This window comes from Phascolarctos cinereus, unplaced genomic scaffold (genome assembly GCF_003287225.1).
Source record: "Phascolarctos cinereus isolate Bilbo 61053 unplaced genomic scaffold, phaCin_HiC Scaffold_9;HRSCAF=440, whole genome shotgun sequence".
Classification (NCBI taxonomy): domain Eukaryota; kingdom Metazoa; phylum Chordata; class Mammalia; order Diprotodontia; family Phascolarctidae; genus Phascolarctos; species Phascolarctos cinereus.
The window spans coordinates 12,806,999-12,951,177 of NW_027556402.1; positions in this window are offsets into that span (position 1 = coordinate 12,806,999).

Consider the following 144,179-nt stretch of genomic DNA (forward strand, 5'->3'; position numbering starts at 1 on the left):
ATGCAGTAAATTAGAAAAAGAGATACACATACATATATATATGTATGTATGTATGTGCATGTGTATGTACATTTAAATATATACATGCATTTACCCCAGCTACAATACAAGCTTTCTAAAAGTAGGAATTGTTTAGCTAACAGTCATTAAGGTTGCTGCTTTTATTGTCCCCATTTTATAGATGAAAAAACTGAGCCTGAGAGGATATGTAATGTGCCTTGGGTTGCTAAGTAAGTACCTCTAAGGCACAATCTGAACTCAGAAATTTCTGACTCCTAAGCTAATACTCTATCTACCTGGACAGCTAGCTTCTTCAATCATCACCATATAACAAATGTTTTTAAATTGATTGAGCCTCCATCCACTTGGATTTTCTCATGTGGATGGTTAGGGTAAACTTTATAATTGGCAGTATCTTACAAATATTCTGCAGTGATGTGAGTCTTGGACAACAGCAAGATATTATGCAGAAAGGATCATCTGTACAACCTAATTATAAGAAATTTATTTTGCAAATATTTTATATTTTCTATATGTATATATTTTGTTTCCCCAAATTTAATGTGAGGACCTTTAGGGAAGGCACTGGCTATCTCTTTTTTGCTTTTGTATTTCTAGCTCATAGCAGCACATGGTTCATGGTTTATAATAGATTCTTGCTGGAATAATTCCGTGACATATGTAATACAAGTATTATTATTCCCTTCTCTTCCCTTTTCTCCTGTTTTTTTTTTTTTTGGTTGGGATTTGAGTTTTCATTAGCAGGAAGAATCCTTCCACCAATGCAGTTTGCATCTCATCCACAATTTATGGTCTTAACCTGGCTCACTCAGAAATGAAGTGACTTGTCCAAGATCATCAAGTGTTACTTGAACCTGTCTTTCTGACTCCAAGATCATTCTGCTACATGAACTTTTATATTACCGTTTTACACATAAGGAAATTGAAGTTCACAGAGGATAAGAGGAAAGGAGGTGTGTTGTAGTGACAAGAAGAGTGATTGCAGACTAAGTACACCTTGTTTTGAATCCCAGCTTAGCTGCTGATCACTTGTGAGCAGTCTCTACAGTTAATCACTCCTTCCACTATGCTCCTGTCTCCTTGGGTCGACAAGCATTATTAAGTCCAGTATCCTTCTTAATCACATGGCAGTTGAATAGAAAGTTGGGGAAAGACTGTGAAGAATCTAGGAGGTGATCAGTCCCTTGTAACTACATATATTTTTCCACAAATAAACTCAGGATCCTGGTCACTGGTAACCCTTTTCAGGTTTTTAACTGATTACTTTCTCTAATTTTGGTATCTGAACCTGAGATACTCTACAGGAAAAGACCATGAAGAGTTCCCTTTAACCCCAACTTTCTCCTTCTAGTGAATACAGAATCTATAAATTAGATTTATTAATTTTGATCTATTACAAACAGTGACCAAGACCATGTGGGTAAGGGGAAGATTAGCTACAGATGAAACTATTTTTCCTTGTGTCCTAGACTTTCTTACAACAATCTCAGCTGGACTAGGATTTCAAATTCCCTGAAAGAAGCATAATATGTTGATCATAGACTTTTGTGTCAAACACAATTTACTTTGCTTTGTCTGCTTCTGACTTTAATTAAGTCCTTTGGGTCCTCCCTGGTAACTATTTTCTCATACAGTTCAGTCTTGGAAGGAACATAATCTAATTTTTAAAGCTACTTCTTTATTAAAACCAGTCTGTAATAAAAAAAAAAAAACTTAAGTCATCTTAAATACTAATACCACTATATACCACTTACCTTTCATTAACACTGACCTTTCCAGTTGGCAAAAGAAAGAAATGAATATTACCTATCTATGATATGTATTCTGAAATGTCTCCTTTAAAAAATGCAGTTGTAAAAATATTTATTTTCCCAACTTATAAATTTCATGTAAATGAAAAATAACACATCAAACATATCACAATAGATATGATAACATTTGATAGTCAACCACTTTCTAGCTCCTAAAGGATTTCAAATGGATTTTCTCATTAAATGTCTACTGATAACCATTTCCTAAATCTCTCCAAAGATATAAGTCCATTGAGCACAAAATAAGGAGAGAATTATTACTTTAAAGGAAACAATAGGCTCCCAACACCCTTTGATCCCACGTTTTTCATTCATTGGCAAGACCTACTGTCTAGTCACTGGTGCCCCCTTCAGGTTTCCAAATGCTGCTACTTTTGTTGTTGTTGAAGACGATGATGATGATGAAGACTATGATGATGATGATGATGATGATGATTCCTTCAATGCCCAGTTCCATCCACTTGGAGGACTATAGGGGCTTCCTTTATCTGTCACCAATTTGCAATATACTAACACCCACTTCTTAGGTCCTTTAAAAAGTATTAGTCTGACATCTCTACTTTATCTCTCATGATCTTAATTCATGAAGATACTAAATCTGTCCTTGCTAACTATTATTTTATAACTTGTCTGCCCTTTATGGCTAAACTCCATGAAAATGCTGTCTATGATAGGTACCTGCACTTTGCCTCCTCTTAGTCTCTTCCTGGCTCCTTACAATATGACTCCTGATCTCATCATTTCATGGAAATTGAATTCAGGTTTGATGTTGAGACAGAATGAGGCACTCACAAGTCACTTGAGCAAAAGAGGTTTATTTTGCTGTAACCCATAAGAATATGCAATAAGGATAAAGCAGAATTTAGCAGGCTAAATCTCCATCTGGAAATGCATATGGTCAAGAGGGCATTGTCACTCGTGGTCTCAAGAACCTATCAAGTCTGAGGGTTGCTGACTGCATGCTACTGGGGTTTTTTATGTCTCTTGACAAGGAAACTTTATTAGAAAAGATGGAGTCAAAGCTGGGGCTGAAGGAAGTTTAATTAGGAAAATATTTGTCCTCTCACAGATATTGTGCCTTTCCCCCCATTAAAATGTGAACTCCTCAAGGTCAGGTAACAGGGGCTTTTTTTGTTGTTGTTTGTTTGTTTTTGGCTACGCAATGGGGTTAAGTGACTTGCCCAGAGTCACACAGCTAGTAAGTGTTATGTGTCTGAGGCCAGATTTGAACTCAGGTCCTCCTGAATCCAGGACTGGTGCTCTATCCACTACACTGCCTAGCTGCCCCAGCTTTGTTTATTTGTTTCATTTTGTTTTTTCTCTCTTTGTATTTCTAGTACTTAGCACAGTGCCTGGCACACAGTAAGAACATAATGAATGCTTGTTCACTAACTGCCTGAATGACTGACTGATGGACCCTGTTCTTTCTTTCCATATTGTTGCCAAACCTCAGTCTTCTGATAACTTGGCACAATTTTATCACAGAACACTGGAATATTCTTGTGGAAAGAGTCATCTGGTCTATAAAAAAAACGAAGCCTCTTTTTGTCATGGGAATATGATGCTAACACTGTTAGGGGAAACAGAGCAACAGTGGAAATTGCAAAACAAAAGAGAGCAAGCAACACAGTTCTCATAAAATGAAAAAGGAAACACAAGAACATAATCTACCAGAACAAGAAGGTCAGAGATTTGGAGCCGGTCAGATTTACCTGCTTCATCTTACAGATGATGAAACTATGGTTCACAGATGTTAGGTCTGTGAGTGTCAAAGCATGCCTTTTTAAATTTTATTTTTAATTTATGGCAAAAAAACCCAAGCATTTCCATTACATTGTATAATAAATGAGATGATTGAACATGAAAGTGCAAATATATTCTGTACAACTTGCTATTCCATTTAAATATATAATAAAGTTATCATGTAAATTTCTTTTTTTTTCCTTTCTTCCCTTCCCCCCTTACACTAGAGATGACTACCATTAGATACAAATAGGTATATAAATAAAATTATTCTATATATGCCTCTATTTATCAGTTCTTTCTTTGGATGCAGATGGTTGTATCTCAAATATACAAAGAACTTTGTCAAAGCTATAAGAATATAAGCCATCCCCCAACTGAATATGAACAGTATGTTTTCCAATGAAGAAATCAAAACAATTTATAGTCATATGAAAAATTGGTCTAAATAATTGTTGATCAGAAGTATGATTTTAGTAGAGTCAGTGCTCTAGACTATTTACAACGCCCCCATTTTACAGAGGCAGAAAGTCAGGCCTCACATTGGTATAATGGAAAGAATATTGTCTTCGTAGTCAAAGTGTCTGAGTCAAAAACCTGACTCATTTCCTGTATAACACTGAGTAAATCTCTTTACTGGGCCTCAGTTTGTTAATCGTTTTAGTGTGGGCAAGAGATAAACTAAATAATCTCTTTAATAAAAAGAAAAGTGCTCTTATAAGAGACTTTTAAGGGCCTTCCCAAGGTTCTGCCTACTCATGGCCAAGAGGAATCATGATATAGTGGAGAGAGTGCTGGTTCTGAGGGCAGAAAAAAGCAGATTCAGATCACGCATCTGGATGAAAAGAAGTTATACTCAGCACACATATTGCCATTCCCTTTTGAGTCATTCACAATTTTGACTCTTTAGTACTACTTGTGTTCTATGATTTTCATTCAGATAGCATTAAAAGGGTAAAAGGGGGGGAGAGGGAGAGAAAGAGAAAGAGAGAGAGAGAGAGAGAGAGAGAGAGAGAGAGAGAGAGAGAGAGAGAGAGAGAGAGAGAGAGAGAGAGATGCAATAGGACTTTACTTGAACAAATACAGAACCAAAAAGAGGAGCTGTCATATTTTTTTTTCCTTAAACAAAGAGGTAGGAATGAAATCAAGAAGCTACAGCATGCATAGTGGCCACATCCTATTTAACCATTTTGGTACATGGGTCATACCAGGTTGAAGGTAACCAACAGGCTTTAAACCAGTTGGTGAGGAAAGGGGAAGATGTATATCCTAAGCATGTGAAGACTTTGTTCCAATATCCATGAAGGCTGATGAAGCAGGCACTATGGAGTGCATAGGGCTTGGTCAGGCATTAAAGATGCCAAGTTCATCCACTGCATCCCGTGACATTAATAGTCATCTTGACTTTTGTCCTGCCACTGGATTTCAATGACTCTGGAAGAGAGAGTGAGGTTGATGACTTTGCATAACTCTGCCTCACTTAAATCCAATTCATACACAAGTCAAGATGTCACGTGTGATTTTAAAGTCCTCTTCTTCAAAAATGAAGGCTGAACAACAGAAGTGAAATCATATTGTAGAATTCATTTGTTTACTTTTTCTTCTAGTAGTTGAATAGCACTGCTGAATAAGTCATTGACTTCTTGAAGGGATCTGCAGGTCTAAGGCAGTTATGAAGCATGCAGAGGGATGAAGGAAATATAGAGGAGAATCATCCACGTAGAAACAAATTTTTACCTCCAATCCAAAATCCCCTCAGGAAGAGGAAATGCGTTAGAGAACAGTTTGGCTTTGATGTAAACTTCAGACAAAAACAAGAGTCAGATTTCATGAACACTATATACAATGTAGTTTATAATTGGATAATCTGGGATCACCCAGTCTGGAAATGGTGTGTGTGTGTTTGTGTGTGTGTGTGTGTGTGTGTGTGTGTGTATACTTACAAGTGCTTTTTGTCTCACATATCACTCTGCTGACTCAATGTTGGCTTAGAGGTATGCTAAAACCTCCAGATCATTTTTCAAATAACCTACTATGTCAACAGTATCCACTATTCATTTATGTCTGTGATGTTTATTGGATTATTTTTTACCTCTCAGCACTGATAGAGATATGCTTAGGTTACATTTCCATAGAGTTTTGATGTTTACAAAGCACTTTCCTCAAAACTCTGAGACAGGTAGTATTATTATCTTCAGAAAAACCGAGGCTCTAAAAAATTAAGTGAATTGTCCAAGATCACACAACCATTAAGTCAGGATTCAAACTCAGGTCTTCTAATTCCAAATTCAATATCCTAGTGACTTTGTCACACCTTCTCATCACTATTCCTTGGAAGGCAAGCATTTATTTCTTCTTCTGAGGTCCAGATACCTCTTCTTTGAAAAGAGTCTTCAATTACTTAGATCCAAATATTCAATGATAGCTCTCTCCTTCCTTGTCTATGTTACATTCTTCCTCCTTCCAAATTCCTGATGCCATTCTAGCTCTTCAGAAGTTTTGCTTTCACATTCAAGTCCTTCTTCCATCTAAATCAAGTCAAGCAGTATATATTAATCACTTTCTATGTTGCTGGGCACTGTTCTAAGTACTGGCAATATAAATACAAGCAGAAAGAAAGTACCTGCCTTCAAGAAAAAGCAGGGAGGGAGGGGAGTAAGAGAGAAGATACCCATGAGGGATCATGGTGCAGAAATTTCAGAGAATTGGGAGTTGAGCCTGGAAAGAGATGAAGACAATACTGGCTAGTTACTTTCCTTAAAATGGAAGTTCTGGTGATGAATCAGAATAAGGGACTATAAGAACAGAGTGAACTTCCAGGATAAGAAGGTTTCTATGATACAGGGGAAGAAGTCCAGATGGGTAAAAGTAGATCCTGGAAAGAATGAAAATTCAAAAAATGAAGCTATCTTTCTCCCTGATAACATAGAGTGTGAGATGACACTCCTTGATGCCATTTACTTCCTTTTCTAGAAAAGGGACCAGCCTGTCCATTGGGCATAGAATACTCTATTGAAGTCATTCCAAATTTTCTCCTTTTCCCCATTTTATAGGAAATGAAGCTTAACTTTTTTTTGCAGGAAGAAGCCATCTCTTCCATTTAGAACTATGCCCAAAGGGCAATCTAACCGTGCATACCCTTTGATCCAGCAATACCACTAGTAAACCTGTATCCCAAAGGTATAGTGAAAAAGGGGAAAGGACCCATGTGTACAAAAATGTTTATAGCTGCTCTTTTTCTGGTGACAAAGAATTAGAAAATTAGGAAATGCACATCAATTGAGGAATGGCAATATATGAATGTAATGGAATACTATTGTGCTATAAGAAATGATGAGCAGGCAGATTTCAGAAAAACCTGGAAAGACTTACATGAACTGATGCTGATGAAGCAATCAAAACCAATAGAACATTGTACACAGTAACAGCAACATGGTGAGATGATCAATTATGATCGACTTAGCTCTTCTTGGTAATACAATGATCCAAGACAATTCCAAAAGTTTCATGATGAAAAATGCTATCCAGGGCAGCTAGGTGGTGCAGTGGATAGAGCACCAGCCCTGAAGTCAGGAAGACCTGAGTTCAAATCCAGCTTCAGACCAAACACTTAGCACTTACTAGCTTCATGACGCTGGGCAAGTCACTTAACCCCCATTGCGAAAGAAAGAAAGAAAGAAAGAAAGAAAGAAAGAAAGAAAGAAAGAAAGAAAGAAAGAAAGAAAGAAAGAAAGAAAGAAAGAAAGAAAGAAAGAAAGAAAGAAAGAAAAAAGGAAGGAAGGAAGGAAGGAAGGAAGGAAGGAAGGAAGGAAGGAAGGAAGGAAGGAAAAGAAAAATGCTATCCACCTCTAGAGAAAGAACTATGACATCTGAATGCAGATCGAAGCATACCATTTTCACTTTTTTTCCTGGCTTTTTCTTTTTGTTCTGCTTCTTCTTTCACAACATGACTAATATGGAAATATTTTTACATGATTGCACATGTATAACCTATATCAGATTGCTTGCCATCTTGGGGAGAGGGGGTGAGAGGAAGAGAAAAAAATTGTAACTCAAAATCTTGTAAAAATGAATGTTGAAAACTATTTGTACATGTAATTAGAAAAAATAAAATACTATTTACAGAAGAAGAACAAGATGAACAAGAAAAAGAATAAGAAGAGCAACAAGAAGATGATGAAGAAGATGAAGAAGAAGAACCCAGCTCTAGAGAGGGAATCAAATTTTCAATTCTTATTTTTGCCAAGTGTGGAATCCAGTGATTGAGATAGTACATGGAACTTCTCCTCATATCCCATTAAGGCTTTTATCTTATACTGCAGCTATTTATCCCATAAAATATTGAAAAGATTTCACAGGAAGACAAATGATACTGAGATCCTATAGCATCAAACTTCATGGAACAAATCACCTTAATAAAAGGATTTGTTCTGTGAAGGTTGGATTCAGTCAAAAGGCTGCACTTGAGGACCTACAGGGCCACATGTGGACTCAAGGATGCAGATTCTGCACCCGTACCTTACACCTCTCAGAGTGGCTAATACAACAGAAAAGGAAACTGATAAATGTTGGGGGTGGATGAGGGAAAAATGGGACACTAATGCATGGTTAGAGTTGTGAAATGATTCAACTATTCTGGAGAGCAGTTTGGAACTTTCACCAAAGGGTTATAACACTTTACATACCTTTTAACCCAGCAATACCACTACCAGCTCTATGTCCCAAAGAGATCGGAAAATGACCCACATGTACAAAAATATTCTTGCCAGCTCTTTTTGTGGTAGCAAAGAATTAGAAATGGAAAGGATGCTCATAAGTTGGGGAATGGCTTGTGGCATATGATTCTGATGGAATACTATAGTGCTATAAGAAATGACAAGCAGAATGGTTTCAGAAAAATCTGGGAAGACTTATATGAACTGACGCAAAATGACGTGAGCAGAGCCAGGTGAAGATTGTACACAATTATGACAATATCATATGATGATCAGCTGTGAATGACTTAGTTCTTCTCAATAATATAATGATCCAAAACAATTCCGAAGGACTTGTGATGAAAAATGCTATCCACCTCCACAGAAGGAACTGATGGAGTTAGATTGAAGCATAGTTTTAAAAAAAAAAATCTATTTTTCTTATTGTTTTTCTCTGTTTTCTTTTGCAACATATTCAATATGGAAATAGTGTTTTCCATGACTTCACATGTATAATCTACATCAAATTGTTTGCCTTCTCAAGGATGGGTGAGGGAATGAAGAGAAGGAGAGAATTTGGCACTCAAAACATAAAAAATAACCCTAAAAATAAAATGGCAGAAAAAATAATCAGGATGTTTGCTGTCCTGTGATGTTGTATTGCTTCTTCCATTTTTCAGGATCTTTCCAATATACATCTGCAAGTACTTTTAGGACTTGAGGATGTAGTATATTTGGGTGACATGAATTAAGCGAGGGTTATTAGGTGCTTTTTTCATATATACTCACTTATCTTGAGTAAATATTCCTTGTTAGTCATCTTTTTTTTTTCTGTCATTCCTCACAGAAAAGACAGAACCACAAAAAATAGTATATGTCATGACTACAGTCATGTGAAGAGAAAGAATTATGAGTCAAAACTGAATAAAATTGTATCATGATGATCCATCTTTGTTCCAAAGAAAAAATATCCAAATATACCTTCCTATTTCCTTTACAAAACTATATCACTTATAGACATGGAACATTTTAAGTAATGTTAGACTTTTTTATTTGTTTGTTCACTTTATTTTACTACATTTTCTAACTCCTTTTTTTTTGTTCCTTGTTATAAGGGATGACTTTGTGGGATGGAGAGAAAATTAGATATATTGGAAATATTGATGATATAAAAATAAAGTATGCTAATGAAATTTATTTGCAAACTATATAGGCAAAAGAATAAAATGGTTCACATTATTTAATAATATATTTAATTTATACTTTGGAAAAGAGGAAAATAAGTTCTAAAATTATTTTTTGGCTTAATTGGGCCAAGCCAATCATTTATTATACCAATGGTTCTATTTTTTTTTAAATATGCAGGATCTTACAAATGACTAGCTTATCTGAGAAGGAAGGACAGAATTTAGAGAAACAGATTATCTGTTTCTCTTTTTCCTCACTCAACTTCTGCATTGCTTCACATATCTTCTGGAAGCAATGGAAGAGCAAAAACCTTCCTTCATTCCTCTTTGAAGTTGGATTCTAGAATTTTCTCCTCTTCATCTATGTAGGAGAGTGGTGAATAAGATAATTTCTAAGAGGGGAGGAAGGAAGGAATTTTTCCCCTTTCTTCCAAATACATAAACCAATAGATGCTTCCATCTGCACATTTTAGAACTTACATTTTAAACTTATTTTTTTGTTTTATTATTAAAATTATAATTAATAATGACAATTATAATAACTAGCTGATATTTATATAGCTGTTTACATTTTGTCAAGCACTTTTACATGTATTATTTCATTAGATTCCCATAACCAAAAGAAATTAAAGTAATTAGGAATCTTTACAAAATATGAAAATTAAAGGGATAAACTAAATAGCATAATACATTTAATAAATAATATAGTACTGTGCTTTGCACATGGCAAGGATGTAATATTTTCCAAATTAATCCATAAATACAATACAGTTAACACACATTCTAAGAAGATATGGTATGACTGAGTTTGATGTTTAATGTCCCAGTTTAGTATCCTCCAACAATCAGCAAAGGCCTGGCTATATTATACAATATTTAGATAATCCGATTTAACACTGAGATTTTTTCTCATTCATTTTTTTTGTCTTTAAACAATAATTATGTGAATTTAGGCCCAGAGAATAAAGTCCTCTGAGAGAAGAGAGGTATATGGAGGCAAGGGAAAGAACAGGAGAGAGCTTTCATAATTAAAACCTAAAACCAACATACTCAAACCGGGCTCTGTTCTCACTCTCCACAGAAGGTCCCAGGTTAGACAGGATGGGATAGAATTAAATTACCATTTATTAAGCATACACAGAGTGCCAGGCACTGAACTAAGCCATGTAAATGGAAACACAAAGAGTAAAGAATTGTAAAGCATTACCCAAGAGAGCTCTGGGTATGGGTGTAGTCCAAGTGAGATGGTTAAACAAACAGTCAGGAGAAATCCATTTATTGATGGCTCGTTATTCAAATAATTGCACATGGAGAAGAGAGTTGCAGCAAATATGGATAGGATCATAGGATCAAAGCTCTAGAACTGGAAGGAAACTCAGAGACCATGTAGTCTAACTCCATCATTTTACAGATGAGGAAACTGAAGTCCAAAGAAACTAAATAACTTGGTCAGGGTCATGTGTAATAAGTGTCAAGGGCAGGATTCAAACCCAAGTCTTCTGATTATAGAAGTAGTACTCTTCACATTTTACCAGCCTCAGTCTACTTTCAGGGTATTTCATCCAAGTCATTTCCACTAAAACGTGGATATCTCCCATGGTTCTATCCTGGACCCTCTTCTCTTCTTTGTACAATTATTTCACTTGGTGATATCATCAGCTCCCAAATAATCAATTATTGTCTCAATTCTGATGGCTATCATACCTACTTATCCAGCTCTGAACTTTCTCCTAACTTCAAGTCCTACATTTCAACTACATCTTGGACATATCCAACTGGACATCCCTTATGTATCATGAATTCAACGTGTCCAAACTGAAGTCGTTATTCCCTCTTCCTACCTTTGCTCTTATTGTAAAGGATACCACCATCTTCCCAATTACCCAGGCTCACAACATCCTTTCCTTCTCACTCTCTAACCTTACCCCTTAGCCAATGAGTTGCCAGATAATGTCAATTTTACTTTCATAATGTCTCTCACATGTGTCTCTTCTAATACTATAATCCCATTGGTGTAGACCCTCATCACCTCATTCCTGGACTATTAAAATAGCCCACTGGTTGATCTCCCTGCTATTATTATCTTAAATTTATACTTAAGGTAGGGTGAGAGACTGAAGTCATATGACTTGCCCAGGCTCATGCATATAATCAGTGTTTGAGGTTGGATTTGAATTCAGATCTTCCTGACTACAGGCTCAGTGCTCTATCCACTGCACCACCCAGCTGTCTGAATTGGTAAAATGGGAATAATAGCAACTACCTTGTGTATTGTTGTGAGGCTGAAATGATACGGGTTTTTTTAGTATTTTATTTTTCTTCAATTATATATAAAAATAATTTTTAACAATCATTTTTTTAATTGAGTTCCAAATTTTCTCCCTCCCTGCCCACCCCACTCCCACTAAGAAAGCACATAGTTTTGCATAGGTTATACATGTGTAATCATGTAAATCATATTTCCATATGAGTGATGTTGTGAAAGAAAACACAGACCAAAATAAAACCCCAAGAAAAATAAAGAGAGTAAATAAAGTATGCTTCTACCAGTATTCAGACTCCATCAGTTCTTTCTCTGGGGATGGATGGCATTTTTCATCATAAGTCCTTCACAGTTGTCTTGAATAATTGTATTGCTGAAAATAGCTAACTCATTCACAGTTGATCATCTTACAATATTGCTGTTACTATATACAATGTTCTCCTGGCTCCATCATTTCACTCTGCATAAGTTCCTGTAAGTACAGGTTTTTCTGAGGGTACCTAGCTCATCATTTCTTATAGCATAATAGTATTCCATTTCAATCATATACCACAACTTGCTCATCCATTCCCCAATTGATGGACATCCCCTAAATTTCCAATTCTTTGCCACTGGAAAAGAGCGGTGATAAATATTTGGGCACAGTTCCAAATTGCTCTACATAATGGATGAATCAGTTCACAACTCCACCAATATTGCAATAGTGTCTCAATTTTCCCACATCCCCTACAACACTTATCATTTCCATTTTCTGTCCTATTAGCCAATCTAATAGATGTGAGATGGTAGCTCAGAATCGTTTTAATTTGTGCATCTCCAATCAATAGTGATTTAGAATATTTTTTCATATGGCTATAGATAGCCTTGATTACTTGATCTGAAAACTAACTTCATATTTTTTGATCATTTCTAAACTGGGAAATGGGTCTTTTTAAAAAATTTGATTAATTTCTCTATTCATTTGAGAGATGAGGGAGAAACTTGATTCAAATTTTTTTTCACATTTATGATTGCTAACTGTATTTCCCTCCATCCTATTTTCCTTCCTTTATATTCTATTCTCTCTCTTCTTTACCCTTGTCCCTCCTTAAAAGTGTTTTGCTTCTGACTATTGACTTCCCCAATCAACTCTTCCTTCTATGAGCACTCCTCCTTTCTCTTATCTTTTTCTCCTACTACTTTCCTGTAGGGTAGGATAGATTTCTATACCCAATTGAGTGTGTATGTTTCTCCCTCTTTGAAACAATTCCAGTAAGAATAGGGTTCAAGCATTCCTTGCCACCTTCCCCATCCTGCCTTCCACTGAAAAAGCTCTTTCTTGCCTCTTCTATGTGAGATAATTACCCATATTCTACTCCTCCCTTTCTCTTTCTCCCACTGCATTGCTTTTTCTCATCCTTTAATTTTATTTTATTTAGATATGATCCCATCATATTCAACTCACCTGTGCCCTTTGTCTATATGTACTCCTTCTAATTCTCCTAATAATGCTAAAGTTCTTACAATTTACAAGTACCACCTTCCCTTGTAGGAATATAAACAGTTCAACCTTATTAAGTCCCTTAAGAATTTCTTTTCCTATTTCCTTTCTAATGCTTCTCTTGAGTCTTATGTTTGGAAGTCAGATTTCATATTCAGCTCTGGTCTTTTCATCAGGAATGCTTGAAAGCCTTCTATTTCATTGAATATCCACTTTTCCCTCTGAAGGATTATACTGAGATTTCCTGGGTAGGTGACTCTTGGTTGTAATCTTAGCTTCTTTGCCCTCTAGAATATCATATCCCAAGCCCTCTGATTCAAGACAGAAGCTGCTAAATCGTGTTATTCTAACTGTGGCTTTGTTTCTTTCTGGGTACTTGCAATATTTTCTCCATGAGCTAGGAGATCAGGAATTTGGCTATAATATTCCTGGGAGTTTTCATTTTGGGACCTCTATCAAGGGTGATTGGTGGATTCTTTCAATTTCTATTTTATCCTCTGGTCCTACAATATCAAGGCAGTTTCCCTGGGTAATTTCTTGAAAGAAAATGTCTAGGTTTTTTTTTGATTATGGCTTTCAGGAAGTCCAATAATTTTAAATTTACCTGTCCTGGATCACCTTTCCAGGTCAGTTATTTTTCCAATAAGATATTTCACATGGTCTTATTTTTTTTTCATTTTGTTTGGTTTTGTTTGTTTCTTGTTGTCTCATAGAGTCATTAGCTTCCACTTGCACAATTTCAATTTTTAAGCAATTATTTTCTTCAGAGAGATTTTGTATTTCCTTTTCCATTTGACCACTTCTATTTTTAAGAAGTTTTTTCTTCAGTGAATTTTTATGCTTCCTTTTACATTTGGCCAGTTCTGCTTTTCAAGGCATTCTTCTCCTCATTGGATTTTTGCATCTCTTTTATGAATTTGTTAACTCTTCTTTCATGATTTTCTTGCATCACTTTCATTTCTCTTCCCAATTTTTCCTCTATACCTCTTACTTGATTTTTTAAATCCTTTTTGAATTCTTCCATGGCCTGATATCAATTCATATTTTTCTTTGAAGTTTTGGATGTAGGAGTTTTGACTTTGCTGTCTTCTTCAGAGTGTGTGTTTTGATCTTGTCACCATAGTAACTTTCTAGGAAAAGTCATATTTTTTTCTGTTGTTTTGATTATTTTTTCCATCCTATTTCTTTTAACTCTTTGCTTAAGTGGAGCTCTGCTTCCAGGGTGGAGGGTACAGTCACAAGCTTCAGGGTTTTGTGCAGCTATTTTCAGATATACTTCCAGGGACTTGTAAGTTTTCAATTATTCCAAGGTGGTATTATCTAAGGAGAAGTGTGTTTACTCCTCTCCTGGCCTGTGCTCTGGTCTGTGAGTGACCACAAACACTCCTTTCTACCCTGGACCTGTGGATAGGGTCCCAGCTTCACAATGGCCTCAAGCTCTGGCATGTTAGTGCTCCTTCTTGCAGTTCTGTACACAAACACATAAACGTACATATCTGCTTGCTATTACCTATTGAATTAGGTATTGGCTATTAAAAAGGATGCTATATTTAAATTCAAGAGAATGATAACAATAAATGACATTTAAATAGCACTTTAAGGTATGCAAATCACTTTGCATGTGCTATTGCATTTGATTCTCATAAGAACCCCTGGAAATAGGTGCTGTTTTCATCCTGACTTTACAGATAAGGAAACTGAGGGTAGGTGAGGTTTTAAACTTACTTGCTCAGGGTTATAGAGTCAGTAATTATCTGAGACTAGATTTGAACCCAGATGTTCCTGACTCAACTCCAGAGCTCTTTTCTATGGTTCCACCTAACTGCATGGGATAGAAAGAACTCATATAAATAAAAGACCTTTTAAAAATTCAAAGTGAGCTGATGTTATGACTCTGGGCTGTGGTGCTAACAGTCATTGAATGTTAAAGCTGGCAGGAAACTTATAGATAATGAACTCCAATCCTTTTTCATATTACATGCAACCCCTGCCTCAAACAGAGGAAGAATTTGAGGCCTAGGGAGCCATTTATTCCAGGATGCATAGCTAGTCAGTTGCCCAGCAGGGACTGGAATCCATGTGTCCTGATGGCCAGTTCTCCTCCCCCCACAACCCTCACCCTATCTCTGTTGCCTGTCATTCACTTTGTTATTTTTCCTGCCCACCAACTGCTACTACCTCCTGTTTAATGCTATTGTCTTTCATTTTGTTTTATTCTTCAAATAACAAACCCCACAAATATGAGGGAGAGGGTAGCTTTCCATATTTATAAAAGATGGGAAAAATGATTTTACATGAATCTTCAAAATATTGATTCTCTTGAATATTCAGCAATATTGTTCCTTCCCTTTTCCTCCTCCCCCATGATAAACAACTGTCTTCCTGTTTCCAGTTCTATATCTTAGAGATATCAATATGTTAAGGAGTTCTTGCTGCACATCTCTGAAAAGTCTTTTTTTCTGCTTAGGGTTAAATATGAAATATTTGCCTGTGTCTTTGTGGTACCTTGCCCTTTGCAAATATAATCCAAGGATGGAAACTGCACTCTGCTGTCCCCATTTTCAAGCATTCCAAAATGACTTTATTGCCTTCCCCTGAAGAAGTTAAAAAAGTCAAGTAATCCCTATCCAAATAAACAGTAGCCACTGACTCAAGGGAGTGAGGTGTGTGGCTGCAGAGGAGGTGTGGGGGCAGGGTGAGGACAGAGGTGCTGTTCCATTTTCAGAGGTCAGAATTTTGTTTAAAGAAGTTTTGTTTTCTTAACCTCAAGCGATGGTGTGTTTTTTAATTTGTAGATTTTCCCACTTTATTAAACACTGCTAGAATTACTACTAAGGTATGCGGCTAACAGAGAAAGACCTTTGACCTTTGGCCACCAAGGAACACATCAGCTGCTCTAGAGAGAAGCCATGTAATAGTGATGATTGAATCAGACAAAGAAAAAAAAGGTAATATGTAAAAGTGCCACCACAGTTCTGTACATCCTTTCAAAGGGGAAAGGAAATAATAGCATAGATTACACGAACTGATGCAAAGTGAAGTGAGCAGAACCAGGAGAACATTGTAACAGCAATATTGCATGATGATCAGCAGTGAATGACTTAACTATTTTCAACAATAGAATGATCCAAGACAACTACAAAGAATTTATCATGAAAAATGCTATCCACCTCCAGAGAAATAACTGGAGTCTGAATGCAGATCAAAGCATATTTTTTTTACTGTATTATTCCTGTTTGCTTCTTCTGTGTTTTCTTTTGAAGCAAGGCTAATATGGAAATGTTTTGCATGACTGCACATGTATAATCAACATCAAATTGTTTGCCTTCTTGAAGTGGGGGGACAGGAGGCTAGAAGAGAATTTAGAGCTCAACATTTTTAAAAACAACTTTATTATTTCTGTTCACATGTTGTTGAAAAAATAAAGATTTAGATGTAAAAAATAATAGTAATAAAATCTATTTATAGCATAAGTCCTGCCTTTAGTTTTTTTAATCTATCTCTGACCACTTTTTTTCTTTTCTGAAAGACAAGATAGCTGCTATCTAATAAACTGTGTAAAGCATTCTGTGAATCTCAACATATTATATAAATTTTAGTTAGTTATCATTATTATTATAAGTAATATTCTATATTCTGTCTCCATTTTTAATGAAAGGTCTGGAATAATGCCTGTTAGGTAGCACTCCTAAGAAGAATAGGATATACATCTATTCCCTACCCCCACTAACCTGAGGCTCACTCTTTAAGTAATAGTTTCAGCATCCCAGGTAGAAAAAAAAATCATACACTTATAAAGGTTACTGTAGTGAGGCACAAGAGAAGGAAAAGGAGGAGGAGGAGGAGGAGGAAGAATCTTGATGTGCCATATAGGACCTTGACTTGGAGTCAAAAGCCTGGGGTTCAAATTCTGGCTGTGACATCTACAAATTGTGTGCTGTGTGACCCTGGGTAGCTCATTCCCCAGCCCCATTACTCTCACACAGCTCCAAGACATTGGGAGTTAAATAGAACAGATGAGGAAACTGGGAGATATAAAGTGATTTGTCTAACATTAGACAGGTAATAACTAGGAAATTAGGCTTTGAATCTGAATCTTTTAACTCATACCCATAGCCTGACTGGACAAGGTGATCAATACTCACAATCTCTACTCACATTTGAATTACAAGAACCTAGAAATGATACGTTATCCTTGGGGTTATCTGAGATACATGCATATACATACACATATACATATATAATACACATCCATACATGCACATATACACCTATACATATATAGACATGCATTTATACATATGCACATATATGTATTCTACACACATATATACACATCTGTATATGAGTGTGTTTGTGTGTGTGTGTGTGTGTATTATATATGTTTGTGTATTATAAGAGGGCATGGATAAAGTAATTCACTGAAGTAAAAAGTACCATGAATGAGCTGGTTTCTGAGTAGCAGAAGTAGCATGAGGCCACTGCTAAGAAGGAGGGAGAATTTGAGGACGAGGCTGAAGATGAAGTGGCATAAAGTCATACAACAGTTACTATGTAAATTATATTGAAAGCTGGATGAACTCTTTTTATTCACTCACAAATTTGATTTTCTTATGTTCACGCTCACCATGTCCTGCTCCTGCTGTTTTCCTGATCTTTAACATAAAATGCCATGCAGACAACATGGTTAAAGCATTTTTATAGAGAAAAAAATGAGTACCTGTCATTATTGTTGTTCAGCTGTCCAACTTTTCATGACTCCATTTTGGATTTTCTTGGCAGAAGCGACTATTGCCTTCCTCAGGAGGTAGGGGGTAAAAATATAGATATGTGTGTGTATGTATATGCATAAAGCATGCATGTTGTGTATGTTAGATGCACACATATACATTATTGTATCTTTGTATACACACAATATATACATGTGTACGTATGCGCATGTGTCTAGGTATATTGTGTTGTGTATGTGTACATGAAGATGTATATGTGTATATAGACACATTTATATATCTTCATGAGGGCATGTGTGTGTACACACACATACGTTAGACTATTATTCTGTCAGTATTTGTGTATGTATATTTCTATACGTGTGTGGGCATTGACAGTATGATAAGCTACTTGTTTCACTGCTTTTCACAGTCAGAGAAATGTGTTTTTTATGTGTTTTGTTTATTTTTTCTCCCCTTACACACACACACACACACACACACACACACACACGTATGTGTGTATACATACACACATGCCCTCCCCTTGAACAGCCCCCACCCAAGCCCAGTATCTGTGCTCTGATTGGTCTTCCTGCTTCCAGTGTCTTTTCTCCGACCCATTCAGCGCACAGCTAAAACACAGTTCCTAAAATACAGTCCTGACTGAGTCATGGCTCTGTTCAATAAACTAATGACTATTTCCTTTAGGACCAATGACAGACTCCTCTATTTAGCACTTAAAGCCTTTCACACCTTGGCTCAAACCCACCTCTCCAGTCTTATTATATATTAAACCTCTTTTGCACTCTGTAGATCAGCAAAATTAAACTTCTTGCTATTTTTCATATGGGGAATCCTGTTTCTCATCTCCCTGCCTTTGCACAACGGACCCGATACCTATAGTATTCTCTCTTCTCACCTGTACTACTTGTAGTTCCCAGATTCTTTCAAAACTCAGAGCAATCTCTATTTCCTGCAGGAGACTTTTCCTGTCCCCAATGGCTATCATCCCCAAAATATTATTTTTATTTATTCTGCAATTAACATACTCCAAAAAGTCAGGGGGGGGGCAGTACCTTTACATATATATAGCAAAACAGAAGAACAATGATTTCATATGAACCTTTAAATCCCTATTATATATAGCTTAGAATTTTTTAAAGATTGCATAATAAATTCACTATTGAACTTTCAAAAATGTTCTACTTTTGTTTCCTTCTGAAAATCCTTTTTCCCTTGCATGTATTTTTAATCCTTCAATTATTGTCCTTTCTTTTCATTGTTTTTTTGGCAACATTATTACAATCCCATCCCTTAGATCCTTATACCATCCCACAACCAATTTTTAAAAAAGAGTTACATAACCCTTGAGACAAATACGCCTACTCACTCAAAACCAATCTCCATATTGGTCATGCCTGAAAATATGTCTTATTCAGCATTTGAATTATTGTCACTCTGTTATGAGGTTGTGGGTAGCTTGTTTCATCATAGATACTTGAGTTGTGGGTGGTCATTGCATTGAACAGAGCTGTTGAAGTTTGCACAATTGTTTTTCTTTACAATGTTGTTGACCTATAATAAAGGGTTCTCCTGCTTCTTCTCATTTTATTCTGTTCCAATTCATGCAAGTCTTCTTAGGTTTCTTGGAAATTGCCCAGTTCATCATTTCTTGTGGTCTGATGTCTTCTAATATTTCATTAACTCTCCGTAACACAATTTGTTCAGCAACTCCCCAATTGATGCTGACCCCCTTTTAGTAATAAATCTTTGCTACAACATCAGCAAAAATTACTACAATATATATCTTTTTTGTATATTGAATGATTTTGTTTTATCTGTAACCACTTAGGAGTATAAGACTAGTAGTAATATCACTACATCAGCACAAATGTAGAGTTTATTGTCTGGGGGTGTATTTCCAAATAGCTTTCCACAATGGCTGGAACAATTCACAACTCTACCAATGGTGCATTAGGCCACCTACCTTCCTTCAGCTCCTCCAACAACTGTCACCTTGCTTCTCTGTCATTTTTTGCTAATCTGATATAAAACTTAAGGTTAGCTGTAATTTGAATTCCTCTGATTGTTAACGATTGGAGTATTTTTATGTGGTTGTCCATAGTTTTGTTTCTGTACTTAAACAATGTCTCTTCATATCCTTTGATGACTCACTTTTTGGGGAAAATCATTCTTGTTATATATTTGAGCCAATTTTTAAAGCAATTTTGAGTAATACAACTTTGTCAGAGAAATATGCTGCAAGGATTATTTTTTTCCCTCAGTTAATAATTTCTCTTCTAAATTTAACTCTATTAAGTTTGTGTAAAAAAATCAATTTATTTTTTAAAGTCCGTTTTATCTTCTGTGATTCTCACTATTACCTTTTTGGTTATGAGATCTTCCCCCTATTCCTAGCTGTGAAGGGGATTTCCTTCCTTGCTTTTCTAATTTGTTTATCGGGTGACCTTTTATCTCTCCTTCATGTATCAATTTGGAGCTTATCTTAGTAGTTGGGATAGTGTCAATCTAAGCCTACTTTCTACAAGATATCTTTCAAGTTTTCCCAGCAGTTCTTTTTGACAAGTGAATCCTTGCCCCAGCCATTGCTGCCTTTAGTTTATCTAACGCTACCCCACTATATATATTTGCTTTTTTACACCGTATATAAAATAATTTCCACTGATTGAAATTTATACTTTTCAAGTAGTACCAAATAATTTTGGTTACAGTTTATAAAACAGTTTAAGGTCTGATACTGTTGGACCACTTCTTTTTCTATTTTTTTAAATTTTTTCTTTTGATATTCTCCATTTTTTTCCCTCCAGATAAATTTAACCATTATTTTTTTTCTAGGCCTTTTCAATAATGGTGCATAGTTTGATTGGTATAATACTGAAGATGTATGTTAATTTAGACAGTATTGTGTCATTTAGCACAATTTAGCACAGCAAAATCATGAGCAGTAATTATTCATGAGCTACAGCATGATGCAGTTGATAAAGCGCTGACCATAAGCTTTGAAATCTATGTGCAAGTTTTGCCTGTGGTACATACTGGCTATGTGACTCTCCCAAGCCACTAAATTCTCGTATTGTTCTAGGTAAATCTCTAAGAGTATAAGTTGCAGAGAATATGCCAATCCTGCATTGGAAAATGGTACTACTGATCGGGAAATTCCTTATACCAATGAAATCATTGAAATCCAACTCTATCCTTTCCTAAAGAATGTTATAGTATTCATATAGATTCTGTGTGCAGTTTGCTAGATTAAGTCCCAAGTATTTTATACATTTTATTGTTAATTAGAAGTTACCTATCTATTACTGCCCTATTTTGTTGATAATGTGGAGAAAAGTTGATAAATTTTGTGGTTTTATTCAAAATCCAACTTTGCTGAAATTATTGTTTCAATTAGTTGTTATTTTTTTTTAGTTGAGTCTCTACAGTTTCTGAAGCAGATCATTGTATTATCTTGGTCGGTGAGCTAGGCAATCAGTACTTATTAAGCCCTACTTTTTGCGAGACACTATGCTAAGCTCTGGTAATCTAAAGAATAGCAAAAAAAAAAAAGAAAGAAAAAAACAGTCTCTGCTCTCAAGGAGCTAATGATCTAATGGGAGAGACAACATGCAAACAACTACGTACAAACAAGATATATGCAGGATCAAAGAGTGTAGTATCAGACGAAAAGCACTAAGATTGGGGAATCTTGGGAAAGAGCTCTTGCAAGAAGGTTGAACTTTAGCTAAGACTTGAACGAAGCCAAGAAATCTAAAAATGATTCATTATTTCTTCTTTCCCAAGGCTTGTTCCCACAATGTATTTTTTTTCTTGTCTTACTTCTATGAACATCATTTCTGGAACTATATAAAGTAGTACTACTATGGCTACTATGGAAATATGTATTGTATGATTTTGAATATATAATTGATAACACATCTACTTTCTCAATGGGTGGAGGAGGGGTGAAGGAGGGGAGAGAATTAGGAACTCAAAATATTTAAAATGATGTCAAAATAAATAGATAATGATATGAATGTTAAAAATAAATATATAATAATTTAAAATAGTAATGTGAATACTAGAAATTTATGCTTTGGATATGATATTACCAGGATAACTTCTAGTACTACTGCATTACATATAATGCTGGTTTATTCACTTCTTATGTAAAGTATATTTTATGATTGTTCTGAGATCATGATAGATACCTGTGCAACTCTTAGGGCAACTGTCCATCTACTGCTGTTCAGTTTTGTTGGTAATCTACAGAAAAGATGATGATTTCTGTTGTTTTATTTAATATTCTACTAGGTTCAAATTATTGAGTTAAATCAATTTGTTTAATTAAGTCTCTAGAATTTCTTCAGTGCAGCATTAGAATAGCTGGAAAAAGTTGTTTCTTCTTTGCCTGTGACTATTCCCATAATTCCTTTTTTTTCTTATCTTACTGTTATGGAAAATATTTACAGAATGATGTCAGATAGCACTGACAATAATAGACATTCATATTTTACCCTAATCTTATCAGAAAAATTTCTAGTGTTGCTTTATTAAATATATAATGTTGGTTTATCTCTTCACTTTTTATTAAAAAAATCAACTCTATTTTTATCGTTGTTTTATCTGACATCAGGATTGTGACAACTATTTGTTTTTAAGTCAAAAGAAACATAATTGATTTTGCTCTCACACCGTAGTTTTAATTCAGTATGAATCTGTGTTCTAAGTGCATTTCTTATAAACATCATAATGATGGATTCTACTTTCTAGCATATTCTGTTACCTTCTCTATTTTATGGGTATGTTAACTCCATTCATACTCAAAGTTATGATTTTTGTTAACCATTTATTTTCTTCCACCCTATCCTCTTATTTTTATTTCTCTATTTGTACCTACCTCTTTACAAAGAAAAAAGTTGGTGAAGGAGCAATGTGCTCAGTATGACTGATATTTAATTAATACATGCTATTTCCATTCCACTGCCCTTTTCCTCTTCTTGCCCCAGTCCTTGTACTGAGTCCTCTTTTTTCTGTGACCCTAGGCTAGGTTTTTCTATTTGAACCAATTCCCTCATTCTCAAAGGACATAGTTTTCATCTCTAAGTTTCTTTGACCTACCAGTTAAAATTTTATTTTGTCTCTATTTGGAGCCAGAGATGAAACATTCCCCCCTTACCTCAAGGAAAACTTGCCCTATACTCTGCATACATCTCAACCTATATTCCATATTTTCCAATCAATAATTACATAGCTAAGAAAGAACCAAGCTTGCACTTGAATCCCCAAACATGATCTTCATTGCACTACATGATGAAACTCAAAACCCTCATTTCCCTATGGTTTTATCATAATATTAACAGTCAATCTATAGCAAAGGTTTGGTAGAAAGGCAAAACTGTTCTTCTTTCTCCTTCCCAAGACTTCTTCAGGGACTTGTCTGTCTATGGCATAAGGTTGAAGTTAGGTACTTTTGTTTTAATACCCATTCTAGGTAAAATTGTAGAATGTTGCACATCTTATCTAATTTAAGAATATTTGCTTCTTACAACTACCTTGTAAGGTAAACACTATTATTATTCAATTCTGGAGAAGAGGAAACTGAATCAACAAAGGTTAAGAGGCTTGACCACTAAGGGGCTTGACTAGGTTACACAGAGTGTAAGTTTCTAAGGCAGAATTTGAACTCTGTTCATCCTGAGTCAAAATCCAGCCTTCTGACCTATTGTTCCACTTTGCTGCCTTATAATAATGAAAAGTTGAGAATTCTCTTTTAGAGTTTTGTTTTTGGAGAGCTGTTGGTAACAGAAATACTGGATTAACAGCTCATAATAGATACAGCATTCCCACAGTTAGAGAAATATTCATTAACATCGGAATAGGAATTATGCTTCACAGCCCATAACTGGGAAGAAAGTATCCTAGTCAATTTCCTTCTGTGTATCTAGAAATATGGGAGCTGTCTCATCAGACCCTCAAACAGACACAAGGAAATGCTCATGTCTGAATCAGCCACAGATGTTTATGAGAAGTAAAACTAGGTCAGGAAAAAAAAACCCTCAACTTATAGCAGGGTAAGGGAAGAAATACAGAAAGGGGTGCCAGCCAGAGCCAGCCAGAGAGGGGGAGAAGAGACAAAGATAAGGAAAATTTCAGTTCCTCCACATTCTCCACAAGGTATTTGCTTTTACTGGAGCTCTAATAGAAGATGGGTTGTAATCACAAAGAACCACCTCTATAAATTTCCATTCACTCCCACTAGTTTCCTATCTTCTCCCCTTGGATCTGGAAAGGGAAACTCAGTCCTTACCCTTGGCATGGCTGCTGTTAAAAACTCATTCCAGCTGCTTTTTTGTCCCTCTCTGCTGCCCCTGAAACCCTGGAGTAGGGAAGAAGAGGCTATCCCTCCCCCTCCTGTTTATCATTCCAACTCTTTTCCATGAGCATCCCCTAGTCTCAGTCTCTGGTCCCCAAAACATATACCATTTACTTGGTCAAGGAATAAACAATTCATATGTGAGAGTTCTGGCCGCTCTTCCTACCTGTGAAAGCACAGAAAGTGCCCTTCAGCCCTTCCCACTCCTACCTCCACTTTCTCCACTCCACCCCCACCAAATATTCACTTTGAGAGGGCTAATGCAATACATTCATGGCCTCAAAATAGAATGTACAGTTTACAATGTGTGATAATAAAAGGGAAAAAAAAGCTGAAAGGAACTGGAAACTATGAGAGTAGTCATTATTTGGGGAATGGTAAATAAGTCATGATATTTAAATGTGATGGAATCTAAATATAATAAATGATGGAAATAATACTTCTAGAGAAACATGGAAAGATACACATCAACTGATGCAGTTGAGTTGAGCAGAACCAGCAGAGTAATTTTATAAACTGTAATACTATGAAGTTTAAAAAAAAGATTCAAGATTTGTGGTAAAGGTAATGAGCAACTACAGTTCCACAGATCTTTAATTCCTCAGCACTATACTTGACTCCTCAGAGTTTTGTCCCTCTAGTTCACTGAAAGAGGTCATAATTTTCCCTATATAACTACTGTCCCCCCAGTGAAAATAGAATATAGTCCATCCTTTTAAGAATAGTGAAAGAGTAGAGGTTCTGGGAGTGGCTGACCAATCAAAAGAAGAGCTTGAAGTGGTGGAGTGATGTTCCAGGATAAGAAGACTGTTGGATTGTGGTGAAGAAAAGTCCAGAGAGTAAGCAATAGAGTCCAGAGAGTAATGAAGGAGAGAATATGGCTGGTCCTTAAAATGAAGAAGTAGAGGAAAGAGAAAACAAAAAAAAGATCTCTCTATCATACACAATGTGTGTGTGTGTATGTATATGTATATATATATATATATATATATATATATATATATATATATATATGTGCGTGTGTGTGTATGTGTGTGTATGTATGTATGTATATATATAAATACATATATATATTCAAGTAACAAACATGTGCATAGATATAGATACAGATGTTATAGAAAGTTGACTGGGATTGAATTGAGTAAAAGCAACATTAAGAGTGCCAACTAAATGAGAAAATAGAGATATAAAAGCTTTGATGAAAAATTTACTGAAGGCCCCAGGAAAGATCTGTTTTCATGTCTATTGAAAGCTATTTCTCTACACCCAAGTCTTTGTTATCCTCAAAGATAACTGTGGCATATTTTAAATTCCAACATGTTTTCCCCTTCAAACTACCATACTTTACCCTATTTCAATTTTGTCTTGAGGGGTGGTGTAATACTAACATAAGGAAAGTAACTGAGACACCCTGCCAAGGTATACAAAGTGTTGGGCTTAGGGTCAAGAAGATGGATTCAAATATGACTCTAACATATTAATAATATGGGTACATTCATTAAAAGGTATCAGCCTTAGGTGACTCTAGGACTTATCTACAATCACAGGTTGATCACCTGTCATGAAAGAGTTTACACACCAGAAGTTCCATTTCTTTATAAAATCAAAGATCCTTTGTGTATTCACTAAAGAATTTTATTTTAGAAAAATAATGACTGATTGACATCCTTAGTGTGTATTTAATTTTTAAACCAATGGTAGTGTGCAATATGGTTAATCCCTATCATATAGAAATTGGGGGAGGGAAGTCAATTGAATGAAAAGTATTTATTAAGCACATGCTATATGTCAAGTATCATGCTAAGAATTGGGGATTCAAGTAAAGCAGCAAGGCATTCCAGACCTTGGCAGAATAATGTTTATCAATGGGGGAAGATAACAGGCATTGGGGGATAATAGCCAAGGAAGGGTGTTTGGGTTTAAGAGGTCACAAAAATGATGTGTGGAAAAATAGGACAATTCACTTACATACCCTTTCTTTTACCTTTTCCAAAGGCAAAAGTAATTTTGGTTTGATTTTAATTTTCAGAACAAAATACGAAAAGTAGCTGAGGGGTACAATCTAAGATGGTTTCAGGGTGGAAAGTAGCCACAGTCAAGATGAAAATTCAAAGTCCTATGAGTACAACTATGAATAGCCTCATTCCTCCTAGACATGATATCTAGTGACTTCATTTGTAATAACTTTTTAAATTTTCTCTCCCATATTTATGTCTCCTAGAAATTTGAAATTCATATCATTTATGGTTTTATGCTAGGCAATGATTTCTTTAAGTTGTAAAATGGAATATTCCAAAAGGATCATATCAGTCACTGTTGGGATCTGATCATTCAACCAGATGCAACTTCATCGAACTCTGCTGGTAGTATCTTCCCTGTAGCTCTCCAAATTTTCCTAAAATTATTGTGAGAGACTAAGAAATTTATACATATATATGCCTTGTATAACTACATCCTACCTGAGTCTAGGTGCCATCTGTTTGCCTTCCGAAGGATACTGGAATTGCTTTAACACCTGTTTACCCAGGATAAATGTCCTCTTTAGAGGAATCACAATCTGTGTAAGGTCAGTTCATGAAGTCAATGACGAAAGAGCTTTGAGCTAAACTTATTAGTTCAAAGCCAAATATGCCAGCTCTCCAAAGGGAATAAAAGTTTGAGGTTATTCCAGCTCTGTTTCACAGTAAACCTTAAGGACCCCATGCTACCTCAGGAATGTGTGGCAGGGGACAGGGAGGAGCAGTTAATGCTGGGTGGACACTCATCCCAACCAAGGTGTCTGTGCCAATATGTAATAGAGGTTTATGTAACATTCACATGAAACTTAGGATATCTCTGACCCCTCTGTCTGACCAGTCATCCTCATTCCAGTTTCTAAGGTAATCAAGATATACACATAGACACACACATAGACACACACAACCTGTGTGTGTGTGTATATATGTGTATGTATGTATGTATACATACATACATACACATATATACACACATCTATACATATTCATACATGTGCATATATACATATGTATATGCATGTATTCACATATGTATTTATATTTGTTATATTTCCAAATTAATCATTAAGATGGCAAGAGCTCTCATTAATTAATCAATTAGCTCTGAGCTACCATTCCAAGTTCTAAGGTAATAAAAGAGAATATTATGTTATTTCCACATTAGTATAATTGTGACAGCTTTCTCATTAATTTGTCATGAGCTTCTATTCTAAGTTTTGAAGTATTATTTATTAAAGTATTATTTATTTAGTATCCTGGGAAACCACTTTTCTCATAAGATTTTGCTCATCTCTCACCATATGTCACATCCCCTAATCTCTTAGGCTTAAATAAACATCAGGGTTATTGGGCATATTATTTATTAACTGCATTATTTGTAATAAAACAAAAACATAAATAATCATTTATAGCATATCAGCTACAAGAAAGATCATGGCTAGTCAACTTTAATCATCACTACAGTAACAGATTTCTCCTCATTTCTGGAAATAATCTTAACACTTAGTTGCTTCAGCATACTAATGATAATCTCTTGACAAGAATTCTCTTTGTGTTCTTCACAAGATAAAGGTTAGATTCATTTCTCTCTGAAAAAAAAAATTCTTTCTTGGTCTTTTCCCTTTGTCCTCTCCTTGGCCATATCAGTTAGCAACATCTTTTCTCTATAATGACAGCCAAGCTCTCAGTCTTCTCAGAGACTCCTCATAGAAGGACAGTTAAACTACAGCTATCCAAAATTCTATTGTTTCTTAAAGATACAGTAACAGTATCTTCCATCCCTGTGGGAGAGTCAATAGAAGCTGATGTCAACATTTATAACATCAAAATAAGTATTCAATCGGTATTTTCCCTGTGATGACCCATTGGTTTTATTTTTTTTTAAGGGAGGATGTGTCGCCAACATTGTAACATAGCCATACTTTCTAGTATCATTTTAATAGAAAGTTCTTTCACTACGTTGTTTCTTACTGAACTCTACTAGAGAAATGCCTCCATAGATAATGGCATTTCTCTAGTAGAGTTCACTAAGAAACAACATAGGCATTTTTCTACTAGATAGAATAGTAGAATTACAGATAATGAATGAAATAAAGAAATATACCATGTAGTAATTAACCAAAAAATCAATCTTTCAACCCACTATGTGCATTATTTAAGAAGTTATTATGGTGACCAGTGGCTATGAAGGATAAGAAACAGAGGAGGAAAGAACAGGTAGTTTATAAACACCTCTCCTAAGGTGTCCCTCTCCTTCCTGTTCTTCATATTTCCTCATGCTGCTGTACAGGACACTAACAAACCACCACATTCTGCCACCATTCCTTTGAAACAATCATTAACAATATGGTCTTGTCTATTATCACCAAGAAAATCAGTTCCAAGCAGTGTTTTTAGCCTATTTCTAATGCTAAATGGAAGTCCTTTTTTTCCTATATTTGGCTACAGGAAACCAGAACTCAGTGGCACCTGTAGCCAGGAGCTGGGTAGTTAAATCATTTCTATTTGAGTAATCTATAAAATGAGATGCAGTTCTGTTACCAAACCCACTTGACTGTAGGACAACTCCCAGCTGCTATTGGATGGACTTTGTATAAACCTCTCACCTTTCTATACTCCTAGATCTTTCAGGACTCTGGGAATATTTTGGCCTTGGTCTTAGTGTATCTATTAATCTGATTCCACAAAATAACTGTATGGTCTCTGCAAAGAGATGCATTTAATAAGAATCATTTGAATAAAGGTGAGAGAGGAATTTATTGCTTAGTAAGAAGTATAGTGCAATGGAATAAGCATTGGGTTTTGAGTTAAAGAACATGAGTTCATATCCTGGCTCCACTACTTGCTACTTAGGTGACCCTGAGAAGCTTATTTCACCTCTCTAGGCTTCAGTTTCTTTAAAATGAGAAGGCTAGTCCAGATGGCCCCTGAGTGTCTTCTGTCTCCAAATGTAAGATACTATGCCAATTGAGTATAACATGAACTGCCAAGTACATGGTTTTTCAACCATCAGAGAACTCAGTAACAGACAAATGCATTAATAATGATATTGATGTGATATAAACATATCCTTTAAAAATAAACATACTATATAAAATATAATTTTTCCATAAAGGATGTGGTATTGGATGAGATTTCCTAGGTCCAATGGGGCCAACCCAGTATTGAAGGAAGATTTAAAAAAACAACTGATAGTATAGGTCAGGGGAAGAGGCAAGTCAAGTCAAGTCAACAATTATTTATTAAGCATTTACTATGCTGGGAATACAAATGCAAGAAAAAAGGCAATTCTCACTATCAAAAAGCTTAAATTCTAATGAGGAAAGACAACATGAAGAGGAAGCTGAAAAGTGGGGATGGAAGAAGGTAACTGAGTGGGAGCACAGTGTAGAAAGAAGTCAGGAGAGTCAGGAGCTCTGCCCATTCCTAATTAAGGAATGAATATGGCTACTGTGGGCACTTTACTTAAAATGGAGGATGTGGGAGTGGCTGACCAATCAGAGAAGGGGATTGAATTGGTGGAGTGATCTTTCAGTATGAGAAGACTGTTGGGTCATGTTGGAGAAATAAGTCCAGAGAAGAAGGAATAGAACCCAGGGAGTAATGGAGAAGAGAATACAGCTGACCTGGGAACTTTCCTTAAAATGAAAAAAAAAAGAGAGAGGAAAAGGAGAACAAAGCCAGGGTTCTGCTATTTCATTCAGCTTTAGTTTAAATAGACCTGAGTCAGAAAACAAGGTCAGAAGGAAAGAGAGAGAAGAAAAGTAGAAGAACGAGGTTCTTCTACCCTCTAGAGCCAGCAGGATAGCAAAGGTTGGAGAATAGTCTCAATTTTTCTTCATCCTTCTATAGCTGGTTCTTGAAAAGACCATGTCTCATGGTCCCTCTACATCACCCAAGCAAATAATAAGACATTGGATCAGAGTCACCTCCTTCTGAACTAAAAGGGAGATCAAGGGGTCTAAACTTCAGAAGTCCTGCCTAATTCCAGGTCTCATTCTCAGTATGTGTTTCCTCTCTGTTTCACCTAATTAGAAATAATGAACCATCTATTCATATTTGAAACTTAGAAATGATTCAATTCCTCTTTACTCTTGTGCAATTGAAATAACTTGGACTCATGAGAACTTAATTCATTTCCCAATTCTGCCACTTAATTGCTCCATGACCTTGGAGAAATCTCTAATGATTCTTGGCCTTTGTTTCTTTATCTGTAAAGTAAAAGTTTAGCACTGTCTATCTTCTAACATCACTTCTAGCTCTGAATAACATTAGGTACATTCACAGTGTACACTAGGTATGGAGATTAGCTTTTCTTCTTTTTTTGTTAATTTATTTTTTTAAGCTCCTTTTCTTTTTAAATTTCAATTCCAAATTTCAATTCCATCTTTTCCCCACCCACTGAGAAGACAAACAATATGGCATTAATTATAGATATGAAATCACAAAAGAAAGCCAAAAACAGTGAGAAAATTATATTTCAATTTGCACTTAGAGTTCATCAATTCTCTTTCTGGAGTTGGATTGTACTCTTTTGTCATGTCGTTCAGCTACTTTTCAGTTGTGTCCAACTCTTCATAACCTGATTTGTGGTTTTCTTGGCAAAGACACTGGAGTGGTTTACCATTCTTTTCTCCAACTCATTTTCCAAATAAAGAAACTGAGGCAAACAGGGTTAAGTGACATGGCCAGCTTCACACAACTACTAAGTGTATGAGACCAGGTTTGAATTAGTGAAGACGAGTCTTCCTGACCCCAGGGCAAGTGCTCTATCCACTGCTCCAGCTGGCCTGCTCCCTTTTCATCATGAGTCCTTTGGAATTGTCTTGGATCATGGTATCAATGAGAGTCACCAAGTCTTCCATAGCTGGTCATCATTATGATGTTACTGTTACTATGCACATTGATCTACTGGTTCTTCTCATTCACCCTTAGCTTTAAAAAAAAAATTAGTTGTACCAGCTCGTGTGTATGCTTCATCACCATAATCTAATAAATTGATATCTGAAAGAAACTCTAGAAATCATGTAGTCCAAATGACCATTTTATACATGAGGAAAATGAAGCAAAGAGAGAGGACATGATTAATCCTAGGTCACGCAGGTGGTACAGTGCCAAAGTTGCAATTTGAACCCGGGTCCTCTGGTTCTAAACCCAATCTCTTTCCATGGTAGCACTGTAGCTTCCTTCTACCCCAATGGTATGTTCAGGCTATAGAGCCCCTGGGAAGGAGAGCTTGTTTTGCACCTTCCTCCCCAAATACAATATATCACACACCTCTGATACTTTGTGAAATAAGATACTCCATTTCTAAAGACTTCAGATATTCTGGGGTTGGAGGGAAACCATTTCATGGGAAATTACTTGGATCACCATTTTAAAAAAAAGGGGCATGTTTTTCTAAGGCCAGAGAAACTTAGGAGTATATTAAAAAGGGGGGGGGGAACAAACCTGAAGGCCAACTTTGTTCACAGATATGTGCCTGTTATTCTTTGGTCTTGCAAGTTAATAAACTTAGAATGAGTTGCTTTAAAAACAGGCCTGTTACTAGCACACAGTAGAAATTAATATGCTACAGGGAATCTCTAGCATTAAGAAAAAATGCTGCAAAGCAGGCAGAGTCCTCCGAGGCACCCAGAATAAGTGTTTCCTGCCACCCAAGGTGTTATCCTTGCCAGGCCATTGCCACATGATGTTATTTTTCCGGAGCAAATGTAGTTTCCCAAATGTCATTAAAAGATGTGCCTCGTTGCTTCGCTGAGAAGTCGGTTTCAGTTTCAGGCCAAGAATGGAAAAAGAATAGTAACTAACACACAGGGTTCCTGCAAAGATGTTCCCAGTATAGTGAAATGAAATTAAAGTTCCTTTAGGATTTTGTTTGTGAAAAACTAGGGCTCAAATCTAACTCCTGTACTTATCATACTGCTTCTGTGAGCTTGACTGAATCCAATCATTTCTCTTGTGACTAAGTTTCCTGGGACTGGAAGATCGCCAAGGATTTTAGAGGCCTTCTAGTTTGGCTTATCAGTTTACCAGCGAGAAAACTGTGGCTCAGACAAGGTAAGTGATTTTTCCAAGGTCACACAGAGGCAATGGTCAAATTAGGATTATAATTAGGCTCCTATAAAACTATGAAGAATTGATACCCCATTCCCATATGCCACCCATCATCATATCAAATATGGCATCCCTGTGATTATGAGGGGGCAAAGGCAGTGAACATATAGGCAGGCCAATGTTCTCCTATCAGTCCTCCAGAGTAGATTTATTCTAAAGATTCTCCTATAAATATTGCAACCTCTTGTGGGTAACTGGGCAAAAATTTGCTTATCCACTTAACATTTTGCCTCCTGCTACATGAATGTCCTACCTCCTTTTCGAATCCTGCATTTCAAGATATCATTTATCCCATTTCTTACACATAAGCTATCATTGGCAAAAGACTGTAACCTCCTCAGGCCACACAGCACCTACGCATTGCCTTTCAGACAAAGGGCAGCTTTGTTCTTTCAGAGATTGTAAGGTTTCATGAATTGTAGACTTACATTATTAGCAGAAGAATGTGCAAACATGAACGTGGAAGATTTGTGACTTTGTCAGCATTGGGAAGTTCTAGTGCATAATTTTCTTTCTCAATGAAGGTTGCACCCTAAGTGTGTGTATGTATGTATGTATGTATGTGTGTATGTGTATATATATATATATATATATATATATATATATATATACACACACGTATGTATGTATATATAAATACATACACATATTTGTATATATGTGTATACAAACAAATGTGTATATGTGTTATATAATACATATACATATATACACAACATTAACATTTCCAAAGTCTGTCAAAATTATGAATGTGGATAGATGTATTTATTTATGCAGGTATGTTTGTGACAGGGAGAAAGAAACTTAGGCTCATTGAAAATGCTTTACATTTTCCCCAATAAAACTCAGCCTCTTCTTTTCCTCATACTTAATCCTGATTTCAGTTCATTGTCCAAAAGCAAGAAGCTTGTGGAATTCTTTGTAATAGGGGTGCCAGATTTCATCAGCTTGCTCAGATGGCATCTCTCCCTGTGGACAGCAGTAAGGGAATGGCTTCTGAAAGAATCATGGTTGCATATCACGTACATACCTTGGTGAGATTGTGGCACATGCATGCATACTTTGTAACTGGATCCAATTGGTTCTCCACATCGTTGGGAGAAACCTTTTTTTTTTAATTGGCTCCATACCCAGAATTATCAGAGTCTTCAAAAACATTTGAATCAGCTTCAGTCGCCTCTTTCTTTCATTTGCATATGACGTTCATGGTGTCTGGATCAAGACATCATGCACTGTGGTTGATGGTTGAGAAACTTCTTCTCTGAAGTGGTATGACCACCAAGAAATGGATTTCCATACATTGTAATTTTCTTCCGTCTTGGTTCTCCTAGCTGCAGGAAGCAGAATTTTCAGATTGGTCGGGAATACCAGCTAAAGGAAGCCGGGAGAAGGAATACAGACTATATGTTATCACCAGCCCAACATTAATAGCTCAAGTAGCGAAGAGTGATCTTTGGGAGTGACCTTCAAAAATTCATACATGCAGAAAGAATCTTCCTACCATTTTTAAGCACCTACTATGAGCCAGGCACTGTGTTACACATTAAAGATGCAAAGAAAGACAAAAAGAAAAGACAATCTACTTTTAAGGCACTCACAGTTTAGGATGGGGGGTGGGGAGCCTACAGCCTCAAAACCACATGTGGCCCTCTAGGTCCTCAAGTGATACCCTTTGACTGAATCCAGACTTCACAGAACAAATGGGGGTTACCAATTGGGAATTCCCAAAGTGCCACACTTAAAGACCTAGAGGGCCACTTGTGGCCTTGAGGCTGCATTTTGTTCTGTGAAGTCTGGATTCAGTCAAAGGGGCACATGTGAGGACCTAGAGGGCCATATGTGGTTTCCCATCCCTGGTTTAGGAGGAAACATGAAAAGAAGTATGTACAAATGAGATTTTAACAGCATAAATTAGAGTTAATCAGAGTTAAGAAATTTTAGGTGAGACTTGAAGGGAGCCAGGAGATAGAAGTAAAGAAAGAGAGTATTTCAGGCATAGGTACAGCCAGTAAAAATGAAAGGAGTCAAAAGGTGGAGCCTCTTGCCTGGAGAATAGGAAAAAAAAGGCCAATGTCATTGATCATAGATTATGTGTAAAAAAAGTAAAATGTAAGAAGACTGGAAACATTGGATAATGGTAGGTTAATAAGGGATGTAAATGCCAAAGAGAGGACTTTGTATTGGTCCTGGAGAATATAGTCACTGGACTGGATTGAATTGGGAGATAACATAATTATAATTGTATGTTAGAAAGATAATTTTGACAGTTGAATGGAGGATGGAGTGGAGTGAGAAGAGAGGTTTGAGGGAGGGAGATTAACCCTGAGGCTACTGCAATAGTTCAAGTCTCAAGTGATGAGACCTTACACCAGCATGGTGGCAGCATCATAGAAGAAGATGGTGCACATATGAGAAATGTTGAGAAGACACAATAGATACGTCTTGCTGTGCGTGCTGCATGTGAGCATAAGGGAAGGACTGCTTGGTCAGTTCTTTAATACAGTAACATACAGTTTGTCTCTGAAGCCTTTCCAACTCTTTAGAACTTACTAGACCTCACATTTTTCTATCATATTTTCTGAGAACTCAGCCATCTCCAAGCCACAAAGAGGAATTAGAACAAGTCTTCTAGACAGGTTCAGCCACTGCATTTCTAACCTCATTTTCTCCATAATCTGTATTTCTTTTAAACAGATGAATCCAGTCAAGATGAAGGTTCACTAAATATTATAAGCTAGATTTAAGATGTTTAGGGTCAATACAATTCAAATGTTCTTTACCTAACACTAACAACCTCCTTTGATTTATAAAATAATGAAGTAAGAAAAATTCAATGGACATTTCTGAATAAGTTACTTTCAAATCATTGAAATGTTGCTTTTTGAAATGTCTATTAATAGTCAAAGGATCTCAATAAGCTTTTATTTTTTTAGCTGCCCTTCTCTTTCATTTCACCAATGAGAATTAAATACAAAGAACAGTTTGGGGTTTGAGTAAAAACTATTTAACATGGAAATTTTTCCTTCTTTCCTCCCCTCTCCAATATTATTATTACTATTCTTGTAGGTATTATGTAGGTATTACATGGGGCAGCTAGGTGGCGTAGTGGATATAGTGCCAAGCCTGGAGTCAAATCCAGCCTCCGACACTTATTAGCTGTGTGACCATGCGCAGGTCACTTAACTCTGTTTGCCTCAGTTTCCTTATCTGTCAAATGAGCTAGAGAGGGAAATGGCCACTCACTGCAATATCTTTCCAAAGAAAACCCCAAATGGGAGAGTCTAACACAAATGAATAACAACAACATAATTGATTCACACTCATACCATCTGTCTATGTAGAGGGAGGAAAATTATCTCTGACGTGTATTTGGGAGATTTAGCCTTCTTTACCTTTCATGTTGCCATTTTAACTGAAAATCATATTCATGGTTTCTTTTTTTCCCAAGGATTTCATTTTTATCATATGCATTGTTTATTAAGGTGGTATTGCACTTTGAGCGGATATGTGTATTCTTTATATCATTTCATAATCTGGGACAGTTAAGCTTGATGTAGCTTTCATTTACACACACATATATACACATAAATATATGAATATACGTGTACAACTCTCTTTACCAAACTAGGTAGCTACTTATTTCTCTATGTTTGGAGGACAATTACTGCAGAATTCCTCAGATCCTGTACCTGCTTAAAATCTAATTTGGTGATACTCTTCTCATATTGGTTCTCTGCAATTCAGTTCAATTAATACTTATTATGTAAAAGGTACTGTATTAAACACAGGGATCGAATTAAGAAAAAGAAAAACTAGCTGCTCTCAAGGATTTTATAATATAATAGGTGAATATCATACACAGAAAGCTGAAAAGGAGGAAGGGTGTCACCAGGGAGTACCTGGCATAGGAGCACAATATGATGCTCCACAGAATCACAACTAAACGGCTGCTGATGAAAAGTGGAGAGGTCCTTTCTGAATTTCTGTGAAATTGTTCTCTTGTTTTTCTTACTTATAGATCTGTTTCTTCTTAGTATGCACATGCATTCATTTGTAAACATATACATATATATATGTAAATATATATGTGATATGTGTCTACTCATTCATCTGCTCATTTAATTAGTCACATTTGTTTTCTTAGGATGTGATGCTCTTTAATTGAAGGAATTCCTAGGCAGCTTCAATTAGCAATGAAGACGGGCAACTTCACAGCTTTCCATGTGAGAGTGTTACCTGGTAGACTGAGAAGTAAAATGACTTCTCTAAGGTCACCAAGTCCATATGTGTCAGAAGCAGAACTTAAACACCTGGAGCTCTGTTTTTTCTGATTCTGAGGTAAGTGGGATCCAATGATGTGAAATTCTGTAAGTGGCAGCACAGTGTGATGCATAAGACTCTGGATTTGACATCAAGAAGACCTGGGTTCAAATTTCACTTTAGATACTAATGTATGATCCTGGTCTGACTACTTCTCAGGGCCTCAGTTTCTGAAACAAAAAAAAAAGCCGACTGAAGCATATTATTTTCTTCCTTCCTTCCTTCCTCCTTCCTTCCTTCCTTCCTTCCTTCCTTCCTTCCTTCCTTCCTTCCTTCCTTCCTTCCTTCCTTCCCTCCCTCCCTCCCTCCCTCCTTCCTTCCTGCCTTCCTTCCTTCCTTCCTTCCTTCCTTCCTTCCTTCCTTCCTTCCTTCCTTCCATTTCTTTTTGTTCAAGTCTTCTTGTTCCAATATGAAACTGTTTTACTTGATTGCATATGTATAACCTGTATCAGATTACTTACTATCTCAAGGAGGGGGGAGGGAAAGGAGGAAGGAATAGAATTTAGAGCTCAAAACTGTAAAAACATGTTAAAATTGTTTTAACATGTAATTGGGGGAAATATTTTTTTTAAATGGGGTAATCAGACTGACTGGCCTCTAAGGTACTGATTAGCTCTAAATCAGTGATCCTATCATTCTAATTTGTTTCAAGAAAGATAGCAAACTCTCAAACTAAGATTTTAAAGAGCTAACAGAAGTGACTGATGAGAAGGGAAATCTCAGAACTGTCTAGACACACTAACATGCCTACTTAGAAAATCCATTAACAACCATTTTTTAAATAATAAAGAGTGAAATGAGCAGAACCATGAAAACATTGTATATAGTAAAAACAAAATTGTTCAAAGAACTGTGAACAACCAAGTTATTCTAAGTACTATAAATACTCAAACCAACTGCAAAGGACCTATGAAGGAAGATGCTATCTACCTTCAGGAAAAGAAGTGATAAATGGAATATGCGTAATATAGTTTTATACCCCCGTATATATATGATATAATATAATATTTTATTATATAAATTATTTATATTTTATTATATAAAATGTATATAAAAGTATTATATAATTATATTAAATTATAAAACATGTAAATGTATATAGATTGTATCATATATTTACATTTATGTTATAAATGTATATTTATATTATGTTATGTCATATCATGTCACGTCAGTCAAATAGTCTAGTGGGGAGGAAGGGAAGGAGATAGTTCAGAACTTAAAATGTAACAAAAAAACCAAAAAAATTAAAAATATAAATTTAAAACAGTGGTATGTAAGTGAGGATGTATTTGCTACACAAGGGTATTACAGTCCTGTAAAACTAATGTGTGAACCTAAATTTGAACTTGGCCTAAGACAGGACAAAAGGACTTGGCAATACCAAGTACTGCCACTGGTGGTTCTCTTAAGCCACAGTCACTAACGATGCATTGTGAGGGTCCCTGTCCCTCAACAGAGTTAGCTCTGAATTCTGATATTCACCTGCTTAAGTGACCTAGGGCTCATTTCAGTCAGACATGAAGCAGACATCAGATAGTATTTCCTGCCAACTGATAATGCAGAACAGAACACTCGGGCCTGGCTTAGACCACTTTAAGGACAAACATTAGGACGCAAACTACAATTTAATTCAATTCAATTTAACAAACATTACTAAATGCCTCTGGGGAAAATTTAAAACAAAATCAATAAGATAGAGTTTCTGCTCCCATCAAGTTCATAGGATCATAATATAGTTCTGGATAACCTAAAAATCTCATTTTACAGATAAGAAAAACTGTCTCAGGTTAAATGTCTCGTTCTGAGAACATTTGTGTCTAATACTCTATTACAATATGGTCTAGAATGCAGACATGACATATACACAAACAACATGAAAACATGAAAACACCCCCCCCAAACAGTGTGCAACCAGGGCTTCTCTGGGCATGCCCAATTCTAACATGGGATCTCACTGAAGGACCTTTTTGAGCATGCCCAGTTTGCCTCACATAAAGCCCATTTTGTCTTTTTCCACTTAAGTGGGAGTAAACTCTTTTTACTGGCAGTCTACAATTCACTCTATTTTTCTGATATCTTTATTTTTTGTTTTTTGGAGGTTTTTTTCCCCAGGTTTATACTTTCTTGTAGAACTGTGCTCTTGATCTTCGCTCTTTTTGGTGATACCTATCTGCTGTGCTCATTTGACTATTCCAATTCCTAATCCAGATTGGTCACAGGATAGAGTCCATTGAGTGGAAGAGTCTCAGCAACAAAGTGAGAGGTTAGACATGTGATGTCACTGGTATAGGGAACTTTATCAGAAAATTCACTCTAATAATATGGATCAGAGATGTATCATCTCAGAGGGTTTCCTGGGGTACTATAGAGTTAAATGACTTGTTCTGGATCACGTATTATTTTCAGAGGTGGGACCTGGACTCAGGTTTCCTGGCTCTGAGGTCATCTTTTATTGCATTACATCACACTGCTTTTCAAAGTCTGAGCCATGCCATTATCCATGTGAATACTCTCTCTATCTCTTCACACCTCGCATCCAATGCCCTTCTTCTTCATGGTCTTCCTAGAACTTCCAAGGTGGATCTGCCTCCAGATCAACCTCCAGATCATTTAACATTCTGTGCATACCAGCACCCATCTGGATTGTCTATCTTTTATGCCTCCCTCTACCTGCGTAAAGCTGCAACTTTAAAGCTACAAGATACCAAGACAGTGACCCTGATCCAATCCCCTCAATTGACAGATGACGAAATTGATGCCCAAGATAGAGAAAGTGATTCATTCCAGGTTACCTAGGTACTAAGTCACAGAGTCAGGATTTAAACCAAGCTCCTCTGATTCTAAATCCAAGGCTTCTCCTATTACATTAGCTGGCTACTATAATAGGCCCACTTCCTTTTCTGGTTGTATATTCTTGACAATGACTCTTCTTCCTACAAGATCACATCAGCCTGAGAACTCATACCTCATCAGTAGCCTCTACCCTAGGGATCAATCAGATTGGAGACTGAAGTAGCAAGCTCTTCCTAGGGCTTCCATTTAAAGGAGGCACCCAAGCCATGCATCTCTTCATTTTCCATCTAGCTGCACTCCTTTGGACTTTATCATAGCTCCACATTCGATACACTCCCACCCCCAACACATATATACACATACATATACACATACACATACACACACACACACACACACACACACACACACACACACACACACTCTGTTTTTCAGCTTCCTTTTGTGTGTTATCTTCCCTGATTAGATTGTAGCCTCCTCAAAGTCAGGGGCTGTCTTTTGTTTACATTTGTATCCCCAGCACTTAGCACATTGCCTGGCACATAGCATATAGTAATTAATTAATAAATGTTCATTGACTTGTTGACATGTCATTATTGGAACTGTGCTAGCAGAACCTTCCCCTATAAGGTTACCTTCTATCAACTCATTATCTTGGGCATACTTACTTTTATACAGTGCAGCTAGGTGGTGCTACAGTGGACAGGGTGTTGTAGCTGGAGTCAGAAAGACTTTTCTTCCTGAGTTCAAATCTGGCCTCAGACATTTAATAGTCATTTGACCCTTGGCAAGTCACTTCACCTTATTTTCCTTAGTTTTCTCATCTTTAAAATGAGCTGGAGAAGAAAATGGCAAATCACTCCAACATCTTTACCAAGAAAACTCCAAATGGGATCCCAAAGAGTTGGACATAACTGAAACAACTAAACAACATTTATATGCGTGTTTTCTTTTTGATTACAATGGAAGTTTCTTGAGGGCAGGGACTGTTTTTGCCTTTATTTGTGCCTTCAACTCTTAGCACAGTTCTTGGCACATAATAAGTGCCTTTAGTGAGGTACTGAAATGAGACCAATTCTGCCCACACTCCTCCCTCAAAAAATTTAGCAAAGAGTTCCATATCAGAGATATCTTGGGTCAAGGGTTATATCAATTTCACTATTTCTTTGGCAATATGATCTTCTCTATCAACAAAACCTTTTAAGGAGCCCTACTTTTTCCTCACAAGGAGTTACTTGAAGTCATAGAACAGGATATCAAATTATTCCTATGTTGTTTATTACCTGTGACCATGGACATGTTTAAGGTCATAAGACATGGGAATGAAATAACTGATGCCATCCCTACCTCACTTCATTTACTTCATTTGATTACAGAGCTGAGTCAAAGGCTTTTCAACAATCAATAAAAGCTACTGAGATTTTTAAAAACACATTGCTCAATGATTGTTTCATAGAAAATAAGTTTCTCTCTAACCTCAAGGATTTGGGGTATAACATATTATGCTCCCCAGATAAGACATTTTTCCCTGCGGTGCAGGGGAAAGAGTACTTGTCCTGGAATCAGGAATACCCAAGTTCAAATCCTGTCTCAGACACTTGACTAGCTGTGTGACTTGGGAAAGGCACTTGACTTCTGTCTGCCTCAGTTTCCTCATATTTAAAATGAAGATAATAACACCTATTTCCCAAGTTTGTTACGAAGATAAAATAATAAAATATTTGTGAAGTCCCTTGCAACTCTTAAAGTGCTTTATAAATGCTGGCTATTGTATACTGTTATTATTATTTAGTGATAAACTGTACTTCTTTAATATAAAATACAGAAACATATATTTGTCTTGCCTTTGGAAACATCACTGGTATTGTCATCTTTGGGCAATAGATATGTAATGATTTCTTTTTAAAAAGATGGTATCAGGTTTTTTTCTGAGAGTAAGCTAGTTATAATGACAATATCCATCTCTTACTAGTAATTCATGTACCACTGTGAAGCATTTCAGCCAATAATTGTGGATCTTATCTGATCCCTCTGCCACCTGAGATTGTGTATTTTTCTTAATGTTGGACTTCTTGCAACTAAATAAAAAAAGGATCAGAAATTTTCTACATCCTCCCTTTTCATAGGGTGTTTCTTGCCTCTTATTTCTCTACTTCTCGCATCTCTGTAGTATAGTTTTAGATTGATGTTAAATTTTTTATTTCATTTTTTATGCTGCTTCAACTCCCTGCACCACCCTAACATTTTTACATTTATTCTTAATTGGTGTAGAATTATTTTCTGAATCCCTTTACACATGTTTCTTTTTTTTCTTGCCAATATTGTAAGCAATATGGTGGTGTAATTTTATTCTGCAGGTATCAGCTTGATATTGATTTATTCTACCAATGCATTTCAAAAGATCTTCAATGGTTCTCTCAGGGTGCTTCTGCCATGATGGTGTTATATTCTCTTTCTTAGGAATATTCCAAAATACTTCCACCTTTTCCCCTATTTTTTTGGTGAGGTAATTGGGGTTAAGTGACTTGCCCAGACTCATACAGCTAATAAGTGTTATTTGTTTGAGATCAGATTTGAACTCAGATCCTCCTGACTTCAGTGCCAGTGCTCTATCCACTGCATCACCTAGCTGCCCCTGACATATAGTTCTTACTGTGACAACCACCACCACATATACGGTTGTAAATAGGTCCTGAAAAATATGTTACATTTTCTGTCAAATACTGTGGGGAAAATAATGTCTATAGCACTTAGCAACTTCTTTGAAATGCTCTGCTTTGGTATGATTGATTTGTTTGCTGAATTCATATAATCAAACCCATGTAGGCTTTTTAGAATTCCAGTCTAAGTATGCCCATCTCCATTTCAAAATGATTTGATATTTCAATGTATGTGTGCTTCTGTTTATATGTTTATGTGTGGATTTTTGTCATTAGGTATAATTTCTGGAGTTTCAATTAAGTGAAGATTATTAATGATTTAAGGATCTTCAATTTTCCCATTTAAGACTTTAGTAGCTATCCAACTTATTATAATTTAATCATAGGGATAATATTATTTGTTGTTGTCATTATTATTATATTGTTATCATTATTATTTTTCTATTTTTCTATTATTCTATTATTATTTTATTTTCTATTATTTCCATTATTATATTATTTCTATTATTATTACCCTGCCCCAGTCAGTAATAGATTATTACATGATCCAAAGGTAATGGTACCCTTGACAAATAAGAAATCCTTGGCTAAAATTGGTGAGATATTTCTAATTTTGCTATAACATGTCACTATCTTACAATGAATGGAAATATTCTTGCCTTCAGTCCATTTCATGAATACCTATGGTTTTCCTCACTTGGTGGTCAATGCCATACATATGCAAATATTTCTAAGAATTGGCATGTGCTGTGTGCCAACATATCTTGACTTCTTGGGGCTCTAGAACACAAAGGAGCACCACTGGCTATGCTGCCTTTGTGTAAAGTTGATCATCATTACATCAATTTAAGTACCTCTTAAATTTGGCTCTTTGATTCTTAGGAGCACTTCCTTCATATTAGCTCTTATGCTACCCCAATCAGTACTATCATTAAAGACTAATTGGTCCATATTTCATCATCCCTACCAGGTCTTCACATCTGGCATAGTGATCGCAGGATACTCAAAAGTTTCAATATACATTAGCCTGGATCTTATTCTTTGCCATTGTCCACTATCTCTCACGGTATGGATAATGAGTTGAATATAGAAAGGGTTATTATTATTTTTCTCATATTATTATTACATTGTCTTTTTTTTCAAAAGTGTATTGTAAAAATATTAGAAGAGATTGTGGGGGTCAACCCATCAAGGCCCTTGTTCATTGGATGCCCTCCACAGTGTCCTAACAAGGATTCATCTATACCTTGCTAAAATACCTCCAGTGAGAGTCACTATTTCACAAGGAAGTCTATTTCTAATGTCACCTCATTTATTATTGCCTGTGTATGTATTTATGTGTGTACCCATATACACACATATACATGTATGTAGATATACATATATCAAGTTTTATTTCTTCCTTTAAGACAAAAAAAAAATAGACATTGAATTAAATATGTGGAAGAGACCTTTGAGATCATTTAGTGCATCTTTACATTTAATAAGACTGAGGCTTAGCAAGGTTGTAACTTATACAGTGTAATACATCTAACTAGTGGCAGAAAAAGAACCAAGTATTTTTTTTTCCTAGTGCTGTGTGTAAGAGATTAGGTAACAATGGGTTGGCTAATCATTTTGGAAAACTAATAAAAAAAAGTGTGTGACATGCTATTAAACAATTTCCCTTCCTGGCTTGTCAAGAATTAGGCCTGTTATATGTAATGACCCAAAAAGCCATTCTATATTTGACTGTATTGCCTGCAGACACAGAGGCCTGCTGGGGCACCAATTCTTGTTTATGGTAAAGGGGGTGTTTGGGAAGTGCAGCCAAGCCCTGCAGCCAAGTGCTTCGCTGCAGCACTTGGAGCACACTCCCACCTCTCAACTGTTTCAAAGTTTTGCTGAGGATCATAAATATCACATACGTACAATGAAGACTGAGTAGTGCAAGACAAGTCAATCATGTTAGGTTTGAACAATAAAGATGCTGTTACCTTCTGCTTTACCCAGATTTCCTGTGTGACAAGCATCAGAATTAAACTATTGCAACATTCAGCGCTTTTTTTTATCCATATGAATATTGAAAACATATTAAAGGCAATATTGAAAGGATTAGAACATTCCGAAGAGGGAAAGTCTAGCTAAGGCTACAGCTGCACAGCGTTCCTGGGAATCCGAGCCCTTGCCAGCACTGATTAGCCCGTCAAACTCTGGACAATAAACAACCTACTCATCAGAATCACATACTCCAACACTTGCAGTGTTGCTGGGTCTTGTTTATGGAACCACATTAACACTGTTTTGCATTATGTATGAGGTGTATTGTTAGCTATTAAATTTTCCAGAAAGCTTTTCATCAGTCCTTAACCTACTTTTTTGTTTCACTCTGAGAAATGTTCATTGTTGTCCACAGAAAGGCCCTCCAGCTCATTAGGTGGTACATGGGAGTGGGGGGATGTGGACTACAATAATACAGAATAAGAACACATGGATGGGTTTCACTATATATCATTATTGGGCATACTTACACTCATGAGATCACAGAGTCATTAAAGGATGAAAGTCAGAGTAAGAATTTTTCTTCTGACAATTTAAAATAGCAGCAGAAAACCTTTGCTGAATGCATGGAATGAACATTTACTCTCCATTCTTATAATATCCTTACTTAAAACTCTGGACATAATTTGAAATAATTACTCTGTCATACATCCGTGAGAAGTCTCGATCTTTAGAAGTCTATGGGTTCTATATTTAATTGATCAGCCTGGAGTATTGTCAATTCTTCTATAGCACATGTTCTGAAAATGTGAATTTTTTGCAAGAGAATTGGTATATTAGGGAATATTTTGAGCATAACATGACTTTCTAGTTTGTTTCTGCTCAATTTCTTTCGCAACAGTGAGTATACAGAAGATTGCACCACATCACAAGAATTCATAAGACGCAACCTGACATTCACTTCTACAAGCAAACTTCATGTCTTTGACAAGGTAACATGCCATATTTATTGTATATGTTCTTGTACAGTACAAAAGATCTGGCCCTCCCTACCTCAATTGCCACCCCACTCGTTTCTGCCATAAGCTCCATCTTGAGGCCAGAATTGGGGGCACGGATAATTTGCTTGAGCACCCCAGCCCAGGTGGAACAGTGACCAGAGGCCATAAATTATTGTAGTATTTATTTTTTTTAAGTTTAATTGATGATTTTTTTCAACATCATGATAATTTCAGATATGGTTATATTAACAACCTCTTCCTGCCCCATGTAAGCTCTCTCTCTTTAAAAAAAATACTATTTACTCATTTTTACATTCTTTTCTTTTCAGATTTTGAGTTCCAAATCCTCTCCTTCCCTCCAACCTCCTATTACCCTCCCATGTATATCAAATACACAAGTGAAATCATGCAAAACATATTTCTATATTAGTCATATTAAAAAAAAGAAAAATAATGAAAATGAGAAAAATATACTTCATTTAGCACTCAGACTTCATCAGTTTTCTCTCTGGAGGTGGATAGCATTTTTTTTCATAATGAGTTCTTTGGAATTGTCTTAGATCATTGTATTGATCAGATAGCCAGATCTTTTAGAGTTGATCATCATTACAACATTGCTGTTATTCTGTACAATGATCTCCTGAGCTTATTTCCCAATCATTATCCAGAATGGTTGGACCAGTTCACAACTCCACCAACAGGAATGTTTTTTGGGGGGGCTGAAACCAATTCATGTTTTTCCCTTGAGGCTTTGTGTGTAGCTGTTTTGACATTGTTGTCTTCTGAAATTGTGGTTTGATCTTCCCTGTCACCATAGTAACTTTATGGTCAAGTTCTTTTTACTGTTATTGTTGTTTGCTAATTTTTCTAGGATATTTCTTGACTTCAAAGGGTGGGGGCATCTTTTCAGCACAAGATCACCAATTTTACCCATGAACAAGGGATCACAAAATAAATTATGGAATAGTGGTAGCTTAAAATCATGGGTGCAGACCCCAAATTCATAGGAAGCCTCATCAAAGGTGTGACACAATCTGACATGAAAGCGTAGCAGAATCTCCACCCTGGGTTCTGCACAGGGCCTCAGTTTTGTCACTTTGATCTAGAAAGGGGAACACAAACCTAGCCTTTGAGTGGAGAACACGGACACAGAGCTATTCCTGTCATCCAAGCAAAATTGGATTCTCAGAACATGAATAAGCCAGTGGTGCTTGGCTTTTTTGACCTTCAAGCAATATCCCAGACTCAGCCTCGGTAGCCCCCTCCCAAACTAAGAACAGGGGTAAGAAGGCATTGATTTAACCCTGAACTTGCAGAACCTTATAGACAGGTGAGAGGCTAAGGCCAGCAACTGTCTACTAGACCTCAAATCTGGAGAAAATTTGCTGCTGTGTTTCATAGACACAGACCAGGGTCTGCATTCTAGAAAAGTCCAGGAAAAAACAAATTCACAGATCAAATTATGCTCTTAATCAGCCTATATAGGGTATATTAAAATGTGTGGCTCCATATATTGAATTAAAAAATGGCTTTTGAATAATATAGTTTGCCATACCAAAGAACAAAGTGGCTGGACAAAAGATATGATAGAACAAGACCACACAAGGGCTAAATTTTCCAATTAGAACTACAAAAAGCCTGACCTTAATAAAAATTACTAATCCAAGAAGCTTCCAAGCCTGGAGGAAAAGGTTAAAAAAAAAAAAGTATAGCATAGATGAAATCCAGAACCTTCAGATCAAATGAAAAACAAGACATGAAAAGCAGTCAGGAAAAAAAAAATAATTCCAGTACTGACTGTGGTCTGTCCTTTGTTCTCCAAGAGGACCGTGACATCAGGGAGATGATGACATGACTTGCAATTGACTTTGATTGGAGTGAGGGAGGGCTGTGCAAAGCCTTACTTTTCCTCCATAGACATCTAGGTCTAGTGGCCAGATATTGATCAGGATGACTGGAGATGTCCCAGAATGCAGTGGGAAACCTTGGCTCTTTTAAGCTAAGGTTTTTTCAGGTTCTTTATTTGAGTGCAGCAATGCCCATTAAGTGAATAGTCCTCTTTAAGAAATGAGTCAAGGGATGCCCCTCCACAAAAAAAAAAAAAAAGAGAGGGAAAGACCCTCAGGGTTGTTGGCAAAAAAAGAGAGACAGTTAGTATTTACATTCACTCTGACCCTGGAGGGCCCAAAATATTAACATTAAGTGGCCTTGGGCAGGAATCTATTGTTATCCAAACCTTGAGATCAGGAGTAAATTGGGTTCAAGATTTGGTTTTTGAGAAAGAAATCTAGCCAGTAAACATCAAGTTAACTAGATTGCTTTTGGCCATCAAAATTTACCTTCCTTTGGGCAGAACACCCTCAGGTAAGTGGAGGGGAGGGGAAGGGATGGGGAGAGGAGAGGACCAGCTGAGTTGCCGAATTGGAACTAACCAGCTTGTGCTACTCACAGATTGTAGTTTGTGCTTCTCAGCTCATCCCCTCCTCTCCTCTCCTGGTGACTTTGCACAGCCCTCCCTCATTCAAATCAAAGTCAATTTCAAGTCATCTCCCTGAAGTCATGATCCTCCAGTACTGAAGAACTAGAGTCAAGATCATACAAGATTTAGCAAGTACCACCACAAGAAAGGAGAAAGCATGGAATACAAAAGGGAAAAGATGGAGGCAGAGTCAAGATGGTAGAGCAGCAGGAAAAAAAAAAGTTTTGCAAGCTTCCTCCACAAACTCTTCCATGTGATCTCAAAAAATGCACTAGACTGGATCCTAATGGGGAAATTTAAGAAAAAGTCAAAGTGAATAATTTTTCTAACCCAGGTTGACATAGGGAGACAGAGAGTTCTATGGACACTGGAGACATGGTCTATCCTAGAACCTCTTGCCTGGAACACTCAGACACATAGAGAATCTGTGCACCAGGACAAGAGAAAGTCCAAGACTCATACAGGGTCACGGTTTGCAGTGTAGAGGAGCGAGTGTCAACTGGAAGCTTTGTTGTTCACTACTCAGTTCCAGGTCACAAATCAAAAGCTGACTGATGAAGGTAACTGCACCTGGGCTTAGTATTGTGAGTCAAGAAACAGCCATGAGGTCTTTGATGTATAGGAAAGTTAGCAGATGTTGTGTGGCTGACCCTAGAAGCAGATTGGCCTCTCAAGCTTACAGAAGAACACCATTCCAGACCTAAGGGAAGTAAGCAAGTCTGTCACTCTGAATCAGGAGAGTTTCCCAAATGGCTGATAGCAGCTGGATCCAGAAACATTCTACTCTTACTCAGACCCAAAGCCAGGTCAAAAAATTGCAGAGTTCATACAACAGGGTGGGAGGGCACAATAAGGCTTTGCTTTGTTCTGCATCAGCCCATTTGGGGAGCACTAAAATTGTATAAATCTCTACCCTGGGCTGTTCCTGAGATCAGTACCAATAAGACCAACCCAGATTTTCATTGCAGAAGTTCACAGGGCCTAACATGAAGTATGACATCAAAGAATAGACTAGAAGAATGAGAAAACAGACAAACATGGGAAAATGGAAAACAATTTGACAGAAATGAGATTTAGACAAACACCTCAAGCCATATGTCAAAATTAGCTCCAAAAGGATACATGACATATGACCTAGATATGAAGGGAAACACAATTTTAAAAATGAGAATTAAGGAAGAATTTACCTTTTAGTTTGATGGAGGGGGGAATAGTTCATGATCTGTCAAGGAATAGAGAGGATCTCAGAATACAAAATGAATGAAAGATTATGTAAATTATTATTATTTTTAAATATGAAGCCAATGCAGTCAAGATTAGAAGGAAAATATTTAATTGGGAAATAATTGTTTGCAGCAAATTCCTCTAATAAACCTCTTTTTTTTCAAGCTGCATAAGGAACTGATTCAAAGTTATAAACAATAGTAAATTCTTCAATTGAAAAATGGTCAAAGGATATAAAAACAGAATTCATAAGGGAATCAATCCAAGACATCCATATCCTCATATTTAAAAAAAGTTACAAAAAACTGATTAGAGAAATTAAAATTAAAACAACCCTAAATTTCCTCCTTATATCCAACATAAGGAGAAAATCAGCAAAGTTGACCCCCAAAAGAAGGAAAATGGAAAATGTTGGAAAATACTCGTTGATATACCATTGGTGGATCTGTGAATTGGCTTTGCTATTCTAAAAAACAATTTAGAATCATGCCCCCCAAATTACTAAATTCTGAATGTCCCTTCACCCAACAATATCCACTTTGGCCTATAACTCAAAGAGATCCTTCAGTACAGTAATATAGATGAGAAGTAATGAGGGCCTGAACTAGGGCTATAGATATGTGGGAGAGGACAGGGTAAATGAAATATAACAAGAAATGTTGTGATTGTAGAAAGATGAGATGATGGGTTGGATATGTAGAGTGAGTAAGATTGAGGAATCAGGAGTGATGCTAAAGTTGTGAGCCTGGGCTATGCTGAGGAGTATAGGGCCCTCAACAGTGACAGGGAAATATGTAAGGGGATAGTGTTTTTATTTGTATCCTTAGCATTTTGCATGGTACCTGGAACATAGTAGGTGCTTAATAAATGCTTGTTGACTTGACTAGGCCCTCATCATGAGCTTTGGGTCACTAGGAGGATGATGGCACTTTGGAAAATAATAGGAAAATTAGGCATAATTTTCCATAAGCCCTCATGACTGACAGTATCAAAGGCCTTGGTCAGATCTACAAACATTGTGTACAGACCTCTGCTCTGTTCCTGGAATTTCTCCTGGAGTTTTCAGACAGCAAATACCATATCAACCTTTCCTTGGCCCTTTCTGAAGCCACACTGGCTCTCAGGTAGATGACCATCTTCCACGTGAAGGATCAGCCTATTAAAGAGAACTCTGGCAAGAATCTTGCCAGCAATGACTAAGAGAGAGACTCCCCCCCTCACCGTGATTGTCACAGAACAATCTATTTACCTTTATAGAGATGGACAATGGAGGCATCTTGAACTCCTAGGGAACAACCTCCTCTTGTCATGTAATCTGGAAAATTTCAGTCAGCTTATTTTTGTTTTTTGGCAATTGGGGTTAAGTGACTTGCCCAGGGTCATACAGCTAGTAAGTGTCAAGTATTTGGTCTGAGGCCAGCTTTGGACTAAGCTCCTCCTGACTTCAGGGCCGGTGCTCTATCTACTGCACCACCTATGTACCCTTATAGTCAGCTTTTATATGAGCAATGGACCCCTTACCTTGTAAATCTCACCTGGAATAGAATCAGCACCAGGTGCTTTGCCACACAAAAGGAGCCTAATGGAATCCACAACCTCTTCTTCAGTTGGAATTTTAGCTAGGGAAGGACTGAATTCCACCTGAGGTAAATGATCAATAACCTAAGCATCGAGTGATGATGGTCTATTGAGAACACTATTGAAGTGTTCAGCCCATCTTTCTAGGATCATATCCTTATCACTAATCAATGTGGCTCCATCAACACTGAGTAGTTGAAATGCATTGTAGGTCTTTGGCCCATAAATAGCCTTCAGAGCATCATAAAAGTGATTTAGATTGTCACTATCAGCATAAAACTAAAATTCATTTGCCTTTTTACTGAGCCAAGAATCCTGCATCTCCCTAAGCTTTGCTTGTACTTTACTTTTGATGGAATTCAATCCTGCCTTCTTAGAGATGTATGAACTATCCTGCTGGTAAAACCTGTGGAGTTCTTATTTTTCATTTAGCAGCTTCTGAATTTCCCCATCATTTTCATGAAGTCAGTTTGGGTGTTTGTGAGTGTTCTGACCCAGATGAGCAAATGTAGTGCTCTCCACTAAATCTCTGAAAGCTGTCCACTCCTTTTCTGCTCCACTATTCCTAAATGTGTATTGGCTCAACTTTCCCTCCAAGTTAGCAATAAATTGTTCCCACTCAGAGAAAAGCACCGATCTGTTGACATTCATTCTTCTGGTAGTCATTTTGCTTTGGGGATGCTGCTTGCGTTGAATGGGAATATTTAGCTTGGAGAGGATAAGTCTAAGATTTTATCAGCACTCTGCATCACACACTTCCTTCATCACTCTCACATCCTGTCTCTTCTCCTTGTGCTGACTTCATTGTTGTATGCCTGTGATACCTGGACAGAATATCAGTGCCATGCCAGGAAACTGAATCATTTCCATTTGAATTGTCTTAGGAAAATTCTGAAGATCACCTGGCAGGATAAGATGCCAGACACTGAGGTCCTTTCTCAAACTAAACTGTCAAGCATTCAAACTCTGCTTCAGAGAACACAACACTTTTGGGTCAAATGTTCTTGCCCCAAAGATTATTTTATGGAAAACTCAGGGCAAGTGTTTGCATGGTGGTTAGAAGAAGTGATACAAGGGCACTCTCAAGGTCTCTCTTAAGAACTTTGGAATTGATTGTGTGACATGGAGACTCTAGTACAGCACCAGATGGCATCAGAGAAGGTGTTGTGCCCTATGAGCACAATTGCATAATTGTGTTTTTAGAGCATAATTTTGTACTCCATCATAATTGAAACAGCTCAAAGGAAACATAGGATGCCCAAATTTAGAGAATCCACCCCAGATGTCCACATGGATTATTTGTGCCTGGCCTGTGGTAGAGCCTTCTGTACTCGTATTGGTCTAATCAGCCAGTCAGACACACTGAAACTTGACTCTAGCATAGGGATGTCACTTTGATCCTCTTCAAGAACAAAGGACAACAACCAATGGAAATAGGAAGAAGGGAGGATTGGGTGGGTTAGACATAATGAATTCAAGTTGGGGAATGTTGAGTTTAATATATCTATGGGACATAGATATGTTCAAGATGTATAACAGACAAGTTAGATAGGAAGTTAGGAAAGAAATTTGGGCTAGACAAGGAAATCTGAATCATCTGCATAGAGATTATAATTGAACGTGTGTGTGTGTGTGTGTGTGTGTGTGTGTGTGTGTGTGTGTGTGTGTACAGAGAAAGAGAGAAGGAGAGAGAGAGAGAGAGATGACAAGAGCCCAGCACAGAGCCTTGTGGTAATCATCTCATGATTTGCGGATCTGATGTGAAAGAAGATCCAGGAAAAATGAGACAGAGATAAACTGGTCCAACAAGAGGAGAAGAAGCAGGAGACAGCATGTTTATAGGCAGTAGGGAAGTGTCTACTAGACAGGAAGAAATTGAGGGTGAGAGATAGAGTACGGATGATCGGGGACAAAGATGGTATGGAATGGGATCACATATGCAGAGGGGTTTGCTTGACAAGGAGTAGGTCTATCTCTTCATGTGAGACAGAAATGAGGGAGGAGATAGTGGCAGAAGACATCTGAGTGATATGAAGTGAGAAAGAGGAGACAAAATGGAATTCATTGTAAATAGGCTCAGTCCTTGAATCAGAACACAGTGATAATTTCTGTCCTGTCCTGATCCTGGATGCATTTCAATTTTTGTATGAGATGGTGTTGTTTATCACATTACTTCATGTCACATTACTTCATATACTTCATTCTAGTCAAACCCCAGTATCTTTGCACATGTCTATTTCTATGTCTGGCATGAACCACCTCTTCACCTCCTCTCTTGGACCTCTAGTTTCTTTCAAGAAGGAGCTCAGGTAGCCCTACTCCCTCAAGCCTTTCCTACCTCCTGTCTCCAGTTCTTTCCCTCGTGAAGTTCCATTATATTAATGTGTACACTTTCTATATTTACTTGTCTGCATATATGTTGCATCTCCCCAATAAAATATGAGTTCTTAGAGGCAGATAGGTGGTGCAGTGGATAGAGCACCACCCCTGGATTCAAGAGGACCTGAGTTCAAATCTGGCCTCAGACACATAATATTTATTGTGTGACCCTGGGCAAGTCACTTAACCCCATTGCCTGGCCAAAAAAAAAAAAAGAGTTCTTTAAACTACAAGGAATGTTTCATTTTTTTTTCCTTTCATCTCCAGAACCTAGCACCTACACGCCATAGCTATTGCTTTTAAGGTTATATTGCAGTGAATTGAATTTCTCCTACTGTCATATGCCTCATGACCTTAGAAAAATATCCATTACATTTAAGTTTACATTAGTAAAATAGAGTTCACAATAATAAAAATGGTTGCATTACTATTCACATTACCTTAATTTTCTCTTCCTACTTGTCATGGGAAGTTGAAGCATCAGGGATGTCTGGGTTTTATTTCCTGAGTTCTAAATTTCCACTGTGGTGCTTCCCTGTTCAGAAGACATTCATTACAAATTACCTTTTAAGTGGGAAAAGTTTACTTTTGGAATCCCTGAACAGCTTTAAAAACAGCTGAACAAATTATTCTTAACATTTTTAGAGGGGGAAATTCTTTTAAGTTAAGGCCAGGAATGGAAAGCAGCAGTAAGAAAAATTATTTTTAAAAAATGATGAACATCTGAAAACGAGATTATAATGGAAATCTAGGTGTGCTTTTAATGATTAGGAATTAATTCTGCCACACTTTGGAAACTCTTTAAGGAAATGAGGCCCTCATGGCACACCTACTCAGACATTGTTTAAGTCACTTCCTCAATTTAATATTCCTCCAGGAATAATAGCCAATTGATAAAGAGGGAGGGATACTTAGGGCAGAACACCCTCCAGTGTCTCAGTCCTAAATCAAGCTTTTCACCAAATAGACAGATTTTAGGTAGCTCCTGGCATAGAAAATTTCCCTTTAGTGGACAGCTTTTTGTCCCTCCTTCAGGTTGAAACCAGTTACCACACTTAAAAGCTATAATAATTGCTTACTCACAAAGATACTGGCAGGGAGACATTTCCTAAATACATAGTTGTTTCGTTTTATTTTGTTTTTCACAACTGAAAGGGACTTCACAGATAACCAGATACAATGGTCTACAATGTAGACTTTACATACTATTCAATTAATGAATAGTTTGCTTCATAAATGTGAGATGTTATTACACAATAAATAAGCAACTTAGGCCCTGTGCTAGGTGGTGGGGAGACAAAGAATAAAATTATCCCTGTCCTGGAGGAGTTTACATCCTACTGAGGAAACATAGGATATAACAATAGCCAATAACAACTGGAGTTTAAGGTTTACAATGTGGCAGCTAAGTGGTGCAGTAGATGAGTTCAGACCTGGCCTCAGACACTTCTAAGGGTAACCCTGGACAAATCATTAATTATATTTGGGGGATGGCTAGGTGGCATAGTGTATAGAGTGCTGGACCTAGAGTCAGGAAGACTCTCCATCCTGAATTCAATTTCTCAGACACTTGCCCCTGGGCAAGTCACTTAACTACTGTTTGCTTTAGTGTCTTCATCTGTAAAATGGGAATAATAATAACACTTACTGCTCAGGGTTGTTCTAAGGATCAAATGAGATAATAACTGTAAAGCATAGGGCCTGCCTTGCTGCATAAATGGTTGTTGTTGTTGTTGTTGTTATTGATATCCTATATACACATACAGAAATGTGGAGGGAAGATGAATTGGGAAAGAAAATTATTGGTTTAACTTGGGGCATGTGGAGTTTGAGAGGCCTAACAAAACATAGGTACAGTTGTTCCTGCAGGCAGTTCATAATATGGTATTAGAGTTCAGAAAATAAAGTGGGGCTGGATATACAGATTTGGGAATTTTCTATAAAAAAGAAATGTGGTTTAGTAAAAAAAAAAAAGGGGTGGCCCGAAAGCCAGGAAAACTTGGGTTCAAGTCTCATCTCTGATACATAATAGCTGTATGATCTTGGACAAGTCATTTAACCTGAGTGCAACAGGCAATTCTTGAAGTCTGCAAGTTGCAGAGAAAATACTGACCTGAAGTAATAGAATTTCATTATCTTAGATTTTCTTGTAACATGGAAAATACAGACATAGTCCTTATCTCTACCCTGCATTGATATCATAATTGAAACTGATGAGATCATCGACAAAGGGAATATTGAGAACAAAAAAATAAAAAGAAGATCTAGGGTAGAGAATTGGTAAATAATCTCATTTAATGGGTTACAGATGGAAAATGTGCCAGCAAAAGAGACTGAGGTCAGAAAGAAAGGATGCGAACAAGAAAGAGCAGCACTTGTGTCAAGGGAGGTGGCTAAAGTAGATGGCCTCTAAAGTCCCTTTCATATATTTCTATAAAGACCTTACCATATATTCCTAGTATGGAATTAGATGAATGAATAGATGGTGGTGTCCAAAGATACATGGAGGTTTAAAAAAAAAGAGTGACAATTGAGAAAAGATCATTAGATTTCACTAAATGACCATTGGTAACCTTGAAGAAAGCAGATGCATACAAGTGAAGTTTGGAAACCAGCTTGCCAGGGAGATGAGCATGAGGGGAAATAAGTATAGGTGACCCTCTCTGATGTAGTGGCATCTTTGCACGAGCAGTGCCAGTTTTGAATAAGCCAACATTTTAAGGGAAATGGAGATTCTCATCTAACCCTTATGTTCTACCTTCCTTTACCCCAGTTCTTGGCCAAGGATAATAAAAATTCAGTCTTAAACTCCCAAGTCCCTTGGTCTATTCTAATTTTCAGGAATACTTTTTTTTTCCTTTTCCTGCATATATTTTGCATCTCTTATGCCAACTTGCTAATTCTCTTTCTGATTCTTTCTTTGATAGTTATTTTTCTCTTACTTTTTTTCTCCTATTTGATTTCTTCATTTGATTTTTTTTAAAAATCATTTCGGCTCTATAAAAATTTTAAAAAGAAAAGCCTTTCACTTCATCTCTTTCATGAATCCTAGTTAGACCTGTGCTCAGAATGTGCTCTTACTTAAGTATTTATTTGTAGATGCTTTGGAATCATTCTCTTCTTCTGTGCTTGTGTTTTGAATTTCTTGTCTCCATAATAGCTCTTTATGGTAGTATTCCTTTGTTTGCTTTTTAATCCTTCAAGGCTACTTCCTATCTTTGGACTACTTCATGTTAGGGTTATTTTCTGCGTGCTTCTGCAAGGAACATCTGAGCTGAACTTGTTTCCTCTTGGTTCTTTCTGCTGCTTCCTTGAAGTATGGCATATTATTTTATTACAGTATCTCAGGGACAGCTCAGGTTGGAGACTCGAAAACTGCCAATATTACCCAAATAATCTAATTCAGGGCAAAGTCTGATCACTTCCCTCCTACTCTGAGCACTACAAGTTACTGGGCTGGGTTTGGATCTGAGTAATACGACTGCGGGTTTGTTCCTGGTCAGAGTTCCAGTAGACTCTTGTTTTATTCAGTTACAGTCAACTAGTTGGAAATCTTCCAAGGTATAGTGAGACTGAAATGCAGACACCACTTTGGTCTGAAATTCCTGCTCTGGTTATTCTGCTGCAAATTTCAGAGTAGGCTGGAGGCTGGTATGCAGAAGGCTCACTCCTCTCCTGCAGTCAGAATCAAATGGCTACTTTTTGCTTCCAAATTTGTACCTGACTCACTAGTGAGCCTAGAGCCTGAGATTTTTCCTCTTCCTGTAATATCATGCCTACATACAGGTCTTCTTCTCAATCTGGCCTGGATCTGTGACCTAGAACTAGGTAGTAAGTGTCACAGTTGATAATTATTACCTGATTTTTCATTCTGTGCAGGGTCCAACTTTATGCATCTGGGTTTTTCTTATGCTGATATATAATCTGGATCATCTTTCAGTTCCCATCCACAGAAATGATCTGTACTGTGAAGTGTTGACTGGATCCTGTCCTGAGGGCTGAGCTAGGTTGGATATATGACTCAACATATTTTTTTCTTATGTTTCCTGGTCAGAACTTAGTCTGATTAATTTTATAAGTCTTTATATTTGTTCCTGTCACTCTACCATCTCGGTTTCTATCTTTTATTTATTTTGCATTTACACATTAATTCATATGCTATCACCCCTGATAAAACTTCCTTTTTTTAGGAAAGGGACTAATTAATTTCTATAACATAACATAATAAAAAAAAGGTGGTTGTGCATGAAACTACAAATCTATTATGTACAACTGTCTATTGCTTTAAAATTTATAATTATCATGTAAATTTCTTTTTCAACTTTTTTCTTTTTTTCTTCTGCCCTAGATATGGTCATCATTGGACACAAATAAGCATATATATGTTAAATTATTTCACACATACTTCTGCTCAATAGTTCTTTCTCTAGATGCAGATAGCATCTTTCTTCATATGCCCTCTATAGTTAATTGGGCATTTATAGTAGTCAAAATAACTTATTTGCTGAAAGTTGTTCTTAAAACAATATTGCTATTGCTGTATAAAATTTTCTCTTGGTTCTCCTCATTTCACTCTTCATTATTTCAGGCAAGTCTTTCCATGTTTTTCAAAGATCATGGAGCTCATCATTTCTTATAGCACAATCCTATTCCATCACAATTTATTCAGCCATTCCCCAATTGGCAGGCATTCCTGAAATTTCCAGTTCTTTGCTTCCACAAAGAGAATTGCTACAAATATTTTAGAACATGTAGGTTCTTTTCATTTTTCCTTAATAATTTTTATAAATAGACCTAGTACTGGTATTGCTGGGTTAAAGGGCATAGGCAGTTTAGTAATCATTTCAGAGAATTCAAGGTTCCTCTCTAAAATGTTTGTATTTGTTCACAGTTCCACCAACAGTGAATTAGTGCTTCAATTTTTTCACATCACCTCCAACATTTGTCACTTTCTCCTTCAATCACTTAAGTCAATCTGTTAGCTGTAAAATGATATCTCAAAGTTGTTTTAATTTGTATTTCTCTAATCAAGAATGACTTACAGTATTATTTCACATAGACTATAAAATGTTTTGATTTCTTCCTTGGAAAACTGCCTGTTCATATCTATTGACCACTTATCAATTAGTCAAAGAGTCATATTCTTAAAGATTTGACAACATTATTCATATATTTGAGATATGAGACCTCTATCTGAGAAACTGCCTATAGTTTTCCCCAAATTTCCTACTTTCCTTCTGATTTTGGCTACATTTGTTTTATTTGTACAAATAACTCTTTAATTTCATGTGATTGAAATTATCCATTTCACACCCAACTTTGCTCTCTATGTCTTATTTATTCATGAATTGTTCCTCAATCCATAATTCTGATAAGCAGTATGTTTCATTTTCTTCTAATTTTGTTGTAATGTCTCTCTTTCTATCTAGGTCATATATTCATTTTTATCTTCTCTTGGCAAATTGTATAAGATTTCAGTCTATGCCCAGTGTCTGCCATAACGCTTTCCAGGTTTCCCAACAATTTTTATGAAATAATGATTTTTATTCCTAAATATTCTTCCCAAGTCTTGTCTTTACACTTGTCAAACACAAGTTTATTACATTTATTTGCTGCTGTAAATTTTATGTCTGCTCCATTCCACTGATTGGCCTTTTCACTTCTTGGCCAGTATGAAATAGTTTTGATAATTACTACCTTATAATATAGTTTAAGATCTGATACTGCTAAACCTAGTTCCTTTACATTTTCCCCCATTGGTTCCTTTGATATTTTTGACTTTTTCTTCTTCCAAATGCATTTTGTTATTTTTTTATAATTCAGTATTTTTTTTTGTAATTTAATTGGATGGCATTGAATGTATAAATTAATTTAGGCAAAATTGTCATTTTTATTATATTGGTCCTGCCTATGTGTGAACAATTAATGGTTTTCTAATCATTTCAACTTAATTTTATTTGTATAACAAGCATAGATAGATAGAGACATATAGATGTACATGTATATGCATATATGTGTGTATGTATATGTATACATGTGTGCATATGTCTACACACACACACAGAGTGAGTGAGTGAGTGAGTTAGTTAATTAGTTACTGGGTTTGTTTTGGCAGATGTACTCCCACGTGTTTTATACTGTCTAGAGTTATTTTAAATGGGGTGTTTCTTGCTATTTCTTCTTGCAAGGTTTTGTTTGTAATATATAGGGATGCTGATGATTTATGTGGATTTAGTTTATATCTTGCTACTTTGCTAAAAATCATGAACTGTTGCAACTAAAATTTTAGTTCTTTTTGTGATTTTCCAAGTTTATCATCATATTGTCTACAAAAAGAGATAGTTTTATTGCCTTATTCCCTATTCTGATTCCCTCATTTTTTCTTCTCATTGCTATTGCTATGACTTCTAATACAATATTAAAAATATTGGTGACAATGGGCACGTCTAGAATACATTCACTTGAAGATTTCAAACAACCAATTGCCAATAAAGGCCTAGAGTTCAGAAGAGTTATATATATATATATATATATATATATATATATATATATATATATATATATATACCTGAAAGTATTGATCTTGGAGTCTTAAAGTAGAGAATGTAGAGAGATAAAAATGATGATATTGCAAAGGAGATAGGAAGAGGATCTAGATAGATATGAGAGGAACCAGGAGAAAGTAATGTCCTGTAAACCCAGGAAGGGGAGGGTATCTGGGAGAAGAAAATGGCCAACACATGCCACATAATGCAGACAGATTAGCAAGAATGAGGAACAAAAGTAAAGGGAGGGGGCATGTCATTAGATTTGGTAGTAAGATATCATTTACAACTTTGGTGAGATGTTTCTGGTGCTGCATATCTTCCGCTGAAGCCCTTCTGTAATGTTTCATCACGGAAGGAAGATAATTCAAGGAACATAGAAAACATTGGTGTAACACAATCTGTGACAGGTCCTTCCTCTTGACCATATTAGCCTCAAGAAGATGACATCATCAGCCTTGAAGACTTCTTAGAAACATCTACCATGTTGTAGAGATATTGAGATCAGCATTAGTTGGAGAAAGCACCTTCTTTGAAGAAGTCACAGCTGCTACAAGTGGTATAAGATTGAATAAGTATTTAACACCCAGCAGCTTACTAGCATCGCTACATGTATACTAACCTCTATCACATTTGTCCTAAGCAATAGTGGGGACAAAAATGATAGAATGAGTAAGAAAAAATATAAATCTTGACTCTGGGCTTCACCTCAAAGACTCTTCTATTTCTGTGGTGAGCAGATGGGAGGAAATACTTTTTTTTAGAATGGTTGAGAGTCCTCAGAGGATCCCTATACCTGACTCCACTTTCTGACAGCAATAGTAACCAAGGAGATATTTCAAATTCTTGTGTATTCTGTGTCATCAAAATAAAACCATCTCAAGCATTTCTATTTTTTCCTGAGGCTATTAACAACCCCCACCCCAATGCTTTCTCTGTTCTCTCTAGAAAGGATATTTCTCCCCCCTTCAGTTCCTATGAACTGACAGAAAAAAGTTTACAATTCAATGTGATCTAACTTTATATAAAATATATCTCGCCCTGAAAGATCACAAAAAGCCATAGAAGCATTAAGGGACAATAAAATCTGAGGATAATAAACACTGCAGCATTCACACCAGACATAAAACCACTTTAAACCACATCAGGCTTTGAAAAAAAATCATCAGAGGGTGGACACTATATACTTCCTGAGTTCTCAGACAGTCATGGCTCCAGTGTTCAAGAGTGAAAGGAGAAAGGATCAAGCAACAAAAGAGAAGAGGAAGAACGATGTGAGGTGGGGATTTAGGGAAGTAGATCCGTAAAACTTAGGGAATTACAGAAGCATCAACACACTTCAGTTGGGGGAAGTCAGACCATTTCTATAGAATTCATAAGCAATCAGTTTATTTTTTTCACATGTGGGAAATTGTAAGGGAAGTTTTGAAAAAAGAGAATAATTATGTTTCTAATTGTTCTGCCTAATGAACCATTCTAGTTTGTAAAAAATGAATTACTCCTCAAAAATTGTAATATTGTGGCCTCAAATAATTTTATAGTGATAAATATATCCATTCCACAGAATTCTAAATTAGGCAACTGGCTTGTTTTCTTTTTTTTTTTTGGTTTATTTGTTAGTTTTATTTTGTTTTTGCTAGATAACACAAATGACAGAAAAGCATTTTTTTTTAAATTCTTCACAAATTCACTTGTAAAAACCTGGCTCTTGACCTCCTCATATGCTGCAGCTCCAAGTTAGAGAATTTTTTTTCTGTTGCATTGTGATGAATCTGCTGTGTAATTTCACTGTGATCAAGATGAGTGTTAATGCTGAGACTGAAATTCAAAGCAAAACTAATTTGCTCCCCTAAAGACCTAGGATTGTACCCCAACACTAAATTTCAGGCAAGTCGAGTGGAAAGGAATGCATTTTACATCTTTAAATATTTAACACAAACATAAGGGGCCAATCCTCACTGTTCAGCAGATATTTGGTGGATCTATGCTCTCATTTCTGTGAGTACTCCCACCACCCACTGCCGATAACAACCCATTCAATCTTCCTCACGTCACTTTTGTCTGTGTCATCCACAGGTATTCTATTCAGAGTTCTGCTATCCTTCCTTGGAATCTTTTCAGATTTTATAAATAAAATGAAATATTGAACATTATCCTGTTCTCATTATAAGGTCAGCACATACATGGCCTTTGCCTTAGTGATGATAATATGCTTGGGAAGGTTCAGATTCTTTGGAACATTGGATTACAGGATCACTGAGCTAGACTGAGGAGGAACCATAAAGGGCATCTAGTCCAACCACCTCATTTGCTATGTTTGACCAAGCTCCAAGAGCTACAACAATCTGCTTCCACTGCCTTCACGGCCATTAGAACAAATTGTTCTCATCTGCCCATTCCACTGGGAGAAGTCTTCATATTCTTGGCATAGACACCCAACTAACTCACTGACAGGTTTCAGGCCTGTCAGTTACCCTGAACTTTGTTTAGCTCATCTGCTAAGATGGTTTACCAGGGTGTGGCCACTGCATGCTATAGCTTCTTGGAACCAGAATAGAGAGTTGAGTGAATCAGGTGGATAACAAGGGTGGATGGACCATTCTAAAATGGGAGAACCAACATTCAGATCAATTCATATTTACACTTTCAAATCATAGACCTTTTCTAATCATGAAGAGCTGGAGTGGGGGAGTAAGTTAAACAGAATGGAGAGAATGGAACTTTATTCTTAAGTGTTCTGGTCTCTTCAATGATAAAAATTTCAATGAGGTTTTCATACTCTAAACATAATTTCTTCAGAAAAAGCATAATTCCACTAACCCTGGGTGTTTCCCGAGATTCTATCCTGGCTTTCCCTCCATTTTCCCTCTATACTCTCTCCCTTAGTGATCCATATCATCAGCTCTTACAAGTTTAATTATCATCTCCATGCAGATGATTCACATATATCATGCAGATGATATATGAATGATACATATGTACATGAACAAATAGTATACAGTGATTTAAATATGTATATATAATATATAAATATATGCATCTACATCTACTTTTACACGTACATCTATATTATCTATATTTATATGTCTATAGTCTCTCTGATGAGCTCCAATCACACTTTTTCAATTGTTTTCTGAAGACCCAGAATGGGACATATCATAGACATCGTGACCTCAACATATTCAAAACAAAACTCATTATTTCCCCATCTCATCCCCTGCACTTCCAAAAGTTTCTATTGCTATTAAGGGTGCTGCATCTTCAGAATCATATAAAATGATAACAACATTTGCATCTTCTCAATTCCTCAGTCTAACTCACCCCACACATTTAATCTACTGACAAATTTTATAATTCCTACATTCACAACTCTTATATTCATTCTTTTCTCTTTATTTATACAGCCACAACTCTATTTCAAACTAATCACCTCTCACCTAGAATAATGAAAAAAGGCAGCCTTCAAACTAATCTCCCAGGGGCAGCTAGATGGCATAGTGGATAGAGCACCAGCCCTGAAGTCAGGAGAACCTGAGTTCAAATCCGGCCTCAGACCAAACACTTGACACTTATTAGCTGTGACCCTGGGCAAGTCACTTAACCCCAATTGCCTAAAAAGAGCAACAACGACAACAACAAAAATTAGTCTCCTAGCCCCAACTATCTCCTCACTTCTATCCATCTTCCACTTACCTGCCAAGCTTAGTTTTGTTTTGTTTTCTTTTAATGTGTAGGTATAATTAAATCACCTTTTGCTCAAAGACAACCAGGGGCTTCCTATTTCCTTTAGGATCAATATAAATTCCTACTTTTTTTTTATTTAAAGCACTTTGTAACCTAGCTACTTTTCTAGTTTCCTTCCATTTTATGCCCCTCCGTACAAATTTTGATTCAATGACACCAGCTTACTTTCAGCTCATTGATCACAACATTCCATCTCTTATTTCTGTGTCTGTGTACCTACTGGCTTTCTCATATGCCTGGAATCCCTATTCCTCTAACTATGCCTCTTAGGTCCCTTAGTTTTCTGCAACACTCAGTGCAAATTCCACTTTCTCTAGGAAGCCTGTCACAATCCCTGCAGCTGCTCATGCTTTTGCCTTTCAAATCACTCCATCTACTCTGAATATATCTTGCATGTATCTATTTTTCACATGTTCTCTCCTATTAGGCTGTGCTTTGAGGGCAGGGAGTGCCATATATATCTAGATATATGTATATTGAGATTTGTACATATCCATCCATCTCTCCATCTCTCTCTCTCTCTCTCTCTCTCTCTCTGTCTCTCTCTCTCTCTCTCTCTCTCTGGTTTAACATAATGCCTGACACATAATATACACTTAAAACCTAATCCTAGAAGGGGCAGCTAGGTGGTGCAGTAGATAGAGCACCAGCCCTGAAGTCAGGAGGACCTGAGTTCAAATCCAGCCTCAGACCAAACACTTGACACTTACTAGCTGTGTGACCCTGGGCAAGTCACTTAACCCCAATTGCCTCAAAACGAAACAAAAACTAATCTTAGAGTTTCTAACAGTTTTTTTTACGAGAACCTAGACAGAGGAAATAAACCAAATATAGGAACTTAGGCTAGAGGAAATAGGTCAAATCTCAATAAAGACCTGTGTAACCATCTCATGTCATTGTCTGGAAGAATTTGGTTTCATAAAATAAACAAAATGTAAATAGAATTCCCATATTGCTCCCTCACACCATGGGAATGTGACAGTATTTTTTTTTCTGGACATCATTCTTTTCATCCCACTGGGTGATCCAGAGATATATCCTTCCCTGATGCCTGCCTCTACCTTACCTTCTTATTCTGAAGTGGTTCAGAGGCATTTGTGGCTAGCTCAACAATGAGTCCAATGGCCTCAAACAGGTACCATGATTGCAATTGTGTGGTTCTGTTACTGATATTTAGGAGATAATAAAAGTTATTAATAAAATAAAACTCACAAAATTCTTTCACCTCTAACATTCTGGACAGAAGTTTAAGCTTTTGGTCCATTTAAGCCTGCGTATAAATAGTTACTCATTGGCCTCTTCAATTGCAGTTTTACTACATACAATTAATTAACAGATATGAATTACAAAGATGTAATGATTAATCATGCTTTTATGTCAAAGGTAAGGTGTTTCCAAAAATACAGATTTGGTCAGGAGTAATTTAAAAAATAGAAGAACTTTAAAGTACATATTAACCATTTTTAGGATAAGTTAGAGGTTGAGGGGAAGGGGGAAATGGAATTTAATTACTTCCCCATTTTCTCGGCCTCCTAGTAAGAAACATCACAGCTATATGTCCCCATAGGCCAGAAGTAGAGGTAGCTTATCTCTACATGCTACATTGTTATAGTAGTTATAAATACATATAGTAGTTATAGTAGTCTAAATTCAAAATAAGCATGCTCAGTCCATGTGGGCTGCTTATTTGCTCTTCTCCAAATGGAAATCACTTCTGAATTTCACACTGAGACACCTTGCATCTGATACAACAATAACTCAGCCCTCGGCTACCATCAGGTATATTCTCCCCTCTGCCATATCTTAGATCAAAAACTCCTATTCTCATGGAAGTCTGCCATAAGTCAAAGCTTGGAATAGTATTGGTCCCTTCCAGGGTAGGAAAAAAATAAAACCAAATAAAGACCAACAAGAAAAAAAAATGTTATGTGGCTGAGACTATAATTCTGAGAATTCACAATGGTTAGGCCTTTTCACTGACTCACTGACTCATGTAGAAAGTGCTAATAATATTTAATTAGACAAGTTTCATTTATAAAATTAATCAATATTTTCAAATAATAGGTACAATTTTGTTTCATTCATTTGCCTATGATGAAAGAAGCAAAGAAGGAAGGAAGGAAGGAAGGAAGGAAGGAAGGAAGGAAGGAAGGAAGGAAGGAAGGAAGGAAAGAAGAAGTCAGTAATCAATTATTAAGTCCCTACTAAGTGTCAGGAACTATGCTAAATGATGAAGACATGAAGGAAGGAAAAAGATAGTACCTGTTGTTCTCAAGGAGCTGTATGGACAGGGGAGATATTTGAGAAGGGAGACCAGACAGAAACTATTGCAGTAGTCCAGGAATGAGGTGATAAAGTTTTGCATGAGGATGGTATGAGTTTTCAGAGAATAGAGAGAGATGTATAGGAGAGATATTATGAAGATAAACTCAACAGGACTTGGCAACAGAGGGGATATGAGAGCAAGGAGTTAAGGATGACACGTAGGTTGAAACATGAGTAACCAGGGTGATGATGATGTCCTTCACAATAATAATGGGTGGGACTTGGAGGGAAAAAATGAATTCAGTTTTAAGCATGTTGAGTTTAAGAAGTCTGTGGGACATCCATTTAGAAATATCCAAGAGGAAACTTTTATTTCAGCTCCATGTTTACAATCCTATGTTCCAGTGCAAATCTTAGGTAGTTGTGGGGAGAATGGGTTGGAAAGGTTGGGAGACTGCCAACAGGGGTACCAATTAGGAAGCTATTAAAGTGGTAAGTCTATCAATATCACTTCAGCACCTACTATGTGTCAAGTGAGAAATGTGTGTCTGCGTGTGTTTGTGCTTCCATATGTGTGTGTGTGTGTGTGTGTATGTGAGTGTGTACACCTAAACTAGAACAACCCATTTGAGTACAGAAAAGGGGATGGAGGCTAGAGACATTGAAAATAAGTTAATTACTTAGTAACCAATTAGACAAAGAGTAATAGAGAGGGAGGAGTCAAACATCACTCCAAAATTGTGAATGTAGGAGACTTAGAAGGATGACAGTGAACTTAACAAAAATAAAGGAAATATAAAGATATTGATTTAAGGTAAAAATGAATTTTATTTTGGATGTCTTTCATTGGAGATATTAATTTGAATATCCAGGAGAAGATGCCACAGAGTTAGCAAGAAATTCACGTGAAAATTACAAGTTCATTTTTCCAGTCTAGATCAGTACTAAGGAAATCTATATCTGCTTGGGAAGGGGTGGAGTTGAGGGGGCCCAGATAGAAAAACATTGCCTGGGAGCACAGAAGATTGATGCTTTCCAGCTCATGGACTAAATGTGATCCAGGGATACTTCTTTCTGTGTTGATTTGAGACCAGAACTGGATTTTGAGCCTTCAAGACTCCTACCAGGATTATTCTAACATACCCTAGATCAAACCAATCCTTAGGATTCTGAAAGATTGTAACTGGCTGGCCTAAACTGCCCCTAAGCTGCAATCTGGCTTCTTATCTCATTTTTTAACTGAAACAGCTCTCTTTCAAAAACTCCTGAGGCCACTGAAAAATATCATGTTCCAGTAACTAGAAGATTCAGTGGCAGAATAAAGGGAAATCACAATTAAAAAATAAAAGCTGTGGATATGAATGGTATGAATTACACAAAATCAATAAAATACTAGCAGCAGAATGGATTAGAAAGAAGATGCCAACTATATGTATATCTAGCTATTTATCTATTATAAGGAACACACTTCAAGCAAAGATTCATACAGAGTTAAAAGAAAGCATTGAAGCAAAATTTATGTTTCTACTGAACTCACAAAGCAGACAAGGCAATAGGACAAACAGACTTGATGAAAAGAAATGAACAAAGAAACTACATTACCCTTAAAAATTATTCTGGATTTCTCAACTTCTCTCAAGCTACATATCTAATCAGTTGCCAAAATTTACTCTTTCTGCCTTCACAATATGTCTTACTTTTATAGCTTTTCTTCCCCTATGCAGCTGACTCATTAGTTCAGGCTCTCAATATTTCTCAATTAAATTATTTCAACAGCCTTTTAATTGTTCTACCTGCCTTAAATCTCTCACTACTCCAGTCCATGCTACCACTGCTGCCAAAGTAACTTTTACTTATGCACGGATATGATCATGTAGCTTCCATACTCCAACAACTCTAATGACTTTATATTGCCTCCAGAATAAAATATAAACTTCTCCATTTTCATCTGAAAGCCCAATCCAACCTAACCCTAACTTATCTTCAGTCTCAATGCCATTATTCCCTCTCAAATACTGTGGATATAAATCCAGGCAAATTAACTGTCTCTTTGCTTTGTACATACAAAATATAATTTTATGTCTCCGTACTTTTGGCTATCTTACACACCTGGAATATACTTGATCCTTATCTCTGCTTTTTAAAAAAGTCTCTTTGTTTCTTTAAAAAATTACCTCAGCCAGTTGGAGGCAGAGCCAAGATGGCAGATTAAAGGCAACCCAAACATACTCTCAACATTCCCCTCCAAACAACTCTAAAATAACAGATAAAATCAAATTTTGGAGCAGCAGAGCCAACAAAAACTCAAGGTGAGAAATTTTCCAGCCTTTGGTGACTAAAGAAGTCAGCAGGAAAAGTTTGTGACACTGGAATGAAAGCTTGCCTAGAGCCCATATATGCAGCACCAGCAAAGCAGTGGCAGGTATTAACAGTAACAGTAGTTACGGCAGCAGCAATTTTGGAAGCTCTGAGACCAGAGGTGGTAAAGGGGTTGGAAAACTGATCAGAAAGAGATTAGAGGAGACCCTTTGCTGGCACTGGGTACATATGACACTGATTAATAACTCTACTGCAGTTCTGGATCACAGTTTAAGGGCAGAGAGGAGCACCATGGTTCAGGCACAAAGGGGTAGGATCTCTGATCACAGTTCCAAAGCAAAGAGAGAACATTACTGCCTGTGGCTGCAGTGGGGTAGGGGCCCTTCCTGGGTAAAGACCAGAGCACAGACCTGGAGAGCAATGACCACATCTCTCCCTGGATCACACCACATTTAAACAACTAGAAAATTGCAGAACCCCCTTTCCCAAGAACTAGCTCTGAAAACAACAAGACAAAAAAAAAAAAAGCTGAGCCTTGGGACAGTGCCTCCTCCCCTCCAAGTGAGCAAAGTTCAACTTCAACATAAAGTTCAAAGCCAAAAATTAGGCTGAAAAAATGAGCAAACAAATGAAGAAAACTTGACCAAAAAACTACTATGGTGGAAGGGAAAACCAAGACATAAACTTAGAAGACAACAACATGAAAACATCTACAAACAAAACCTCAAAGAAAAATATTAATTTGACCCAGGCCCAACAACAAATTCTGGAAGAGTTAAAGAAAGAGATGAGTGGTAGAGAACAACTGGGAAAAGAAACGAGAGCGAGGCAATAAAACTATGAAAAGAGAATTAACAGGTTGGCAAAAGAGGCACAAAAAATACTGAAGAAAATAATACCTTAAAAAAACCAGACAGAATTTGTCTACTCATAAAAGAGGCACAATAATTCACTGAAGAGAAGAACTCCTTAAAAAAAATTGACCAAATAGAAAAAGAAGTACAAAATATCACTGAAGAAAATAAACCCTTAAAAGTTAGAAATAGGGAAGTGGAAGCTAATGACTCAATAAAACATGAAGAAACAATAAAACAAAGTCTGAAGATTTGTTTTTAATAGAAGAAAATGTGAAATATTTAATCAGAAAACAACTAACCTAGAAAATAGATCAAGGAGATAATTTAGAGATTATTGGACCATCTAAAAGCCATGGTCAAAGAAAGAACCAAGTTGTCATATTTCAAGAAATTATTAAGGAAAATTACCCTGATATCTTAGATCTAGAAGATAAAATAGAAAGCAAAAAAAAACTGATGACCTCCTAAAAGAGATCCCCAAATGACAACTATCAGGAATAATATAGCCAAATTCCAATCCTCCCAAGTCAAAGAGAAAATATTTCAAGCAGCCAGAAAGAAATGATTTTAAAAAATCATGGAGCCAAACAGATAGGAACACACAAGATTTCGTGCTAAAGGAGTGAGTGGCTTAGAATATAACATTCCAGAAGGCAAAAGAGCTAAGATTACAATCAAGAATTTCCTACCCAGAAAAACTGATTATAATACTTCAGGGGAAAATGAAAATTTAAAATAGAGGACTTTCAAACATTCCTGATGAAAAGACCAGAGCTGAATTATTTTTTAAAACTGACATTCAAACACAAGATTCAAAAGAAGCAAAAAAAAAAAAGTAAACATGAAAGAGAGATCATAAGAGGCTCAATAAAGTTAAACTCTTTACATTTCTATGTGGAAAGATGACACATTTAACTTCAAAGAACTTTATCATTATTAGAGCAGTTTTAAATGTTTACATAGAAAGAGGACATAGATGTGAGTTGATTATGTTGGAATGATTTGCAAAAAAAAATGAAATGATGTGAAAGAGGCAAGTACTGGGAGAAGGGGGAAGGGAGAGGTACAATGGGGAAAATTTTCTCACATAAAAGTGGCATGCAAAAAAGCTTTTAAAATGGAAGGGAAAATGGGGGTGGGGGTGGGGGTGGGTAATGCAGACCATTTGACCCAGCAATATCACCAGTGGGTTTGTAGCCAAAAGAGATCAAAGAAAAAGGAAAAGTAACTATATGTACAAAACTATTTACAGCACCTCTTTTTGTGGTGGCAAAGAATTGAAAATTGAGGGCATTCCCATTAATTGGGGAATGGCTCAAAAAATGTGGCATATCATTGTGATGAAATACGCTTGCTATAAGAAATGATGAAGATGGTTTCAGAAAAACCTGGAAAGACATATGAAATAATGCAGAGTGAAATAAGCAGAACCAGGCAAAACATCATGTATAGTAACAACAGTATTTTAAGGAAAAGCAACTGTGAAAGATTTAGCTACTCTGAATAAGACAATGATCCAAGTCAATTCCAAAGGACTCATGTTAAAAAAATACTATTCAGCTCCAAAGAGAGAACTGCTAAATTCTTCGTGCTGATTGAAGCATATTTTTCTCACTTTTATTTTTGCTGTTTTTCAACATAACTAATATGGAAATAAATTTTGCACGATTTCATATGTACAATTGATATCAGGTTGTTTGCCTTCTCAATGGGAGGGAGGGAGAAAATTTGAAGCTCATTTTTTATGTGCGTTTAAAATAAATGTTTTTAAGAGTACATTGCCTTTTTCAGGTGTCATAGCTCACTGTAGATTCATTTTGAACTTGTGATCCATGAAAAACTTCTTTCCATGCACAGTACTGTGTAATCTTACCTTAAGTACCTTATACTTTTAAAGGTGATTTTAAAAAATACAAGACTATAATTATTTCTGCTGAAGTTTGTATCATTATTTTGAACAATGAAGATAGACTATGAAGATGTTTTTGTTTTTCTTCATTCCATCATTCAGTGATTTAGGTATGCTTGCTATCTTTGAGTCATCTGCTAGTTTGATAAGAATGACATCTAAACCTTTATTCATCTCTAGATGAAAATGATAAACAGCACAGAATCAGACAGAAATCCCCATGATACTCCATTGGAAACTACTTTCCAATCCAACATAAATTTATTAATAAATATGAAAGAATGTTCCAGACCACTAGTAATAAGAGAAAGGTAACTGAAAAGAACTCTAGGATTTCTTGAGGCCTAGTCTGCTTCTCTCAGGGCCCATTGTTTGTTAAAATGCTTGTTTTATTCCATAAATTAAAAACAATCTAGGATTTCATCTCTCACCCTCAAAATTCACAAAAATAGCAAAAAGGAATACCAGTCAATGTTGGTTGTGTTGTTGAATGACAGGCAGACTAATACATTGTGGTTGGATCTGTGAAATGGCTAAAACTATTTTGGAAAGCAACTTGGAATTATGCAAATTAAATTACTAAAGTAGCTATACTCTCTGAAATAGAGAATCCATTACTGGGCATAAACCCAAAAAAAAGCCATCAATAAGAAGAAAATCTCCATCCTTATACACCAAGATATTTATACCATGGAATGGCAAAGAATTTGAAGCAAAGTACACACCCATCAATTGGGGAATGGCTTGCCAAATTGTGGCACATGATTATAATGGGATATCACCGTGCTATAAGAAATGGTGTGTCATAAATAGAGAGAAGCATGGACGATTTTATATAAACTGATTTAGAGTGAAACAAGGCAGTTAGATGGCATAGTTGATAGAGTGCCAGGCATAGAGTCTGGAAGAACTCAACTCAAATCTGTCCTAAGATAATTACTAGCTATGTGACCCTAGGCAAGTCATTTAACTTTGTTTGCTTCAGTGTTGTCATCTGTAATGGCAAACCACTCTAGTATCTTTGCCAAGAAAGCCTCAGAAAGAGGTATGGAAGTGGGCAGAACCAAGACAATGGAGAAAGGACAAGGATTTGCCTGAGCTCTCCCAAATTCCCCTTAAAATGCCTCTAAAATATTACCTGAAAACAAATTCTAAAGCAGCAAAACTCACAAAAGGGTGGGATGAAACCATTTTACAGACAAGACAACTTAGATGAAAGTCATCAAGAAATGTCTATCAAACCAGGGTGGAAGTGGAGCACAGTCCAGAACAGGTTGTGCCAGCTCAGACTGGGCCCAGCAAACAAAGAGCAGGCCTTCGGCGCAACTAAATCAAGCAGCCACAGTGGCTGCTTTTGGAGCTCTTAGCCCATAGATAGTAAGAGGGTCAGACAACAGATTATACGGTCTCTTTGCTGGCATAGGGGGCAGGACTCTGTCGCTTTGCACATACTCAGATCCAGGTCACAGTTCTGGATCACAATCACAGAGCAAGGAGCAGCACTAGCACACCAGAGCTTGTGGCTCCAGGAGAGCAGGACCCTGGTCAAAATTCCAGGTCAGAAAAGAGTGCTAGTGGTCACTCACAGACTAGAACACAGGCCAAGAGAGGAGTAAACACACCTTTTCCAAGATCATACCATCTTGGAAGAGCTAAAAACTTACAGATCCCCAGAATTAGCTATGAAAATATCTGCACAAAAGTTCTGAAGATTGAGAAAGTGTACCCTCTATCCTGAAAGCAGAGCCCCAATTTAGCAAAGAGTCAAAAGTCAAGAAATAGACTGGAAAAAATGAGCAAATTACAGGAAAAAATTCTGGCTACAGAAAGTTATTGTGGTGACAAGGAAGATAAAAACACACATTCAGAAGAAGACAACAAAGTCAATGCTGCTATATCCAAAGCCTTAAAGAAAAATATGAATTGGCCTAAGGCCATGGAAGAACTCAAAAAGGATTTTAAAAACCGAATAAGAGAAGTATAGGAAAAATGGGAAGAATAATGTGAATAATGCAAGAAAATCATGAAAAAAGAGTCAACAGCCTGGTAAAGGGGACAAAAATAATAAATTACACCTTAAAAACCAGAATTGGCCAAATGGTAAAAGAGGTACAAAAATATGAAGAGGAGAAGAATACCTTGAAAAGCAGAATTGACCAAAATAAAAAATATATACAAAAATTCACTGAAGAGAAGAACTCTTTAAAAAACAGAATTGGTAAAATGGAAAAGGAAGTACAAAAGCTCACTGGAAAAAATAATTCCCTAAAAATTAGAATTGGGCAAATGAAAGCTAATGACTTTATGAGACAGCAAAAAAGTATTTTAAAAAATCAAAAGAATGAAAAGAAGAAAAAAAATGTAAAATACCTCATTGGAAAAAAAAATAACTGACTTGCAAAATAGATACAGAAGAAATAATTTAAAATTATTGAAGAAGACAATTATTGGAAAGCCAAGATTAAAAAAAAAAGCCAAGACATCATCTTTCAAGAAATTATCAAGAAAAATTTCCCTCATATTCTAGAACCAGAAAGTAGAATAGAAATCGAAAGAACTCACCAATCAGCTTCTGAAAGAGATCTCAAAATGAAAACGCCCAGCAATATTGCGGCCAAAATCCAGAGCTCCCAGGTTAAGGAGAAAACATTACAAGCAGCCATTAAAAAGAAAATCAAGTATCACGGAGCCACAGTTAAGGTAATAAAAGATTCGGCAGCTTCTGTATTAAAGGATTGGAAGGCTTATGATATCGTATTCTGAATGACAAAGGAGTTGGGATTACAACCAAGAATCACATACCCAACAAAACTAAGCATAATCCTTCAGGGGAAAACATGGATCTTCAATGAAATAGAAGACTTTTAAGCATTCCTGATGAAAAGATGAGAGCTGATTCGAAATTTTTACTTTCAAATACAAAACTCAAGAAAACCATAAAAAGGTAAACAGGAAAGAGAAACATAAGGATTTCAATAAGGTCAAACTGTTTACATTCCTACATGGGAAAATGATACTTGTAACTCCTAAAAAGCTTCTCATTACTGGGTCAGTTGGAAGGAGTATAAATAGACAGAGGGCACTAGTGTGAATTGAACATGATGGGATGATTATCTAAAGAAACAAAATAAAATTAAGGAGGGAGAAAGAGAAATGCACTGGGAGAAGGCTAAGGGAACAGTAGAATGGGAAAAGTTATTGCATATAAAAGAGACATAAAAGAACTTTTATAGTGGACAGGAAGATGGAGGAGGTGGCAGAGGGGAATGAGTGAACCTTACTCTCATCAGTATTGACTCAAAGAGAGAATAACACACATACCCAGTTGGCTACAGAAATCTATCTTATCCTTCAGGAAAGTAGGAGGGGAAGGGGAAAAGAGGGTTGGTAGAAGGGAAGGCAGATTGGGGTAGGTTAAAGAAAAGAAGAAGCAAAGCACCTGAGAATGGAAAGAATGAAAGGAGAAAGAGTAGGATAAATAGGGGGCAATAGAATTCAAGAAAATACACAGTAATAATAACTATGAAAAAAAATTACAGCAAATTTCTCTGATAAAGACCTCATTTCTCAAATATATAGAGCTGAGTCAAATTTACAAAAATAAGAGCCATTTCTCAATTGATAAATGGGCAAAGATATGAACAAGCCATTTTCAAAGTAATCAAAGTTATCCATAATCATATGAAAAATGCTCTAAATCACTATTGATTAAAAATGCAAAATATAAAAAATACAAATTAACCTTGTCTGAGCTACCCATGCACACCTAATGGCCAACATGACAGAAAAGGACAATGAAAAATTTTGGAGTGAGTCTTTCTAACTACAGGCTTAGCACTCAATCCATTTTCCACTACTTAGCTGTCCACAAGGAGTATTAATTGTCCCACCCGCTTTCCCATTTCAATAATATGTGAGGTTTTCTCTTTTTTTAATACTAAGAATCTCTGAAGGGTGTCTTCTAATCTGGAAATAATAAGGTTTGTGTTTTGAAATATGTACAATTCATACCACATGTTAATTTAAAATTCATTTGTTGCCTTAAGCAACAAGCAGAGAGGACTGAAAACAACTCTCAGATGGAATCAGGAAGAGAGGTACTAAACATTTCAAAATAAATAAACTCTACCACTTTTCTTCTTATTTCTTCTGATCATTCAGCAAATCTGCAAATATTTATTGAGCATGGACTATGCTCCCAGTGGAAACACAACTTTGGGGCTATTTTTTCCACTTTTTTTTCTAATTATATATTATGATAGTTTTCAACATTCACTTGTATAAGATTTTCTCTCCCCTTCCTCTTCCCACTTCTCCTCCCTCCCCAAGTTGGGGATATTGACTGTACGTGTTCAATCATATTAAACACATTTCCACATTAGTCATGTTGTAAAAGAAGAATCAGAGCAAAAGGAAAAAACCAAAAGGAAGAAAAAATAAAACAAAAAAAAAAGTGAAAATGTATGCTTCAATCTTCATTCAAACTCCATAGTTCTTTCTTTGGATGTGGATAGCATTTTCCATCCAGAGTCTTTTGGAATTGTCTTAGATCATTGTATTGCTGAGAAAACTTAAGTCTATCAAAATCAGTCATCCCACAATGTTGCTGTAATTCTCTACAATGTTCTCCCGATTCTGCTCACTTCACTCAGTATCAGTTCATGTAAGTGTTTGCAAGTTTTTCTGAAGTCCCCCTGGTCATCATTTCTTATAGCACAATGGTATTCATTATGTTTGTATACCACAACTTGTTCAGCCTTTCCCCAATTGATAGGCATCTCCTCAATTTCCAATTCTTTTCCACTGCATAAAGAGTTGCTATAAAATGTTTTTGTACATTTGGGTCATTTTCCATTTTTTTATCTCTTTGTGATACAGATCTAATAACAGTATTGCTGGACCAAATGTTAGGCACAGTTAAATTTTTCTCTAGAATAGTTGGGGCTGTGTCTTTTTTTTTAATATAAATTTATTTGTTTTCAGTTTTCAATATTCACTTCCACAAATTTTGAGTTCCAAATTTCTCACCCCACCCCCCAGCCAAGATGGCATGCATTCTGAACACCCTTTCTCCTGGTCTGCTTTCATATCTCTCCCCACTCCCTTCTCTTATCCCCTTTCCCTTCTATTTTCCTGTAGAGCAGGATAGACTTCTATACCTCATTTCCTGTATTTCTTATTTCCCAGTTGCATGTGAAAACATTTTTTTAAAACATGTGTTTTTAAAACTTTGAGTTCCAAATTTTCTCCCTTCCTCCCTCCCCACCCACCCTCATTGAAAAGGCAAGCAACTCAATATAGGTTGTACATGTGCAGTTATGAAAAACACTTCCTTAGTAGACATGTTGTAAAAAACTAACTCTATTTCCCTTAATCCTATCCTGCCCTCCCATTTATTCTATTCTTTCTTTTGACCCTGTCCCTCCTCAGAATTATTTGCTTCTGATTACCCTCTTTCCCAATCTGCCCTCCTCTCTATCACCCCCTGCTCTCTTGTCCCCTTCTCCCCTATTTTCCTGTAGGGTAAGACAGATTTCCATACCCAATTGAATGTGTATGTTATTCTCTCCTTAAGCCAAATCCTATGAGAATAAGATTCCTCATTCCCTCTCACCTTCCCCTGTTTCCCCTCCACTGTGAGAGACTTTTCTTTTCTGTTGTTTTTTGTGAGATAATTTACCCCATTCTACCTCTCCCTTTCTTCTCTGAGTATCATCCTCTCTCATCCCTTAATTTTATTCTCCAGATATGACCCCTTAATCTTCAACTCACCCTGTGCTCTCTATCTATCTATATATACATACATTCAATTATTTTCCTTCAACTACCCTAATACTGACAAAGGTTTCATGAGTTACAAATATCATCTTTCCATGCAAGAATGTAAACAGTTCAATCTTAATAAGTCTCTTATGATTTCTCTTTCCTGTTTACCTCTTCATGTTCCACTGGAGTTCTGTATTTGAAAGTCAAATTTTCTGTTTAGCTCTGGTCTTTTCATCAGGAATGCTTGAAAGTCCTCTATTTCACTGAATGACCATTTTTCCTCCTGAAGGATTATACTCAGTTTTGCTGGGTAGGTGATTCTTGGTTGTAATCCTATCTCCTTTGCCCTCCAGAATATTATATTCTATGCCGTGCAGTCCTTTAATGTAGAAGCTGCTAAATCTTGTGTTATCCTGATTGTGTTTCCACAGTACTTGAATTGTTTCCTTCTGGCAGCTTGTAATATTTTCTCCTTGACCTGGGAACTCTGGAATTTGGCTACAATATTCCTAGGAGTTTTCCTTTGGGGATCTCTTTCAGGAGGAGATCTACGATTCTTTCAATTTCTATTTTGCCCTCTGGTTCTAAAATAATTAGGGCAGTTTTCCTTGATAATTTCTTGAAAGATGATGTCTAGGCTCTTTTTTTGATCATGGCTTTCAGATAGTCCAATAATTTTTAAATTCTCTCTCCTGGATCTATTTTCCAGGTCAGTTGTTTTTCCAATGAGATATTTCACATTGTTTTCTAATTTTTCATTCTTTTGGATTTGTTTTACAGTGTCTTGATTTCTCATAAAGTCACAGCTTCCAATTGCTCTATTCTAATTTTTAAGGAAGTATTTTCTTCAGTAATCTTTTGGACTTCCTTTTCCATTTGGCCAATTTTTCTTTTTAGGGCATTCTTCTCCTCATTGGCTTTTTGGACCTCTTTTGCCATTTGGGTTAGGCTGTTTTTAAGGTGTTATTTTCTTCAGTATTTTTTTGGTCTCCTTTAGCAAGCTGTTGACTTGTTTTTCATGATTTTCTTGCATCACTCTCATTTCTCTTCCCAGTTTTTCCTCTACTTCCCTTACTTGCTTCTCAAAATCCCTTTTGAGCTCTTCCAAGGCCTGGGACTGATTCATATTTTTCTTGGAGGCTTTGGATGTAGGAGCTTTGATTTTGTTGTCTTCTTCTGGTTGTATATTTTGAACTTCTTTTTCACCAAAGTAAGATAATGTAGTCTGACTCTTTTTGCACTGCTTGCCCATGATCCCAGCCAATTACTCGAGTTTTAAACTCTTTGTTAAGGTAAGAGTCTGCTTCCAATGTGGAGAGTGTACTGTCCCAAGCTTCAGGGGTTTGTGTAGCTGTTTTCAGAGATACTTGTAGGGACCTGTAAATTTCCAGTTCTTCCAAGGTGGTATGATAAGGGGCGAGGTGTTTACTCCTTTCTTGGCCTGTGACCACAAGTATTCCTTTCTGTCCAGTAACTGTGCGGAGGGGTTCCTCTCCACAGTCACTACAAGCTCCACCATGCCAGCGCTCCTCCTCACCCCAGCACAGCCGCCCAGAACTGTGACCCACATCCACACACGGGCAAAGCAAGAGATTCCTGCCTCAGCACTGGCAAAGAGATCCCTGCAATCCCTCTCTGATCAACCACTGGATTCCCCCTCAGTCTGTAGGCTGAAAGGTCAGGAAGCAGCTGCCCCCCCATGGCCAGGCTCTTGGGGAATGGAGCTGAGACCCCACCTTCATCTCTGACTACCAACACAAACAGACTTTTCCCACTGACCTTCTAAGTTGTCTTTGGCATTGGTGGATTGAGGAGTCTGGAAAATGACACAGCCGCCCATGATACAGTCCTCTGAGGCCTGCTCCAGGTTTGCTGTGGCCTGCGCGCCCACGCTGTGCTCCCAGCCCGGCGTGATACACCTTTCTGATCAATCATCCAGGTTGTCTTGGGCTGGAAATTTGTTTCACTCTGTCTTTTTGTGGGTTCTGCTGCTTCAGAATTTGTTTAGAGCCATTTTTTATGAGTATTTGAAGGGGTTTGGGGGAGAGCTCAAGCAAGTCACTGCTTTCACTCCGCCATCTTGGTTCTGCCCCCCAGGCTGTGTCTTTTTTGACATGCTACATGAGGCTACTGGAAAGGAACTGAAGATGAATACTTGACCAGGTACACAGAAATCTATGTTTCCCTCCCCCCTCCTTTCCTCCTTTATTCCTTTCCCCCCTCTCTCTTCTCCTTCACTATCACTCCCACTGCCTCTTGGGAACAGACATATTTTCTTATTGAGTTAATCATGACTGCTTTATTACTATTGTTGATACATTTTATTTTGACACCAAAAAATATGATTTCCAATAAACTTCCAAGTTTTTCTCAGGGGAAAAGAATGAAAACAGATAAAGAAAGTCACCTAAAAGCATGTCATTTTCACCTATGTCCTACACTGAATGATGACAGAGTACAGATATATATGTTTTACCTGAAATAGTTCGGCATTGACATTGTGACACAATGCCATAGTCCCTTAGGTAACTATGTTCAAGGTATCACAAGTTAACAAGACACAAAGTTGAGGTGGAAGCACATGCCAGGAAAGAAGGACATCAGTTGCAAAGCACAGACAGAAACAGCAAGAAAATCAGATTTACTAGACCATCAGATTCATTAGCAGGAACTTGGAAACATGATTCATTATAAGTCTTTGGGAGTTGGGGTGAGTCTTTGCATTGATCAAAGCTCAAAATTCAGAGTTCAGTCTTTTAAAGTTGTTTTCATTTACAATTACCAAGTCAAAGTATAAAGTATTTTTCCTGGTTCTCATTTTACTCTGCAACAGTTCAGAAAAGTCTTCCCAGATTTCTCTAAATCTGTCACTTTCATCATTTTTAGTGATATGATAATATTCCATTACACTCTCATACCACAATATGCTCAGCCATTTACCAATTGATCTTTAATGATTTTAATGTGGTTGTTGATAACTTGCATTTTTTATATAAAAACTGTCTTTTGGGGGCAGCTAGGTGGCACAGTGAATACATTACCATTCCTGGATTCAGGAAGACCAGAGTTCAAATTTGACCTCAGACATTCAACACTTACTAGTGTGACCCTGGGCAAATCACTTAACCTCATTTCCTAGACAAAAAAAAAAAGGAAAGAAAAAAGAAAAGAAACAAACAAAACCCCCGTCTTTTCATATCCTTTGGGAATTTAATTATTGAACAATGACTCATATATCACTTCTTTTTAAAAACTAAATCTGTAGGATTCTCTAACTAGGTTATCTGAAAAAGACATACTTGTTTCTTCTTTATGTGTATTTTCATAATATTTCATCAAACAATTTTCAAAAACCCTTGTCTTAGTAGAAAGTCCTTTAGCATTTCTCCAATAGATAGATGCTATTTATATTACACAAAATTTGTCTATTTTTTTAATGTTAGAAATAAATGAGCATTGTATTTTGTCAAGTTATTCTTCATTAGTCAATTTATTGTAATTTAATTGTTTTGTTGTTAATGTCATTTATTTTGCTTTCTTAATGTTTAATGAATTTTGCATTCCTAGTGTAACATCAGACTGTATGTAGTATATAAACATTGATGTGTTGTTGTAGACTTTTTGCTAATATTTTCTTCAGTATTTTAGATGCATCATCTGTTTCTTATATTCCCTTACATTTTCTTTTCTCTGGTTTGAGTATCAGAAATATATTTGTCCCATGGTCGGTGTTTGCTTGCGAGATTTTAAAATCAGTTTTGGCAAACTATGTAAAATCTGGGAGCATTGTTCTTTGAATGTTTAATTGAAGTTACTTGAAAATATATCTGGTCCTATTCCCCACCCCTCAATATTGACTTTGAGGAGTTCCCTTATGTGTTGTTTAATTTATTTTTCCAAAAATTGGGCAATTTATCAGTATCTTATTATTACAATCTGAAACATAATGCATGTATTTTGAAACATTTAGCTATTTGAGTGTTGTTGACATATAACTGGGTAAACTGTTTTCCAATAAATTTCTCTATATTTTTTTAATTTGTTCTGAATTTTCATTTTTCATTTTGGTAATTTGATTTTCCTGTTTTGAGGGATGTTCTTATTAAATTTGGGCAGCTAGGTGGCACACTGGATAGAGTTCCAGGCTTGGAGTCAAGAAAACTCATCTTTGTGAATTCAAATCTGGCTTCAGACACTTGCTAGCTGTTTGACCCTGGGCTAATCACTTAACAACTTTGCCTCAGTTTCATCATCTGTAAAATGAGCTGGAGGAAAAAAATATCAATCCACTTTAGTATCTTTGCCAAGAAACCCCAAATAAAGCTATCGAGTCATACATGACTGAAAAATGACAGAATGACAACTTATCAAATTAGCTAATTGTTTTATGACTTTTTATTACAAAAGATCCCTCTTATATTAATCAATTATTTTGATATTACTTCTCTTTTAAATTTTATTCATATTTTTAAAATATATATTTTATCAATCCCTTTCATTTTTATATGTTCTAAATATCTCTTTGTATCCCCTTCACCTGATCTCCCCAAAATCATACTATATTAAAAAAAATACTCACATACATGTGTATAAGGAAAAGAGCAGTGAAAAAATATCAGTAAAACCAATCAATACCTAAAGAAATGTGAAAATATATGCAACGTTTAATGGCCATGGACCATTCACCTATGCAAAGGAGAAGTAGGGAGTATTCACTGAAAGCTCTTATCATCGTGTTTGTAATTTATGATGTTGCAGCATTCATTTTCAATTGCTTGTGGTTATTATATGGGCCGTTTACATTGCTATAGTAAATAATTACAATGAACTTTTGGCTCTGCTTATTTCAGTCTGAATCAGTTCTTGTAAATCCTCCCATGAACCTGTTCTCTCTCTCTGTCTCTGTCTCCCCGACCCCCCCCATATATATATGTATGTGTGTATGTATGTGTGTGTGTATATATATATATATATATATATATATATATATATATATATATATGTATATGTATATATATATACATATATATATATACACACATATATATGTATGTGTGTGTATGTGTGAGTGCATGTGTGTTTCTGTATGTATACATATATATACACATATACCCCATACATATACATATATGCATATATAATATTTGTCATTTTGTAAATATTCAGTCACATTTATATAACAAAATGTGCTCAGCTATTTTTCAATCAATGACCATAGATTTTATTTCTAATTCTTTATCATCATAAAAAAGAACTATTATAAATATTTTAGTATATTTCAGGCCTTAGGAGAGGGGCAGTTATTGTTACTGTTGTTTTTCTCTTTGCTCTTAATCAATGACCTCCTTTGAGGATATGTGTAGTAGTAATAACTCCAGGATTAAAATGGATGGGAGTTCTAGTAACTTTATTTGAATGATTCCAATTTGCTATCCAAAATGGCATTTATAAATCATAGCTTCACAAATAATGCAAAAGTGCCCTTATTTTTGTACAGCTCTTCTAACATTGAATATATGCTATATTGCATCATCTTTGCCAGTTCACTGGTTAGGAAGTAAAACTACTTAAAAGGCTATTTCAATTAGCTTTTTTAAATAATTCTTAGTGATTTGAAGCAATCTTTCACATGGTTGTTGATAGTTTGCTATTCTTCTTCTGACAACTGTTTGTTCATTCCTTTAATAAATTATCTGTTAAAAATCCATTTAGTATTATATATTTCTATTAGTTGTCTACATCATACATGCCAAAGCTTATTTGAGAAATTCGGTATAAGGAATTTTCCTTCATTCAACTACTTCACTCCATATTCTAGGTCCATTGATTTTGTTTATACAGAAGCTTTTCAGTTTTGCATCATCACAACAGCTTATTTAATTTTTTAATTAATAGACATTTATTAAGTTCTTGCTATGTGGCAGACACTGTGCTAAGTAATGAAGATTGCAAAAAGAGGCACAAGACAGTTTCTGCCCTCAAGGAGCTCAAAGTATAATGGGGCAGATAATATGCAAACAAATATACACAGAGCAATATATATGTAGGATACATAGGAAATGATTAACAAAAAGGAAAACTCCACAATTAAGAAGAATTAGAAAGGCTTTTTATAGATGAGATTTTATTTGGAATTTAAAGAAAGCAAAGAAAGCCAGTAGGTGAAGATGAGGAGGAAATGCATTCTAGGCCTGAGGGACAGCCAGAGAAAATATCTTTAGCTAAGAGAGGGAGTGTTTTATTCATAGAATAGCGGGAAGCCACTGTCACTATATGAAAGAGTATGTGGCAAAGCACAAGATGAAAGCAGACTGGAAAGTTAAGAGAGGGGTAGGTTATGAAAGGCTTTCAATGCCAAACAGAACTGATTGTATTTGATCCTGGAGATGATAGGGCATCACTGGAGTTAATTAAGTAAAGAAATGACATGGTCAGACCTGCACATAGCAAAATTGTCGTTATTGTCCATCCTTTATTCTCAAACAGGACCAATAGCAAGATGAGGGTGATGTCTTGACTTACTCATGAACTGGACTTAAGTGAGTCAGTGCTAGGCAAAGTTGTCAGCCTCACTCACTCCTCCAGACTCATCAAAGTCCAACGGCAAGCAAAAGTCAAGATCAATAGCGATGGCCCAGGATGCAGTGGATGACCTTGGCCTTTCTAAATTTAGGTATTTGCCAGGCCTTAGTTTGTCTGAGTCATTACCTACTCAATGATTAAAAGCTAAGTAAGAATTGAGACAGAATAGGAAAATTACTTTGATGGCTGAATGGATGATGGATTGGAGTGGGGAGAGACTTAAGGCAAGCGGACCCACCAGCAGCCTATTGTAATAGACCAGGAGGTATAGAAGTGATGTTAAGAACCTACCCTAGAGTGATGGGAATGGCAGAAGGCAGACAAAGTCTTACATGAGAAATGTTGCAGATTTGAAATTAACAGGCTTGGCAACATTGTGTATATGAGGGTGGGGTGAGAGATAATGAGGAGTTGACAATAATCCCCAGTTGTGAGACTAATGGACTGGGAGCATGACATTGCCGTGTGCAACAAAGGGGAAGATAAGACAGGAGCAGAGTTTTGGGGAAAAAATAATATGTTCTGTTTGGGTCATGTATTGTTTACTATGTCTACTTGATATTCAGTTGGAGATGTCTGAAAATCATTTGTTGGAGGTCAAAAGAGAGAGCAGGCGAGAATAAAAAGATTTGATGATCATCGGCATAGAGAGTTATTAACTGGGAGCTGGTGAGAACATCACATGGTGTAGAGGGAAAAGAGAACAGAGCACTATATAGAACCTGAGGGACACCTGTTTAGCTAGCATGATTTGGATGAGGATGCAACAAAAGAGTGGGAGGAGTAGTCAGATAGGGAAAGAGAAAACCATGAGAAGAGCTATGCCTCAAAAACCTCGAGAGAAGACAGGATCAAGGAGGAGAGGGTGAGGAACTGTGTCAATGGCTGGAAAAAGGTCAAGGAGAATGAGGATTGGGAAAAGGCATTAGATCTGGCAACTAAGAGAGCGATTTGTCTCTATCGCTTATTTGGTTAGGAATTCTTTACTTAACTAGGATTGGTAGCTAAGAAGTATATATGATCTGTTTCTCTGCTAATTATATACACAAATATACATATGCATGTGTTTGTATGTGTATGTAAGTATGTAACAAGTGAATAAACAGTTCTATATCTATATGATCATTCACATGTGCACACCTATACATATATACATATTCACACATGCATATTCATATACATATATATACATATACCCATATGCCTATACATATATACATATACATATATATGTGTATGTGTGTATGCTTTGGTAGATTAATATCTATATACTTTATGGAGGGATTTGGAGTTGTTTAGAAGGGAATTTCCTTTCTATTATTATCTCCTATGTTTGCTTCTTATTTTATAGAAATGCTGTTGACTTTTGCGGCCTGAAGCTTTGATGAAGCTACTATCTCAGTATTTTCACTGTTTCCTAACATTTCTTAACTAAATCATCATATGATCAGCAAATGAGGATAGTTCTGTTGCTTTTTTTACCTTTTATTTTTGTTTTATTTCTTAATCCTAACATTTTTTAAATTTCTAGAGCTATCTCAAACAATACCATGGAGAACTGAAATCTATGTTTTACTCTCCATTACAAATGATGCTTGCATTTGGTTATAGAAATATACATTTTATGATATTAAAAATGATTCCTCTACTATGCCTGGAATTTGTAGGCATTTTAACATAAATGTCTGTTCTTCTTCAGCCAAAGCTTTTTCTGCATCTATTGAGATAATGATGTGGTTTCGGATGTTTTTGTTTTTACTAAAAATGATTAATTATGTTGAATGGTTTCCTAATGTTGAACCACCCTTGAATCCCTGGCATAAGTACAGCTTGTCAAGATGAATCATTTCTTCATTAAATTGTTGTTTTCTTTTCTTAACTTGATTTTATTTAAAATTTTTGAATTGGTATCCATTGATGATATTGGTCTATAGTTCATCTTTGCTTTATCCTCCCCTGGTTTAGATATTAAAAATACATTTGCCTCACAAAAGTCCTCATAAAATATAGCAATTTCTTTCTTTCTGAGTTTTTAAGAAAAATTATAGAGCACTGATATTCATAATTCTTTAAGTTTGACAGAATTCTCTTCTGAATCTAGCATGATCAAGAGTGTCCCTACAAACCTTTACTGTTTTTCTCAGATTGAATCATGCTATCAAAATGCTTGTTTTATTCTGAAAATTATATACATATACATATATGTATGCATACATATATGTGTATATATATATATATATAAATTTTTGAAAACATATTTCATGTTCTCAATTTTGGTAGCAAATAATTGTGTATAGTAGGTTCTACATTCTTTCTATTTCTTCTGCTTTTGTTGCTACTTCACTTGTTCATTTACTATTTTATTAATTCATTTTCTTTTCTTTATCATCATGTTGGCTAAAAAGCTTATCAAATTTGCTAGTCTTTTCAAAGATCCAATTTTTAGTTTAATTTATCATTATAGTCTTTAGTTTCTGGTTTATCTATATCTCCTCTAATTTTCTGACTTTCAATTTCCTTCTCTTTTATGCTTACTTTGATTTGTTTATTTGTTGGCTTTTTCATTATTTAATGAATTTTCAAGTCATTAATCTTCACTTTTTATGTTTTATTAATGTATGGCTTTAGTGAGAAATATACACACATACATATATATATATATATATACATGCATATAAACGTCGATACACATACATATACCCACACATACATATTTCTGTCAGGATTTCTTTAGCTGCATTCCAGAAGTTTTAGTATGTTCTCTTGTCATTGTCATTTTCTTTTGAATTACTATGGTTTCTATGATTTATTTCTTTGTTAAGTTTCAATTTCTATCTATCTCTTTTATGTGTGTTCCCAAACTGATTATTATTTTTGCCATATCATGGTCTGTAAAGTATATGTTTACTACTCCTGCCTTTTGTAATTTGCTAAACACTTCTGTTGTTATGTATGGTGAATTTTTGTTAAGTTCCATGCGGTGTTGAAGAATGCATGTATTCTCCAATGGTGAAATGTTATAGATGTTATAATGTTTTAGTTCTAGCTTCTCCAGAAATCTGTTCAACTTTATAATTTGCTTTCATTTATTTTCCATTACATTTGTCCAAAACTTAGAAAATGACATTAAGATTTTATTACTGTTACTTTACTATGCCTTGTATTTCATTTAGTTTTTAATTATAAATGTATATCCTGTAGAATTTGAAAATATTTTATTGATATTAGTTCATGGTCTATGGATCTTTTTATCATCATATATTTTTCTTGTTTATTTATAGCATGAATTTTTGTTTTGATTTTGATCAATGGCAAGACTGTAAAGGCTGCTTTTTGAATTTGCCTGACGCATAACAACTTTTATTCCAACCCCTGTGTTTTCCCTTGTGATTTGTCCCACCTGGATTTTGATATTTGGATACCTGTGGAGTCTCCTAAAGTGCCTGTTCTTCACTTGTCTCTTTGGGTAATGACTTACTAGAAGTTGGCTTTTTCTTCGTATTAATAGACCTGACAGCCCCTGATAGGGCCAAGATCCAATTGGCTTCAGGTCTAGTTTATGTGATCAGGGCAACTTTCAAAGTCCTTGTGATTTGTCTCCAACCAAAACGCCCATAGATTTCTGATCATCTACTTTTGTAAACCAAGATTACTTGGGGAACCCTACTGATGTTTTTATTTGGTTTAAGAGATCATTCTCAACTTGGTGCACTTTTTCAACTTTGTTGGAGAGTTTCTTAAAGACTGGGAGCAGCTAGGTTGTTTATTTCTACGTTTTTAATGTAAGTATCCCAAAATTTCATTTTACCAATGAGGAAAAGGAGACTTAGAAAGGTGAGCTAACTTTCTCAGGGTCAAACATCTTACAAGTACTAGAATCAGGAAATGAACCAGGTTCTTTGACCCCAAATCCATCCCTTAACCTATTAAACCAGGGACATGAAATGAATTGGCATAGAGAAGCATTTAAGATTCTGTCTAAATCTTGTCATTCAGAATGAGAAGTCAGGGAGGGGGGTAGAATTCAGGCACCAAAATAAATAAGCACATATTTATTAAACATGTCCTTTTTAAGGCCTATACCAGGCACTATGAAGGATGCAACAAAGGATTAAACATGATCCCTGACATAAAGAACTTTAAAAGTATCTGGATAGATATGGGATACACAGATATAAAAAGATAGTTATCAATAAAAATAATATAATTTAATCAGGTCAATAGTTTTCACTTTCATATTTTGTGAAAGAAATTGTACTGCATGCTGGGAATACAAAAATGAAATGGGCCCTAGGCCTTATCTTCAAGGAAGCTACAGTCTACTATGATACATAAGATACATAGATATAACACACACAGAGATATATAAAACACATTTATCTATGTTACATATAATGTTTGTATGTGTGCATATAACACATAGAATGTGTTGATGGGAAAGAATGATGATGTGTTTGCTATACAAACTACTCCAAGAAAGTTTAAGGAAGAAGAGAACACTTTCAGGTGGGGAATTAGGGAAGTATTATTTAAGTGATGAATTTAAAAAGAGCTATACGAATTTAAAGGAGAAATGATGAGGACATACCCAAAGAGATACATTTTTAAAAGATAGATAAATTTGTTATACAAAAACAATTTTAGGAAGGTAATATTATTTTGAATAGTCATATTCTAGTATGAGATAATATGGAATAGTGGCGTCAATGCTGCTCAGAAAGACTTTGATCCCATTAACAGTTGCTAGCATCTTGACCCTGGTCATGTTACTTAATTCCTCTGTTCAAGTAAATCCTTGGACAAACCTCCTAAGTCATGTTGAATCATGGTATGGAGGGCTCCTGTGCTAGAAATCTCTCTCTCTCTCTCTCTCTCTCTCTCTCTCTCTCTCTCTCTCTCTCTCTCTCTCACAGACTCATGCACACACACACACACACACACACACACACACACACACACACACAACCTTGACTATATTCTAGGATGTTCTGCTGTGGTAAAAGTGATCAGACAAATTTACTTATTCATTATAAATGGATCTAATTTGAAGCCCACATAATTAAATGACTAATAATAAAATACAATTACAAATATCTATGTTTTCAGAGTACATTTTTTCATTTGATCCACACTTTAAGTCTGGGAGTTAAGTGTGATAGATGTTCTCATTCTCATTTTACAAGTAGAAACCTTGGCATTAAGGTTTGAGCAGTACTACACAGCTAGAAAGTATCAGAGGTTGGATTTGATCTCAGATTTTCCTGATTTTCTTATCCATTTGTTCACATTGCCTTCAATGATGCATGGCATAAATGAATAACCAGCTTTAATTATTTGCAAATATTAGATTTTTCAGTATAGCATTTGGACTTCCGGGTACAGATCTGTATATAGAACCTATATAACGGGTCAAGTACAATTTCTGGGTAAAGATATACTGTTTTCAAGCATCTAATTAACACTTCACTAGGAGAAAATTTGTGAAATGTAAAATAAGGAGCAAATCCCCCTGTTTGGAGGCTTTTTAAAGCCAATCTTTTGATCTTATCCAATGAGACATGCCAGAGCTACATCTGGGGAACACGTAGAATCACAGACATAGTGGAGTGCGAACCACATAAAGCTTTGTGGTCTGTGCTTTTAATTCAGATTTTCTTGGTATAAAAGCCTCCATGTTCCACCTAACAATGAGGCCTTTGGCCTGGCTCAGAGAGGCATATTTCACACCGTGGAAACTCTCATATTTCACAACACAGAATAGATAATTACTGATAATCTCATTCGCCAAATTAGTTCATTAAAGTGGATTAAGAAATTTTAAAATTTCAAGTTGTTTCTCTTTGATAAAGAGTAAAAGCATACATGTTCAGCATTTTTGGTAAATTGTGTAGCTTTTAGACTCTCAATGGATCTGAGTGGTCCATATCCCAACTCCTACTCACTCTTTGGAGTTGAGTCTCCAGATAGCTGGCTAGAAGTCCATGTGAACAATTTCATCAGACACAGCAAGCTGTGTATGCTCGTATGGAGAGAGAGCGTTCATTGGCCAGTCTCACCTCACACTAAAATGAAAATGCAGAAGAGGAAAAAAGATACTCACAACAGTTTTTACATGAGCCCACTGTACTGTTTTTCTTTTAAATCGCTAATTATTCTTCCGCTTAAAAATAACAAAACAGCACTTAATAATTTGAAAAAATAAGTATTAGAGGTAGAATTTGAACCCAGGTCTTCTGTTTTTCAAGCCAGCTTCTTATACACCATGCCTCTCTAAATAATAGGAAATGATAAAGAGATTTACCCAGCTGTAGAATAAGTAACTAGAAGAAAAGGAGGAGAAGGCAAATATGAAAAAAAAAATCTTGAAACTACTTGGCTTATACTATTTTATGTTATCTAATTTCTTGGTTTCAAAACAAAAAAAAAACAAGCAAACAAAAATGGCAACAACAGTCAGACAACAAAAAGGAATCCATAATTGAGTAGAGCATTAATGGACAAATCCATGGCATTTGAGCCTGTCTGCTTACTCTCTGTTTCCTAAAGCTCCATAACTATGTGGCTCATATAAGCCACCAACCAAAGGCTGATATTTATATTAGGTTAGTCTGTGAAATATTTTGGTGATAGGTTCACTTATGATTTAGAACTGGACCAAACTATTAGGTTGCTGGCAGCTCAAGTTTCATGTAAGGTTTGCATTTTTTTCCCCTTTACTTTTAAGAAAAATTGTTGTCTTAAAAACAATGGCCCTGCGGGACCATTAGGCAAAAGTCTTAAAAAAAAAATAATGCACATACTCATGTACCTTTTAAACATATATTACTGTGTTAAGAGGAGAATGTCATTATTTTCCCTTTCCATCTGATTTTCCTTCATACACAGATGGTGGTCCAAACACAAACAGTGACCCCACAGGCCAGCTTGCTGTTTGGGGGTATTGGCAGTGCTCCTGGGACTCTCCACTTCATTTCTCAGGCAGTCTGATGAGGTTAATTTCCAGTAAAATGGTGCTGGACAGACATATCTTGATGACCTCTTTTCTTAAACAAACAAAAAGTGCCTAAGTGTTGTTGGCTAATGATGGAGGTAAACACCTCTCACACACTGGCAGAGAGAACGTCCAAAATTCCACCACGTATATAATGACATAACCTAGTCCTTTATGATGAATATTATTATGAGACACATTTTAGTAGACTACAATTTTCAAGGCTTGTCTGGAGCTCTAGTAATGGTGAGTAATTTCTCATAAAATGAAATTCCTGTACAACAAAGACTGTAAGCAAGTCTATAGAGTTCCTTGTCCCAGAATTTAACCAATAATTCCTATGTGTTGCAAATGTGGCTATAAAACCTTCAGTTCAGTTCCCATGTTGGGCCAAAATGAGGCAGTCCTAAGTCACTAGACATTGAACAGAGGAAGATGTTTCCTTTGCCTCAACATAGTAAGGATATCTGACAAGGCTAGAGTGGCACTTAGCCACTCTACATGTTGCTCTACTCAGTCACTTGAGAGGTCTTCAGCACCTGCCAAGTCTGGGAGGATCAGAGTCCCCATGGCTTGGCCTTTTCAATGGCCTTTAACCCAAGAAGCTGCATCAGAGAAGCTGGGGCCAATCACGTTTCATGAGAGAAGGAAGCTTCACTATAGAATCCCAGGGAAACTGGAGCCATGGAAGTTGCTGGAGTGGGGGAGGGAAATGGTGGGGTGGAAGTTGTATCAGCGTAAGTGAAGCTGGGTCAAGATACCACTGTCCTACAACAGTATGACAGTATCAATTAACAAAATCTTAAGTTTATTTAATCAGTCAATCAATAAACATTTACTAAACATCTATTATGTGATAGGCACTATGCTGGTGTTAATGATATTGTTAAGGGAAACTCTGCCAAATATAGTGAAGTATTTAGTAGATGTAATTCTGACCTTAGTCCAACAAAAAGGCTGTCTTCGATAGATTACTTTTTAAATGAAATTCTCTTTTTTTCCCCAATTATTGTGCATTTATTTTCTCCCTCTCAACTGCCCTCCAGTGGGAAAAAAAAAAAGAAAAATGAATTCTTTGTTAAAGATAAGAAATCAAGCAAAATAAATTCCTACAATGGACATTTCCAAAAACTGCATGTCTCATCCATATTGGTCCATCACCTCTCTGTCAAGAAAGGAATATCTGTCTTGATCATCAGTCCTCTAGAATCACGATCATTGCATTGATCAAAGTTCTTGCCTAATTTTTCTTTAACAATATGAAATATGTGCCTTGAACATAACAGGCACACGCTAAACCTTTATAAATGAATGAGTGTATGAGTGAGTGGATTTTATTGCCTAAATAGTGTCCTACAAGTTGATTGCTTAAATAAGTTCCCTACAATGAATCCTATCTAAATTTTGATTACAGCATTACCAAGAATCTTGATACTTAAAGATTCATGTTGTACTTACAGTCATGGTACAGTTATTACTGTTTTGATATTAACTGTTGCATTTGATTTGGGACTAATCTCTTGAGGACATTGGAGAAGTCTAGTCTAATGAATCAGTTGATTGTATGCTCTGAGAATAAGATAAAAATTGCCCCCCCAACCTGTCATCTGTGGACCACCAAATAGTTTCTCTTTTTTTTTAAACACCAAATGACACAGACCAGAAAGTTCAAAGGCCTTATGAACAAGTAAACAAATTCCACACTACTCTCCTTTGAATTGATACATGTTTTTAGGCCTGAAATGACATGGATTGACTACTGGTATTCTTGCATTGAGTAAGCCAGCCAGCTGTTGGATTTCTGTATTAGAGAGGTCATGGTATCTAAAAGGACAGTTTGGCTTTATTTACTTGGAAAACAGGACCTACTGAACTTTCATCTGGTTTAGGCTAGGCCCCACTGGGGATTTGTTTAAATGCCAGATTGGCTTCCAGAGTGAAATTCCAGGTACTGATTCTCTGATATCATTGAAGAATCTTTAAACCCTGAAGTGCAAGTTGGTATGTTTGCCTAAGTTAATGAAACAGAAGAAATTTTGGGGATGTCTAGACCATGATCTTATGGGAAATTTTCATCTTCATGGTAGACCCCTCAGTACCATTAGTATTAGAACTTTCCAAATCTTGGAGGTTTGCTTCAGAAATATCTAATCTTGCCCTTGTCTATAGATAGGATTTGAAAGTTATCAGGACTATTGTAGTCATTCTACCTATTTCTTTCCACACTTGTCCATGACAGCTTAAGTAGCAAAGAAGGAGATATGTCTATAAACACATGGAGTGGGAAGTTTGGGGGATGGGCTTGTTAAGATGTGGTCTAGAGTGCTGCATCTCAACTTGTCAGGATGAACATACACTTACAAACTATGGAATTCTAGCTGTGTCATCAAACTTTTAGGAAACTGTTTCCTCCTCCAGGAAACGGGTGTGACAACATCTGTATTCCATACCTTATGGGATGTTGGGGGGGAGTGTTAAACGGGATAATGTTTATGAAGTGCTTTTAAAATTATTAATGTGTTAGAATATTATGCTCTTTAATATCTATCTATATACATATACATAGATGCATATATACACATGCATTTCTTTAATATCTATTTACAAACACACTGATACATATATACATATATATTATACATATGCATATATGTGTATACATATATGTATGCACACAACTATGTGTGTGTACATAATTTTTATAGAAATGCCATCACAATGGTCGTTTCAATGCCACAAGGTTAAAAATTAGTGCCGCTCAATTCAATAAATACTTATTAAATCTCTACTATGGAAAACAGGACTGTGATTCTAGAGCTGGAAAGGATCTCAGATGTCCTCTTGGGAAACCCTCACATTTTACAAATGAAGAGAGTTCAGCCCAGAGAGATTCATAGGACCACAGATTTAGAGCTGAAAGAGACCTTGGAGACCATCTAATCCAGTAGTCTCATCTGACAGATGAAGAAATGAGCCCAAGAAAACTTCAGTGGTAGCCACAGTGAATTAAGTGTGAAGGAGGGAGATGAACACAGGTCCTCTGGTTCCACAGCTAGTGCTCTGTTCTTTGTACCGTGCTGCTTCCAAGGCACCATGTCCAGTGCAAAGGTAGACCCAGTACAGGTTCTACTCTCAATGAGCCTATAATCTAATAGGGAGAAAGACAGATATAGAAATAACTATGATGTAAGGGATATTGTCACAAGGGATCAGTGAAAGCACCATTATGAATCATCTGAGGAGAGGGGAGATCACTTTTACCTCCTGAGGAAGTCATGAGGACTCTTCATGGAACAGATGGCATATGAATTCAATCTTAAAGGGAAAAGAAACCTCACCATATGAAAATGTAGGTCAGAAGAGAAAGCACATTCCGGGCATAGGGCATGAGATGAATAAAGACACCAAGGTAGGAAAGAAAAAGATATGAACGAAGGGTAGAAAGTGGTCTGGGTAAGTCTGGGCAGGTACAAAATAATCACATCATGGATGGCCTCAAATGTCAGAATTAGGAGGCTTCCTTACATCTCAACTATAATCCCATCTTCTACAGGAAACGGTCTCCCAACCCCTTTTAATTCCAGTGCTTTTCCTCTATTAATGTGTCTTATTTATCCTGGATATACCTTGCTTTGTATATATTTGTTTGTGTGTTTTCTCCACATTAGATTGTAAGTTCCTTGAGGGCAGGGATTGTCTTTTGCCTCTTTTTTGTATTTCACAGCATTTAGCACAGTGCTTGGTAAGTGGTAGATACTTAATAAATGTTTGTTGTATTATATTTATTGTATCGTATTGTATTATGCTGCCTTTGGTGAGGAATTTTGAGACAATGATGGTTTTGGAGAAGATGAGCGATGGAATTAGATTGCCACATTAGCAATATTATTTGAGGAACCATATGGAGAATCAGTTGAGCATGCAGCATGGTTTAGAAGAAAGAGTATGGGATCTGAAGTCAGAAAAGCTGGGTTCAAACCTCACTCTGCTGTTTACTTTGTGTGTGAACACCTTCAGCTTCATGGGCCTCAGTTTCCCCATCTGTACAGTAAGCACATTGGACTGATGGTGTCTGAGATACCTGTCGGCTTCAGAGCCACGATTCAATGATTAAGATTGAGAATTTTTGAAGGACTTTATACATAGAAATATAGGTAGAGCAAAGGGAGCGTACAAGGAGACACACATTCTAAGCCAGGTAATGACTTTGACTTGAATCTGGCCAACAGAATCTCCTTAACTGTGGCAACTCTCTGGAGACCAAGCTACTATCCGGTTTGAAATTCATGGTGTTTTGTATAAAAATACTACTCTAATTGGCCCAGTTGAAGCCTTTCTCCAGATAACCCCAGGGATGTTTTTCAGATAGTTTGCCTTTTCAAAGAGTCTCCACTCTCTTTCCAGCTAATTGAAATCTGAGCTTCTCTCTATTCAATCAAAGTCCTTTTGCTAACACTTCTTGGCTTTCACTATCCATAAATCAGAGCCTGGTCCTTTGTAGCTCTGAAGTTCTAAGTAAAGGTTAAGAGTGAAGATATAGATTTAGAAGACATTACAATAGAAATGATAATTGCACTGGGCTTACCTTAAGTCTTTAAGTGAGATTGGAGAAAGAGATTTTAGGATAAGATTCAACTATAAGTGGTAGGAGGAGACTAGGGAATAAACCGAGCAGACAGAGGAATGATCAGAAAGAGAAGAAGAGAGTGTAATGTCTCAGATGCCAAGGGAAAAGAATGGATATATAAGGAAGGATGGTCTTGGAGGCAGCTATAATATCAGCACTCTCTTAATTCAGGTTCAATGTTGGTATAAATGGAGGCACTCATGAGCCATTGAATAGTTAATAAATGGAGGTTTTCTTTGTGTTAACATAGTAAGGTTGTGCAACAAGGATATAATGGCATTTACCTTCTCGGGAAGTTACCTCCCTCGTCTTCATATGAAAATCTGCCTGGACATCAGGACTGGATATGGTTAAGGACCTGGTGATGAGGCAGGAATCCACCAAGTCTGAAAGTCCTAGACCCCACATGGCTTGCATTTTTTAATCCTTTAGGTAACAAGGAAACTGTATCAGGGAAGTTACAGCTAATTAGATCTTGGGGGGAAGATTTGTTTATTTTTAGGGAATGCTAACCCTCTTGTATAAGGGAGGAAAGAGCCAGACCTGAGTCTACCTGATATTGGTAGTCAAGGAAAAAAGCTGAGTCAAGAGAGGAATGATGAGCCCTTCAAAAGTGAAAGCTAATCCCTGGCATGGGAGGCCCACCTCATGTGGTAGGCAAAGGGGAAAAGAAGTTGTAACAGGGAAATGTCTGTAAATATGTGTCTTATCATACATGGGATGGCCAAATCCCAGGATGGCTTACAGGATTCATGCTTTGACATTGCCACTCAATTTCTGATAGTGAACTATTACTTTTTTTAAATTGATTTTCTAGCCAGGTATGGTGGGCACATCTGATTCCTATTTCTGGGGAGGCTTAAGCTTGTGGATCACTATATTGGGAGTTCTGAGATGCAGAAGGACTTTGTGTCTGCATGAAATCTGGTCCTACATGGTGCAGAATTATGAGCAGGGGTCCTCCAAGATGCATAGGGAGGGGTAAACCAGCTCAGGTCAGAAACGGAGGGGCAAAGCTTCAGTAAAGGGCAGCAGTGGGACTGGTTCTGTAAGCAGGGGTATTGGTTTGTACTTCTAGCTTAAGAGAGATAAGGAGAAGAAGGAAAGAAAGAAAGAAAGAAAGAAAGAGAAAGAAAGAAAGAAAGAAAGAAAGAAAGAAAGAAAGAAAGAAAGAAAGAAAGAAAGAAAGAAAGAAAGAAAGAAAGAAAGAAAGAAAGAAAGAAAGAAAGAAAGAAAGAGAAAGAAAGGGAGAGAAAGAGAGAGAGGAAGGAAGGAAGGAAGGAAGGAAGGAAGGAAGGAAGGAAGGAAGGAAGGAAGGAAGAGATATGAAGAGAGAAAGAAAGAAGCAAAGAAAAAAGAAAATAAGAAAAAGAGAGGAAAAAGAAAACTGATATTCTAATTTAGCTTATTCTAAAATTTTAATTTAACCTTAATCAGTACTCACAATAGGTCAAAGAATGCAATTAAAAAAAACTGATTCATTTTGTATTAAGAATAAATAGTTAAGGAGAAATTACTAACAATGTGTCATTTTCTTTTTGTTCCCACCTCTCTGTTTTTCTGTCCCTTTTCCTCTAACTTGACAGTATGATAGCTTATTTCCAATCTCCAGGAATGTAACCTCCATTTATAACCTGTTCTTATGGGAATTTTAGCTTTGAATAATCCTGTTTTGAATAAAGCTCAAGTTTCTAGGAATGTAACCCCAGCATTATTCAAATAAGGGATGGATTGAGTTTCTGAGAAAATTGAACAAGTAGAAAAACAGAGAAAATGTGAAGATTACTAAAACAAAACAGAAAATTAAAGGATTTCAAAAATAAAAATCCCATATTTCCAAGCTAGATTCTTAGTAGAGATTAAAAAAACAAGATTCTTTTTTCAAGTTTTTTAGTCCGATCCAATTCATAGGACCATATGAATAGATTTAAAGCTGGAAAGACTTTCATAGTGATCTGGTTCAATTTCCTCTTTTTACAGAGGAGGAAAGTAAGAAAAGGAGGTCCACAGAGCCTGACTCAATCCAGGTCACATGGGTAGTTAATGGGAAAGTTGCTATTTGAACCTGGATCCTGTGACTTTAAACCTGGCACTCCTTCCATGGCTTCTCTGTTGTTGGATTGCATCCAACACAAGCAAATCCCAGAAGCATTTATTAAGCACCTACCATATGCAAGGCACTGTGTTAGGAGCTGAGCAATCAAAGGAAGATGAATAAGAGCCCACAGTCCTTGAGGAAGAACTTACATTCTACCAGGGAATGGAACATATAAGCAAGTAAATGAGAATGAAATAATTGGAGGAGAGGGAGAGCACTAACTGGGGGAATTAGGAAAAGCTCGCAGTAGGTAGTGATACCAAAATTGAGTCTTCAAGGAAGGACCATCTACTAGGTGTTCTCCAAGCACTGGGTCCACTGGGACTGACTGATTAATTTGAATTCTGGACTCCACCCTCCACCCCATCCTTGGCTTTCATTAAAGAGAACTCTTTGACTACTTTGCTTCACCTCCAGAGGTTGAGGTGATGCTCAGTATTAACATCTTGTTTAAAACAACTAGAACTTGTATGATTATACTCAAGGCTGCATAGAGACTATATCTACACAGTTTATGGAATAACAGAATAATAGGATGATAGATTTGGAGGCTAAAGGTATCTCAGAGCTTATCTAGTAAAGTCCCTTCATTTTCTCTTATTTTTCTCATTTTAAGGATGCCTTTTCTTCTTATGTTGCATTTGTTTTCAAGTGTAACCCTCTCTGTTCATCCAACAATGAATGTTCTCTTTTAATAAAAGTGAAAAAAAAAACTAAATAATTTTTAAAAATCGGCAACACCATGCAACACATTGAAGGTGTCTGTCAGTGCATGCAATGTTACACATTTGGAGCCCTTCACTTCTGTAATGTGAATTTTCTCAACTGTTCTCTGTAGCCAAACTTGGTCATGATAATAGCACAAAGTTCAATTTCTTTTATTGTTATTTACATCGATGTAGTCACTACGTATATTGTTTTCTGGTTTTCTTTACTTTATTCTACATCAGTTCACAAAAGTCAGTATTTTTCTCTGAATTCTTCCTGTCCATTTATTTTATGGTTCAGTTTATTTCCCACCATATTCACGTACCACCATTTGTTTTGCCCATTGCGCCCGTGAACGGCACCTGTTGTGTTTCCTATGATTTGGCAAATGCAAATAGTGACATTTTGATGGTACAGCATCGTCTGAGTATATGTGGGTAAAAGAATATGGACATTTCACTGACTTTCTTAGACCAATTCGAAATTGTTTTCCTGAATGGTAGGCCAATTCGCAGTTTTATTCAAAGCTCTTGGGCCATTTCAACAGTACATTAGTGTGCTTGTCAATGTAATGTCTTTCCAATATTGACTAATTCCATCTTTTTCATATTTGCTAATTTTCCGATTTTTTAATTTGTTTGTCTCATATTACCGATTTGGAGGATTCTTTCTCATAGTTATCAAATCTTTCTAATTCTTCTTTTGAAAAAAAATTTTGCTTCAATTCTTTGACCATTTATCCAACGAGAAATAGCTTTTAGATGTGTGTGTATCTATATCTCTTCATATCTATCTACCTATGTGTGTATGAATTCCTTATATATCTTGGATATCAAAGATATCAGAGATAATACAATGGGATTAATTTTTCTACCCTTCTTTTCCCTATTCCTATGCCAATTTCTTTTCTCAAATTTTTTTATCCAGTTTCATATAAATCTATATTGTCTATTGTTTGTTTTGGGGGGTTATTTTGTCCCTCCCACCGCAGAGTTATTTCATTTTGCAGTACCTGTAGTTTTGGAAGATGCACTGAACCAGTAATGTGCTGGTAGATGTTTGACAATTAGCTCTTTAGGAATAAGTGTGTGTGTGTGTGTGTGTGTGTGTGTGTGTGTGTATACACATGTATGAATACAGAAAACACTTTAAAGTTTCATTTGTATTATTAACATTTTCTCCATCATTTTCCTAAATCTAGAGAGTAAATAATAAATTAACATAAATAATAATAATATAAATAAATAATAAACTAAACTCTGATTTGTTGTGTTTTTCAATTTCCAAGCTATAAGGGCTCACCCTAAAAACTTAACAGGCTCTCATGAGCTGGTATGAGCTGGCTCCAGCATACTCCTACATTTATCCACTTCCTTCCATTTGTTTTATGATATCATAAATTGACTATCCATTTAGAACTTGTTATAGTATATGGTATATAGTATAGAATATATGATATATATATATATATATATATATATATATATAGTGTGTATATGTGTGTGTGTGTGTGTGTGTGTGTGATATGCTATATATATGCTTTATACCTATATACCTATTTCCGTATCAGCAATCCAGATTTTCCTTTTGTTCTTAACTGAGTCTGTCTCTAAGTAGTTCATGTCCTCTCCTTTTTGAAAAACCAGGTTATTGACTTCAATTAGTTTTGACACTCATTTGTCTAGCCTGTTCTTTGAGTACTTTTCTCCTTAATTTAATTTGGTAAATGGAAGGAACCTCATGGGATGACTTGATGGAAATTTCCATCTAGTTTATTCCATATACCAAAGTTTATAACATATCTGGTAAATGGCCATCTGACCTCTTCTTGAAGACTTCCAAGGAGGCAGAAACTACCAACTCTTGAAGTCACCCATTATACTTCTGAATAGCTCCAAGTCATAAAAAGATTTGTTTTGTATCTTTCACTGACATTAAGCTTAAGTTTGCCTCTTTGCCACTTCCACATGTTTTCTGCTGGGAAGAAATAAAACAAATTGATTCCCTTCTCCATATCTCAGCCATTCAAAAATTTGAAGACTCCCCCTGGCCCCTTCTTCATCCTAAACATGCTTGATTCCTTTAACCCACCCTCACATAATATTGACCTAAGGCCTTTCACCATCTTGGTTTCCCTCCCCTGGGTACTCCCCAGCTTGTCATGGTCACTTCTTAAGAGATGATCCTCAGAACTGAACATAATACTCTTGATAAGGTCAAATGAGGATAGAGTAAGACCATTGTCTCCCTGTTCATAAAAACATTGAATCTTCATGAAACACACTGGACTTTTTGGCTTTCTTATTACAATCCTGACTCATATTGAGCTTATAATCCAATAAAACTCAGGATCTTTTTTTTTTTTCAGAACAACAGTTCCTCCATTATGAATGTACAAAATTGATTTTTCATACCCAAGTATAAGATGTTACATTTGTCCTTATCACATTTTATCATATTAAAGTCAGCCCAATGGTCTAGCCTGCCATGATATTTTTTTGGGGGGCAGCTATGTGGCATAGTGGATAGAACACTGGACTATGAATCAGAGAGAATCATGCTTCAGGTACCAACAAGCTATGTGACCTGGGATAAGTATTTAATCTCTCTTGGCTTCCATTTCTACAAACATAAAATGGGGGTAATACCTAGCAGGGTGGTTACGATGATAAAATAAGATAATGCTTCCAAAATACTTTACAAACCTTAAAGTACTATCTAAATTTTATCTAGACAGTATCAGATCCTGACTCCAGCTACTATGTTAACTATCTGTCCCACACCCCCCTCCAGCTTCAGGTCTGCCACTCTAATAACTGTGCAAAAAAATCAATAAAAATATTAATCAACACAGGTCAAGCACTGATTCCTGGGGTATTCACTGGAGACATCCCACCAAGTCAAAATTGACCCATTAACAACTTCTCTTTGCTGATGTAGTCTGAAAGAAGATCAAAGCATGCTATTTCCACTTTATTTTTTCTTTCATAGTTTTTTTTTTCCCTTTTGGTCTGTGTCTTTTCTCATAATATGATTAATATAGAAATGTTTACATGATTGCACATATATAATCTATATCAAATTGCTTATCGTTTTAGGGAGAGGGGAGGGAGGGAGAGACTTTATGTGTAATTGGAAAAAAATACTATGAAAAATAAGTCCTCCTTGAAGCTGTCCATTAAACCTATTACATATCCATCTAAATATATTATTATTAAATCCATATCTTTCTATCTCATCCACAAGAATAGCATATTTTATCAAAAGCTTTGCTAAAATGTAGGTAAAATGTACCCATGGCAATGCCTTAACTACTAGTTTAGTAACCCTATTAAAAAAAAAGAAATGACATTAATCTGGTATAACCTGATCTTGATGGTCATATTGGTTTTTTGTAATCAAAGATCAAAAAGATTGCTTTCCTATTTAGATGTTGATCACCAATCTCCTTCATAATTGCTTTTAGAATTTTCTCAGGAATCAAAGTCAATCTCACTGGCTTATAGTCTGCGGATTCAATTCTCTTCTCTTTTTCAATAACTGGGACAATAATGGATCTGCATTCTCATGGAACCTTTCCAATGTTCAGTGACATATTAAATATTACTGTCAGTGACTCAGCCATCACATCTGCCAGGTGAACCCAAGGATGTAGGTCATCTGGATCAGGTGGCTGGAACCCAAGAGAAGTTAGGTGTTCTCTCTCCCCTTACTTTTCTTGGACAGTGAGTACTTGATAGTCATTTTATTCTGTTTTACTTTGAATACAAAGGTCACTTTCCTTGGCAGTAACAAGAAAAGCCAAATGGAAATTAAACAGTTCTATCTTCTCTCTGCTCTTAGTTTTGCGCCACTTACATCCAGTTAAAATTCCATCTCTTCTATGATCCTCCTTTTCTCCCAACATAGCTCTACCTATTGTGAGTTGGTTTTGTCCTTATTTTCCCTCATCCACTTTGTTATGAACTTTGGTATTGTATATAGCACTATTTTTACAGACTCTGTCATACTTGGAAAATCAGCCTCTGTTATCTGTCTGGGATTCCATATTCTGACTTCGAAAATTTAAGATGGTAGTTGAGTTCCAGGCATACACATTGGTCTCCTCAAACAAATTTCATTTTTCCTCCTTGCTGGAATTTTTTTTCCATTGTGTTTCTATCCCAACAGCCATGGCTTACCCTTTAGTCCACTAATTGTACACACAGAACTTAGTACAGCACTTGGCCCATTGTAGGTGTTAAATAAATCTTTATTGGATTAGTGTCTGTGGCTCTACTCTCATTTTAGAGAGGACCCTCATCTTTGGAAAGAACATCAAATCTGTTTTAAAGATGTAATTGGAGGGGCAGCTAGGTGATGCAGTGGTTAGAGCACTGGCCCTGGAGTCAGGAGGACCTGAGTTCAAATCCAGCCTCAGAGGCTTGACACTTAACTAGTTGTGTGATCCTGAGCAAGTCACTTAACCTTATTGCCTAGCAAAACAAAATAACAACAACAAAAAGCTACAATTGCACAGTTGTCCTTTTCCTTCCTTTAGTATAACATTTCCATTCTCGGTTTTCCTGACAAAGGTCAAGTCTTTCCATCATCCACCTCAGACCATTTCCTTCTTTTTTCCTAATTAAATCTGTCTTCTCCTACCTTTAGGGATACCTTTTGACATTCTAGAGTACAGAGAGGCATTGCTTGCATTCTTTCAACTCCTCTGGGAGGGAGATGATAACTGGGAATCCAATAACAGTCACCAGGCTTTAGCTGAAATGCACATGATGTATATATGATGCAAGTCAATGCAATTTCCCTACAATTCACACTAGTTGACATTTTAAAGGAAATAAAGTTTATTAAGAGGTGGAGATGAGAAAGAAGTTCATTGTAGGAATGAGGGACATTCAGTGGAAATGAAGGAGAAGAGAGATGGAGTGTCCTGTGTGAAATAAGGCTGATTTTGAAATACCACAGAGTGCAAGAAGAGGAGTCAAAGAGTGAGGCTGGCAAATAGGTGGGAGTCAGGTTGTGAAGAGTTTTACAAGTCAAACAGAAATTTATATTTGACCCTAACAGGCAATACAGATCCATAAGAATTTGTGAAATTGGAATTGCCATGGTTAGAACTGCAATTTAGAGAAATCACTTGGGAAACTGTGTGGGGGATGGATTGGAATATGGTGAAACTCAAGGCAGGCAGATCAATTAGGAAGTTATTACACTAATTCAATGAGGGCCTGAATTAAGCAAAAATAAGAATGATCACATAGGCTGAATGTTGCCAAGTCTATATCTCGGAATAACTAAAACTGGAAAACAAGAAAATAGAGTTTCCTTTGTTTCCAAATTAATTGTAATGCTTCACATGCAGTTTTTATTTTTTGTAATTAAGTTTTATTGATATATATATATATATATATATATATATATTTCTTTTTGTACCACCTTCATTTCCCAAAATATCCCCATTCAAAGAGCCATTGCTTATAATAAGCAAAAAAAGAAAGAGATAGAGAAAAATGCACTTCAGCAAAAATAGTCAAAACATGGGTCTAATCTTATAGTATATGCAATATTCCATTTCCTGCCATTGCAAAGAACAGAAAGAAGATAATCCTCATATTTTTTTTCTTCTGTTTTCATGACTGAACTTCATCATTATGATAACAGCATCAAGTTTTGATTTTTGTTGGTTTTCTTTCCATTTACATCACTGTGGTCATTTTATAATTCATTTTATTTTTAATTTATGGAATAAGACAAGCATTTCAATAACACTGCATAATAAAAAAGATGATTGCACATGAAACTGCAAATCTATTATGCATAACTTGTTATTCCTTCTAAATATATGATAAAATATCATGTAAATTTCTCTTTTTCTTTCTTTTTCTTCCCTCCTCCCACCTTAGAGATGACTACCACAGACACAAATGTGTGTGTAGACATACATGCATACATATATATATGTATATATATATATATATATATGCATATATATATATATATATATATATATATATATATGTCATTCTATACATACTTCTATTTATCAGGGTTTTTTTTTTCCCATCTGGTTGAAGACAGCATCTTCCTTCATATGTCCTTTGTAGCTAATTTTATAAAAGTCAAAATGACTTAGTTGCTCAAAGTTGTTTTTAAAACCATATTTGTTACTGATTATCACATTCTTTTGATTCTGATCATTTTACTCTTCATTATCTTATGCAAGTTTATCCATGTTTTTCTAAGATCATCAAACTCATCATGTCTTATGGCACAAAAGTATTCCATCACAATCATATACCACATCTTGTTCAGCCATTCCCCAATTAACGGGCATCCCTGCAATTTCCAGTTCTCTGCCACCACAAAGAGAATTGTTATAAATATTTTGGATTGTGTAGGTTCTTTCCCTTTTTCTCTAATCATCTTTGAAATAGATTTAGTAGTAGTATTGATGAGTCAAAGGGTATAGACAGTTTAAAAACTCTTTGGGCATAATTTCAGATTGCTCTCCAAAGTGGATGGATCAGTTTACAATTACACCAAAAATGACTTATAATTATACACACACACACACACACACACACTTCCTAGTTCTGCTTGTGTATCACTTGCAATATTGTCTGATACTTCTCTGAATTCTTCATATTTATTGTTTCATATGGCATAGCAAAATCCTCTTACATCCACATACTACAATTTCATAAAATAACAAAATTTATTACTTAAAAGGAACCTCTTTACCCATCTAGTCCAACACATAAACCAAAAAATTCATCACTGTAATATGAACAAAAGTTATCATCTAGATTCTCCTTAAATGCCTCCAAGAAGAAGGGATCCACCATCTTTCTAGGAAGCCCCTTCACATTTTGGAAAGCTCTAAATGAAAAAAAAATACTGATATTAAGTCTAACTTGGTCTCTTTGCAACTTAAAATTATTGCTTCTAGTTCTACCATTTGGTGTCCAAAAAGCAAGCCCATTCTATTCTGCATAGACAGATCTTCAAAAACTTGATAAACAGCAATTATCCTTACACTCTTCCCTACACAAAGACACACACTAAGTCTTCTCTTCTGCAGGCTAAATATATCTTCATTCCTTTCAATCAATCCTCATTTCACGAACTGAAACCCATGTGCCATTCTTTTTACCCTGTGATAACAAATTTCCAGTTTAACAATATTCTTAAACTATAATACCCACAACTTCACACTTTTCTTCAGATGAGGTCTGATAAGGTTAGAGCAAAGTGAAATGATTATATCCCTATTCCTGCAACCTTGGACCCTATTAATATGGTCTAATATCACATGTATTTAGCCATTAACCAATCAATAGTCATCTACTTTGTTTCTACTTCTTTTCTACTATAGAAAGTGTTACTTTTGCAATTTTTTTTAATGTGGGACCTTTTTTTGGTCGTCTTTGACCTACTTGGAGCATACACCTGCTAGTGGGATCTCAAGGTCTCAAGGTATGAGCAAGTGCTTGTCTTAAATTCTCTCCAGATTATATTCCAGAATGTCTGGATAGTCTTTCTGTACTTGTAGAACACAAGCTCCTTCAGCTGTGAAAACAGTCAGAACTCCCACTAATGCAGAGCATCAGAGCAGCACAATCTTTCCAAGGATCCACTCCTTTTAGAGCCATCAAAAAAAAACCCCACAGGTTTTTGAAGAGGGCATAGTTGAGAAATGACTTTTTTTCCCTCTTTAAAAAAAATTATGCTGTATAAAAAGGGAGAAGGAGCCATAGTGGTTTGAATTTGAGTTACACTGGCCATGAAGAGAAAGAGCAGAGAACGTCTGAGCCAAAGACAACAAACATCCTGTTACCCTGAATTCCAAATCCTCAGGTTGAGAGAGACCCATTAATTCAAGGATGTCAAGGTCACTGGTGAAACTGTGCACCAAAGGAATTCAGTCTTGGAAGATGGCTGTGGCATGGCCAGCCCCAGTGGGGCTGTGTTTGTGGGTATCTTTGAGTATGCTCCTTAAGCCTTTTACAACTGTGAGACAGTGTGGAGGGAGAAAGACTACCATGATCTCATGCATACATCCACTCTAACAGAAGCCCAGGAAAGATGGCTGCCAGGAGAAATGGGAGTAACAGTTTCCTGAAAATAGCTAAGCCAACACATTATTAAATATACCATCGAACATTGTTCTTGTTTTCTTTTTTCTTTTTTTTTCCTCTTCCCTCTCGCAGCTACCACATGTGATGGAAGAAGGCCAAGTTAAACACTCTCACCCAAGCATGCTCCAAGACAGATGACTAGGCCTCAGGCTTGGCCAATACAATGCACTTCTATTCTCTATTTATTTTTGTAGTTCAAAGACCTGGCAGGAACCCATTTGATGCTTGCCATAAGGACCGGTACACTCCTGATTACTGCCTGTGAGATTTTCAGGTCTACATGCCAGCTCCAAAGATAGACCAACTAGGAAGAGTGTGGGGGAATCTTTTCAGAGGGACAGAAGCTCCCAGATTCAACTGGAGCTTTGAAATCTCAGATGATTGTCAGCCGAAAGACCCTTGGCTTAATCATGTGAAAAAGCCACATAAAAGCTCTGTTTCTATTTACTCAAGGTCATCTAGGAACCTGGTGATAATACGCCATGCAAAAATCCCCTCTACACTCAGATCTGGCACACTCCTCTGAAACTAGGGTAGAGTCTTGATTGTATATTATGAGGAGAGTTATTTATAATACTGTCACACTAGGGTTCCGGTCCTTCTGTCAGCCAATACATTGGCTTGGGAAAGAATGAGGAAGGCTTGGGGATTCGTGATGAGCTGCTTCGTATAATTGGTCTCATACAGACTCAGATGATGAAACAGCAAAGCTCCAATAACATGTCTTGCCAACACTAGCCTTTAACTACAAAGAAAGAAAATCATTTCATTATGGAACAATTTACCTTTAAATTAGGAATGCATGTAATGCTGCTTGTACAAACCAACTAAAGTCAAAATATCGCATGTATTTATGAAGACTTTGAAATTGGACAGAGAAAGGAATAAGTTATGTATCTTCTATACTTGTTTGTATAGAGTTAAGTCTATTTTAATGCTGAAAAAATTCTTGTTTTGATCATGTGTAATTAAATATTGGCAATGTTTCTTGAAAATTGGAAGAAAAGTGATATAAGCAGCGATACTCACTAAATACTACAGGTTGTAAGCTCCTCCTCACTGGAAGTCTCTAAAGGCTAAAAGACTTCTTGTTGGGTATGTTGGAGGGGTAGTTCATTTTGGCTTATCAGTACGACTAGAGAACAGCTAAGATCCTTACCAATTTGTGATTCTGTGAGTTCCGTTATGATTACTGAATTTAATATAGCAGTGTCAGACTTCCGTGTATGTTCATGTACGTTGTTAAAGGTGTTCTTAAAAGACATTTCTAAGTAATATTTTCAGTGTGCAAGATGATAATTTCTAAAAAAGGCAACAATGAAAAATGTACTTTTCAACAATCAATATAGAATTAGAGGTCTTAATAGACTATAGGAAGTAGAGATATAAACATCATTCTTTGAAGACTTTTGGTACTATCAAATGAGATAATATTTGAAACATACTTAACACAGTTCCTGGCACACAGCTGGCACTTAACTTTTCCCTTCCCACCTTATTAATCATTCCCATCTTTTTCTCCTGAATAGTATATCCTCTCTCTCTCCCTCTCCCTCTGCTCTCCTGGTTCTCTACACCCCTCAGTGTCTTTTGCTAAATTATCATCCATATAATGCTGTCCACTTGTGAGTGTAACCCAGGGTTTTGTCCTTGGTATTCTTCTTCTTTCTCCTTGTACCCGGTCTTATGGTAACCTCAGGAGACCCAAAGGACTTAATTGTTATCTCTAAGCAGATGCCTCATAAGGACCACATATTCAAACATAGGTTTTCTCAAGAGTATGAATTCTGTTTCAACAACTGCATTAGACATGTTTTACTACACATATTGTAGGCATCTCAAACTCAATGTATTCAAGACATTTTCTCTTCTCCAAACCCAACCCCTCCCAGCATCATTTTTTTTTACTCAAGGGCACTACTATCCTTCTAGCTACTCATGTTCATAAGCTTGGAGTCATCTTCGACTTCTCAATCTCCATAAACCCATATTTAATCAGTTGTCTTATTCATTCTACTTCTACAAGGTTTCATATCTCAATCATTTCCACACTCTGTTTCTTAGAATCTTTAGTATATTTCAGAGCTTAGATCAAAAGCATTCTCTTCCATGAGAGCTTTCATTATTCTCCCATCTACTGATAATTTTCTCTGAGAAATTAAATTTTATTTTTTCATATATTTTTTATTCATTAAATGTATACGTCTTGTCTCCTCATTATCCCAAATGGAATATAAGCTACTTGAATGAGACAACTTTTATTTTTGGCTTTGTATCACAGGTGTCTAGTATACACCCAAACACATAGTAGGTGCTTAATAAATACTTGTTGATTGACAGACAAGTTACTACTAATAGATTCAATTAAAGGTAATGGAGGCCAGATTGCTGAGGACCTTAAGTGCTAATCAGTGTACTCTGTTTTATTCTAGAGAAAACTGAGTTATTGGATCTCTTTGATTGTGTGGGAATGGGGATGTGGGTACTGATTCAGATCTGTGTTTTAGGAGCATCAATTTGGCAGCTGTGTGGAATGTGGATTAGAAAGAAGATGATTGGCAGGAAAGCAACTTACTAGGAAGCTTCTACAATAGTCTAGGATAGAGATGATAATCAATTTATCTCTTTAAGGCTTACAATACACCTTGCATACATCATCTCATCTGAGACCTTTTCCAAAGATGTTTGAAGAGGTTGCCCTACCTCCAATAAAGAGCAAGAAGGGGACAATGTAGGTATTTTGGCAGGGGCTGCTGACAGAAAGAAAACATTGGTATATCAGCTCTAAGTAAAAACAAAGAGCAGAGTGTTCTTTCCAACTCATTAATTTCACTCTTTTTTAGACCTTGTCATGGTAAGGGATGGGGGATGTGATTCATGCATCCCTCAATTCAGTAGCCATAGGCACAGGATTTAATCCCAGATGATGATGTTTTAATGTAGTTACAAAGTGTTGAAATAACTGTAAAAATATGACCATATCTTTATGAGATATGAACAAATCCCTTGATTGAATCAGAATGGAATGACATGACTGCCTGAGCAAATAAAACTAGCCACGCCCCTTGATACTTTAGACAGCTAAGCCCTAGAGCATTTGGGTGAGTCCAGATTCAGAAGCAATTTGTGGAGGATACCCCTACATGAGATGGGGTTGTGGGGTGTGGGTGTGCATAGTGTAGGAGGCAACTCATTCATCAGTTCAAGAGAAAGTCCACAGTTGAGCAAGTAAAGAAGCACTCCAGAGAGAGATATAGCAGGAAATTCAAGGGAGGAAGCAGCTTTAAGGAACAGGACCATTGGAAGCAGATAAGAAAATTAGGTTTGGAGTTAAGAGAAAGATCACCTCAGAAACTGAGTCAGGATACAAAGAAGAGAATATCATCGGGACTCAGCCAAACAGCCAAGTAGCAGAAATGTTGCACCCAAGGAGAGCTATGTGTACACTCTATGGAAAAGATATCCAGAGCCTGCCTTAGTAGGAGTTGTGAGTTCCCTTTGTCATCTGTGTATCTTATATATGTGACTCATTATGTTATATTCTGAATTTGAGCTAATGCTTTCTATGAAAGCTACATGTATTTGTGGGAGAATACACACCAGGCTTTGGGGGAAATGTTTTGTAGCTAATATTTTTTTTATTTTTATTAAAAACTGATTATAGCTATCTCTACTTATTAATGGGAATCAAACTGGCAGGGATCTGTCATTTTAATATTAGGAGTGTAGTCCTAGAGGGTCATCCTTCTGGGGATCCAGCCCCAGAGAGTATATAAATACTCAGCTGAGGGAGGTTACCCAGTGGCAGTATTACATCCAAATGATGACAAATAACTGCTAATTCGATTCAATGAAAAAACAAACATTTTAAGGGGGATGGGAAAATAAGGACTTTTGTTTTATGTCAAAATGGAAGTGCGGTTTGATGGAAATAATATTGGACTTGGAGGCAAAAGAGATGGGTTTGATTCTTAGTTCTGGCACAAACTGGCATGTATATATATGTACATGCATATGGAGTGTTCAATGAGGACTACCAATGCTGGGGTGAGAGCTTGCTAGGCCCTTTTCAGGGCAGCTTAACCACCTCTGGTGTCTACGTGACACTTAACTCTCACCTAAAGCTCCAAAAAGCTGTAACATGTGCAGTGGCCACACCCCAGTAAACCATCTGGGCAGATGGGTTATATCAGATTGAATGTAACCAACAGGCTTCAAACCTGTGAATTAGGGAGGTATCAAGATTTCACCCAGAATAGTCAGCTAAGAAAAAAAAATTGTCCCAGTGGCCATAAAGGTGGCTGAAGCAGACCCTGTGGAACACTTACAGCTTGGTCTGATGTAGAAAACACCAAGGTTATCTACTGCGTCCTGGGCCTCCATCAGTTATCCTGGCCTTTGTCTTGCCACTGGACTTTGATGAGTCTGGAAAAGAGAGTGAGGCTGTTGACTTTGTGCAACTCTGCCTCACTTAACTCCAATTCATTCAGAAGCCAAGACATCATCTCATGATGTCATTGGTCCTCTTCAAAAAAGAATAAAAAACAATATAATTTGGATAAGTCTCTTCTCTCTGATCCTTACTTTTTTTTCTATAAAATAGGGTATAGCTTCATTCATTCATTTATTCATTCACTTATTAGTTTATACCTAGACCTCCTGACATGCCATTTTCTGCTTCCAAGAGAAATCTTACTGTTGTATTAGGGAAATGTTTTGGAGTGTACTTAGACATTCAGTAACTGGTTCTGATTGGTCACCCGATGTGCTGAAAGGAAAGATCTTTGATAAGCTTTGGAGGTGAAGAGGTTTTGGTAGCTTTCTCTTTTTCTTCTCTTAAATACATTGTCTTTGGTTATGATCAGACAGTGTAATGACATTTAATGACAGAAATATTTTGCAAAGTGAAGAGCTGTTGATCTTTACTCCTCCTTTCCCCAAAGCTATATCACCCCTGAGGGATGGGGAACTCCTTGGTCTATTAATTTGTTCTTTTTTATTCTAAGTATAGGGAGCTGAGTCTCCAAAACAAAATGGGAACATGAGTTATAGGAATCCAAGAGTAGAATTAAAGAAACCATCCCAGCATCAATGCCACTAAGAGCAAGGGGAGATCTTTGGAAGTGCCCTTTAGGACTCCAACCTGACTTGTGACCTAAGTTTTGTCAGAACTGAGTTTTTACTGTAATCTCCTATGCTAAGACCAAAGCGGTGCAAGAGGGGTTTTACTACGAAGTATTAGGGGAATATTTTATGTGAATGGGGGATTTTTTTATGTTTGTTCTTGCTATGTCTCATAAAAACCAATTGATGTTAAATAGTTAAATGGAACCGGGGCCCCACTCACAAGGCCCCTAAAAATGGGTGATCATAGCCAATGGGAGCTGAAGCTGAAGAGAAGAGCATAAAGCTGGCATATCCCTCAGGGGACCCTCAAACCTTGAGGAACCAATGTAGCAACCTGGCTTTTGGAGAACAGACCAGATCTCTCTCTCTCTCTCTCTCTCTCTCTCTCTCTCTCTCTCTCTCTCTCTCTCTCTCTCTCTCTCACTCTCTCTCTCTGTCACATACACACACACACATAAATACATACATGTGTGTGTATAATGAGAGAGGGAAAGGGGGAGGGAGGGAGTGAGTGGGAGAGGGAGAGGGAGATGGACAGGGAGAGAGGGAGAGAGGGAGAGGGGGGGAGAGAGAGAGGAGAGAGAGGAGAAGAGAGAGAGAGAGAGAGAGAGAGAGAGAGAGAGAGAGAGAGAGAGAGAGAGGCAGAGGCGGTTGGTTGTTAGCCTTTGTTCTCAAAGAGGACCAAAATGACATCCCTATGTTAGAGTCAAGAATCAAGGTACAGAACATCCGACTGTGGTTGATCAGACTACTATAAGCTCCGAAGGCTCTGTCACAGGTCAGTCACAAATAGTCCATATGGACATTTGAAGTAGAAGTAGAGTTTCAAAAACCATATACATATATATATACACACATACATACATGTATATGTATACTGCATATATATGTGTGTGAGTTTTTTTAGATATATTTAATTTTATACAGAGAGATGTATTGAGTTTTATGCATTATATACATTTAGATATTTATATATACATTTATACATATATAATATCAAATGTTATGTTTAAAGCAAAAGTCATTTTCATTCCCCTTAAATATATCAATATGTCCTCATATATACATACATATACATATACACACACACTATTCTGGCCAGGGTACCACCATTATTGCTCCAGTCACCCTAATTTGAAAACCTTTTCTTTTAAATAGGTGGCATGCATTTGTCTTTGTACACATTGTGCTCAATGCCTCATATTTCTTTTGAATATAATTGACATTTACCTGTATGTGTATATGCTGTCCACTCATAGGATGTGAGCTCCTTCAGTCTTCCTTGACTTCCTGATTTCAATAACCTCCCCTATTCATGGTTTTTGCAACTCTGCTTCCACAACAACTCACATGTGTAGCCTTCTCTGGACATAATTCAGCCCTTATTGCCTCTCCCTTAGATGATTTCAATGCTTTCTGATTAGTCTCTAGCTTTCTCTATTCCCTCCCCTCTCCAATCTGTCATCCACACAGCTAAATATTAGTGTATATTTCTATTGCATTAATTTTGCATATTTGTAATGACTATCAATTCATGAAGTATGTCCATACCGTTCTTGCTTCAGAAGCCTCAGTGTCTGTCTATTGCTTCTAGGATATTTTACAAACTGTTTGTCTGGCCCTTAGAGTGCTTCACCATCTGGCTGTCATCTATCTTTCCAGCTTTATCACACATTACTCCCCCTTATACATTCAACATTCCAGCCAACAAACTAGCCTATTTGCTGTAGTCTGTATACGCCGTTCCTTCTCGTGCTGTCTGGAACGGACTCTTGCCTTACCTTCACCTCCTAAGACTCCTAGCTTCCTTCAACGTTCAGCCCAAGGGCCACCCCCAGAGTCTTATTCTGATACTCCGTTTTCCTAGGGCCTCTCAATTCCTTTCTAGTTCTTTTCAATAGGTGGCATGCACTTCTCTTTGTACACATTGCCCTCAATGCCTCATATTTCTTTTGAATATAATTGGTATTTACCTGTATGTGTATAAATTGCCCCCTCATAGGATGTGAGCTCCTTCAGAACAGGGATTGTTTCTGTTTTGTCACTGCAATCCTGCCACCTAGTAGAATAATTGGCTATACTACTTAAGCAGTGTGTGATAGCCCAGTGTAACGCTTCAATATTTATTGAACCGAATTGAATTTATTTTGCCTTCCAGTGGATCACATCATACTTCACAAGGCCAAGAACATGCTCATCCTTAAAGCTACTGATAAAAATAAACATCTAAATTCTAAATTTGTGTAAAACCTGGATAATAATGATTAGATATAATGTCTCAACAAAGCAAAGAAAATATATATACACACATATGCATATATACATATGTATGTATATATATTTGTTGTTGCTGAGTCATTTTCAGTCATGTCTGATTCTTTGTAAACTCTTTTGGGGTGTTCTTGGCAAAGATACTGGAGTAGTTCACCATTTCCTTCTCCAGATCATTTTACAGATGAGGAAACTGAGGTTAACAGAGTGAAGTGATTTGCCTGGGATTGCACAGCTAGTAAGCGTCTGAGGCCTGATTCAAATCCATAAAGATGAGTCTTCCTGATTCCAAGCCCAGTGTTGTATCCGCTGTACCACCTAGCTACCCCAAGATGTGTGTGTATGTCTATGTCTGTGTGTATACACACACACACATACATATACACATACACACATCTGTATATACATACATATACACATATCTATCCAGCCATCTGTCTACATAGATAAACTTAGAGAATATTAGAACCAAATTAAACTTCTGAGATATTCTTGTCCAAATCAACCATTTTGCAAACATATTATTTAGAGGAAACTGAGGCCCACAGTGTTGTGCCCCAGGTCATATAAAACCTAAGACTCCTAAATTCTAGTCTGGTACATTTTCCATGAGTCTTGCTTTAAGTCATCAACAATTCCGTGTTCCGGTAGACTGAAAGACCAAGGAAGGAAGGAAAGGAAACAAGCATTTATGAAGTGCCTACTACTTTCCCCAGGCACTGTACATAACAACTCTGGGAGGTAGGGGCTAAGGAAAAGGAAATAGAAATTAAGTGACTTTCTGACCCTGGGCTTTATTCACTAAGCCACCCACCAATCTGCTTCTAGCAACATTATGATATGGCAGGCAAATGAGCTAATATGATCTGAGGCTATGTTAAGAGAGTTATACTGTCCCATAATTGAGGGGTGGCAATCTTGTTGTACTCTACCTTGGTTAGACACACCATCAATATTAGGCACAAGTAGGGGCAGCTAGGTGGCGCAGTAGATAGAGCACCGGCCCTGAAGTCAGGAGTGCCTGAGTTCAAATCCGGCCTCAGACCAAACACTTGACACTTTCTAGCTATGTGACCCTGGGCAAGTCACTTAACCCCAATTGCCAAAAAAGTATACATATATTAGGCACAAGTCTGGGCCCAGTGTTTTAGGAAAATATCAGTAAACTAAAGTAAGTCTAGAGAAAGGTAAATAGGAGGGTAGATGCTTTTATGTTAAAATTGTATAATGACATAGGATTTTTATCCTGGGGATATTTAGCCTGGAGAAGACTCAGTTGAGCAAGATGGTTTTGTTTTGTTTTGTTGTCACATATTTAAATGGATATCTTATAGAAAGCATTAAACTTGTTCTGATTGCCCCAGAAGGCAGAACCAGGGGTAGTATCAGTTACAAAGAGGCAAATTCAGGTCTGATCACACACAAAAAACCAATCTAATAATGAGACCTATTGCCAATTGGAATGGACTGGCTTCAAAGGCAGTGGGTTTCTCCTCAGTGGAAATATTTAAATAAGGTCTTGATGTCCATTTGATTAGTAGCAATATTCTAAAAGATATTTTTGTTCAGAATCAGGTTGAAATGTGCTTTTTTTTAAAAAATCCCTACCCATCAATGAGATTTTGTGATTCTTTCATCTCCCCAGTGGGACTGCTCCCTCAGCCAGTGAAGATCACACCTCTTCTGACTCTGGACCTCTTATCCCTCTTCTCCTGAGTTTTCTGAAGAGTCTCTCCCTAGAGTATAAAACGGTCTTCAACAAAATAAATCTTTCTTCATAATCTGCTCCATGGAAAACCAACATTTTAACCATTACATATGCATTCCTTTAAAATAAAAAAAAATGTCTTGGAGTCCCCCTTTTAAATGAAAATATGCTATTGGGAAAATGGGGAGTTTATGCTATTAGTACCTTACAACAAATTAATTTATGACATTAATTAATAAGGTCATGAGTAAGTGAGGTGAAGGACACTAAGTTTTTGGTGGGGTTGACATTGATCAAGAAAAGAAGCACTAGTTTCAATCCCTTGAATCCACTGATATCTACCTTCTTTGAATGCTTGTTGTCAAGAGAAATTATAACAAAGTAGTACCCTTGATTGTATCCCTTCCTTGCTGCTTTTCTTCCTCTGTAGTCTCTGCCTCTCCTTTTCCCAGTTATGTGTCTTCCATTGTAGGAAGGAAATGAGTCAAAACATTAACTGTTTCATCTACTTATGTGAAACCCCTTTACTCCCAACAACAGACTCCAACATCAGCCATCTCATTCTCTTTAACTCTTGTCTGTGTCGTCACATAAATCCTCCACCAAATATCTACTCAACATTTTTGGACCTGCCTCTGGCTTTCATAAGAAAGTGAATACAAATAGGGCACATGGACTCCACCTCTTTGTCTGGCCACACATCTCTGTGATGATATCTTTCCCATTAGCTCTACTCAGTTCTTTTTTTTTCCACAACAAGAGGCTACCTACTTTTACTCAACATATATCTCCTTTTCCCTTTCAATGACCTGAAACTTTAATTCCCCAGATTTGGTGGCATTTCAAGACTTGCCACCATATAGCAACATCAGTAGAATATTGATGGTTTAAAAAAAAAAACATACAAGATGGGCTTTTGTTTCAGACAGAAGTTGGACAGATTATGGGCCCCAAATCTACTTATCAGGGTTAAGCTAGTTGAGTGGCATGCCATATGGTCCTTTTATCTTCTCCAAGCCATGTTGCCTGTTAGCATTAATCCCCCAGTCAATAAATATTATTCACCAGAATGAACTATTTAGATTGGAGCTGGGAACACTACTCCTCAATCCCCAAACTAATTAATTTAGTTGATTCATAAAGATATTTAAAGGTAATTTTCAAAATCATGTTTGCCCGAAAAAGGAACATGAAGAATATTTTGCATGAGAATAATTAAAAACAATTCTCCCAACATCACACGTAAATTTTTAATGTGGAATGTGTGAGTTAAAGTTTTTGTTAAGATAGTTTCGGTCTTGGTGTAAATTGGCCAAAATTTCATGCACTTGCTCCCTCGGAGGTACTTATGACCACGCACTAGTTCATATCTGAAATGCCTCACTGTTGTTCATTGTTGCGTTAAAGGGAAGAGCTGAACAGGTATTTCAATAGCTGACCTCCATGTGTTTCAGCTGTCATCTCTGGCTGGTCTCAGGTATTCAACTGGCTAACAGGGTTCTATCAAATAGTCCTGTAGTGCAGTAAAACATATTGAGGGGGAATGCACTAAGAGAAATCCCATTTATGAAAACCAAACACAGGGGGCTTGCAGCTTGGTCTGTTTCTAATCTTTCAGAGGTATCAATTTTCAAACCAATTAGTTATAATTTACCAGGTTTCTCTCTCTGAAGAAAAGAGAGAAATTCCAGACATGAGCTAGCTATTTTGAATAAAGCGCCTTCCAAAAGCTACTACATGACAACAATAATTACGTAGAGAGGTGTGTGTATGTCTGTGTGTGTGTGTGTGTGTGTGTGTGTGTGTGTATTTAAGTTGACCTGAGTGACTACTGTGACTCTCAGTGGTACATGGCATTCACAAAAGGCATTAACACTCTTGATATTAATTTGACTTTCATACAGCATTGGTAAGAATGTCAGTCATATGAATGGTTTTAACTAATATATATATATATATATATATGTATATATATATGTATATATATATATATACATATATATATACATATACATATATGTATATGTATATATATGTATATATATATACATATACATATACATATATATATGTATATATATATGTATATATATATACATATATATACATATACATATATATATATGTATATGTATATATATATGTATATATATATACATATACATATACATATATATATATATGTATATGTATATGTATATATATATATATATATATATATATATATATATATATATATATAAGCACTTCGTGTATCAGAGGAGAAATAGATGCATGAATATAAGTAGTTCTCCATTGAAAGGCAACAAACTCTTTTCCCATCAGCATAATTGAAGTGCAAATAGGAATGTCAGATTTAAATGGTCTGACACACTGTCACCTCAGACAGGAAATGTCCTACATTAAATCCAAATGTGCTATTATCTCTGCCTCTAACCTCCTTGAAAGCAGCCCCTTCTCTATGCTGGGATGAAGTTTTGTGTTTAGACAGCTGGAGGAAACAAAAAAGGCTACAATCCAAAGAAACGACTGGCCTGCCCAATGAATGTTCACTTCTCATTCTCAGCTTTCTCATCTGTAGTAAAATGGGTATAATGATATCTTTAAAATGTAAGATTGTGAAAATAAAATGAGATAAGGTATGCAAAGCACTTTTGCAAATATAAAAGTATTAAATAAATGTCAGTTTTAATAATCATTTCCATCAATTCTGATGATTCCTTAAGAGTCAGATGTAGAAGGGGCCTTAGAGATCACATAGTCACCTGCCATTTTGTAGAGGAAGAAAATGAGGCACTGAGAATTTATATGTGTGTGTATGTGCATTAGAAAGGGCATTAGGTGGGGAGGGGACCAGGGTTCTAATCCCTGCTTGGGCACTTATTACCTGTGTTTCCTTAGGCAAATCATTTAATTCTCTGGGCTTCAATTTAATCATTTGTAGTCATCTGACTCTTTGTGACCTCCTTTGGAATTCTCTTGGCAAAGATAGTACAACGGTTTGTCATTTTCTCCTTCAGCTCAATTTACAGATGAGGAATTAAGGCAAATACGGTTAAGTGACTTGTCCAGAGTCACACAGCTAGCTAGTATAGACTAGATTTGAACTTACAAAATGCCTTTCTGACTCCAGACCCACCCATTCTATCCACTGCCCCAAAACACTAGATAAATGCTAACAATTATGAAGGCCTAACTTGTAAAGCTATATAACTTAGCCTCATGCCACCTGTGATGACCTGTTCAATAACTTTGGGAAGCAGCTAGCTAAAATCTCATGATTCTGCAAGATGATGATAAACTATGGAGTTCATACCTCCTCAATACTCCTTGCCCCAGTCTCTTCCTCATCTCTGTTTTGAGAAAATGGGGGTGAGGAGTAGCTGTCTCAGAGCACATATGAGGACAGCACCCAGGACATTCACCTCATCATTTCCTATTCAGCCACCCTCTTGAACTTCGTGACCACCAAAACTCATCATCCTAAAAGATCAAATCAGCTCTGTAACTCACACTGCCTCAGATCATTTTCCATTCTAGCCATGAGACTTCAGGAGCCCCATCTCCAGGTAGCTACCTCTCCTTCCCTTGGTAGCGTGTTTTTATGCTCGCCGTTAGAATGCCAGCTCATTGTAGGCAGGGGCTGTCTTATACTTTCCTTTGTATCCCTAGTACTTAGCACAGTGCCTGGCACTTAATAAATGTTTGTTGACACTGACTCTCTGACTCTGTACACTTTTTCCTATTTCTGGTGGGTTCTGGATGCAAATTATCACCATAGTTTCTCATTGGATTTATTTATCATTATTTGCCCTGTTATGAATTTCTATGGCTTAAAACATGTTTATAGGATAATGTCATGCTTGACTTCCTGAGTGCCAGGGTCATATCTTACATATAAGAAATATATGTTGAATCTGACTAAATCTAGAAGTCATGAGTTGGACAGCACCTGCTTACCAAGAGGCCAGGGCCCAGTGGTTAGTCCATTCACCTTCATGCATGGGTAAAGTGTTTACAACCTCCCTACCCAAGCCAACATGGAAAAAACTTTGGGAATATATTCCAGCACTCTATTCCATCCCATTAGTGCTAATACTTTTGTCTACACCATTCCAGAAAATAGTATGCTTTAAAATGGTCAGGCAGGTCTTCAAGATACTCTTCATGTAGTTTTTTCTAGAAATGTCATCTTTGTTTGTCTCTCTGCACCAATTGTTTAACTGTATGCTGCTAAGAAATCATAGTCATAACTATCATTTATATAGTGTTTTAAAATTTTAGAGTACTCTTCATGTGTTATCCCATTTGATACTCATGACAGTCTGGGAGGTACTTTATATTATTATCACAGTTTTACAAATTATGAAACTGAGGCTGAGAGAGGTTACTTGATTCATCCAGGGTCACACAGCTAGTAAGCATAACCCTCTATTCATTATATCACCTATCTGCCTCTAACTTATTTATTTATAGATTATATCCCTTCAGGAAAATGTAATCTCCTTAAGGGAAGGAATTATTTTTCATTGTCTCTTTATATCTTCAAAAGCAAGCACAGTGTGTTGAACATGATATATATTTATGTTTGCTGCTTTGTATAAAACCAATTGTTTTAATATCACCTCAAATGCAAAATATCCTTAAATGAAGTTTTCATCTTTCAGTGGAAACAGATGGAACCAACAGGCCTAAAAGAGAGTAATTCTGAAAATACAATAAAAACTGTAGCAGAGGGAAATGACCCGGCCACAAAAACTCCAAGAATGGAAGTGAGAAATAAACAAGAGTTTTTAAAAAATTAAAATTGAAATAATATTTCTGGAGGTGCTAAGTTGGAAAGAAAATAAATTGCTTAGAAAAGAAGGTTTAAAAAATCTCATGCAAGTAGTATACTCTCTTTAAAAAAAATAGAATAAAAAAACATAACTACAAGAGTCCATGAGACAATAAAAAAATAGAATAATGTTTATTTTTTTGAAGAATGCATATAATGTATTTTATAAAAAACAACCAACCTAGGAAACAGGTTGAAGAATAATGATTTAAAAACCATCAGAATTCCAGAAAACTAAAACCAGACAACAACAATAACAATGACAACCACCTGGATATCACACTTCAGTAAGTCTAGAGGACTTCTCATATATACTAGAGCCAAAGAATAATGTTAAAATACCAAGATTCACCTATCACATCCTGAAAGAAACACTGGGTGAAAGCACCCAGGAATACAATAGCTAAAATCAATTGGTGAGGTCAGAGAAAAATATTCCAAGCAGCTTGAAAGAAAATATTTAAATACCAAAGAGGGAAAATTACATAAGACTATGCTGCAAGTACCATAAAAGAAAAGAAATCTTGAAATAATCTATTTCAGTAGGCAAAAGATAGAGGTTCACAATTAAGGATAATTGCAAAGGAGTTTAAGTTTACTGGGGAATGAGACCTGTACTTTTAATAGAACAGAAGCTTTTCAAGCATTCCTGATGAAAATACTGTAGCTCAGTAAAAGATCTGGAGCACAAACAAAGGATACAGGAGAAACCTAGAAGTGCAAACACATTCAAAAACAAAAATTGGAATAAGAAAAATGATGTTAAAGTTGTGCATTCTGATATATCAGGGAGAGGAGAGAGAGTGTTCCTTCAGAGTCCCTCTGTCCTCTAGGGTCAATGAAGGAGTAAAGAAAGACAAACACAAGTCATGGAGATGGTCTTAACCTGCTTTGTCAAAGAGGAAAGAAAGGGGTGGAAAAAGGAATATATTAAAAAATGAAGATGAGAGAATTATTCTTTCTTTCTTTTTCTTTTTTTTAAAATGTTATTAATTTATTTTGATTTATCCTATAGGGTGAGTTAGATTTCTATGCCTGATTATGTTGTTCCCTTCTTGAGCCAAATCTGATGAGAGTAAGGTTTAAACAATGCTTACCCCCCCTCCCTTCCTTCCCTCTCCTGTAATAGGATTTTTGTGTCTTTTCCTGTGATGTAAGTTAACCTTGTCTGCCTCCTCCTTTCTCAGTACATTTTCTAAGATCAGACTAATCCACTTACTTAGATCCATTTAACCCCCTTGATTAGATTTTTTTTTATCATTACATCAAAGTCAACTGATATCCACCCCCTTTATGTATACTCCTTAACATGGTGTAAGAACAATACAGTTTTCAAGAGTTGCAAGTGTCATCTTCCCTTGTAGGGATGTAAACAGTCCACCCTTATTAACAACATATTGTATCTTTCTGTCCCATTTACCTTTTTATGTTTTTCTTGAATCTTGTACTTGAAAATCAAATTTTTTGTTGAGCTCTGGTCTTTTTATCAGGAAGGTTTGGAAGTCCCCTATTTCATTGAATATCCATCTCCTCCCTTGAAAAATTATGCTCATTTTTACCGGGTAGTTGATCCTTGGCTGCAATCCAAACTCTTTTGCCTTACGGAATATCATGTTCCACGCCCTGTGGTCTTTTAATGTAGAAGCTGCAAGGTCCTGTGTAATCCTGACTGTGGTTCCATGATATTTAAATCGTTTCTTTCTGGCTGCTTGCAGCACCTTCTCTTTCATCTGGTAATTTTGGAATTTTGCTATTATATTCCTTGGTGTTTTCAATTTGGGATCTCTTTCAGGTGGTGAGTGGAGAATTATTATTTCTTTTAATTAGAATATGAGAATATAAGAGGAGTGTAGGAATCAGGCTTCTCCTGTCCTCCCTCTTATCTAAACCAAACAAAGAAGATTTACACACACACACACACACACACACACACACACACACACACACACACAACTTCCCCCGTTTAGAATAACTGTCTCTCTGTCAAGAAAGAGTGGCACGATTGGCAAAAAGCATTTACTTCACCATCAAGAAAACCAATGTTCAATTGCAGTCTTTGGCATGTGTTGGCTGCATGATTCTGGGCAAGTACTTTGACCTTTCTGTGCCCCTAGAGAACATTTTAAGATTAAAAAGTTGCAAAGGTATCCGTCTCTATTGGTAAAGGAGATTGCTTCACTGGATGTCATCTATACCAATGAAATCACTTTAAAAATCTAGTAAAAATAATAACAATAACAATAATGAACTGTTTCTCTTGCCACATCTATTTCCATGGAATGAGTTCAATAGGGCTTTTCTCAATACATCAATAATATGATAGATGGATAACTTTTTTCTTCTTATAAATAAGTGTCAGAGAAGGGTGTATTTTAATGGCAAATAATGCCACTAAAAATATCAATTCCCAGAATATTTTTTAACAATTAAAGTTAGGATGGAAAAAATTAAAAATTCAAAAACATAATCCCCAACCAAAAAGAATCCTTATTTTAAAAAGCTGGCAATATGAATCAAAATAAACATAATTTCTAAAAAACCTACATTTATTTTAGTCTCTAATGAAAAGTGGGATGTCTCTGATGTTTCAGAATGTCAAAAGCCAGTGATTGTTTTTCAGAGTAAAATATGCTTAAAAAAAAGTAATCATCTTTTTTGGGCAATACATTTGGAAAAACTCTATTCAAGCTCCAGATTTGCTCCTAACTATTTGTGTGATCTTGAACAGTTTATTTCTATGGGCCTCAGTTTTCTTACCTGAAAAATGAAGTACTTGGCTTTCTTGCAGATCTGCATTGTATAAACTCTTCTGGTTACTATGATTGAAGGTGGCTGATTAAAGTTTTCTAAATGTTGTCCTGCTCATTGCACAACAGCAGGAGTGAATTCAGGAGAACGAAATGATCATCATGGCACAATTTGCTATGGAGAAATCCTCAGTAGAAAAAGCTATATCGTCCCTTTGATATTTGCTTAGTGTGGGCCTGGCACAGAATTGTTTTGTTTTATTTTTTCCATTCACTCACTTATTCATTCATTCATTCATTCATTCATTCATTCATTCCTATTCTATTATTGCCTTGAGAGGGACATGAAGCTGGTTGAGGCAAGATGGTGAACAGGATTATTGGCATCTATGTAAACTAGAGCAAGATAAAAAGTATAGTGTATTTCTCTAACATTCCAATGGACTCACAGTCTAGTCACTATGGGTATTTCATCCAGTAATACAGATCGCAATCACTCCATGCCTGCTTATACACTGGAACTTTCTATATATTCCAGTAAGTTCATTGTAGGGAAGGGGACAGCAAGGAGAAGAAACTTACAACTTGCCTAAGGAAACAGAGTATGAGGAGAGACTGATGCCAGTAATAAGCTCAGAAATGTAAAGATCCAGGCCCTTTCTAGAGGAGAATAATTGGCCTTTCTGAGGCATCTGCTGAGATTGAAGAGGGAAGCACTGGACATATAGCTGTGATCAAGGAACAAGAACAGCTGAGCAGAACTGCCAACCTTAACAGTGGAGCAGCAAAGGAAGTCAGCCAGAGTTACCTGAGTCCCATCCAGAGAGAAGCTAGTCCAGCTCACAACAGAGGACGCTGGCATGAAAGCAGAGTAGCTCAGCCTAGCAGTAGAGAAAGTCATTGATCACATCTGCAGAGCAGCAGTACACTTTGTGAAGGCAGCTCAGGAGAAAAAAAAAGAAAGAAAGAAACTGAGATCTTGTATTTCTAGCATTGTGAGTTGCATTAGCCACATGAGTTCCATATACATGTGTCATTTTCCCTCTCCCCCACAGACCATGTGTATAACAGTGGGAGACTGTGTCTCAAGTTTATAGAAGGAATGTTTCCTAATTGCTGTTCTGGCTAGGCCATCTGAGTAAAATGCCTTTGTTAAGAGTTAATTGCATCTACTGACTGAACATTAATGGTGGGTTCCAGTGGTCACATTTTTAAGACTCTAGCCACGTCACTAGAATGTGAGGTAGCAGTTTTCTTTCTGCAGGAACTTAACTTTTGAATTGGAGAAGCAATGAGCCAAGATGGGGTGCTACATAGCAAAGTGAAAAAAAGTAGTTTTGAGAAGGAATGTACTAATAGCTGAGGGAAAAGAAAAGCTTTTGTACGGATAGTAATATTTGACCTAAGATTTGAAGGAAATTTAGAATTATATTCAAAAAGTCACTTAATTGTGCATGCCCTTTGACCTAGCTATCCCAGTAGTTGGCATATATCCCCAAACCATCATCACTGGATCAAAGAAAGAGGGAAAGGAAACACATACACAGTATCGTTGTTACTATTATTAACAAATAGATTTTTGTCGTACAAAAGAACTGGAAACTAAGTAGAAGTGTCAATTGGAGAACAGCTCAATACTGAGCTACTTTCATCTAGATATAATCTATATATCTATATCTATATGACATTTAGAAATGTACCCCTTAAGATTCCATTAAGTGCCCCAGAGGCAGTGTGTATAAGAGTGGGGTTCAGATCCACCTTGAAGTATTAAGAATTGGGTTCAAGTTCTGCTTCCAAGACTTGCTATGTACCACTTGCCGAGTCCTTTTACCCTTCAGTATCTCAAGGAACTCTCCAATATTACAAATTCCAGATGAGCTGCTGATGTTCATTGGTAGAGGAAGTTTCCATGTTTGTTGTCCATGTGGATAGAATCAGAGGTTGAGAGAGAAACCAATGAAAGAGAGAGACAGAGACAGACATGGACAGAGAGAGAACAGAGAGACAGAGACAGAAGAGAGAGACAGAGTCAAAAGGATGAAGAGAGAAATAAAGATTGAGACGGTCAAAGAGTCAGAGACAAAGAGAGCCATAGTAGATAGACAGATATATGAATGAGAATATCTTAAATGAGAAAGATAAGTTTCCATGAGTTCTCTGTATTTATGAAAAGATTTAAAAGAAATTAAGGCATCCCAGTTATATGGATAAAATCCAGCATGAACCCCACGGGAATCCTGAGTGACAGAATGCCTCATCACCCGTGCCTGGCCTGCATCTGGCTCATAATGTGACCTGAGAACCAGTTGCTTGATTTCTTTGCCCTCACTCTTGTCTCCATGAGAATATCCAATTTTAAAGTCATTAACAAAATTCTACTTTTGTGATTAAAGTACTCATCTCTTTTTTTTCTTTTGTTCCTAATCAGACAGCTTTTAATAAGTTATGGCATATTTCACAGCTTCAGATTTCTCTTCCTTCTGCCTGCAGAAAACTCAGAACAAAACCGTTTTTAGATGTGTTTTCTTCTCTTTTTTTGAACACATGCAGAACTCAGATGAGAGAAGTGAGAATTTTCTTGTTGGGCTACCGGAGTCCTTATTGGCAGCAGCTGAGATCCATCAGGCACACAAGGCAGAAGTTAGCAGATCATCAACATCGGGGTCGCCCCACAAAAGGGTGTATGCCAAAAACTGTGGGTGAGGAGAGGAGAACGGCACTTGATAAATGACGACAAACAGAGAAGATGTTGAACTCAGCTGATTGGGCTTCGCCTTGTGTCCTTTGCCCTCAGTTTTCATTGCTAGTCCTCAATAGACAGCTTTTTGAGACAACACTTCTCATTTTCAGTGATGTTATCATGGCAAGTAACCTGCAGCTGAGGGCTGGGGGAGGGTAAAGGAAATAAAACCAAAGACATCAACAAATGCAAATGCAGGCATATTTTTCTACCAAAGTGAAGTTAATGCAAAGTCAAACTGTCAGCAATGCCTCGGAGCCAAGGAGGGGGAGGGGGGAGGAATGAAAGTAGGAAAAAAAAATCAGTTGTGAGAAAATCTTTATGAATGTAATTTGTTCCCTCATCTAGTTTTCCTGAGGACTTGGAGCTATAATTAGAGGGTGATGACAGCTCCCCAGCAATGTGTAGGTTCTTTGAAAGAGTTGGCCATAGAGACTGCTGATGAAAATGTTCACATTTCACCAACACACAAGAACATTCATTCATAGATGCTAAAAACAATTATTTTGAGGGATGAATGAAACAATGCAGACTGAAATTTGGAGTCCAAGGACTTGAGTTCAAATCCCAGCTCTGCTAGCTACTATGATCTCAGTGACTTTGAACTATTTGCAGAACTTCTTTGGACTTTGTTTCCTCCTTTGTGCAACTCATCACAATCTCTCACTTCCTTGCCTTTGAACAGGCTGTGCCCCTAGGCCTACCATGCACTTTTCCCTTGCTTTGACCTCTTCGAATAGCTGATTCCTTTCAAGGCTCAGTTCAAGTCCTCTCCTCCATTCAAATCAAATCAAATCAAAATCAGATGATTTTATGATTACTTCTGTGTTTAAATTTCATTTTCATAAAACCATGCATACCCTTTGACCCAGCAATACCACTAGTGGGTCTGTATCCCAAAAAGATAAAAAAGGAAAAGGATCTATATGTGCTAAAATATGAAAGGAGCTCTTTTAGTGTTCACAAAGACTTGGAATTTGGGGGAATGCCCAATTGAAATTGGGGAAAGGCTGAATAAGTAAACAAGTTGTAGTATGTGATTGTAATGGAATACTATTGTGTTAAAGAAATGACAGTCAGGATGCTCTCAGAAAATCTGGAAAGACTTACATGAAATGATGCAAAGTGAAATGAGTAGAATGAGGAGCATATTATACATAGTAACAGCAATATTGTATGCCGTTCAGTTGTGAATAACAATTATTCTCATCAATAAAATGCTCTAAGGCAATTCCAAAGGACTTATGATGGAAAATGTTATCCATCTCCAGAGAAAAAAGTGACAAAGTCCAAATTCAGATTGAAGCATTCATTTTTTTCTTTTATTTTGTTTTTAATCTGTTTTCTTTCAAAACATAACTAATATGGAAATATGTTTTCCATGACTGCACACGTACAACCTATATCAAGTCACTTGCTTTCTCAAAGAGGGGATAAGGGAAAGAGGTAGAGAATTTGCAACTCAAAATTTTAAAAATGAATGTTAAAATTCTTTTTACATATAATTTGGGGAAAAATAAAATATCAGATAAAGCTCACTCCAAAAATAAATGAATGAATGAACTTTGTTTTCTCCCAATAAGATGTAAATATGCTGCAGGCAGGTACCAGTTTTCGTTTTGTATTTGCAATGACAGGACCTGGGTAAGTGTCTTCCCACAATAAGAACGTAGGAAATGTTTGTTGAATTGGACTGCTCTAGATGAGTGGGTTGAATTATGTACTCACTAAGACCTTATTTGACTCCAAATTTGTGGAGTTTATGAAAATATTCATGCACTTTCAGTAGAATTAGCAATTTTGAATTTATTTTTTGGTAGTAGAGATCGATTGTACTTTTGTTGAATCTTTGTGATCTCTTTGGGAGTTTTCTTGGCAAAGATACTAGAATCATTTACCTTTTCCTTCTCTCCTCATTTTACCGCTAAGGCATACTAAGCCAAACAGGATTAAGTGACTTCCCAAGGTTCACACAGCTAGTAAGTGTCTGAGGCTAGATTTTGAACTCAAGTCTTCCTGACTCCAGGCCCAGCACTACCTATGTACCACTTATTCACAATCTCGCATCATATTTCCTCTGTGATATTAAGGCCTTGATGTGGGTCAGACTAGTCTACAGATAAGGCAGAAAATTAAAAACTAGAAATTGACCTTTACATAGAACTTTAAGGTTTGCAATGTCCTTTAAATATGTATTAATAATAACAACAACCACCTACCATTTATACAGCGCTTCAAAATTTTCAAAACACTTTACAATCTCATCTTTTTTTAATTTAAGGTTTATAACAGTGCTGTAGATCAGGTGCTACAGATGTTATTATCCCCATTCTACATATGAGGAAACTGAAGTTCAGACAAATTAAATGCCTTGGCAATTGTTTCTCAGCTAGTAGATATAACAGAGATGGGATTTTACTGGGGGTCTTCCTGACTTCATGTTCAATGATTCATCTAGCATACTATACAAAGTTTCTTTGGCCCACAATGATCTAACCTACTAATGTGAGTTTATTAATTTGCTACTATAAACTAAAGAATTAAAGAGCCACAGTGGGGAAAAAAAGAAATACATAATTTTATGATGATATTTCATAAGTAGGATATCTACTTCTGGTGACCCTTACTCTAAAGTTAATTAACTCTATTTCTATTTTTAAACATCAAAGAGCACTATTTTGAATGTGAACCTGAACTACCTCCAATGACATTGGTAGACTTCAGTTGCTAATGTTCTCTAAGTTAGGAATCATGGGACTGTGCAGGACACCTCCATGTGGCCACCATTCCTCCTACATATATTCCTGGGAAGTACCAGTCTTTAGCTAAGATGGAACTGAGATCCTCTTTCAGTAGCTAAGCATTTATAGCTCTCCTGGCAGTTTATTAGAAAGGAAGAGATAATCCCAATGTCTTGGCAAACATTTCATCTTAGTGAAACAGCTTCTATTGCAAGAGACCATATGAAGTTATCACAAAGCAGGCAATAACTGTCCAACATACCTAAACTCATTTAACATTTCAGTGTGATGATGGATGAAAAAGTAACTAAACTTTTCCCTTCTCTCTTTTCACCTGGTCCATGTGTTTCCTTGGGTGGTAAGTTGAATAAACCAAATTCCTGATTTTCAAATCTTTTTTTTTCCTTTTGCTTTTCTCAACAAAAGTAGGTTTGTACAAGTGTTAAACTGTGAAACCAATATAGCTCATGAGAGACTGGGCCTCATGGGCCTCATGAGTCACCAACAAACGTGTCAGCTCTGTGTTGATGGTCTTTTCAATGACTCTCTGTCATAGAAAGATGACCTGAAATTTTAATCCTTAGGTAAAATTTCAACCTGACCCCATCCTGACCTGCCATAAAGTATTATTTTCCTTTATAATAGAATATGTGTATGTATGTTGTATGTATGATAAATGCATAAACAATGAATGCCAAAACTATTGATTTTATGCTCATTGGGCAAGTTATTATTTCTTATATTCGTTTCTTAAAGCAACTAATAGTTACATGTATCCAACACTGACCAGGGAGAGGACAATAATAGAACCAGATTTAGACCTGAAAAAACTAAAAGGTTATCAAATCCAATCTATACAGATGAGGGAACTGAGACCTAGGGTCAAAATCTAATGTTTGAGGTGGGATCTGAGCCCAGGTTTTCCTGATTCTAACTCCCATATTGTATTTACTATACCAAACTGCATGAGTCTGGATGGAATTCAGGAACCTATCAAGTACTTTCAGTGATCTTGAGATATTCCCGGTGGCAAAAGAATCTCTCTCTTTTTATCAAGAGATCAATAATAATTGATATCAGCTTCAAAACAAGAAATTCCATGTGTTTAGATAAATGATAATTGTAGACAATCTCAAATGCAATGCTAGGACTCATACAGTTTAGGGGCGGGATAGAAGTCGGATGTAGAAAATTGCCAATGATCACTTTTGGAGCAGAAATAGCATATGAGATAATATCAAAGACATGTATGTAAATTACCCCAATAACATACAAAAATCTGAGAACACTTAGGAAGGGGCATCATGTCCATTCATGTTATTTGAAACTTTGTCTTGTAATTAAAAATACTTCTCATCTTTATAGAGTCTAATTACATATACATATGCAAAAATGGGTTCTATGTCACTAGAAGAAGTTTCTCTAAAGGCTTCTTTTACCATATCACAGTAATAGTAGCTGCAATAAGGTTTCTTCAGCAATTTTATGGGTCTGCAATCTCATATATGTGGTTGTTCCTTTATATGATCCACGATACAACTAATAGCCATCCTTTCATTCTGTATGAATCTTATCCCTGTCATCCTAAAAATCTTACTTTGGAGAGCTAATCAATGTGTTGGTCATCTTACTTAAGACCTCTTGATATCATGTTTTCACCAATCCTCACAGTCCATGTCCAAAGTACATTTTTCTCTGATCAATCACTTCTTTGATGATACTGCTTATGTCTCGTCATGTGCATTTTTTCAGTTAATGTTATAGTGAACAAATGTTTACCATGTATACATCCACAGGCACTCTGCATAACCCATAAAGAAGAACTAATCCAAGCATACTGTAAAGACTGGGTCTCCTATTATACAAACTTCCATGACTAAATTACTCTTTGGCAAAAGAGAGCAGGTAAAGCAAAAAAAAAAAAAGAAATTATAAAAAAATAATGAATAATTATAAAAATCAAAAAAATCTGCATCATAGAGTATAAAAAGGGCTGAATCCCAAATTTCAGCTACTGTTTAGGTTTCCATATTTTCCCGTAAGTTTCTCCTAGCCATGTAGAATCATCCAATCCCAAGTTAACAATCAATCAAGAAACAAGCATTTATTAAGTGCCTAGTGTGTCAGGAAATATGCTAAGCACTTGCAAAATAGACACTTGACTAAAAGAAGGAAAGAAAGAAGAAGAAAGAAAGAAGGAAGGGAGAGAAGAAAAGAAAGGAAGGAACTTACAATCTTCAAGGAAAGAAAATGTGTGTGTGTGTGTGTGTATTTATGTATGTATACTTACAAAATAAATGTAAGAAGTATAAATAATAAATACAATGTAATTAGGGAAGTTGGGCACTAGCATTTGGGTGAATCAGAATAGACTTCATATAGAAGGTGGTGCTGGAGCTGCAACTTAAGAGAAGAGAGGGATTTTATGGGACAGTGATGAGGAGAGAGTGAAATTAATGAATGGAAGATAAACATTGCAAAGTCACAGAGATGGGAGATGGAATGTTGTGCAAGAAAAACAGAAAAATCAGTTTGGCTGGGCTTCAGAGTGCATGAAAGGAAATTATATATAATGAGACTGGAAATGTAAGTTTGGGCCAAGATTTAGAGGGCATTAAAAGCTAAACACTGAAGTTTCTATTTGATCCTATAGGCAATAATGGAATCATTGGAGTTTGTTGAGTAAAAGAATAACATGGTCAGAACTGCACTTAAGCAAAATCACTTTGGCAAGCTATTTGGAAGATGGATTGGAGTGAGGGAAAGCCTTAAGCAAGGAAGACCAATTAGGAGGCTATTGCAACAATCCATGCAAGAGGTCATGAGGACCTAAACTAAGGTGGTGCCTGGATGAATAGAAAGAAGTGTTTGGAGACAAGATATACTACACACGTAAACATAGTAAGATTCTATTTCCTCTTCTGTTAATCTGGGCAATTTATATATATGTAAATATTCATCTATCTCACTTAGATTGTCAGTTTTACTGGCATAAAATTGGCAAAATAACTTCTAATAATTGATTTAATTTCATCTTCATTTGGTGGTGAATTTGATCTTTTCATTTTTGATACTCTGAAGTAGAAGGAAAGAAAACCAAATTAATCAATTGACCAATGATTTATCAATATTATTTTTCCCTAAAACACACCATTAGTTTTATTTATTAGTTCATTTTTTTAACTTTCAATTTATTAATCTCTCCTTTGATTTTCAGGTTTTACATTTTGATGTTTAATTGCAGATTTTTAATTTGTTCTTTTTCTGATTTTTTAAGTTGCATGCCCAATTTATTAATCTGTTCTTTCTCACTTTTTTGATGTATGCACTTAGAGATATACATTTTCCTCTAACTATGGTTTGGCAACATCCTACAAATTTTTGTGTGTCATCCATTGTTGTCGTTTTCTTTAATACATTATTGATTGTTTCTATGATTTGTTCTTTGACCCCCTCATTACTTAGGGTTAGATTATTTAGTTTCCAATTAATTTTAATCTAATACTTGCACATTTTTGAAGTAAGGAAGAAATGATACAATTGGAAAAGATTGATCATTACAAAGGTGAAGTAATTGAGGTTGAAGAAAGGAGATGAGATCAAAGGCACAGGTAGAAGCATCAACCTCGGCAAAAAGGTCCATCTAATAACAGAGCCTGGATAGTATTTAGTTAATTAATATTTATTGTACAAGTAGTATTTATTGAGCACCAGGTACTATGCAAGGTATAGGAAATATAAAAGAAAATGAAACATAGTCTGCCTTTGAAAGCTATTAATTTCTATTGGAGGAAACATGCATACATAAATAAATGTATATGAAATTTGGTATTCAAACGAAGTCTAGTTTCTATTTGTACAATTCTCACAGTATTTTCCTACAAGCAGAATAAGTTCTGAAACCCACATGACAGAAATCCTGGGATTGTAGTTCAGAGGGACAGCATTATCTTCCTTCCCTTAGAGAGAGCGGAATAATGACTCCATGAAACAGTGAGTGCCCAACCAACTTAGCTCTACAGAGAAGCAAAGTAGGAAATATGCAAATTTACCAAAAAAACCTATAATGGCTAGGGGACATCAAGAAAGTCATCATGTAGGAGGAGACATTTAAAATATTATTTGATGGAAAGCAGGGATCAAAAAGAAGGATAAAGAAGTTTGCGAACAGCTATTACAAAGACAGAGGTAGAGTTGGAATATCTCATGGGAGGAATGAATGACTGATTGAAGAAAAAAAAATGTTAAACACCTTCTGTGTGCCAAGCATTGTGCTAAACACCAGAGACAGACCTACAACAACAAAGAAGAGGGCCAGTTTGATTGAATTGAAGAGGGTATAAAATAATGTAGAAATCTAAATAGATAAGAAATGTAGAAGTCAAATAAAGAAGATTCTACTTGATCCTAAAGTTTATACGGAACCACCATTGCTTATTTGAACATGGCAGTAATATGGTTGACCTGCAATTTAGGAAAATCACTTGACAACAATTTGATAAATGTATTGGAGAAGGAAGATAAACACTTGTCAGATCTGGGGGTAATTTGAGTAGAAATAAAAATTGAGCTCATGGAAGCTGATATGTAGAGTAAAGAGTAAAAGAGAGCTCATGACAGAACTTTGAAGCACACTCAGATTTAGGAAGCTTAATGATTATCTATCATAGCAAAGTGTGGAGGAGCAGATAGATACATAAGAAGAGAATCAGGAGAGAGCTATATCTCACAAACCAAAAGGAGAGTATCCAGGAAGAGAGGGAGATGAGCAATGTCAAATGCTTTGGAGAGTTCATGAATATTAGCAGTCACATTTACAAAACGACAATTTTGCTAGAGCTTTTATCTGCATAAAGAGCAAGTTAGGTTCCATCATCCATATGTTTTGTAAATATTCAGGTATCTTAAGTGTTTAACCCATCTTTTGTCATGTATGTGATATAGCCTTCAACTGAAACAAATTGTTGTAGATAATTTCCACCATAACTCCTTAACAGTTTTGGGGATGTGTAATGGAAATATAAATAAATTTAAATACACTATTATTTAAATACATTAAGTACATTATCTAATCCTTTACAATTCTATCCAGTACTATTTTTACCCCAAATGCAAATGTACAACTTGCTATTACTTTAAAATATATAATGAAGTTATCATGTAACTTTCTCCCCCCTGTATTCATCCCTCCCACTCCCACCCTAGAAATGGCTACCATTATCCGTGTGTGTGTGTGTGTGTGTGTGTGTGTGTGTGTGTGAAACCATTCTTTCCATGCTTCTATTTATCAGTTCTTTCACTGCATGCAGAAAGTATCTTTTTTTGTACCTTTGCAGGTAATTTGGGTATTTACATAAATCAAAATGACTTAGTCACCCAAAACTGTTCTTTTTTTTTTTTTGGTGAGGCAATCGGGGTTCAGTGACTTGCCCAGGGGCACACAACTAGTAAGTGTGTCAAGTGTCTGAGGCTAGATTTGAACTCAGGTCCTCCTGACTCCAAGTCAGGAGCTTTATCTACTGCACCACCTAGCTTTCCCCAAAAGTTGTTCTTAAAACAATATTGTCAGTGTACACAATATTCTCTTGGTTCTGCTAATTTCACTCTTCCTGCTTGATAGGGATCTCCACAATTTCCAGTTCTTCACCACCTCAGAGAGAGCAGCTATAAATATTTTTCCCTAATCATCCTGGGAAACAGATATAGTAGTGGTCAAAGGGCACATGCAATTTAATAAATCTTCTAGCATAATTCCAGATTGCTATTCAAAATGGTCAGATCAGTTTACAATTCCAGTAAAAATGCATTAGTGTTCCAATTTTTCCACATCTCCTCCAACATTTGTCACTTTCTCCTTCAATCATTTTAGCCAATCTCATAGGCATAAAATGATATGTCAAGGTTGTTTTAATTTGCAATTCTCTAATCAATAATGATTTAGAACATTTTTATGTGATTATATTTTTTTTCATTGAAAGGAACAGCTAGGTAGTGCAGTGAATAGAGCTCTGGCCTCAGAGTCAGGACTTCAGTTCAAATCTAGCCTCAGACACTTTGACACTTACTAGCTGTGTGACCTTGGGTAAGTCACTTAACCCTGATTGCCTCACCAAAAAAAAAATTCATTGGAAAACTTCCTGTTCATATCATTTGACCATTTATCAATTAGGGAATGACTGATAGTTTCATATGTTTGACAAATTTCTTTATATATTAGAGGTATGAGACTTTTATCTAAGAATCTGTTCATAAAATTTTCCCTAATATTCTGCTTTCCTTCTGATCTTGGCTACATTTATTTTATTTGTACAAAACCTTTTTTAATTAAAGGTAACTGACATTATCCATTTTACACCTTACATTGTTCTCTATCTCTTGTTTGTTCATAAGTAACTTATCTACCCAGAAGTCTGATACATAATATATTTCATGTTCTTCAAATTTTCATGTCATATCTCTCTTTATATAACAGTCATATAATCATTTTGATCTCATCTTGGTAAGTGGTGTAAGATATTGGGCTATGCCCAATTTCTTTTGGACTGCTTTATAGCTTTCTCAACAACTTTTACCAAAGAATGAATTCTTATCCCCCCAAAAATAAGCCTTTACATATGTCAAATACAAGGTTACCATATTTATTTGCTATGGTAAATTGTATGTCTACTCTGTTCCACTGATTTACCTTTCTATTTCTCAGCCAATACCAGATACTTTTGATAATTACAGCCTTATAAGTCTAGTTTTAAGATCTGGTACTACTAAACCTCCTTCCTTTACATTTTATTTTCATTAGTTCCTTTGATATTCCAGAATTTGTCTTCTTCCAAATGAATTCTGTTATTTTCCCTAATTCAGTAAAGTAATATTTGGTAATTTAATTGGGATAGTGTTGAATAAATAAATTAGCTTAGGTAAAATTGTTATTTTTATCTATTACTATATTTTGTAAAATTCCTTGTTGAACTAATTGATAAAAATCTAAGAGCTTTCAATCAGGGTTTTCCCCAGTACTATGTATTGGTCAGCTATATGTGTATGAAATTGATAGGCACTAGGAGGGAAACTTGAAAAACCTGGTATATTTCAATTTTAACTGCTCTGAGACACAAGGCTAGTCCATTCAGTGTCTTAACTGCAGTAACATATAGCTGTCCAGGGAATTGTTCGTATCCAGAGAATTGTTTCCAGACTATGCCAGTGAGTGATCTTTAATTTAAAAGAGTTCATTTCCTGACTGCTCATTTGTATCATCTCTCCTTCAAAGGAAGGAGAGTTGGGTTTCAGAGATACCACAGACATAATCTAACTAATAATGCTTCATCTATGAGATGGTTTAACACTATGGGCCATTATTGCCACATAGATCCAGAGACATGAGGCATTGCCTGACCTTATATCAGCTTCACACGCTATAATTTAATTATAGTCGTGAATATTTCCCTTTGTTCATATACAGTTTATGTACAGGAAAAGGCAGAAGGTGGATCATAGGTATGTTGATAAATAGGGTGAGAAAGGGCAGAGTTTGTAAAAAGGTCAAAAATATATCATTTTTGTTAGGGTTGAAGTGGTTCACATAGAATTATAAGCTTTTCCTTTTTTTCCCCCCCATAATATTCTGACAAATACTTCTTTTCCATCCATTATAACTACACATACTGAAATTGTTGGCATAGGAAATAGGGTTATTCAAGTGAGGAATAAGAGTCAGTTCCATCAACTCTTTCAGCCTTCAAATATACAAAGGAATACTATACTAAAGATGAAGGTCAGCCAATTATTCTCCATGCTTCCCTGCTGGGAACTGTGCAAGAGGAAATCACTTTAAATTACAACAGAAAGAGAAGCCAAATTTCCTGAGAGTATGGGTTATCAAATATTGGAACTGGCTATGGAAAAATGGGGAAACTCTAATGCATTATCTTTTCAAATTAAATTAATTCATTTAGCAAGTATTTATTAAGCATCCACTGTGTGCAAGATATTGTGCTTAAGTGTTTGACAGTCAAAATAGTTTCTGTTCTTAAGGAGATTTTTTTTTTTTCTACTGGGATGTCCCCTTGACTGGAACACTTACCTAAAGACAATACATGTATGAGATGACCATATAGGTGACATTTTTAGAATGCTGTATTTTGATTCATATCAAATAAATGAATCAGTAATATGTTTCTAGGAGTTTGAGACATTTTCAAAACAGCTTTTGTTTTGCAATTTAACCTCCTCTCCCCCACCTATACGTATTTTCCCTTGCATTCTATGGCTAGAGTAGTAACTAGAGTGATGGATTTGGAATTGAATCACAAGCTCAAATCTTGCTTCTGACAATTACTAGGTATAGAACACTGAGCAGGTCGCTTAACCCATCTAGATTATTAATTCTTAGTATGTTAAGTGAGTTATCTTTTTGTTTTATAAATTACCTTCCAGGGTTATTTTTAGGAAAATGCTTTGCAAACCTGAGAGATTAGTTGGAATAATATACTTAATAATATACTTAATAATACCTAATACTTAATAATACTTAATAATACACTTAAGAGTTAGGAAAATTTGGGTTTGAATCCCACCTCAGACACCAGCTAGCTATATGATCATGAGCATGTTATTCAACCTTTATAAGGATAAATTTCTTCCACTATAAAGTGTCAATACTCTTTCCCAATGTACCTACTTTACAACATTGTTACAAGGGTCAAATGGATTGATGCATTTAATAATTTAACACACGTAACAAACTTTAAGGCCTATATCTATACTTACAATGCTGGGAAAGTCACTTCACCTTTCTTTCATTTTCTACTTTTCCCCTGGTTATATCTAGATAGTTTTCCTTTATAATTTATTTTGAACTCTGATGTCTAGACTATTTTTATCATAGTTTCAAGTAGTTAAATAATTTCTCACTATCTTCCTTTGATCTGTTTTCCAATTTAGTTGTTTTTCCTATGAGATAGTTCATATTTGCTTCTATTTTTTTCATTCTTTTGACGTTTTTTTTTCTCTTAGTGTCTCATGGAATCATTAGCTTCCACTTGCCAAATTCTAATTTCTAAGGAATTATTTTCTTCATAAGCTTGGGTATCTCTTTTCCTTTTTGGCCAATTCTGCTTTTTAAGGTTTTACTTTCTTTAGTTTTTTTTTCTGCCTCTTTTACCAATCCATTAATTCTCTTTTTTTTCATAATGTCCTGCACCACTCTCATTTCTTTTGCCAACTTTTCTTCTACTACTCATTTCTTTGTTTAACTCTTCTGGGAATCCTTTCTGAGCTCATGTCCTATTCATTTAATTTTTCCCTTTTGAGGTTTTGTTTGCAGCTATTTTGATATCATTGTCTTCTTCTGAGTTTGTGTCGTGATCTTTTTTCACCATAGTAATTTTTTATGGTCAAGTTCTCTTTTTTGTTTGTTTCTTTGCTCATGTTTCCCAACTGTTTCTTGACTTCTAATTTATTTTAAAGTTGGGTTCTGCTGCCCCAATGGGGAGGGCACTGTTCCAACTTCAGGTGTTTTGTGCCGTTGTTTACAGATCTAGTCCTAGAGGTCTGTAAGTTTTCAGTGCTTCCAAAGTAAGATGATCCAATAAAAGGTGTGGTCACTGCTCTCTTGGACCATGATCTGGTCTTTACCAAGGAAGGGACCTTGCTCCCCTGGAGCCCAAAATACTAACGTCCTCTTGACCCTGGAACTGTGACTGAGTCACCTGTTGTACAGCCACAATAGCAAGCTTTCTGCTTTGGAACTGAAGCCAGGACCCCTGCTCCCTTGTGAGTAACCATAAGCACTCTTCTTCATCCCGGAACTGTGACCAGAGCCCCTGCTCCATGAAAGACGCAAGTACTAGTACTAGTGCTTATCATTGCCCTGGAATCATGTATGGGCAATGCAACAGGATTCTGCACTCTGTGCTGCCAAAGGGTCCTCTCTATTCTTTTTTCTAACCAGTTTTCTGACCCCCCTCCCCTTACCATCTCTGGGCTGAGAGCTTCTGAAGCTGTTGCTGCCACTGTCACACCACCTCCAAGGCCCACTGCTGGTACTGACACCGCATGACATCCAGGTGGTTCCACACCAGTTTCCACTCCTCTGGTGCCATAAACATCTCCTGGTGACCTCCTAAGTTGTCTTGGTGTGAGAAATGTCTCACCCCAAACTTTGGTTGGATTTAGCCACTCCAGAATTTGATTTGAGGCATTACTTTAAAGTTGCTTGAAGGTACTAGTGGGAGATGTCAGAGGAATTACTGCCTCTTCTCCACCATCTTGGATCCCACTTTGTAAATATTTTATTTGATTCTTACAATCCAGAGATTTAAATGCTATTGTTATCCTTGCTTTACAGTTGTGGAAATTGAGTCAAAGAGAGGTTAAGTTACTTGCCCAGGATCACACAGCTAGTAAGTTTCTAAGGCTGGATTTGAACTCAAGTTTTCCTGAATCTAAACTCAGTTCCCCATCCACCACTCCAGTATCCTCACTGATGAATATCAGTTGGCTTGTAGACTGTTTAGAAAATATTCTTTATTTTGTTCAGTAAATTAGCCCTATTGTTTATAGTTTTTTCTTCCCCCGCTGATTTTGTCTATTCACAACTTAAATTGACTTAGTAATCATATTGGATTAAAAAAACCACAAATGCTATTAATGCATTTATTCAGTTCAACTGAATAATTATTTAATGAGTAACAGCTACGTACAAGGCACTTAACTACACACTATATGCCTAACTTAAAGGAGTTTACTGTCTAATAAAAGCAAAACGGGATCGGAAGAGAAACAATCATAATATAAGCCAGAATGATGGGTGCTATGGGTGGAGGGGTGGCAAAAAATAATACTATAGAGATGCGGTAGAGAAAAAAGTCAAAGCTAGTTAAGCAGATCTGAATTCATGGAAGAAGCAATAATTTAACTGGACCATGAATTTACATGTACATTCAGGTACTGCTGTTATATTTCGTTACTTTAAGTTTTATTTACTGTGAGTTATTTTGGAGATGACTAGATGAATCCAAGGAAAAAACAAAGCTAGGCTATCAAAATTTGAATCAGGAAAACCAGAATTTGAATCTCATCAACATTTATTACACCAAAGGATGTGCTGGTAGTGTTTGACAATCAGATCTATTTTTGAAGTACGCTTGATATACTTCTAGGCAGCTAGGTGGCATAGTAGATAGAGTACTGGCACCACAGTCAGGAGGAGACGGGTTTGAGTCTAACCTCAGACACCTGAGCAAGTCAAATAACCCTGTTTGCCTCAGCTTCCTCATCTGTAAAATGAGCTAGAAAAGGAAATGGCAAGCCACTCCATATCTTTGCCAAGAAAACCCCAAATGGGGTCACAAACAGTGCCTTTAAGTTTAATCTGCCATATTAACACTTTCCTCTATCACTTTCTTAAGTCTATAAAATCAACAAAACAACATATCAAGCCTAGATTTGTAACATTTGCCTATTTAAAAAGTGTAAATACACAGAAATTGAACAATTAGCTATTAGGAGCCATTCAAGTGGCTCCAGCATTTTGAAACCAAGTCACTTAAATCCTAAATGGTTTGTCTTCTTCATCTATATTTTGGAGGTAATGTGATCTATACCTATTTGAGCAGGTTCTGCAGATCAAAGACAGTAATTCCGAAGTATTACACGAATGTCGGTTATTGTTCGGTCTTCTGTCAGATTACACAAAATTGTCTCAATATATAATATTGCCTTCCCATGATCAGATTTTTCCATGAATAATTAATTCAGTTAAATTTAGCAAGCACTCATTAAGTGCTGTCTTTGTTAAGGGACAAAGAACAAAGAAGAAATATTTCTCATTCTCAAAGAGCCTTTCTTGTTTGTTTGTTTCCTGGGCGAAAACAATGCATCCACAGAAAAGTAAATATGCGACTTTATAATATATTGAACTTTGTAGAATAACATTGTATAAATTAACAGGACCCACACATTTCTATATTCTCAAAGGGTCACAGTAAATATAATAAAATATTTTGAAAATACTTTTAGCACTTTCTACTTCTTTACTTTTAAAATATTTATGAGTATTCAAATATCTGAAGGACTCATAACTTAGTCAACATAGTGACCCTACTCCACATTCATTCTAGTTCAGATTGAAAGCTACATTGGCTTAAGAGAGAAATTGTAGAGATAACTATTAAGTATCAGAGGTGGAATTTGAAGTCTGACCATCCTAACTTGAAGTGAAACACTTATCCCAGCATTCTGTTCACTACAGTATGCTTCCTTTCATTCTGTTTAAAAAAAAAGTTTAGGGGCAGCTAGGTGGCACAGTGGATAGAGCACCAGCCCTGGATTCAGGAAGAGCTGAGTTCAAATCTGGCCTCAGACACACAATAACACTTACTAGCTGTGTGACCCTGGGCAAGTCACTTAACCCCATTGACTAACCAAAATAAATAAATAAATAAATAGAAATTTAAAAAATTTTTAAAAGTTTAAAATAATTTCCCTAGATACCTCAAGGACCTGAGATATTATTAGTATGAGTACTCTTCCAACCAGAGTAGATTACAATAACTTTATGCTTTCAGAAATGGGCTTCCTAAACAAAGTGTTGAGAGTATCATTGAAACTTGGTTGCTTTAGTGGACCAAAGTCTCAGGTTATTGCACTTGACTGTCTTCTGACTACAAAGGAGGCACAGGGAGGTACAGGAGATTTCTAATGTTTGATAGGTGGATCATAATGAGTATTACATTCAAGGGACATTTGATCAACTAAATCACCTTGAGGAATCTGCTTGTTCAATATCCTTCTCCAACTATGGATAAGTAGATCTCTTTTTTTTTTTTTAGTGTTGAATGAACTTAAGTATTTTGCTTTGTTCCAGGAAATATATCTAGGCTATAATTATAATAATGGAAAAGGAAAGAACAATAGCAAAACATGGCACTTGTTGGAATTTTTGGTAGAGGGGACAAATATTAAGAAGAAACACAGCTCTACAGCTGGAAGGGGACACAGAAGAGTTCTGGTCCAAAGCCATCATTTTATAGATGAGAGATCTGATGACCAAGAAGTCTAAATGATTTGTCAAAGTTTATACAGGTTTGTGTCAGAGACAGGATTTGAACCTAGCTCCTATGACTTATGTTTACTTTATATTATATTATATTATATTATATTATATTATATTATATTATATAGTCTATGAGGTGCATTCTGATTTTGAGATAGCATGATTCTGAAACCCAGAATGTTCAAAGTCAAATCTTGGGTCCCAAGCATTATTTCCATATTTGTTCTCACCCTCTGAGGATCCCTTCTCATGGGTGTGCTGGAGTCAGCTCAAGGCAACATCTAAGAGCCAATGGTTAAATGGTTCAATTTGAACATGTACATTTCAGACCTTGGCAAATGATATAAATTAGGATTTTACGGATTTTCTGATTGCCCAAAATTAAGAAAGTGAGGAACAAAATATGAATTAAGCATATTAAATATATCTTGCATTTTCAGAGGACAAGTTGGTAAACATTTTCAAGCATACAACTGTTCTATCCTTGAAAAAAAAAGAAACAGTTATTGTTTGCTGTATAGGGAAGACTTGACCATATTCATAGACAGATGGGAGGAGAGAAAGGTTATAAATAAAATACCCTAGTTACTCCTCATAAGTCTCTGGTATTCCATGGATATGAAGAGAATCTATTTTAGACATCAGCAACTTCAATTTATTACTTTCAGTAATACGAGACTGACCTTACTATGACACCCTCTCATCTATGAAGACTTCTCTATATTCCAGCAATGCTCTAGGGTGCATTCTTTATGCAGAATCATGGATTTTCTCCTTTTTTCTTCCTCAAGTTTATTGATCCCAAGCCAACTGCTAAGCAAAGTGTTCTGACTCATGGATTCATTCTCTATTAGAAAGTCCGAGACAGGACTTTCTTGACAAAAATTGAAAAAAAATTAAATTAAAAGCTACCCTAAAATTGTATGATATAAAAGCTGGAAAATCAGGTGGAAGAGTAGATCAAGTTTGAAGAATTAGTCACCTTTTTCCTGCCTAAAATAAAAATATAAACATGTCAGTAGATTTTTTTAAAAAGAAAAAATAATTGTCATTTGAATCTACTAAGGAGACAAGGTATTAAAGACATTAGTGATGACAGAAGGTTAAGAATATTCAACAATAGTGTCCATTGTTTTGCCTTTCAGATAGAGTCAAGAAATTTGATTTCATTTTGTAACTATGACACAGGTTGTCTTCATGGTTAAGTCTGAAAAGACTGAAACAAAGAGTTGGCAGCTATCTGATGAATTGTGGTAGTATAAGCGATCACTGTAGATCATTCAAATCTCACTAAAAAAGAATTATTTTTGGCCTTTAAAAATCCACATTTGAGAATGAATTTGGAGAACTGACAAATTTAAAATTTGTAACAATGAGTCATGAAGCAACTAGGTGGTGTGTTAGAGCACAGAACCTGAGTCAGGGAAGCCTGAGTTTGAATTCTACTTCAGACATTTGGGAGACATGTGAACCTGAGTAAATCACTTTGATTCTCCCAGACTCAGTTTCCAAATCTATAAAGTGGAGTGGGATTAATTAGAGAAATATATCTAGAGGATTTGGTGTTAGAACTGCTCTTGAGAGGTGTAAATGGGTAAGATTAGTGGTATGTTATGGAAAGAAGGAATAAACATGAATCAATGTTCAGAAGAGATAAGAAAGCATAATGAATATTTAAAAAACAGCAAGTCAACTCAAGACATTTCTTGTTGATTTGCATAATAGGGTATACTTTGTAGGATTGTTGTAAGGTTGAAATGAGGTAAAATATGTAACAAGCTTTGTAGACAATAAAGAGCTACATAAATACTAGTTAAAATTGCAGTCTACTTTACATTTTACATTATGGATTGCTATGAATGAATACTCAGTGGTCATGCAAGCAGAATTCGACTTTAACTCTCAGCTGTATATTACAGTACTGATCATCTTTTCAAATCCCCTATTTGACATACATGAGGCATAATGAGTGGCCACACCAGCCTGCTTGGCCTTTTTGATTCATGGAGTCATCAAGGATTCTAGCAGAGCCTGTTTGCCCAACTTCTTAGGTCCTTATCTATATCCCCCCTCCCATGTTACCTACCTAATTGGGACACACTATTTGATTCTTCCATTAGTCTTTCTCCCATCCAGAAAAATTATACCTACAAAATGCAATGCCTTTGTAGAGAAACTCCATATAGTGATGTTAATTAGCTAATTAAGTCACTTTTTTTTTTACTATGGACATTACAAGTTTTATTTCTGAAGTACCTGCAAAATCCCTATGCTTCAGCCAAACTAGATTGTTTGCTGATCTCCCTGTGCCCCTGCACCTTTCAATTCCCCCTCTCCCATCAGTGAGTTCTTCCTGGCACCTCCAGTCTGAGGAACCCTCCTTTGCTCTCTAGAATCTGTCACCATGTTACCTCCCTTTCTCCTCTTATCAGCTTCTTCTTTATTGTTTCTTCCATTGGACTCTAAATTTCATGAAGATAGTCGCTGTCTTTCCTTTTGCTTATATGTGCATCCTCAATGCTTGGCACATATTTTGCACTTAAGAAATGCTTGTTGATTTGAGTTGACTTTCTGTTCCTTAAACGTGCCTTATGCTTTCTCATCTCTTCTTCACAGTTGATGTTTATTCTCTCTCTCTGAAATACACTATTCTAGCATTTCTACTTAGCATTAGAAATAGTGCTAAGACCAGCTCTTCTACAAATACTTCAGTGATCTACTTCAACTAGATGTTATCTTCTTTTCTGAAACACTGTACCTCCCCCTCTTTTAAGACATTGAACATATTCTGACTTTTAATATAGTTATTTTTTTCTTATCTATATTTTCTGCCTGCCCATCTAGCTATTTTCTCTGAATGTAATCATCTTCTAATTTTGCTCTATCATCTTTTTGTTTCATTTAAAAGAGAAATAGACTAATGGAATTGAAGAGACTTGGAATTAGAAGAAACTTGGATTTGAATTGTGTCGGACACTCACCTTTTCAAATCAGTTTCTTCCTTTGTACAATGAAGAATCCTGTATTAGTCACCTCGTAGGGTTCTTTAGAGGACAAAATGGGAAAATATAGGTAAAATAATTTCATTCATCTCATATTGCTATGCAGGTTTCAAGGATCATTCCTCAAGCCTTCTTCTGCTTTTCATTGCTATGGCCTGATATAGTTGAATCTTCTCATCTGTGCCCTCTGATAGCATATATCTTGATGGAATCATAGATGCACTTTAAAATGATGTGGGGCAAATGATGATCTTCCTAGTTGTAAAATGTTGTGATATACTTTGTGTCTTGTCTCTTTAAATCTTTGATTGGTCAAAAAATAGAAAAATAATCTTTGCAGGCTTCCTATCGACCACAAAATTAAACCACAGATAAAAATAATTTAGTTTATATTGTATTTTTATTTCCTTTGTTAAACATTTCCCAATTAGAACTTTGTACAGGTTCAGCTATTACCTAAATGTGCACAATTCTGTATTTAATACTTTTAATCTTCTTTCTCCTACCCTTTCCTCTGATAGTTTTCTCTATTCACTTGGATTTAACTGTTAGTACTATGTG